We start from the raw sequence: 144179 nt of genomic DNA on the forward strand, positions 1-144179 counted from the left end.
GGGGAGCTTTCTACCTTCTGGTGACCAAGGAGCTATTGCCTGTGGGAAAACTCCCTAACTGGAAACACCCTTTCCAGCCCAGTCACTGTGCTGGATCCCTTCTGAAGGACTCACCATTTCCAAATATCCGAGTGATGAGGGGCATGGGGAAACATTGTCAAGGCCTACACGGTATGACTTCGGGATTGCCTGAAGTCTACCCAGGAGCGAAATTCTCTATCCCCTGCCTGGTCCTGGAGCCTGAAATTCTGAACATTTTGGGTTAGTTGTGGATATTTCTGTGACTGGAGACTGATGGTTTTGGATGTTTCATTCCGATAGATGAGAAAACTCCTACTTCATGTTTGTTCCTGTGTCTTGTAAAAATAAATCAAGAACTCGAGACATAGATGCTAGCACTTAAATTGTGCTGAAAATGTGCCCACAGTGTTGTAAGTTCTTAACGTGTATTAATTCATTTAACTCAACATCCGTGAGCCGAGAACTATCATTATGCTGACCGTACAGACAGGAAAGCAGAGGTCAGGAGAGATGAGGCAAAGTGCCGCTGCCTGATAGGTGGCTGAGAAGGATTCAAGGTTGGTGGCGGGGCCTCAGCATCTATAGGCTCGCCCTGGCACAATACTGTCTGGCTCATCCTTGGTTTCAGAAGTAAACACCACATCTCCTCATTTTCTCTTTCTGGACAAAATATTCTGGGACCAGAGCTAGGGGTAGGAGGGGTAGATGTGGAAGCGTTGTTCCGGCGTGTTGACCCTGTAGGTAGAAGGCTGCTATGCATAGTCCTCTTTTGGGCTGGCACTGCACTTTACAGTGTACATTGCCCATCCTCTCACGTCCGTGACTTTATTTTATTCCAGCTCAACTGTACCTAGCAAGGATCTCCAAGAAATACACTACCTGTCTCTCTTAGTTTCTCTTTATTATCAAACTGTGTATGTCAGGAAACTTCTGCAGGCCTTTTTTTTTTCTTCTTTTTCTTTTTTTCTTTTTTCTTTTTATTTTTTTTTGAGACAGAGTTTCTTGTCACCCAGGCTGTAGTGCAATGGCATGATCTCAGCTCACTGCAACCTTCGCCTCCTGGGTTCAAGAGATTCTCCTGTCTCAGCCTCCCGAGTAGCTGGGATTACAGGCACAAGCCACCATTCCCTGGCTAATTTTCATATTTTTGGTAGAGATGAGGTTTCACCATGTTGGCCAGGCTTGTCTTGAACTCCTGACCTCAGGCAATTCGCCTGCCTCAGCCTCCTAAAGTGCGGGGATTACAGGCGTGAGCTGCCGCACCCAGCTCGCCATAAGCTTTTTAAAGAGGAACCAGGCTTTATGGTTCAAAACCAGGACAACCAATAGGCACTTCCAGGCCACTTATTAGGGGTGGGACCTTGGGCTGATCCTGTAACTTGTCTGGACCTCGATTTGTTCTGTGACATGGGAATGAGAAGTCTCCTTTGCTGACTGGAAGAACTCACATGCCCAACTCATCTCCTCATCTTACAGGACTCAGCCTGAAGGTGCCCCAGGCTGGTTTGGGACCCCCCATGGGCTCCTATAGCCCCCTTTGTTTCCCCCAGAGAATCTAGATGTCTCTCATGTTGTCTGCGCTGTCGTTGTCGGATGCCTTCCCCACTGGACTGCCTGTTCCTGGAAGGTGTGGCTCACTTTTGAACTTGAACAAAGTTTTATTCATCTTTGGAGAAACAACTACGAGCTGATGGTCATCTTTCCTTTGAGATTTAATTACAATTGATTGAATTATTCGTTCTCTCATTGGTGAGAAAGCTAGCATAACCCTCAATATCTTGAAGGATTCTTATGTCTCATCTACTCGTCTCTTATATCCAAATTCTTGCTTTCCACTCTCTGTTTTGCACCTCACTCACTAGCTGAAGGTTAGCCAAGATTTAGCAAAAATAAATACAGGAAAAACAGTTAAATTTGAATTTCAGATAAACAATGGATTTTTTAAGTATAAGTATGTCCCATGCAATATTGGGGACCTTCTTATGTTAAACAATTATTGACTGTTTATCTGAGATTTATATTTACCTGAAAACCCTATATGTTACCTGGCATCCCTCTGCTGGCCTATCTCCACATGACATCACCTCTCTAGGAATTGTTCTGATATTCTCATTCCTTAAAGGACCATCAGCTCAAGACTGCCCATCTAACGTGTGGTACTGAGGTTGGGAGAAGTGGAGGGTGGGTGAGATGACAAGGAGCAGAGCAAGCAACCTCCTGTCGGAAGCTGTGCATCCCTGTTCTTAACTGTTCTTGGTTATTCCAAAGACTGGTAAGCCTTTCCTTGGCGGTGTTTTCTAAAGGGCTCCAGCCTCTAATCGTGCTGTAGGGACGCCATCTCTGTGCTTCACGTTCTGTGTTCAATGTCTGAAAACCAAAATATCTGTTGTCCTGTGATGCGGTGGCCCACTCTGCAGCCCATGCCCCAGGTAAACTCCAGGGCCAGCTTGGCACCAGTGAAACCTCACCAACCAAAGTGCTTTGTGGGACAAAGGGGTATTAATGCTGAGACTTCAGTCCATACAGTAGCCACAGAAAAAGAGATTTTAATGAGAGGAGTCTGGGGTCCGTGTTATGGGGGGTCCTGCCCTGCCTCACAGAGGGATGGCTTCTTTCCAGAATAATGATGCAAAGGAAAGCAAGTGACATGTAAATGCTTCTCTTCTTTAGGAAAAAAGAAGTAATGCTTATCAAGCATCTTCTATATACCAAGCATGACATTGCAAAGAGACAACCAATAGACTGTATCCAGGTAGCACATGCCTTCTTCTTAGACCTGTTCAGTGCTTAAGAGTATTTGAGCCAATATTTAAATTTTATGAATTTCATGTAAAAGTCTGAATTTCCAGCCTTCTTGAAAAAAATCAAAGCTGTGGCCACAATGGGAGCACCATTGGTTGGATCTGAGTAGAGCTGGTCTTTAGGCTTTATGCTGTGTAGGCCACGTACTCTCCACTTCACCCCACTCCCCACCAGTCCCTATTATCCTGATGCTTCTGCCCTAAACATGTTCTGGGTGCTTTACATATTGATCCAGTTAAATCCCCATCATCAATTATTAGACGGTGCCATGAACTGAATTGAGTCTCTCCAAAATTCATGTGTGACTGTATTTGGAGATAAAGCTCCCAAGGAAGTAATTAAGGTTAAATGAGTTTATTAGGTTGGGACCCTGCTCTGACAGGTATTTAAAAGAGAGAGATAGTGCACACAAAGAGATCATGTGAGCACCCAATGAGATAGCAGTTCTACCTAAGAGAAGAGGCCTCAGAATGAAACCTGCTGGCACCTTGAACTTGGAGCCTTCAGAACCATTATGAGAGAACACATTTCTGTTCGAGTCACTCAGCTTATAGTATTTTGTTATGGCAGCCTGAGCCAACCAATACAGATGGGTATATTATAGTTCTCTTACAGATGCAAAATTAGAAGTCAAGAAGTTGAATAAGTTGTATATGTAGAAAGTAGCAGAACCAGGTTAAAATCCAGGTTTTTCTGACCAAAGTAAGATATAGTCTGAAGGCTAGAGCTTATAAGCCACAGGACCTCTCCTACAGTGGATCACTGGTCTGTCCCCTGACCCTTTACATTCCCCGTCTAGCCTCATAGACTTATTATCCTAAAAGGTCCTGCCAACTCCAGTATCTATTGGCTTCTGGGAAACTGCTTCCCTTGCGCAGCCATTGACCTTGTAACCGTCACCGAATGCATGGCTTAGCGCCCCTCCTCCATGAGATCTGCCTTGACCCCTTTGTATGAATGCTCATTCCACAGCCTGCTCAGCACTTTGCAGCACTTTGTCTGTGCTCCTGCCCTGCCCTGATGGCACTTCCCATGGGTTGCCTGATAGTAGAGATGCGTGTCAAGCATCGGTCCCCTTGAAGGCAGGGCCAGCTCTCAGTCACCCTAGTATATAGCTGAGGTCAGATGGTAGAATGCCTCCCAATGCTGGGCAGGGCCCCTCAGTGGGAGAAACTGGTCGAGTCCAGAGATGAGAGTGTCGGGGGGACTGTGGTTGGTGGGAGCGTTCAAGCCCTGTCTATAGGGAGCTTCTGCTACTCGGTTCCCAACGTCTGTTGCCATGAGGGCGTGTGCCTGGGGTGGACAAGTCTGGCTTTTTGTAACAGCAGTCAGAAATCCAGATGAACCTGTTTCTAATGCTTAAAGGTTGGCCATGATTTCTTATTTTTCTGAACTCTGCACAGATCAAACACAGTACATCTAGGATCATGTTACAGATCGTCATGGATTCGGACCCAGACTGTGGCTCCTGCAGTGATGCCTGGGCTGGTTCTCAACAGTAGGTCTGCGGGTGGGAGAAGGTGACAGAAAGTTGCACCAGACAGTCAATGTCCAGCACCCGGCTGCTCTGGGAAAGCCCGCCCGGCCTTGCCCTACATACCCGGCCAAGCCTAGAAAAAGAACAGAGTTACGGACTGCGCTTCCTACCCCAGCTGGATTTGTGACCCAGTAATTGACTTTTTCTCTGGATCCTCCAGTGCAGCTCCTGTTGCTTCTCCTCCGAGCCAGTGAGGCAGGAAGCCAAGGCATCTCTGGAAGGCCCTGAGATCCCAGTGGAGGTTGCCTGGGTGAGGCTTCCGGGGGAGCACTTCCAGCCTGAAAAGCCAGGGCTCTTTCTCTGTTGAGTCACTGCTCTGAGCCTCCCATGGTCTCCCCCCTCGGAGCTCCAGGCACTGGACATGGTAGATTTAGGCTCCTATGGACAATTTGGGTTTGCAAGGATTTGGTGGCCAGATCTACACAGTGAGCCTTTCTACAGAACATCGCAAATCTGATGCAGTAAAGAAAGGCATATAGTATATATAGTATATATATACTATATAGTATATAATATAGTTATGTAGGGCAACCTGTTTGCCCTGTACCCCTAGGCCACCCAAAGCAGGGAGTCCTCAGGCCACAGGGCTTCCTTGGCCCTGGCCTATCCAACTTCAGAAGGGGTGGGGCTTAGCTTGGAAAGCTGCCAGGGAATGCCAGGAGGTTCCCCATGCATGAAAATCTTTTCCTCAGGGCACTGCAAAGGCCCTCCTGGTTCTAACTCTCTAAGAAGCTGTTTTTCCCTGATGTCCCTTGAGCTGTAAGATTCCGAAGTACCCTGGAATGGAGAAGCATGGAGAGAGTTCCTGCTTCCCCACTCCAGCTGTATCTGAGCCAGCATGGCCTCTGCCCACAACTAGGTGGGGCATGTGAAGAGCACTGTGCCCAGGTATTGGTGCAGAGGGCAGGTGCCAGGGAGAGCGGGCTGGACCAGGTCACTACAGCAAAGCCACAGGGCAGCAAGCAGTTGAAAGGAGAGGCTTTGGAGTCAGGCGGATCTGAATTTCAACCTCCAGTTGTTCCATTGTGAGACTTTGAGACCTAGGGTAAGTCATCAAACTGCTCTCACTTCAGTTTTCAGTTCTGTAAATCAGAGATAATGAACTACCTACCTCGCAGGGGAGGCTCAGTCCACAAAAAGTGCTTAGCACAGTGCCAGGCACACGGTAAGCACTTAATACATGGTGGCTGCTACAATTAAAACCCATTCAGGCCAGGCACGGTGGCTCAGACCTGTTATCCTAGCACTTTAGGAGGCCGAGGCAGGCAGATCCCTTGAGGCCAGGAGTTCGAGAACAGCCTGGCCAACATGGTGAAACCCCATCTGTACTAAAAGTACAAAAATTAGCTGGGCGTGGTGGCGCACACCTGCGATCCCAGCTACTCAGGAGGCTGAGGCAGGAGAGTCCCTTGAACCCAGGAGGTGGAGGTTGAAGTGAGCTGAGATTGCACCACTGAGTGAGGCTTGGTCAACAAATAAACAAACCCACTCAGTGAGGCAGTTTTGAAAGACTGATTTGGTTGTATTTGCAAAATTACCAACATCATACCTTTCGACTCAGCCTATCAGTTTAACTGGAGCCGAGAATTAGTCCTAAGGAAATAACACAGGTTGAGTATCCCTTACCTGAAATGCTTGGGACCAAAAATGATTTGGATTCCAGGTTTTTTTGTTTGTTTGTTTGATTGATTGATTTTCAAATACTGGCATTACACTTACCAGTTGAGGATCTCAAATTTGTAACCTGAAGGGCTCCACTGAGCATTTCCTTTGAGCATCATGTTGGCACTCTAAATGTTTCAAAGTTTGGAGCATTTCGGATTTTGAATTTTCATATTAGAGGTACTCAACCTGGGCAGGGCGCAGTGGCTCACACCTGTAATCCCAGCACTTTGGGAGGCCAAGGTGGGCAGCTCACCTGAGGTCAGGAGTTCAAGGCCAGTCTGGACAACATGGCAAAACTCCGTCTCTACTAAAAATACAAAAATTAGCCAGGAGTGGTGGTGGGCACCTGTAATCCCAGCTACTCGGGAGGCTGAGGCGGGAGAACTTCTTGAACCCAGGAGGCAGAAGTTGCAGTAAGCTGAGATCACACCACTGCACTCTAACTCAGGCAACAGAGAACAAGACTCTGTCAAAAAAAAAAAAAAAAAAAAAGAAGAGGTACTCAATCTGTACTAAACATGAAAATTGTTTTATCTACAAAGATGTTCATCAGAGCATTCTTTGTGGTACTGAAAAGGTGAAATAACTGAAATGTTCAACACTAAGGGGATGGTTATCACTAAAGTGATAATACATCTCCCATTTATTGAGTGCCTTCCATGCAGCAGACACTAAACTTACATTGTTTCATTTATTCCTCATGATAGTGATGCTTTCCCCATCTAAGAGATAAGAAATGGGACATAGGAGGACATCCTTAGCTGGAGGTCACAGGCTGAGGTTTATCATGACCCAATCACAATGCATAGATGAGTGGCTGCTGGTGGTTGTCGAGGGTGGAGGAAGCTGAGAAATAGAAGCGCATTCTCCCCAAGAGAGAAGGGTTGTTAAGACTAAGATGGAAAGAAGTGGGTGGGATGTGATCAACACCTCTGTTGTCAGAGCTGAGTCTTGGGAGGAGGAAGTCAAATGTTGGCATCTGTTTCCAGGGCTTGCCTGTCCACCAACCAATGATGCAAATGAGCTGACATCGACCAAGAGAGTAGCAGAGGTGTCTGCAGGGTGAAATGAGTCAGCAAGGGATGTGCTGGACTGCTCACCATACCCAGAGCTTTGCCGTGTTGTCACCCCTAGGGCTGAAGGGGAGAAGAGAAAGTAGTGCTTCCCTGTGAGAACTAGAATTGCAGGAAGGGCCACCTGGTGGGAGGTGTCACCATGCAAGGATTCAGCTCCTAGCAGAGACACAACAATAAAGCAAGGAGGGACCCAGGGAGAAATTATCCACCTTATCTCTCTGCTCACCTGCTCATCTCCTGCTTTATCAGCCAAGCCTGACCAGAAGCCAGAGGGTAAGGAGGCTGGATATGTGGTCCCCAACAATTAACCTCAAGGCCGAGAACAGAGCAGAGAACAAGTCCAGGAGGAGGGCTAACAGAATAACCAGTGTTGCATGACACCAGGGTGCCTTTCTGGGGAATACATGAGATAACTGGATAACTTTGAAAAGTTAAAAACCGCAAAGGTGAGGTATTTGTGTTGAGTTGGTAGGACACAATTGTATCATCTTTTAGTTTTCATTACTCAGCTAACACCGAGACTGTGCTGACCTGAATCTATTCACTGGGGACAGATGCTTGACATGGTCCTTGCTGTCAGATGTTTATAATCTAGTTGGGGAGAGAGAGAAAAAAAAAAAGATAAAATAAGGAAATTGCAATGCAAGTAATGAGATGAATACTAACATCGGAGTGTGCACGCCAGCATTGAGGACTGGGAAGGGGGAAGAGGGGCAGGCCAGTTGCCTGGTGGTGGGTTGCCAGGGGCAGGGTCCAGGAGAACTGGATTCTAGCCCTGTGGGCCTTTGGGCAAGTTACTCCTTCCCTCTGACCTGCAGTTTCCTCATCTATAACATGAAGAGAAGTGTTCCCACCACATTGCTCTCCAGGATGAGGTGAGAATAAGTGATGAGGTGAGTGTCCTGCCACTTTAGAAAGATAAAACTCAGCTTATGATGACCATGGAGGCCTAAGCTCCCTGTGATGCCATTATCTTCATTCAGTTCTGAGACGGTTTCAGGGCTCTCTGTAGAATTTGTTCTCTAGATGGAGGATGAGAGGGGATCATTAACTGGAAGATCTTGGCTTATTTTCCCTTATGGTCCCAGATGTGTGAGCATGACAATGATTTCTCTTAATTTTTTATTTAAAAACTTGGCCTAGGGAATATGAGGGAGTGAGTTACATGGCTTCAAATTTCTTCTAACTCGGAAACTCCAAGTTACTCCACTGTGGGATCCCTGGCTTTCTATAAACAACATCAAAAACAATCATCTACCCTTCTATGCAATCTTTAAAAACACTATCTATCCATTCATCCATCCATCCACTCATCCACCTATTTCTCATTCATTCATCTATTCATCTGCTCATTATCCATCCATCACCCATCCATCTATCATCCATCTATCCATCCGTCCATCCATCATCCACCCATTCCTCATCCATCTCTCCATTTATACACACATACATGTGTCCTTCATATGTACATACACATGCCAAGTCCAGTGCCAGGCCCCATGAGTGAAACAAGGCAAGAGTTCTGCCCTCAAAAAGCTTCTCATCTGGCAGAGGAGCTATGAAAAATTCAACAAGAGGCAAAATCCACTAGAAAGCAGGGTGAATATAACTGAGTAGTTAGTGACATAGACAGGAAAAGTTCAGAAAAGAGTGAGACCACTGGAAACTTCCAGAGAAGAAGTGGCCTTCCCAGACCACTGGTGTCTGGACACAGCCCTAAAGAAGAAGGGTTTCAACTTGATCCTGGGCTCCTGAGGCCAGGGACTTCTCATGCCCCATGGCACCCCATCCTAGGCTGGGCCAAAGGACAGTGAGAAATCTTGTCTTCGAAGGGCATGTTCCTAAGCTGGACCCAGCTTCCTTTCCAGCCAGCAACTCTGATCGTATCTTTTCTTGGGCTGGACTTTAAGCCTCTATTCTGCTGACCAGCCCCAGCACTGCAAACATCTTTTAAATTCTCTTTGGAAACAAGGGGATGCAGATGGGAGTTGGAAGTTGCAGGACAAGAATCCAGCCCACAGTACTTCGACCTGGAGGTGCATTCACAGAGTAGCTCCACACACTGAGGGCTGACCCCCATTCTGCCTGGCAAATGCACTTTTTGCTTTCCTGGCTTGGCCATAAATAACCCGGCCACCTCTAATTTGGCCTCCAATACCCTGACCAGCCGTGATTTATTCACAGACCAAAACAGGCATCTCTAATTTGCTAACCAATCGCTGCAATTCTGGCCTCTCCAACCAATAATTCTGCCATCTCTAATTTGCCAATAAATAATTCTGCAGCCTCAAATTTACTAACCAATAATGTGACCAATTTGCTGACCAATGGTTGTGTCAAGGCATAATGGTGCCCCTAGCAGATGGTAATTTGCTAAGCAATATTCGGACCTTTTCCCCTTTAGCAATAAAGAATCTTCGTGATCTTTGAATTCCGAATCCATTGCTTTGCTCAGAAGGATGCTCCAGGCTGCTGAGCTGCAGAAGGCTCCTCCCCAAAGCTTGTGCTTACCTATACATTTTCTTTCTCCTTTTCTCTCTCTCTCTCTCTCTCCCCTGCAATCACAGTTAGTGTCTTGGAATATGAGAGATGTCTTGGCATGTTCATTTTACATATGGAGCTGTTGAGACCCAGAAAGAGATAGTGACTTGCCCAAGATCACACAGCAAGGTCATAGTAGAGCTAGGATTAAAACGCAGGTCCCTTGGCTGCCAACCAAATATCCCAGCTACACTATCCCCAGAAGCAGACTTCCTTCCTCAGGGAATCTGCACCAAGGAGCAGGTTGACGCTGGCTGGGCCAGCTGCCATCGGACTTCGGTTTGTCCTCGGCCAAGTTCCCCTAGTGCCAAGAGAGGGAGGAAGTTGACCCTGCTGACCCCACCACCTAGGGGGTCTGAGAACTGGACAGGAAGGAGATTAGCTGTGCCACACAGAGGTCTTGGCCCGATTTCAGTCCCAGGAAATGCTGGCTCTCAGCAGAAACCAAGAGCCAAATCCCACATCCCTTAAGAGAGTTGGCACCCACATTTCCCAGAATGAGTAAGAACAAGAGTTCAGAAAAGTAAAGCAGATATCCCTCCCCCAGTAGGTCCTGGGGACAAGGCACGGTGGCCCCATGAAAACACAGGAGATGCCTTAGCACAGAAAATCCTAACCATGTCTGGGGCCAAGGGGAGCCATTTAGAGGAACATCCGCTTGGTCCCTTCCCCACTTCCCAGGTCAGAGGTGAGCCTAAGCTGGCCCTTCCCAAATATTTGTGCAGTTCAGAAAGACAACACCTCATTTGACTGTTTCTGCCCTTTCATCTGAAAAGGTCTATGTGGCTCATTTTTATGCTCATGGCTCTTTTCAGAAGTTAAAGCAGAGTAAAACCAACAACAGTGCTTTGAGAATTGGAGGGAGGATTCCTAGGGATGTCAGAACATGCCTGGACCCCCTCTGAGTGCCACTGAACCTAAGGGACTGCATTTTGAGAGCAGGGAGGTAGTGATGAGGGCAGGTAGGCCTGTGATCTATTTTGGGACACTGAGGGTTTTCCCCGTAAGGGACACATCCCCTGCAGTCCTGATTCCCTCGGGACCAAGTCCTCTTCCAGTGCTGTGCCAAGTCTGGGCCAGCAAGGAGAATGGAACCAGGTGGAAACAACAGTGGAAGAAATGGTGGCAGAGAGAGGAGAAAAAGAGTAGCTCAGTGTCAGCACTGAACCTCTTGGCTGTGAGGGGCTGTCTGGGGATTGCATTTTATTCTTTTAGGTCTGGGAACGTGCTGCTCTCCATCTCCAAGGCCTGAGCAGGAGAAAATGGACAAATTGGAGCAAGCAGGCTCTGGTTAGACTCTCGGGAGAGCTTTCTTGAAGGCAGATCAGCAGATGCTAGTATATTCTAGAAGGGATGACACAGTAAGTTATATTCATTGCATGTATCCGATTTCTGCCCTCCTAGGGTGGACTTTGAAAACTGAAGAGCTGATTTGGATTTTGTCCTGGTCTAGTGACAGATCTCAGCTCAGGTGTCACCTCTTCTGGGCAGAGTGGATTGGGTACCCACTCTGTTTCTTCTGATTCTGGCATTTCTTAGCCTTCAAAGTGTCTGTTGGATCATGAATCCTTTCCTCGCTGCACTGTGAGCTCCTCGAGGCCAAGGCCAGGATCTGTAACCCATTCATTCCCTTGTCTGTTGTTGCATCTCTGAGACTCAGCATGTGCTGGTCCTGGTGTCAGAGCCAGCAAGCATTTACTGAATTATTGGATGGTTCTTTCACCAACTTGGAATCTCAGGTGTCTTTGGAGGTTCTCTAAGCAGGTGAAGTTTCCCCAAAGCAGAGCCTGAGACAATGGCTTCTGATCAAGAAGTTTATTAAGGAAGTGACACCAGAGAGGAAGTGTGCAAGACAAGTGGCAACAAACAGAGAAGGCAGGAAGGCCCATGCAGAGCTGCTTTATGCTGTTGGTCACCAATATGGATGACTGAACTTGATCCCCTGGCGTTCTGGCAAACCTTAGGACATGCATATCAGAACTGCCGACCAGAGGAGGGAAGGGGGAAGCAAGGACCCCTCGATGTTAATGCTCTTTGGTCAAGGACATGAACATCCAGGTTGTGCATGTGTGAGTGCTGCATATCCCATGAGATGGTGGGAAAGAAACTTCAGCAGGAAGTGAGACCAATGGGGCATGGTGCCAGGTGCGTGCTGCCAGATGGCACCTGTGCCAAGTGATTGCAGCCTGCATACAACTGGGTGCTGCAGTAGTGTCTAGAGAGGGAGGTGAGACCGAGGCGTCTTGAAGTGTCACACAAGCAGCATCTGATACATAGATCTTCCCCTCTTTAGCAAAGGAGTAGATAGGGTGCACTCTGAGAGACAGAAAGGAAGGTGGGAGTGGCCCATCACCAGCTTCCTGTGGGGTGCTGCTGCTGGGCACTCCACCATCTGCAGGTTGGTGCTTGACTGCTGGCCCCATCTTATAGATATGAGGATCACATCTGGGGCCAGCACCCCTGCCAGGTGCTCCTCACCTTCACTTCTCAGGAACACATTCAGCCCCGTGGAGACTCTCCCAGGCCCCTTCCCCACTTTAGCTCTCCTGCACCTGTTATTCACCACTGGGTCCCTAGCATCAGTTTCCTTTCCCTCTTAGAGAGAGAGAAAGAAAAAAAAGCAGCAAAGGTGTGGTCAGCTCAGCTAGGAAACCACTTTGAATCTTCACCCAGGCCTGAGCACTGATAATAGTGTAACGTTGGGGTCACCTTCACAGAGCACTTCCATAGGCATAATTTAATTTTTTTAAATAGGGAAACAAGATTTCAAGGCTAAAATTGGGCTGGACAGCAGAGGAAGGGAGTGGCTGGGTGCCTCACACTTGCAAAGGGAAGAGGTCTGGTTTCAGCTCCGCTGCTAGACGTGTCTGTTCTCACTAAGTGATGCAGCGCCTCGAGCATTGTGGTAACAGAGCCACAAAATGGCAGGAAAAGAGGCAGTAGACGCAAAAGGAGGAAAGGCTGTCATGCAAAGGGTGTGACCAGAAGCAGGGGAGCCACAAGGAGAGCAACTTGGGCAAGGACAGGGAAATTCAGAAACCAGCTCTAAGGACACAAGCAGAGGCCACAGGGCAGGTGCCCATAATGACCACATGGGCACCGCAGGGCAGGCTGGGCTTGGTGCACCAGGGACAGTAGAGAGCGGTGGGGACAGTGGCCAACTGCAGAACCCAAGCCTCCTCTGAAGGGGCAGACGCTGACCCACTCCAGTCAATTGCTGCCATGAGCAAATGTGGATGATGCCGAATCTTCCCATTTCTAAAGAGAAGGTGGAAATCAGATTTTTAAGCAAAATCTCTTGCTTTAAAAATGTTATCCATGAATTTTCAGAAAATATTATGCAGGACAGACGAAACACCCCCCAAGGGCTGATTTCAGCTCTCAGGCAGCCAGTTCTTAACCACTGTGGGAAAGAACAGGCCCACGACATGCCCAGTGTCTTTCCCATCCTTCACCCCTCTGACAAACCCAGTCTGCAAATGGGCCAACTCTGGGACTGGGGGGCTGGGCGTCAAGCTTGCTAACAAACTGTGTAATTATTACTCACAGGTTTGGGGCTATCAATTTTGTCTTTCCTGGACCCTCTCACCTTTGATAACTATGAACTTCACAGGACAGTTTTCTTCTCTTTTGTTTACTGATGGATCCCGCACACCTAGTAAAGGGCCCAACATGTAGTAGATGCTAGGTGCACAGTACGTGTCTGTTTCATGAGTGAATGACAGAAGGAGGCAGATGAGCGTCATTTCTTTTCTTTTCTTTTTTTTTTTTTTTTTTTTGAGACGGAGTCTTGCTCTGTCACCAGGCTGGAGTGCAGTGGCGCAATCTCAGCTCACTGCAACCTCCGCCTCCTGGGTTCAAGCGATTCTCCTGCCTCAGCCTCCTGAGTAGCTGGGACTACAGGCGTGCACCACCATGCCCAGCTAATTTTTGTACTTTTAGTAGAGACGGGGTTTCACCATGTTGTCCAGGATGGTCTCTATCTCCTGACCTCGTGATCTGCCCACCTCAGGCTCCCAAAGTGCTGGGATTACAGGCGTGAGCCACTGCGCCCGGCCTGGTGAGAGTCTTTTCTAACAAGCCTGCCAGGCAAGTTCTCCTCCCGCAGATAATTCTACTCTCCCCGGTGCAGGGAACGGTACAAACTCAGGATAAACGGACCATGAAAGTTCAGGCTTCCCTTTTTCCTCTTCAGCCGGGTGCTATGGCTGGCGGGAGGTGGGACAGGACTTCAAGTCCCCAAACCTTAGGCTGGGATTGCACAAAGCCTATCTGCCAGAGTCTAAGGAGAGAGGCAGACAGAGGAGTGGAGGAGAGAAAAGAGAAAGAAAAATTGTCCCATGCCTGCAACGGTCAAAATGCGTTATTAGGGTGTCCAGGAAATTATAGCTTATGTCTATTAGTTCTTTCAGGGTTAATATTGATGCAGATATTATTTCTATCCACGGCCCCATTTATTTGAAATATTATGACTGGGAGTAGCTGCTGCCGTGAATCAAATCAATTGATGGAATAGTTAGCTGTGCCACCAGGGCAGCCTGCCCGCCCCCTCCCCCTGCCGCGAGCATGAAATATTATGGAGATGGTTCCTTAAAGTGAGCACTTTATCATCATTTGTCTGCAGGCCCCCGCTAGGACAGCCTTGCCCGGCTTCCCGTTGGGCGCTAGGAGCTGTCATAACTCAATCAGGCGGCTAATGTCGCTCCCAGAGCCTCCAGCCCACAGCCTCCAGCAGAGCAGCCTGCTGACAGCCGGGGGTCCCGGCCCGGGGCCTTGCTGCTGGTCACACGCAGGGCAGGGGTATTTTTGGAGGTGGAAATGGCAGTCCTGTTTCCATGTGCCACTTATGGTTCTCCAAACCCAATCTGTCATTTCCCGCCACTGCACTTTTTCTCATGCTGTTTTCTCGCCCGGCCTGGAGTCCCCTCTCCCATGACTCTATCTGTCAAGATTCTATACATTCTAAGACCTGGGTCCATGGCTCACACCTGTAATCCCAGCGCTTTGGGAGACCGAGGCAGGCGGATCACTTGAGGCCAGGAGTTCGAGACCAGCCTGACCAACATGGCGAAACCCCGTCTCTACTGAAAATACAAGAATTAGCCAGTTGTGGTGGCCCAGGTCTATAGTCCCAGCTACTCAAGAGGCTGAGGCATGAGAATTGCTTGGACTGGGAGGCAGAGGTTGCAGTGAGCTGCGATCACGCCACACTGCACTCCAACAGAGTGGCAGAGCAAGACTCCGTCTCAAAAACTAAAAATAAGATAAGATGCTATACATTCTAAGAACAGGATTTGGGACATGGAACCCTGGCTAGGTGCAGGGAAAGGGGCCACATCTGATTCCCCATTCCCTGATACCTCCAGTGACAGCATCATTTAACTGTCATCTAAAAATAATAACAGTAAAAATGATTTTATTAAGCTCACTAGGGTTCAGATCATCTATGCAGTGCTTTGTGCTAGTGGTTGGTAAACTTTTTTACAAAGGGTCGGATGGTAAATATTTTAGGCTTTGTGGGATGTAGTGTCTCTGTTGCAGCCACTCAATGTGTCCTTTGAGAAGGCAGCCATCAGCGATGGAAAAAATGGTCATGGCAGGATTCAGCCATCGTTGGCTTGACCCTGGCTTGATGCTGTCAACTCTTCGAAGGTCTTTGTTCTAATGTCACTTTCTCAATGAGGTCTTCCCTGACTATTGAAAAGTGAACTGGGCCAGGCGCGGTGGCTCAAGCCTGTATCCCCAGCACTTTGGGAGGCCGAGATGGGTGGATCACGAGGTCAAGAGATCGAGACCATCCTGGCTAACACGGTGAAACCCCATCTCTACTAAAAAATACAAAAACCTAGCCAGGCGAGGTGGCGGGTGCCTGTAGTCCCAGCTACTCGGGAGGCTGAGGCAGGAGAACGGCATAAACCTGGGAGGCAGAGCTTGCAGTGAGCTGAGATCCAGCCACTGCACTCCAGCCTGGGTGACAGAGCGAGACTCCATCTCAAAAAAAAAAAAAAAAAAAGAAAAGTGAGCTAACCTTTGGGCATCCCTCAGCTCACAGTCTTGGTTTATTTTTCTCCATACCTCTTATTGCGTATTTTAAAATATGTTTTGGGCTGTGTGTGGTGGCTCACGTCTATAATCCTGGTGCTTTAAGAGGCTCAGGTGGGTGGATGGCTTGAGTCCAGGCATTTGAGGCCAGCCTGGGCAACATCACGAGATCCAGTTGCTACAAAAAAAAATTTAGAAATTAGCCAAGCACAGTGGGCATTCCTGTAGCCTCAGCTACTTGGGAGGCTGAGGTGGGAGGATCGTTTGAACCCAAGGAGAAGCAGTGAGCCTGATCACGCCACTGCACTCTGGCCTGGACAAAGCGAGACCCTGTCTCTAAAATAAATAGATAGATAGATAGATAGATAGATAGATAGATAGATAGATAGATAGATAGATAAATTAAAATATGTCTTTGCTTTGTTGTGTTGTTAATAATACCACCACCAGCAGCACACACTTGCCAGTAGAATGTCAGGTCCATGAGGACAGAGAACTTGCCTGTTACGTGAATCACATTTGCCTTTCTAGTATCAAGCCAGTGCTCGGCCCCATAACTGGCACTTCCTTAGCCTTTGATCAACAGGCAACCCTGAAGTCTGCACTGTTAGGATCCCCATTTTTCAGACTGAGGCCCAGAAAGCTGCAGGAATTGTCCCAGGTCACCGAGCCAGTAGATGTTCTTGATCTCACACTTGAGTTTTCGCTGCAGTTTTCTTTATTTCGATGTATGAATTTATCAAATCCTTCTCCTAGTCCTGTAAGATAGGCTGGATCTGTTATTTTTCCCCTGGTGCAGGTAGGGAAACTGAGGCAGATGTGGGGTGGCTAGCAAGCAGTGAGGTCAGGACTGGAATCCTGTCATCAAAGTCCGTTTTCTTACCACTCTGGCATTTTTTTCACAAGCACCAAGAGCCTGGGGCCTGGGATGTCCTGGCTGGGAGGTGGGAAGCCCTAAGCATGCTCCCCACCAGCCTCTGACTTACCTGTGACCAGGAGGAAATCACCATCCTCATGATCACATCTTATGGGACCCCCAGGGCTCCAGGGTGGCCATAAAGATGCAACTAAAGAGCCTGGCATGGTGCTTCCAGGACCAGCTCTCCTGTTTGCCCCACCCTGGCAGTTTCTCCCCACACAGCTTCTGCCTGCACCAGTCTCTCCACCTAGACTGCCTTTTCCCCACCTCTTCTCATTCAGATTCTTTGTATCCTTGAACAAAGGCTGGAAAAAAAATTTCAGCCTTTTAAACAGGTGTTTTTCAGGGGCTGCCCTTTGGCAGTGAGAAGCAAAGCTTGAAATCCTCCTCTGGGTCTGTGCCACTATAAGAGGAAGGAAGAGTTGAAGACTCCTTAGGTCAAGATCCCTCGCACCTCATGGGAAGCCCTGGGGTACCCAAGGATGTATAAGACAACAGAGCTTGAAGTTTCTTTGCAGATAATCCAGAATTTGACCCACAGAACCCTAAGCACATTAGAAACCATAATGATTAACTTTATGTGTCAACTTGGCCAGGCCATGATATCCAGTCTGGGGTCAAAACTTTTGTCTAGATATTGCTTTGAGGGTATCTTTCAGATGTGATTCACATTTAAATCAGTAGACTTTGAGTTAAGCAGGTACACCTTTGTAATATGGGTGGGCCTCATCCAATCAGTTGAAGGCCTCAAGAGAAGATATTGAGGTTCTTTACGGAGGAAGGAATCCTGCCTCAGACTGTCTTCAGACACCAGTACAACATCAGCTGTTCCCTGGGTCTCCAGTCTACCAGCCTGCCCTGCAGATTTCAGACTTGCCAGCCCCCACAACTTCATGAGCCAATTCCTTAACATAAACCTTTCTTTCTCCACACACACGTTGTATTGGTTTGTTTCACTGGAGACCTCTGAAATATCCAGAGAACCTCGAGTCTGACTCTTCATTTAACAGAAAGGATAACCAATGCACAGAGAGGGTAAGTAACTTCCCCAGTGTCACACAGCAGATTAATAACAGTTTGAATCCATCCCAAAAAATGCCTAGGCTAAATCTCTTGCTCTGTAGCAAGGGGCTGGGGCCCTCTCTTTGCACTTCCAAGCCTCCCAGTCAGGTGGAAGGCAGAAATCACATGTGTTCCGGAGAGTATTAGCTCCTCACCAAAGGCGGGTGGGTGGGGAATTAGAAATCAAAAATTCAGTGTGAAAATACAGAAATCTAGCTGCAGAGCCAATTTTCTATCACACTTAGCAACTCCATTTGATGTGATAGTTTGCTAATAAAACATGAGCATTATGGTAACATAATATTTTAAGTATCCATTAACTAATACGTAAATATAATGGAACCTTATGGAAATATACTTAAGCTGTCACCAACACCCCTAATGTAATATGCATGATTTCCAGGGCTATTTATAGCTCCTTGTGCTTACTCTCTCACCAGTGACTTCATTGGCTCAGTCAAAGGGGGATCTTGTTTTCTTTCCCCTGCCTCTGTCTTGATAACTCAACCCTTGGGCCCCTGTCTCTGTGGTTCTGTGGTTCTGTGGTTCTGTGGTTCTGTGGGGCGGGGGGGAGGGGCACCAACACCCATTTGCCCCATAGTGCCCAGTGGATTCTGCTGTAGGCTAGGGCTGGTGCTGGACCCTGGGATGGCATAGAGAAAAGGCACAGTCTGCAGGCATGGAGCCAGTGACCTAGCAGACACACAACACATGGGTGACACGAGTTGTCAAGGGGGAACTGCAAGAATTTGTAAGTGAGCAAAGCAGGGAGGCCTCCTGGAGGAAGTGACACTCCAGCTAAGAAATGGAGGATGAGTAGGAGTTGGCTGGGCAAAGCAGGCAAGAGGAGGGAATGGAGGAGCATGGTGAGGGGTCAACACATGCAAAGACACAAGTGTTAAGAGCAGGCAACAGTCTTGGGAACTGAATACTGTTCAGATACTGATGCAGAGATGATGAGGGGTGGAGAGTGGCAAGACAAGAGGTGGGACCATCACACCTGTAATTCCAGCACTTTGGGAGGCTGAGGCAGACAGATCACTTGAGGTCAGGAGTTTGAAACCAGCCTAGCCAACATGGTGAAACCCTGTCTCTACTAAAAACACAAAAATTAGCTGAGTGTGGTGGCAGACACCTGTAATCCCAGCTACTTGGGAGACTGAGGCAGGAGAATCGCTTGGACCTGGGAGGCTGAGGTTGCAGTGAGCCGAGATTGTGCCACTGCACTCCAGCCTGGGTGACAGAGTGAGACTCCGTCTCAAAAAAAAAAAAAAAAAAAAAACAAGAAGAAAAAGAAAAGATGTGAGACCAGCAAGCAGAGGTTGGGCTCTGGAAGACCCGAAGGCAGGAGGAGATGCTCCTATAAAAGGGCTAGAGCAGGCACCAATGCTGGCCAGGGACTTCCTTTCCAAGGCCAACAGCATCCTAAACCTGGAGGAGAGGAAAACGGCTTCAAGAGAGGTCTCAACCAATTCCATCTGTGGGTTTGTGCCCTGAGATGGGTTTAAAAGAATCCCAGTCTTCAGTCTCCATCTTCAGTCTATGCAACCTTGAACAGCCTCTCTCTGGGCCTTGATGTCTTGATCCTTGACACTGAAGTAGGGGCATGCTGTAAAGGTGATCCAGGCCAGGCCTTCAGGAGAGCTTCAGTGAGCACCATCCCTGCTCCTGCAGACACCGTCCCCAGCAACCCCTGAAGCTGTTTGTAGCAGACTTGGACTTTGGAGCTAATATCTAGCAAATCATCACTTGCAAAGCAATAGTAGGAATCGATGCTGGGCATCACACTCCACCTGAAGTCGAGTAATGCCTCTTCCATCTATTCTATGAATTGAGGTCTTATAGCCCTCTTAGTTTGGGTTTCTCCAAAAGCAAAGCCCAAGACAAGGAATTGAGAGCAAGTGGTTAATTTAGGAAGTGCAGGAACAAGGCTGCGAGTCAGGTACAGTAACATATGCAGCGTGCATTATTTACCTCCTGCGTTATACAGGAGCTTAGTGCCCTGAGAACTCCAGAAAACAAGGCAGAGCATCGTCTTAGAGTTATCTCACCAAGACTCCAGGGAGCTGGGGAAATGTATACCACATCCCGTCAGTCATTGACAGAGGATGACTGCCACTGGGTAGCAAGGCCCTGGACCCTCCAGGCTGCCATGCACACAGCCAGAGCAGCCTTCCCAATGTTCGGAAAAGCTTTCAAGTGGAATGATCTAGGTACTCACAGTTGGGAGTTGATCAAGGCAAGAAGAAAGGGGAAGGCCCACAGGGTATGGTCGGAACACCAACGCAATCACCTGCAGCAGCTAAAAAATCAATCTTTTCAAGTGTCTACGCACTCTCATTGGATTCTTGAAGGGCAGTTGAAAGGAAGCAAGGGAGAAATAATTGCTAACATCCATTAGACAGGTGAGACAATTATGGGTTCAAGAAGAACCTGACGAAGAGCCTGGAGTGTCTTTGTTTTTTCCTTTTGGCTTAGGTTCTACTTCTTAGGTTCACAGATCACCTCCTCCACATGACCTTTTCCTTTGTGAACAGGAAATATACCTTAGGCTGATAGAATCCTGCATTATTATCAGCTGCCAAGATTTGTGGGGATGCTTGTTACTGCAGCATAATCAGGCATATCCTGACTGATGCAGATATATGAAAAGTAGGCTGATTTAGAAATAAAAACAAGTAAACAATAGCAGAGGACATACAGATATAGCAAAGATTAGGACAATGGTCTGCAAATCACTGACATTCGAAGATTAGATAGTGTCTTTGTGCTAATAGGTTGGTACATGTATAAGGAAGGAGTTATTCAGAACATGAAGGGTCAACTTGGCTGCCTGATTACTATCCACAGGTGAGACACAGAGGAGAAGACTGAGGAAATCTTTTCAGCCCCTGGGACATACAATCTGGGCTTGTGGGGCCCTGCTGAAGCTGATTAGAGTGAATGTGATCCATCAGGACTTCTGACTCCCCTGTAGCCAGGCTGGGGCCCAGAGCATGAACCACCCAATCACTGTTGGGGTGAAAGATGCACAGCTCTCCCACTGTGACTCTGGAACCAGCATCATTCAACTCCTGGTATGCAGAATGGTTCCCAGTCTGGACTCTGAGGTCAAATAGAATAGTCCTCCCTCATAATAGCTGTGTGACCTTAGGCAAGTCATTGAACCTCTCTGAGCCTCAGTTTTAACCTCTGTAAAAGGGGATAATAGTAACGCCCATATCTCAGGGTATGGAGAGGCTTAAATGAGATAAGCACGTTTAGTGTTGAACATGTGTCGTTTGACATCTAATCTAAGACTATTAATTGCAGGCCACACCATTGTTTTATGTACCACTAAGAAAGAAAAATATCTGTTAAGCTCTGGTGCAATATCTTAACAATAATGTGAGACAGCAAAGGGTCAGACCAGTCTCTTTTTGCTTTGAAATGTGTTTAATGTATTTCTATGTATTTGGCAATTTCTCCTGCCTTCAGTTTATTCTTGGTGAGTGATAGACAATCCTTTACAGTGTATCTCAGTAACATAAAAAACTTAAGTTGGCTGGGTGTGGTGGCTCACGCCTGTAATCCAGCACTTTGGGAGGCCAAGGCAGGCGGATCACGAGGTCAGGAGATCGAGACCATCCTGGCTAACATGGTGAAACCCCGTCTCTACTGAAAATACAAAAAATTAGCTGGGTGTGGTGGCAGGCACCTGTAGTCCGAGCTACTCGGGAGGCTGAGGCAGGAGAACGGTGAGAACCTGGGAGGCAGAGCTTGCAGTGAGCCGAGATCACGCCACGGCACTCCAGCCTGGGCGACTGAGCGAGACTCAGTCTCAAACAACAACAACAACAACAACAACAACAAACACAAAAAAGCAAAACAAAACAAAACAACCCCACAACTTTATTTCCTTGGGATATCTTCCTGTCTTATGTGCCATAATGCACTTTGTTGTAGCTTTGCAAAATAATAATAATAATAATAATAACACACTGTGGTCATTTCTTCAACAATGAATGTCTGCCTCCTGAATTCTGCCCACATGGCTTGGTGTCCTTAACTGTGCCTTTCTGTGTGCACAGTCACTTGTCATTTCATCGCTGATCATAGACTGATGGTTATGAAGACACATAAAATGGGAATTACATTTAGTGTGGGGACGACAACACCGCAGGGAAAGCCAGTGAGGTGACAACAGTGGGAACAGCAATAACCAAGCTAGTCCAAGCAGTGACAGCTGCATCGTGACAGCCACTTGGCTGATAGTTGAAGACATCATCATTTGTAAGGAGGACCCAATTTCAGAATGTTAAAATGGAAACAAAAAAAAAGTCATCTGAGAATGGATAAAATATAGTAGTAAATGCTCACATCACAGCAGCTACTCATCTTATTTTGGGGATTAAAATTAATACTGTTTTTACTGCACTTACGTGAGTGCCTATTGCATAATCACTGACTTCACTAACGTGGTCACTAACTTCACCACCTGGGGGCTAGGAAACAGGACCTGCATAAAGGTGGGTGGAAGTAGGACTTGGGGTCATTGGGGAGAAGTTGTTTCCAGCCAGGGAAGAGGCCACCAGCCTCCTTTTTCATTCGCTCCCACAGCCAGAGAAGCAGCAGACTGAACTCCTTTCTAAGCAGTGTGGATGGAGCACCTACTGTATATAAGGCACCATGTATGGGAAGGCGGGCAGGGAGGCCATGGGACTGCACATGATGTGGATCCTTTCCTCCAGGGGCTCTCGGGCAAAAGGGGGAGGCACGCACATGAACAACAGTATCCCCTGCACCGGAGACAGTGGTTAGAGCTAACATAACCAGCAACTCAGGCAATTGTCTGGGGAGCCCTGGGGGCCCAGGCTGGGGCCCAGAGCATGGACCACCCACTCGCCGTTGGCTCTACCACTGTGATTCTGGGACCAACATCATTCAGCTCCTGCTGTCTGCATGCAGAGTGGTTCCTAGCCTGGGCGTTGGGGTCAGATAGACTGGGCCTCCCACTGACTAGCCGTGTGGACTTAGGCAAGTTACTTAGCCTATCTGAGCCTCATTTTTAACATCTGTAAAAGAGCATAATGGTAATGCCCACATCCCTGGGATGTAGTTCCACTTGGGAAAGCTTCTTGGAGAAGGGTAAAGGTGTCAAGGGACAGGGAGAGCTGAAGTGGACAATGAGGAAGGAAAGGTGTGGCTGAACAGTGGCAGCAGGTGGAGTTGGGTGGCAGCAAGTGGAGCTGGGTGGCAGCAGGTAGAGCTGGTTGGCGGCAGGTATAGAGTGGAGACCACTAGCAACCTTCATTAACTTCACCACCTGGGGAAATGCCAACATAATAGTCTAGACCCAGGCTGTGACCTAGCCTGAGCTCTGGCTCCTTTCCCAGATGCATATACATACAGGGGCACAACGTGTGTGCTCACAGGCTCCTGCACCTGCTCAATCAGGCGGTCACATATGCACACCATGCACACATCCATGACATGCAGGAATGCGTGTCCATGTACACAGAGGGGCACTCATGTGCTCACAAACATACTTCTGCTGTGCTCTCTTGAGCAATCATGCATGCACGCCATGTGCACATTTAAACACATGAATGCACATCCAGATACATCCACATAGACACACGTGCATGTACACACAGAGGCACACCGAGGTGTGCTTACACACTGTTTCCAACAGCTGCTCTTTGGGGCAACCACACACATACTCATATCCACACACACGCATGCACGTACAGATACATAAACAGGTATGCGTGTCCATAGAGGGGTACATATGGGTACACCCCTACAAGTGCACACACACAGGTACTCTTGGTAAATCTTTTGCAAAAATGGGAACAGTACATCCTCTTCCTGCACCCATGCCCTTGGTAATTTCCCCCAGCCCTGCTGACTCTGGGCTTACCTATGTGACTTGATTTGGACAGTGGGACAATAGCAAATGTAATGCAAGCAGAGATTGAAGTGTTTATACATGAAGACTCGCTCTGGCTGTGCTTAGAACCTTAAAACTGCCATATAAATAAGCCCTGGCTAGCTTGCTGGAGGGTGAGACCATGTGGCCAAGTCAATTTCTGATGTTGCATCAACTGCCACCACCAGATAGATGAATGATGTCACAGTAGACCTCTTACCGTCTCCAGCTGAGCCACCAGCTGCCACAGACACATGAACAGTTTACCTAAGCTGGTCTCGACTAGAAGAACCTCCCAGCCAACCTACAGAATTATGAGAAACTATAAATGTTTGTTGCTAAGCTTCAGGATGACTCGTTACACAGCAGAAGCTAACTGATACAGTCACTCACAGGAACATACAGCTGCACACCATGCACACACCCATGCATTGCACTTATTTGTATACACAAGCACAGAAAGACAGAAAGGTAAACTCACACACACTTCAGTGATCACACACATGGGCACACACACGTATGTGTAAACAGCACACACACACATGTACATCCACAATACATCCCAGAGACATGCTTAGATGCAACACATGCATGTGTATAGCTAAACACTCATATTTGCTCACTTAGACTAATACTGTCCCCGGACTCTGACCACTCTCTATGGACAAGTAAGCAGCCATTAACCAAACCTTCTACCCACTTCCTGGAATCCATTTGGCAGAGGGAAGTCAGTGGTTCTGAAAACAGGTGCCATCCAGCCCAGCCAGGACCCACAGACACACTGAGTCCCACTGTTGAGCAAGGACTCAGAGCATTCTTGGGTCTTCAGGTGGCAAGGCCTCCTGACAGATTGACTGCAAACCTTAGAATCCTTCTTAGTGTCCATCTGAGCCCTCTGATTTGTTTTCCTCTCATTTCTGGATGCTAAGCCTTGGGCATGCGGCGCATGGTAGTACCAGAAGTACTAGAAGTATTAGAAGGTCATTTCCTCCACTCCACACTGCTCCCTCCTGCAACTAGAGTCCCGGCATCCTGGAGTCCAGAGGGCCAGGCAGGCTCTGCTCCCTTGAGGAATGGGTGTTGGCCAAGTCCCCATCATGGTAGCAGGAGCACCAGGGGCCTGGGTGGGTAGGAGGTGACCCAGGCCTCTTGCTTCTCCTAGTGACCTTGCTTCTGTGTGTCTCCTGATCAACACTCACCTGGTTAGAAACAGGGCTCAAAAGGAAGCTGGTGCTCACAGCTAAAGACAGAACCTCTCCTCCTTGGGAATGCCCGTGTGCCCTGCTCCTTTGAATTTGCTATTATACTTCCTTGCACTGTTTGTAATTCAACTTTCCATGTGTTTTCTGTCTCTTCTACCTGTCTGGGGCCATCCATTTGTCCCTCTCTTGCCTTCTGCCATCCTCCTAGTCTGGACTATGCCAAATGCTTGCCTGGGTGACCACAATTACCTTCTAATTGTGGACTTGCACCAGTCATGGCCCCTCAGATCCATTCTCTGTGCTGTTGATGGGCTGTTTCTAAAATGCAGAACTGACCCACGGTGAAAGGCCCATGAGTGGTTCAAAGATGAAGTCAAGCTGGTGAACGACCCACGAGGCCCCAGGTGATTTGAGCCCCAAGCATCTCCCCATCCTGCTCTCTTGCCACTTGCCTCTCACACCCTCTCTTAATCATCGTTGCTTGATGACATGAGTCCCATCAATGTACTGAGTCCTCATTCACCTCCAGGCCTCTGTGCCTTCTGTCCTTGTGGCCTGGAATGCCTCCAGTTCCCCACACAGCACTCCAATCATCCTTCTGCATGGCTAGCTGTTCATGACTCAGCTTAGTAGCCACCGTCTCTGCAAACCTTCCCTGAATTCCAAGGTGCATCCACAGTCTCTACGTAGGGCCAATTACCTGTTCAATTATTTGTACCCCACCCATGTACACACCCATGCATGCCTTATAACAGGAGCTCCTTCAGGGAAGGGCCTGTACCTTGATCACCATTTTGTTCCAATCACATCTCTGGCACATAGTGGGCCAGAAGCAAATGTTTGCAGAATGAATAATTACATCAATGAAGCAAGCTCAGTGGGGAGAAGTGGGGACTGTATCTGTGCTTAACCCAGCATGGTGTTGATGTTTGCAGATAACACTGCAGTCTTGTCCCTCTAATAGAGGGATAGTACAAGTGAGGAGGAAGCCTCGGGGGTCCAGGGTCCTCATCCTCCGAGCTGCATCTCCTTGGCCAAGATCTTTTCATGCTGTGGGCAAATCTACTCACTTTGCTGAGATGAGAGTTTTCCTGGGGCCTGCCTGGTTCATCCTCCAAACTTACCCTTGGGTCAGTCACACTTCAGGGAACACTTGCGTCTCTCTCATTATTCACATTCTGCTTGTTCGAGGCAGCAGGTGCTGAGTGACTGGCTGGTGTTGATCATGGGCGCGTTGTGGCTTCCTGTTAGATAATCCATGGAGTGCGGGTGGAGGGTCCCAGCAAGACCCAGATACAGGCTGCACGGGTGTTGAGAGGCCCCAGGCTGAAGCAGCTAAGACTCTAGCATATGGATTTCAGGACAGAAATGAGTAGGATCTTCTGAAAGGATATGCTCTATTATCTATTTATCCTGGTCAGCTAATATGTGTTGCACTTGGTTATGTTTGAATAAGGAAGTGTCCAGTGTCCAAGGGGATGTAGGATGACTAAGATGACCCACAGCCCCTATCCATAGCATTTCCCTGGCTAGCTAGTAAGGTATATTTACGTCTTACACCATATGCAAATATCCACAAGATAAAAAAAGGGTATGAAAAGTGTCAGGCAGACGGTATCAAGTTCTGAGTTGAGATTATTCTCTTGTAGCCAGAAAGACAGGAAGGAAATCCCTGAAAGGGAAGGGTTTGAGCAATGTGGAATTTGGCTAAATGGAGACTGAGGTTAGGAGCACCTCAGAGGCAATAGTTAGAGGAGATGATACTGCAAACTATCACTCATCAAGAACAGCAATGTGAGAGCTGCTGTGCCAGCACCATCTCTGGCATCTGTGAGCCCCACAGCAAGCCTGCTGGGTGAGTATGTCTCCTTCCATTTTACAGATGAGGAGACTCTGATGGTTCAGAAAGTAAGGGACCTGGCTGGGGCAACTTGTCTTGGAGCTAGGCTGCAAAGCCAGGGCTTTCGGGCTTCAAAGTTTGATGTTCTAGTAACTTTCTTCTGTGTGATGAACCACCTTAAAATTAGCGGCTTGAACAATAATTATTTATTATTATCTCATGGTCTCAGGCCTTTCTCTCTCTCTCTCCATCTGGTCTTTGTGGCACGGTGGTTTTGGTGTCACTGGACCTCTCTTATGGCAGCTCTGGGTTTCAAAGGTGTATGTCCCAAGAGAGAATGTCAGGCGAAAGTGGTATTGCCTTTTATGGCCTAGCTTTGAAAGTGATCTAATGGGGTCAGTCACAAAAGTAATCCCCTCTCCACAGGCTCAAAGGGAGGATCCTTAAGCCTTCATATCTTAAGTGGGAGTGGCAAGGTTCTAGAAGAGTATACAAGACAGGAAATACTGTTGTTACTATTTTTCATTTGCCACATCTGGGTTCCATTGTATTCAGAGGCCAAGACCTAGAAGCAGAGAAATAAAATTGGTATCTGATCTCGGAAATGAAGCCAAAGTACAGCTTAGCAGAAGCAGTAAGTTTTCCCCTAAGGAAGTGAAGGAAAGTTCCATGGTGGCTACTTCAAGGATCCAGGCAATGGCCACAAGGTCTTGAACTAGAGAGAAGAGAAAAGAACGAAGCAATACAGCAAGGAGATACTGAGTTAGTGCCAGGCAGGAGTGTGGGGAAGACTCAAGGCACAGCGAAGCTCAAGTCTAAGATTTGAGCCTGGGTAATTCTGGGTCATAGTGGTGCCAAGAACCAGGATGGAGACATCAGAGGAAGGGCTGATTTGGGAGCATGGTGACGGTTACTCTGGTGCCTTGTTGAATGAGAAGTACAGGAAGTCACATTGGGAAGCTGCCTGGATGTGAGTAGAACTGCAGGTCTAGATCTTGGACAGTGACAGTGGACTGGGCTGAAAATGCTGACCTCAGGGATTGGAAGCCTTTAGAGGTATTGAGGCCACCAAGACGGAGACAGCAAAGCACCAAGGAAAACACCAGAACCCTGGCAGTACCGGCATTTGGAGGGTTATCTTGAGAGAGTGGAACAAGGGAAACCAATTCAAAGGAAAGACCGTAGAAGACCTCTCTGACTCTAGGACTCAAGGAAAACCCTAAGTGGGAGGATGGGGATAAAGAGTCACTCAGCCCAAGACTCATCTCCTCCAAGTCTATGAAGGGCCCTGAAGACCTTTCCTCGTTAGTTCCAGTTGACGGTCACTTCTGCTGGTGCAAATTCTATCCCTGGTTGCATTGGAAACCCCCATGGAGACAGGGACCTGTGACATCAGTGGTGGTCTTGACGTGTATAGCTCAGAGTATGCAAAGAATGTTGGTTGAATGAATGTATAAAATAGGTGAAAACATATAAACATGTCTGAAAGCAGGTGGAAAATGGAGCTGCCCTGAGAGCTGAGGGCCTGGAACCTCTGGTTGGCTGCCTTTCTCTTGTCCTTTCCATCAAACTCCGAAAAGAAAGTTCCAAAGCCACTCATCTTCCCCAACATTTTCATGATATAGCAGAGGCCTAGAGAGGGAAGTGGCTTTCCAAGGGTGATGCAAAGGGTCAATGTCAGAAATGGGTCTGGACCTGGGAGTGAGTGCCCAGGAGTTCTGCTCCATGCACACCAGTGCCCAGAGTTCTCACTAAGAAACAGGAGAAGAAGGAAGGAGCAACAAGGGCCTAGAGGGCCTTCTTCATGTAGACTCACTTGCCCCTGGAAAGTGACTCTGGCCATGGCGGCTGGACGCCTGGGGAGGACATGCTACGGAAGGCCGGCACAAGCCTGGAGGCCCGCCGAGCGCCAGGCTGGCCGAGGCTCCTCCCTTGGCAGCGGCGGCGCCTCTGGGACCTTGCGGTGGGCTGAGCTCCTTGCAGACCCGGGGTCCAAGGGAGGAGGGGAAGGCAAGGAGACATTGCTGTGGTTTTGCGGCCAAGGAGGAAACGTACTTAGGATATTTAGGGGATGGACAGGGAACCAGCTCCACTTCCTTGCAGCCTCTGCCTGCCAGCGCTCACCCACTGGAACATGCCATTTGAGAAATGTCTTCATTTTCTCTCAGTCATTGGCCAGGTTCCCGCCACACTCGTTGGGAGCGGGAAGAGGGGGGCAGGAGAGGGAAGGTAGGGGTCATAGACCGGAGCAAAGGATTGGAAAACTGGCTCCCAAGAGCTCTCTGCACAAAGAAAACACCATGGGTCCTGCCAAATCCGCCCGCTGCACGGTCTGACACCCACACGTGGCCCCCGAGCTCCCTCCCGCCATCCCACAGGAAGTCCCATTTCTCCCTGGCCCATGGCCCGATGGGGGCACACCTCGAACCGAGGCCCAACCTGCAGAGCGGGCTCCATCCACCCAGCCATTTTAGGGAGGGTGGCAACATTCTGCACAAGAGCCGAGTTCAGCTGGGCACCTCCCCTGCCAACAGTAAGCCTCTCAAGTCGCTCTTTACTTTTATAGACCACGGCTTAAAGGCCCCAGCCACTGTGAGTCCTGGTTTCCCTGCTTATTTGTAATTTTTAAACAGTTTGATTTATTGCTTGGAAGCCTCTGAATGTATTCATAGACACAGAATTACAGAAATATCAGAGCTGGGGAAGAAAATGCCACAGCTGCCTTTGTTCAACTGCTTAATTTTACAGATGGAGAAACTGAGGCTCAAGGGGGCATTCATTGGGATATTTAGACATCTAGAAATAAAATGCAGATTAATATAAAAAACTTTTGCTATTGGTGGGAGATGGTTGGCTGTGGGCGACAGAAATAGGCTTTAGAAACAAGTGGACTTTTGTTCAATTCCTGGCTGTGTCACTTCAGCTGCATTTTCTTGGAAAAGCTGTTTAATCTCTCTGCACCTCAGCCTTCTCATCTGTAAAATGGAAAACAGTATGTCCATCCCTGTATGAGGATAATGGATACAAAATGCCACCCACGGCACCTGGTGAGCAGCCACTCAGCCAATATACCTCTTGTCTTTAGATCTCAGATAGAGATCTATACATATTCCCCTGTTATTGATTTTTAATAACTTAAAGAACTGGACATTTCAAAAGAGAAAGGCCAACTCCATGTATATTTGTCATCAGGAATATGACTCAGCTTTATGGAAACTGTTGGGGCCAGGCCTGGGTGGGGACAGTACCTTCCTCCAGAGAGAGCCACAGACCAGCAGCAAGGAAGGTTTATGTCAGCATGCCCGCCTTGCTGCCATACCCGAGACGTCACCCGATCAGGGCGGATTCAGTGCTGGACCGCTCTGCCCAGGCATCGGAAAGTAGAGACCTGGCTCTGAGTGTGGAACAGGAGATTTACCTTAAAGATACCCCAGTTTGGGCCCGATAGAGATCAGCTGGCATTTCGTGGGGCTGAAAGAGTGGCAACTGAATACTCTGCCCCGCCTGACCCGGCCCCTGTACCAACGCCATAGATCGATTTCTATTTTTTCCTTTCTTCTGTAAACAGTGGCGCAGGGCAGGTCTGCCCGGATGGCTGGCCCACAGGCCCGCCCCAGAATCCCTGATTGTCTATGGCAGATAGTGTGGGCTTGAATTCGCACCCATCCCAATGTTCATTCACATCGAGCTTTTTTGGCACTTCAGTAATGAAGAAAGGGAGAGGAGAAAGGAGAAGGGGTGGAGGAGGCGGGGGGAAGAGCCATCGATATGACACATCCCGGCTCGGATTCTGGGCAAACAGCTGCTTTGTGTTTAGAATTTGGGGCTTGACTGGGTTTCAAGGCAAACCACAGCACTGAAGCCAGTCTTTCTTCTTTCTGCCAACAGGCGCCCACAAACGCCTAAATTTAGAAGCTGGCAATTGCACTCATTTAGGATTTTAGGAGAAACTCAGGTAATACAAACTATCTCAGATCAGAAAGGTTTGTGCACTCACTTTGCTGATGGCATTTACTCATTTCATTGGGGGTGATGGGAGGGGTCTTTTTGCTCCATCTTTTTCTCAGAAACACAAATGCAATTTCCATCCCGGAAGTGAAGTTGATAGACTCTGTTCTGAGACATCCCTTCTCTGGGGATTACCTGGGCATGCCCATAGGTGACCCCACAGAATGGCCAGTAGACCTGCTTGTCCCACAGAGAGGGCTTTATGGGCCCAATCCCACAGAGATGATTAACATCAGATTTTACAGGAAGTAGTGAGGTTGAAAAGAGAGAGATGAAGAAAGAACTGCAGAGAAGAGAGAAGAAAAAAAGAAAAGGACCCTCCCAGGTCAAGTGAGCCCATGGCTGTGGTTAGCAGTCTGCTGTGAGGCTGCAGGCATGTCCCTCCCCTGGACATCAGCGCCCTCACGTCTCCCCTCGGGGGACTAAGCTTCTTGACAGACAGACACGTGCAGTGGGACAGAAGGAAGGAGCTCATTGTCTATGCCCTCTCCACATTCTTCTCTTCCACAGACACTCAGAAAAGGGAAATTGTCAGGTAGGGGGAAAAGGATGGCTAATTGCTGTGTGAACTTGGGCAAGTTTCTTAACTTTTCTGGTCTCCATTTCTTTATACATAAAATATGGACAAGGCCAGCAGCAGTATCTCATGCCTGTGATCCCAGCACTTTGAGAGGCCAAGACAGAAAGATTGCTTGAGCTCAGGAGTTCGAGACCAGCTTGGGCAACAGAGTGAGATCTCGTCTCTTAAAAACAAACAAACAAACAAACAAAAAGAAACAAAAGAAAAAAATCATGTAAAGTTTGTATAATAATACCCTTCTATACTCCAGAATGAAAACCAAATAAAATAATGCATAAAAAGCACCCTAGGAGGGACTTGTTGGCTGAGTGGTTATATTATTCATGCTGTTGGTCCTTACCCATGGGCTTGATTTGTTTTTGTCCTCACTGATACCTGACAGTACAGCAGAGGGCGTGTTGAGTTGGAGGCAAGTACCGGTCACCTGACAGGAAACATTCAATCTTCACTTGAAGACAGGTCCTGGAGTTCTGTCAGAGGCAGGAGCTGGGGACACAAATTTGGAAGTAGGCCACACGGAGGTGATAGTGGACATGGCTAGAACAGATGATCTGGCATGGTGGGAGAGTGTGAGGGCAGACGAATAGAGGACCGATGCTGAGCTTGAGCAAACACTCATGGTTAAATATCAAATATCAAAAAGAACCCCAGCAGGACAACTAGAGATGAATGGTCCAAGGGGGAGGAAGAGAAGGCATCCTGTTATGTCAAACAAACAAGTCACAAAAGCAATTCAAGAAGAGGGTGGTTAGCGGATCTGAGGCTGCAGAAGGCTCGAGGAACGAAGCCTGGAACTGCTTCTTAGTCTTGGGCTTATGGCCCTTTCTGACCCTTGGTAACCCCAGGAGCTCTGACTTTAGAAAGCCCTGCTTCCATCCTATCAAACAAATTAAAATGCACCCACAGTCCACATTAAACATAATTTTTATATAAGTAGACCCAAATTGACTTGGCTTGCAGTTGAGTAGTTGACGTCATGTTATGGTTTGTAGACATTTAAACATATATTAATTTTTAATTTAGTGGTTTTCTTTTCATATTTTAGAGTCAAAATATTTTTTTTTCAGTTCTCAGATATTTTCACAGGCCCTTGAGAAGCATGTTATAAAGCTTAGATATTATGCCTGTAATGCCAAATGTTTTAAGGAGTTGAGCCTGGGATGGAGGTGGCAGGGATGGGGGAAGGGTGGCGTGGGTCAGGGTTCTGACAAGCACCATCCTAGCATCTGGGCACATCTTCTACCATCAGGTGTCCCCATCTTGTTGGCTTACACAAGACTCACAGCCATAAACCTGGCCATGGGCAGTTGTGAAAATAACTTCACAGCATGGAATAACCATCGCCATGTGGGCATCAGCTAGTTGGAATGGACACCCATGAGCTGGAGCAGGATCCTGAAGGATCCCTTCAGCACCAGGGGTCGATTCCTCAGTTTCTGGATGTGGAGTCATCTTGGGAGTCCCAGAGAAGGGATCAGGACTGGCAGAAAGGCATGGGGCACTCACCAGGGCAGGCAGCAGTTGTGACCCAACCAGTGCATAAATAATTCAATGTTTTAATGACCTGTGAAAACCCAGCTCCTGGGGACCCTGGGTTCGTGCTCAGGATCTTGGCTCCCCTGTCCTGGTGGGAATGCTGCTTCTGCTGAAAGTGCAAATGTTCAGAACGGTTAACTCCACTGCGTGGGTACCAAGAACCCTCCGGGGCTATGAGGGGTCCATTCACTGAGGACAAACCACTCTGTTCAGGAGGAGAAGAGGCTTACAAGGTGCAAAGAGAAACCAGTGCTCAGGTGGGCTGCAGGCTGACTAATGAGATGCAGCAGAGCCAAGAAGGGCGTGGGCTCATGGCCAACCCACCAGCCCACCCCTGGGATCTTCCCCGCAGTTGATTCCTTCCTCTGCCCATCCCAAGGGTCTTCCACCCCTCCCCCAGGCCCACCCTCCCCCAGCCCCATTGGAGCAGGCCAAGTCGCAAAGTCTAAGTACTTTTTAAGCACTGCAATTTAGTGCAATTATTTGAAAGTAAACAATCTGCTCTGTCAGTTAAACATTATTTAGCTTGCATTTCTTCTGATGCATCACACAATCAGCTCTGCAACTCACTGAGCAGGGCCTGGGGACTGGCTGCTGGCTTTTTAAACAGTCAGTTACAGGCAGTTCTGCAGCTAGAGCTTTGAGAGGCTTTCCTGTGAGTGCCCTCCATTCTAAGGTGATAGGGAGTTAAGGAGCAGGAAGGAGTTAGCAGCCACATCCCAGGACAGTCTGTCGGGCACTGCCCTTTCTCTCTCTTGGCTTCATTTCTTCTTCACCCTCTACCTTATCAGACCTGGAGGGTGCTGTCAGGTCCTGGAGGAAGAGAATCCTTCTGGGATATGTCCTCTGCCTCCGAGGTTAGCACTTTTTTTTATTTTATTATGTTCTCGGTAGAATGAGTCCCAGCACGCAGTGCCTGAAAGCCTTTCTTTCATTTTTACATCCATATGTATTTCATGGAAATTTAATCCATGTGTTTCCCATTCATTTACACTTAACTCTTCGAAATATTATTTCTAAGAGCTGTTTGATGTCCAGAGAGCCGTGTCAGCCATTTATGAGAGGGCCCTCTGCTCCAGCGTTAGACCCATCATTCCCTCAAACAGAAACATGCCTGGGCCCCCGTGAGGAAGCCAACATCTGCAGGGCACGGTTTCTAGTCTAGAACATGGAGCTGTAGGAGGCAGAAGGGCTCAGACCTGGGCATTCTGAGGACACGGCAGTGCCCCAAGGAAGAGGCTGGCAAGCAGGAGACTGAGCTTCCATCTGCTCAGGACCAGTGCTTCACACCCAGCCCTGCTCCATAGCCAGCCGCAGCGAAACTCCTGTGGTTTCAACATTGCCTGGAAATTTTCCTTGCCTCAGACTCAGCTGTCTAGATGTTACCTGGTTTTGAAGACCCAGTCTTGCTCCAAATCATTGTTTGGCCAATTGACACGGCTTCACAAAGCAGCCTATTTTGCTGACAGATGCTCTAAGGATAATCAATAGCCATTTGCATGTGTAAAGGGTATCACAGTTCATAAAGTGATTTTACATCCATCTTTATGGCCTTTCTTTCAATGACTCTCCAAAATGGGAAGAACAGAGACCAGCCCTCCCCCACTTTGCAGTTGGGGAAACTGAGGCCCAAAGGAATGGAACCCAGAATTGAATTCAAGTGTTCTGTTACAAGTTAGGCAATCTCCCACTGCAACAAATCTATCTTTCTATGGGGTAGGATCATAATCTTGAAAGACACAATCCCAAACGCCATAATACCAGTGGTGAAATCCCAAAAGATCAAAATCTCTAAAGTCTAAAATCCCGAAAATCACAATCTTGAAAGTTGAAATCCTGAATGTCAAATTCTGGGGAAGGGATGGGCACTTTTTTGTTGTACGCAGGATAGCTGCATCATGTCAGTTGCATTACGTTAGGTGGAACTATCACCTAGTTATTGTCTTTATTTGGAAATTAAGGACAGTTCAAGAAGATGTAAATGGAGGCCAAGTTGACAAGAGGTGAGCTTGTGGACTTAATTTTACGTATCCACTCGACTAGATTAAGGAATATCTGGTAAAAGTATTATTTTGGATGTATCTGTGAGAGTGTTTCCGGAGATTACTGTGTGAATCTGAGCAGACGAGGTGGGAAGATCTGCCCTCAGTGTCTCAGTGTTTCAAAGATAGAATAAGTAAAACCACAGGTGAAAAATGCATGAAATCTCGCTTGCCAAATTGTTCAATCATGTACAACTTCTGCCTCTTCACACACATCTCCATATTTGCTTTCAAAAAGCACCCTTCATCAGAGAATAAAAACAATTTGATAATAGGTACACCCACTAGGTACACATGAAAAAATTTTTAAAAAACAAAGAACAACAACAACAAAAAATTCAATAAGCTCAACAACCTCCTGAACCAAAAACACTTGCTGACACAGAGGTTCTTCCAGTGTTTTAAAGGATGAAGTACTCTTGGTTAGGAATTTGACTGTCGAAGAAGATAGACTTCTTACATTTACCATTAAAGCCAACATAAAGAAACTAGTGCACGCTTCACTTTGGCTAATGGATTACACTTTCCCAACTATTTTTTAAAATCAACATTATCCAATTTATGCCCCTGTTGGATCAGGAAATTCTAAAATTAAAAATTCTAATAAAGTTGCTCATTTATGTATTAATGACTTGCAAAAGTGGAGCACTTTATAAATGCTTATTTGAAGATTTGGTAGACTTTGCAGAAGCAAATGGATTTCAGTTAAATCCCCAAACGATGACAGATTTGGAATTAGGTGCGAGCAAGGCTCCTAAAAGCGAATTTCAAGGTATCACCAATAGTTTGTTTTTCCCATTCAGTCCAATGCATTTGGCAGAAAATTCAGATGGCCACTCGATAGGGCAACCAGGAAAACTTCAGTTTAAAAATGCGTCATTTGTCTGCGTTGGCATTCCTTCCAGCTGATGAAATTCCAGGAGATTTTAAGGAATTAAAGTCACATTTGCCTGAAGGAGGCAGCACAGTTACTCATGGCTTCAAAAATAATTATGTGCATGGTAGGATAAGAAGAAACTTACAAAACTGTGCTGCTGTTAGATCACCAGTATTGTTTCCACCAAATCTGTGGTCTGTGTATGAGTGCATGTTGAATAAGTCTCCACATACCCCAAACAACATAGAAGCATGGCTGAAGATGGGAAAATTTAATAGGGAGTGCACATGTTGGTGTATATTAAATCATATAAGAATTTCAAAAAGAGCAGTGCCATGTATAAAATGAATTTAAACATATTCCCTGAGAGAAGCCATGTCCTAAAAGAATGTAAACAGCTATGCATCATGACACAAGCCTTCAAAATATAGTTCGTGATCATGAGGCTCGCCAACTTTTGTGGACTACCTCCATGCAATTGCCCGTAATCTATCCCTGTAATTCACTTTTTCATATGTCAAGTTTTCTTTTTAGCTTTTGATAGTGTTTTTTTCTCACTATTTTAAATTGTCAGCTTTATTTGTTACAATTTACTATGCTATGTACTTCATCTGCTCATCATTCCCAATACTGAAGGTATAAATTATGTAACGACTTTTAGAGGTTCTCATTTTGTTTTATGCTTTTTTTTTTTGGCAAATCTGAATTCATGAAAGTGCATTATCACAACGTTGACTTTGTGTGTAAGCATTGGGGGTGTAGGCAGAAACACTGAAAGTTCCTCAATAAATAAAGAAATGTCTGATTTGTACATGTGCATTTGTGGAGAGATACATTTCTTGAGATCTCAATTTTTAGGCAACTGCTTATGTGCCCATTGCAAATTTTGACTAATCTTATTAAAAGATTTAGGTTGTGCTTCATAGTATTTCAGATGACCACAGTTCAAAGGCAGGTGCACACAATTACCAACCATAGAAATATGCCTTTATACATTTTGGGTTTTGACCTATTTCTTTGTGAATATGGTTTGTCTCTTCATAGCTCTTAACCCAAGTGACTGTCATTAGTATACCTGACTGTTTATGCTTGCAAAAATATTTTATTGCCTATTTTATTGCATAAAGTGGCCCATGAACTGTTCTGTCGTGTTTTTGTATGTTTTGAAATAAATTTCTTTTCGAAAAGGTAAATTAATGTCTTTAAATAATTTAAAAAAATTTTTTTTCAGAATTATATTTTTAGGATTTGAATTTCGAGATTTCAACATTTTGGATCATGGGATCTAGGATTTTGGATCATTGGGATTGTGGCCCAAGCCTGCTGAGTTAACACATTCCCAATTCTTACCTTCTTCATTCACTCTTTACTTTCAATACCTGGCCCCACAATAGCCCTGTGAAATAAATGTTAAGAGAAGTAGTGAGGCCGGGCGTGGTGGCTCACACCTGTAATCCCAGCACTTTGGGAGGCCGAGGCGGGCAGATCACGAGGTCAAGAGATGGAGACCATCCTGGCTAACATGGTGAAACCCCATCTCTACTAAAAATACAAAAAATTAGCCGGGCGTGGTGGCGGGTGCCTGTAGTCCCAGCTACTTGGGAGGCTGAGGCAAGAGAATGGCGTGAACCTGGGAGGCAGAGCTTGCAGTGAGCCAAGATCATGCCACTGCACTCCAGCCTGGGCGACAGAGTGAGACTCAGTCTCAAAAAAAAAAAAAAAAAAAAAAAGAGAAGTAGTAATATTCCCATTTAACAGATGGAAACAGCAAGGCTTAAGAGGCTGTATTCTTGCTTAAGCATGCACAGCTTGAATCTTAAGCTCTTGCTCTTATAAAACATTGCAAAAGTTGGAGATAAATAAAGAGAGTAAGAGTCCAAAGGTCTTAAGATCCTCTGGAGGAATAATTTATTATTTGCACAAACATTTGTTGAATACCTAATTTAAGCCGGGTACCATGATAGATGCCAGGAATAAAATAGGGACCACAAGAGATATGGGGCCTTCTTTAGCAGGAGGACAGACGTGGCCAAAGAAAACGACATCCCTGAGGACTGAGAAACAGTCATCATCATGATTCAGGGAGAGTAGACAGGGACAGGAGATGAGAGAAGAAATGCATAGTCACTCATCTCCATGCATGATATGGTTTGGCTGTGTCCCCATGCAAATCTCATCTTAAATTGTAGTTTCCATAATACCCATGTGTTACGGGAGGGGCCCAGTAGGAGGTAATTGAATCATGGGAGCAGTTACCTCCATGCTGTTCTTGTGATGGTGAGTGACTTCTCACAAGAGCTGATGGTTTTATAAGGGGCTTTCCCCAACTTTGTTCATTCTTCTCCGTGTTGCCACCCTGTGAAGAAGGACGTATTTGCTTCCCCTTCTGTCAGGACTGCAAGTTTCCTGAGGCCTCCCCAGCCTTGCAGAATCAATTAAACCTCTTTCTTTATAAATTACCCAGTCTCCTTATGTCTTTATTAGCAGTGTGATAACGGACTAATGCAATGCACAATCAAAATAAGAAGTATTTCCTTTTTCATATTGAAACCATTTCTGCAATTTTGCCCATATTAAGATGTTTTCTTTTCTTCTTAGTGCAGTTCCCGAGGATAATTCTGGACATGCTTTTCTGTAAGCCAGGACGCTCTACCTGTCTCAGTTCAGTACTTATGGAATAACTACTCCAGGCCAAGCATTGTTCTGGATCAATATAATTTGAACCATAAACGTAATTTAAAATTTTCTAATAGCCACATAAGACATACTAAAAAGAAACAGCTGAAATTAAAGTGAATAGTATATTTTACTTACTCCAGTATATCCAAATTGTTATTACTTTGACAATATTATCATTATAATATGAATACAACAATTATTAATGAAATATTTTATATTCTTTTTTCGTATGGAGTTTTTGAAATCCTCTGTGTATCATGTACTTACAGCACACCTCAGTTTAGACTGGACACGTTTTGAGTGCTTAATGGCCACATGTGGCCAGTGGCTACCATATTGGACAGTTAGCTGTGCATTTTATAGCATTGTTTTGGTCAATGACAAATGTTGTTTTGGTTATATGACAGTGGTCCCATAAGATTATACTACCATTTTTTTTCACTACACCTTTTCTGTTTGAATATATTTAGATATACAAATACTTACCACTGGGTTATAATTGCCTACAGTATTCAGTACAGTTACAGGCTGTACAGGTTTTTAGCCTAGGAATAATGGACTATACCACACAGCCTAGACGTGTAGTGGGCTGTTACATCTAGGTTTACATAAGTGCACTCTTTGGTATTTCAACAACAGCAAAATTTCACCTAATGACACATTTTTTAGAATGTATCCACATTATTAAGCAACGCAGGTCTGTATGTCACTTTCACTAGCAACTCTTTGGCTAGCACTGGTCCCACTCACTCACACAGGGGCCAGGAAGTGCTAAGGATCTTACTTGGAGCCCAGGAAGAGAGAAAACCAGAAATATTTGGTGAGTGGCCCAAATGGACTAACTATACAAAGCTCCCAAAAGACCCTCTCAGGGAGGCTGTGCACAGTGGTTCACGCTTGCAATCCTGGCACTTTGGGAGGCCAAGGTGAGAAGATTGCTTGAGGCCAGGAGCTCAAGACCAGCCTGAGCAACATAGTGAAACTCCATCTCTACAAAAAATAAAATAGCCAGGTGTGGCAGTGTGTGCCTATAGTCTCAGCTCCTTGGGAGGTTGGATCTCTTGAGCCCAGGAGTTAGAGTCCACAGTGAGCTATGATCATGCCACTGCACTCCAGCCTGGGTGACAGTGAGACCTGTCTCCAGAAAAAAAAAAAAGACCTTCTCAAGGAGTCCCTTCTCCCTCCCCCATTTCAGAGGCCTGACCCAGGCTTCTCAGGCTATCTGAGGCTTTCTATCACTGAGAACTTCCTGTTCAGCCTGGCTTCCTCCTTATTCCAGAGTCCACACGTGCAGCAAAAGAGGAGATGTGACCAACCTTGATGGTGTTGTGTTTCCAGGAAGTTCTATGTGGGTTTCCGTGTGTGTGGTGGGGGGCCTGCTGGGCTTTATTTTTCCCAGGGTTTCCTCTCCCTTGAATGCTGGATTAGCCTTTGCCTATCAGAAACTGATAAGGCCATGGAAAATGTGAGGCTATGGCTGGAGACCGGAAGAGAGGCCTGGAGGGAGCTGGGAATTTTCCCATCGTCCCAGGAAAAATCTGTCTTGTATCTCCGAGCCCCGCCTTTACCCCCAGATTTCAGGGACTCATGCAAGTTTTCCACAAACTGATTTTGTTGCAAAGAAATTGATGAATGAGCTCAGACAGAAAAAGTTGTCATGGAAAACAGTCACTGAGATACTGGTCACCAACCAATCCCTGGCTCCGGGTCAGAGCAGACAGTGGGGGCCCTGAATGGCGGAGAGAGAGGCTTTCCTTTCTCTCTGTATAAACTTCATCAGTGTTCACTTCCTGTCCAGGCTATGGCTCAGCCCTAGGAGGACCTAGCTTTGGCCTGGACCCCTCAGGGCAGGACCTGGATCGCAACAATAGAAACCCATTAGTGAATAGTTATCATTAATTTTTGGAGGAATCCTAAGAAATGGAAAAAGCAAGAACAATTTAAAAATAGAGTTTGTGGTGAATTTGAAACACATCTGAAGATGTCTTTATGAAAGGGACCTTAAAGATGGGATAAAGAAGTGGCCCCGGGCTAGTTCTTCCAATAGAAGAGTTAGGAGGCTTTTGCCACCCTGCTCTGGTTTGAGGATGGAAGGCTGCCATGTGTCCCTAAGTCAGTCACCTGACCATAAATTGTCCCTACCTTGGAGCCACACCATCCAGGCTCAGAAAATATTTGCTTTGGCCCCCTCCAGAGCCCAGCTACTTCTGGAGAGTAGAAACACGCCAGGGGCATGTTTATAAAGCTATCTGATGCGAGCCACTGCTGGCTCACAGGAGATAGGGTATGAGCTCAAAAAAGGCATCTGCTCTGGGTGGACTTAGAGCCTCAATATCAGCTTGGAGCAGGTTCCTTTTTTGTTGTTTATTTGAGACAGAGACACCCAGGCTGGAGTGCAGTGGTGCAATCATTACTCCCTGCAGCCTTGAACTTCTGGGCTTAAGCAATCCTCCAACCTCAGCCTCCCGAGTAGCTGGCATGTGCAGCATGCCCGGTTAATTTTTAAAATTTTTATTATGAAGAGTGGGTCTTGCTATGTTGCCCAGGTTGGTCTTGAATGTCTGGCCTCAAGCGATCCTCCCACTTTGGCCTCCCAAAGTTGTGGGATAACAGGTGTGAGCCACTGTGTCCAGCCTGAAGCAGCTTCTTCGGCAGGGTTTCAGCCACACTCCCTGCCTTGACTGGGCATATTTAGGCAAGTGATCTCCTTTTTAAGTCTGAGCTTAAGCTTTATCCCTTTCTTCAAAATAGACACCTCGTTCTGACTGGGCATATTTAGGCAAGTGATCTCCTTCTTAAGTCTGAGCTTAAGCTTTATCCCTTTCTTCAAAATAGACACCTCGTTCCTCCCACCTGCACTGCCATCGTGAGGCTGCTGCTCTCTGTGCCCCTCCCCCAGGCCCCTTTGCCTGGCCCACTCTTGCTCTCCCTTCACTTCCAGAGGGTGTCTCTTGAGGAGCCTCAGCCCAGGTGCTCTTTGCTCTGCCTGCTTCTGGACTGTCCCCAGCTCCATGCTTGCCCCTTTGTATTGTTATTATCTTTCCCATGAGACAGTAAGTTCTATGCAGGTGGGAATCCTATCTGCCTAATAGGATCCCTGCTGAAACCCTGGCCCCTAAAACAGTGCCTGGCACATAGTAGAAACTCAATCAAATGGCTGAATTAATGAATGATCAAACTAAAGAATGAAGTCTAAACCCATTTGTATTTTTTTCTTAAGAAGCTCGCTGTTCCATAATTATTAATACAAATGTAAGGATGGCTGGATGAGGAGGCTCACTCCTGCAAACCCCACACTTTGGGAGGCCGAGGCAGGAGGATTGTTTGAGTCCAGGAGTTTGAGACCGGCTTGTGAGCAACATAGTGAGTTTTATGTTCTCTACAAAAATTTAAAAATACAAAAATTAGCTGGGCATGGTGGTGCATACCTGCTGTCCCAGCTACTTGGGAGGCTGATGCTGGAAGATCACTTGAGCCCAGGAGTTTGAGGCTGCAGTGAGCTATGTTTGCACCCATGTACTCCAGCCTGGAAGACAGAGCAAGATCTCATCTCTAAAAAAACAAAAACCAAAAGCAAATCAAATGGAGGAATGGTTTCTCTTCCCCAGCTGAAATCTCCCAAAGGGCTGGAGAACACAGGGCAGGCCTCCTCTGTCAGACACCCCAAGGTGAGCATTTCTTCTTCTCCCTCTTCTTTGCAGATAGCTATGTATGGAGGCCTTCCCACTGTGCACACTGACTAAATATGACCTGCCATTAGCCAGGATTTGAGCACTTGCCCCTGCACTCCCTGCTCATAGGACAGCCCAGAGCTGGCTCTGGAAGTGAGTGTCCTGGATTCCAATCTTGACTGTGCTATGCCCTTGCTGTATCCTCTTCGGCTGGTTGTTTAACATCACTGGGTCTTGCTTTGCTCATATGTAAAATGGGGATAATAATAGTAGCAATTAATGAGGGTTTTGGAGGATTAAATGAGATCATGGATGTGAAATGATTAGACTGTGTCTGGCACATAATAAGCAATCAATAAATGGCAGCTCTGGACATGATAATGCTATTATTCCTCATGGTTCCACAACTCCCTCCGGCTGGGGTCTGCTTCTGGTCCTGACCTCAGAGGAGATTTAATGTGGTCATTCATTCAAGTCGTTCAGTCATTCATCATTCAAACAAACCTCTATTGGACTCGTGCCCTATGCCTGACTCTTTCTTGGTCTTAAGGATGCAGAGGGACTAGGAAGCGACGGAGCCTCTAGTCTGAGGTTGGTGTGCTGAGTTCACCACCAAGGCAGCTGAGGGCCTGTGTCTGTCCTCATGTGACTGACCCTTCTCAGCATCTTGGAGATGCCCGTCTAAGAATCCTTCATGGAAGCAGTGACTTCAATATTGATCTATACAATTCATATATTTATTAAATACCAACTGCATACAAGTACTGGCGAAGCAGAGTGAGTGAGACAGAGCTCCTGTCCTTGGGACGTTCATATCAATCTGTTGGGAAACAGATTACAAAATTAGAATACCTGGTGTTAGGTAGGAAAAATAATCATAGGTAAAGAGAGTAAAGCAACTTTGGACAGGATGGACAGGAAAGGTCTCCTGGAGAAGGCCACATCTGAGCAGAGACCCGAATGAACCATGCGATGCTTTAGGGAAAGGCTGTTCCTGGCAGAGGAAAGGCACACACAAAGCCCTGAGGGACAGGATGCTTGACACATGCTTCAGAGGTCTCTGACCAGGCCTGTGGTTCATAACAACTTGAGGAACCCTGGCTCAGTCATCCACATTCCAGGGGAAAGAGGATATTTTTGTTCTTGTTCATCTAAAATGTCACATTACTGTGTTGCAGAATACAGATTTCTTAGTTCCTTTGAGATTCACAGGTTTTGGTCCCCAGGGGTCCATTCTGTTTTAAAGGTGACAAACTCCTCACTCGCCAACCCTGGCCCACCATCCTTGGGCTTCATATACTGAACATTAAGTTTGGGGCCGCTCTTATGACCCAAACAGAAAATAGGGTTTACACTGTGTAAAACAGCAAAACTGGGTCCACACTGGAACTTTCATTTCTACTGATTGGGTGAAACTGATCACTCAATGATTGCTATTGATTGGAAAGCCCCTTTGTCTCCTTGGATCTCAGTCTTTGCATCTGCAAAATGGAGCAAATCCTATCTACTGTATGCCCCAGCCTACCTCATGGAAGACACAGGGTCCTCCTATCCCTCTCCATCATTTTTGCCCCCATCCAAACCATCAACCACAGGAGACTGAGATCTTCCTAAGGTGTAAAGCTGATCTTCTCATTTGCTTTCAAGAGACCTTGGGATAAAATCCTAGAAATCAAAGCTCCTGGACATGATTTTTGAATATAGTGACCCTATACACTGGTTTGTCTGAGACAGTCCTGATTGGAGTCTATTATCCTAGACTCTGAGACCTAGAGTCATTATTCATGGAGTCCACAACTGCTGTCAGCATTGGAACATTACATCAGGAAGTGATGAAACTCTTCATGACTTGGTCCTGCTCACCTCTTTGACCTTTTCTTTACCTCTTTGCAGTCAAACTGTTCTTCCAGCCCACTGTTTTCCCTCTTCCCTCCAAGACATCTCATGTGCTGCTGCTTCCAGTAGACATTCCTCTTCCCCACCACCCCACCCATTTTCTACCTCTTCTCATGGAGCACAGCTTTTTATCCTTCAGAGCAACCACACAAACAAGTCTGCATAATAATCAGCTAACAACATAATGACAGGATTGAATCCACAGATATCAATATTAACCTTTAATGTAAATGGGCTAAATGCCCCAATTAAAAGGCACAGAGTGGCAAGTTGGATTAAGAAGCAAGATCCAACAGTATGCTGTCTTCAAGAGACCCATCCCACATGCAGTGGCACAGCCTTCAGAGTTACAACCCAACCCCCATCTTTTTCTTCACCTAAATCACAGCTTTTCATCCTTTAGAATGACCATCAGGTCAGCCCCTCTGATCCCCAAATCCACCACCTCCTCTGTGCCCTACACCTTCATGGATGTCCCCTAACTCACTGCTCATCACAATGCTATCTTAAATATTATGACTCCTCACTATACTGAAAGTTCCACTGAGACAAAACTACCTGATAATGCTATTCCTCCATACTCTACCCTCAAAGTCAAACCCAGTGCCTGACACATGTTGGAATGTATATGTTGAATAAAATAAATGGACCTGCTCATTGAATAAATCTCATGAGGTGAGAGTGCTTGGGGGAAATTCTCAGGAACTCTGAAAATGGAAAAGGACTAGAGCATTACAAAGGTGATACAGCAGCCACCGTGTGACAGAGGCTTTTATTCTCTTAAGGAACACAAACACTCCTAAGAATAGCATGTGTTCTGCTAGTCTTGGGAAATTTCAGGGGAGTTACCAAGCTGATTTCAGATAGAGCTCTGGCAAGGGCAAACAGTAGTAACCTTCCATCCATGCTGCCTCTGGGGCAGGTCCAGGGTCCCACCACCAGTGTCCTGTTCCAGGGAAGGAAGCCACCATTGTCCCCTGGACCAGGTCAATAGAGTCTGGCACTTCTGCAGGCAGCACCTGCCAAAGTCACTGAATGGGCTTCACCCCTCCCAGTAAGCACAAACATAATTTTGCACATCCCCAGACATCTCTCTAGAGGCAACCAGCCAATTAAATGAACATTGTTAATGTTTCCCAAAGCTCTAGTCCCTCAGTGTCCACACCAGGGGGACACTGCGTGGGGCAGGGGGAGGAGAAAGACTATTGCAGCATTTATTCCCAATGAAGGAATTGATCTGTGAGGGTGATCTGCACTAATTACAATAAAAAGGTGTAAGATAACAATAGTCAACACTGTCATAAATTCCCAGGGCATCACAGTTGGAAGCAAATAAATGTGCCAAACACATGAACACACCAACACTAAGCTTATGGCTGGGGAAAGAAAAGGAAGCTGCTTCCCAGCCTTCCTCTTTCTAGACAAAGGCTTTCTCAGTCTGATTTTCTCTGCCTGGAGGTCCCTGGATACTTGTACCCTCAGTAACACTTCACAGAGGCTTTATTCCTAACAAATAATTAGCTAAAATTGAACCAGGGATTTCTTACATGTATGTCATAGGTCTGATATGAATAATGAGGCAGAAGGTTAACGGTGGGTCAGAGACAGTTCCCCATCTTCCAGCTTATTTATTCAGCGAAATGAGAAATTGATCACATTATTGCGTATAGGGGGAGCCTGATTCATTGCAATCAGCTTGGAATTGGCAGTTTTGACTGTAGGCAATTTGGGGACATTACTTATGCCTGAATAGGCCAGGGAAGGTCATTTATAGCTTGTTAACACCTTTCCAACCTCCAGCATGGCCAGATCCTACTCCCCTACCCTATTTGCCTTGGACCCAGACCAAAAAAAAAAAAAAAAAAATAGAGAAAAAAATCAGAGAGAGATGAGAATAACACTATAAAATTAAAGGCACTAAGAGAGATACTCCAGAGGAGGCTTAAAATGTATGCACACCAAAATATACTTTATTTGTACATCCATCCATCTGTCTATCTATCCAGCTACCCACCCATCCCTTGTTTATTCATATGTAATTTACTTATAAACCCATTTCCTAAACACTGTTCACTAATGCAGGATCAACCATTGCATCAGGCACTGTGGTTGCAGAGATTAAAGGATGACCAGACAAGGCCTGTGACAGCCTCTTCAGAGGGAGGCCAGTGGGTTTCATGCCAGACTTTGGAGACACTCCTAGAATCCAGCACAGTTCCTGGAAACCAGGCAATACTTAGTAAAGGTGGGATGAAGGGAGAGTCCAGAGGACTTGCTGGTGTAATTCGTGCCAGCTAACATTGCTGAGCACTTCCCATGAGCAGGACCTTGTGCTGACAGCAGTGTCACAGGGTTTTAGGCCTGGCTGCAACAGTTGGACTGTAGAGTTAGCCAGGACTGTGGACTCAGACTCTGAGCTTCAGTTTTCTTAACTGTAAAGTGGAGACAATAGTCGAATGTGACTCAGGTGATATATAAAATCAAACACTTGGAAATAGTGTCTGGTGTATTCTAGGTGCTAAATAAATGACAGCTATCATTATTATTATCATCACTATAATCAGAATGACTGGAAGACACTTTTGTCTACCCTCTGAGAACTGCTTTTTTTCCCAAATCCTCCAAGTAAAAGAAGGGAGTGAACTGTGGTGTTTTGACTACTTATTGTTACATAATCAATCAACCTAGACCTTAGTGATTTAAAACAACATCAACTATTTATTATCTCTCCCATTACTATGGGTTGACTGTGCTCAGCTGGGTGGCTCTTCTGCGGGTCTCACTTGGGGTCTCTCATTCAATTGCTGCCAGACAGACACTAGTCTGGGGCTAGAATCTAACTGCAGGCTTAACTTGGATACGGGGACAGGTGGATACCTCTTCACCATCCCACATAGTCTCAAGACCTTACCTCTGTAATCAGGAGAACATGGGGACTAGCATGCCAATGAGATATAGTAGGCTAGGAGCAACATGCTACAAGAAGTTCCATATCTCTGCTCCAGCAAGTAATGAAGGTTGCTTAAATACATAGGAATGGCTTTATTACATGGTCTTATCCTTAAAAATCATTAAACACTGCCCTCATCCCAGGAATATACTGAATGGAAAGATGTAGCCTGACCTGTTTGCACCATCAATATCCTTTTTAAAAGTTTTGTGCCTGGTTCATGTTTGTTCAATAGATTCCATGTTTTAAATCCTTAGTGTGTTCACTCTCAAGGGATCCCTTGAGCTTCTTTTTTTTCCCTCTAGAGGATCACCTTTATTTGCTAAATTCCAGTTGTCTTGAAGCCAGACCCAGCTCTACCATAAGTAACAGACTCACAAACAAATGTTCGGCCTCAGTCAGGCAGCTGGTACAAGAAGTGAGGTGGAAGGGGCAGTGAGGGCCAGGGCTGAGACTGTTGGTGGTCTCTACCTTTTTCCCACCTCTTCTCCTGCCATACACACTCACGTGCACACATGCACAGATGCACACACACACAGAGTAATCCTTACTCTCTTCCCCACACTTTTTTTCTGCCCTTAGAATAAACAAAACTCTTTCATTCTAGGGCTTGAAAGATTCCATAATGAATTGAGCCTCTTAACAGTCTATTTTAATAAAACTCAGCTCCCTGGTTGTATGGAGACCATAAAACATGCAGGTTCCAGCAATAATATGTTTAGTAGCCCTGCTTGATAAAGTGGAAATGTTTGCATGTTTCAAATTATGAGCAATTTAAAGTAGGAAGCTAGCAAGCCAGTTCTTGGGTTATGAAGCTTGACATTGTTAAGCCTTAAGAGAACACATACTTCAAAGTCTCCTGGTCTGAAATATGTCCTGTGCACTGCTCAGTGAGAACCAGCTGGATAAGCCTACAGCTGGCTGGGAAGGGGAAGCCACAGCCTGATGTTATTTGGCCGATGGTGTGTCAACCCTTCAGCAAATATGCAGAAATTTTGTTTGGGAAGATGTTACTTCAAGGAAAGCCCTGCCTGCCATTAGCCCTGCTCCCTTGAGACTTATGCACTCCTGAGCTGCCCATAAACTTTGATTTTGGAGGTAATGGTTTGGCATCACCAAAGAGTTCAAACAAATGCTGAATATTACAGGGGAGATCTTAGTTTCTGGCAGAGGTGAATCTTATCAGTGGTTTTAACCAGACTTTATCTGAATCCCTCTGCTCTGATTTATTTTATATTAGATTTTGTGTTATTCTCACTTGAACAAAAGGTTTTTGCAAAGCTCCCCCTGCTCCAGCCATGCTGGGCTTCTTTCTGCCCCTCAAACCTGCTAAGCTTGTGACCACTTGAGAGAATCCTCTTAACTAACACTTGTTGTTCTCTCTGCCTGGAATGCTCTTCTCCCATTTTTTGTTCATTTGTTTGTTTTGTTTTGTTTTCATTTTTAGTTTGTATGGTTGGCTTATTCTTGTCCTTTAGCTTTCAGCTTAAATGTTGCCTCTCTGGAGAGGCCTTCCTCATCACACTAGGCCTCTCCACTAATTTTCTCATGTCTCGTTGGTTTTCTCTCTTTGGGTATCTACCATGATCTGGTAATTGTTTTGCTTATTTGTTTGGTTACTTATTTACTGTCCATTTTCCCCAGTAGCATGTCAGCTCCATGACAGCAGCATCATTGTTTCTCTTGTTCACCACTGGGTGGCAAATAGTATGTTCTCAACAAATGGTTGTTGCATGGATGGATGGGTGGATGGATGGATGGACGGATGGATGGATGGATGGATGGATAGATGGATAGATGGATGGTTAGATGGATGAATGGGTGGGTGCATGGATTGATGGGTAGATGGGTGGTTGTATGGATGAGTGGATGTATAGATAGGTGGACAGATGGATGGGTAGATGGGTGGGTAAAAGGGGGGGTGGATGGATGGGTGAATGAGTGGGTGGGTAGATGCATGGATGGATGGATGGATGAATAGATGGATGGATTGATGGCTGGATGAATGGATGACCTATAAGAATTCTTTAAACTTCAAGACTTTGGGATTATGAGTCCTTAGGGGATATGACTTCAGGAGAAGGTGAACCAGATTTGAAAGTTAAGTGCACTGTTTTGACCCCAGTGGTGGCTCTTGCAACAATAGGAAGGCAGGTGAACTCATGGTTCACTTTTGGGAAGAGGAATTTCCAGCAATGAAAATGACCCCACTTTCTCCTCTTTCAACATCATACTCCTTCAGTTTATTTTCCCATGGTCCAAGATGGGAGATACAATTTCTATACCTTAAAAAAAATCTCATAATTGCACCCACCCTAGATTCTCCATCCCTGAGTAGCACCCCCAGTCACACAGGAACAAAGACCAGCCTGTTCTTGGCTAGACAGCCGAGCCAAGCCCAGTCACTGTGTGGTATGCGACCCTGACCGGCTGGCTGAATTCTTCAGCTGATAAGAAGGCTGCATCTCATTGCTGGAAGGGAGCATGCAGATTAGGTGAGTAGACCTCCCTGTGGCTCACTCTGTCACTGCCCTCACAGGGAACGGACCCCCAAGTTCCACAGGGTTTCCCCTTACTCTCCCCAAATGCCAGTTGTATTCTAATCATCCCTTAGTATCCAGGCTGCCTCTCTTTCTCTGGGTATCATTTGACAGCTGGACTTGACCAGTAAAACTAATGATGCCTCCATCAAAGGGCCTTGGGGAGGGAGGCAGGCAGCTCAGAATTTAAAAAGCACAACGTAGAACAGCGTTCTGAATATAGGTGCTCTCTCCCTGGCCCCTGCTCCAGTTGCCTTTAGTAAATAACTTCACTAGTTTCCCTGCATTTTGCCCAGCCACATCCCCAGATTCAGAATGGAGTTTTCCAGGGCCACTGTGTAGCATGCACAAGTTGTACTCCACTCACTTCCAGGGATGTTGGGCACAGGAGCACAGTGTGAATGGCATCTTCCTGAAGTTGTGCATTATGGCAGCCCCAGGAAGCCCTGCACAGACATCAGTTTCAGAGACTGGAGGCTTGGAGGCCTGAACAATGACACTTGTACCTGCGTGTACCCCCATCATGAAAGATCAGGGTCCTCGTGCGTTGGGCTACATTTCGGTTGTTGGCTGTGGAATATTTCTACTGTCAGTTCAACAAAAAGTGTGATGATCACAGTGAAGCTTAACAAAGAAAATGCTATCTGGCAATTAGTAAACCCAAGTCAGCAGGACTGATGTGAAATTTATCATGTTGGGAACAGCACGTTCATTTGCGTGTGACAAATGTTGGCATGTGAATGCCGTGCCCGGGGAAGCTAAGGATGATAGCTGCTTTTGTTTTTTCTGCCCCTACAGTTTTAGTTCAGATCCTCTTCTCTGCTCTGGGATACCAGAAGCAAGGGGTGCAGGAAATATACAGTTGCATTTTGTGCGGAATAAGTAAGGAAGAGGTCGATGTGGTGAGCTGGGACGTGGGACATGGCTCTTAGACACGAAAAAGTCAGGGTGAACAGAGGAGCAGTTTTGTTTAGTACCCAGGGGAGGACCATTATGGAGCTGCTTTGAAACCTGTCCCCAGAAGACCACAGCCTGGGCTCTGCCTGTATGACCTGGAATGTTGGGGGTGGGAGAGGCCCCTGCTCAGCCAGGTGCTACTTATTATGAATAAAAACTCACCTCCACAGCCCCAGAGTTATAGGCCAGCCGAGGCAACATTTACAGCAGAGGGATCACTGAAGCCTCCCCAGGCCCCTCAGCTTAGAGGCCAGCTATCATCTGGGTGGGTGGCTCAATCTGACTGGGGGGTCAGGCCCCAGATGCCTGTGGGAAAGTATAAGGGATTGGGGCATTATTAGATCCACAACTTCCCCTCTGATTTCTCTTTTATGAACCTGCCTTTATAAACTCACATGTGTTTGCTTTGGAAGAACATTTTCAGGGGGAGCCCAAAGATGTGACCTTCTCAGCGTGCCCTCTTCTCCACTGTAGGCAGGGTCTTTGAGCCGCACCAAGACGTAATGTGTTCTTGGATGTGAATAAAGCATTTATTGGGGTTTAAGACTTTACCATAGCTCAGGAAACCATTGGGACACAAGTGCCTGACTTTGAGTGAATGATACCAGAATTCTTGGCCCAGCAAAATGGTCCCCTACCTGCACCGTGTTCTTAGCGTCTCTCAGTTCCCTTCCCCCTGGGCTCTCAGGCCTTCCTTACTAACTTCTCCTTGGCTTCCGCTCTTCCAATTGTCAATCTTTAGCCTGGGATTCTGGGAGTAGGAGAGTAGGAAATAGTGGGGAGATTTCATTTATTAAGCACCAACTGGATCCCAGGAACCATGTGAAGCTCTGAGAATGCAATGGAGAATTAAGCATGATCCCACCCTCTGTGAAACCTTTTGTCTAATGGAGATGAGCAAGAAGTGAGCAGCCTGTGACAACTTGAAGGAGAAATGCAATGACTGGAAGGGCAGAGCCAGGTAAGGGAGGGTTAAATCATGATGCATTGAGAACACTGAGATAGGGGAGTGCTTCCTGGAGGAAGTGGCTCCTAAATTGAGATAGGAAGGGCAAGTGAGAGTTATTTAGGTGTAGAGGATGAAGATCTGAGGAGGCAGAGGTGTGGGCAGGGTTGAAACTGCTTTAGGAAGCTCAATGAAAGGGCAACGAGGGAGCGTGATAATACCTTCCTTCAGGCCTTATGAACAGACTGCAGTGGTCACACACTGAGATGCCCACTGAAAGTTAAGACCTGGGTAACCTCACAAACAGAATAATGGGAGTGACTTGTCTGCGAGGAAGATGCTGGCTGCAGCTGACCAGCTCCAGGGCAAGGTCAGACACGGGTCTAGGAGTTTGATTATGGTGGCTTAAAGATGACCACTAATTCTTTGTCATCCAAAGGCAGTCCATTTCCTCTCTCCTTGAATTTGGGCACAAAAATTGTCTTGGGACTTCCAAGTGCAGACTTTAAGAAAGACAGTTAAACTTTCTTCCCTTGGAACCCAGTGGTTACACTGTGAGATGTCCAAGTCAAAGGAGAGGCCACATGGGGGTAAATCAAGGTGCTCTGCTCAACTGCCCTGAATGGACTCCAATCCCACAGCCAGTATCAACTGCAACCATGTCAAACAGCCCTCTTGGTTTCTCCAGCAGAGTTGAGTCCCCAGATGATTCCAGCTCTAATCAGCAACACCTGGAACAGAAGAACCACCCCACAGTGTTCAATCAACTCACAGAAACTTGGAGAGATGATAAATGATTGTTGTTTTAAGGCACTAAGTTTGGGATGGTGGATCACTGAAATATTAGACAAAGGCGCAGTCCCCTGAAGCTGAAGCAAAAATCAGTCACTAGTGCCAACCAAGCTCCCCACATTAGCTCATTCTGCCAACAGTTTTAGGAGCTCAAGATTCCACTTTCCTATGTGACATATATATAAGATATATATGTAGGATATATATATAGGATATATATACACACACATATATATATATATGAATACTATTCAGTATTCCTGAATTGTGTGTGTGTGTGTGTGTGTGTGTGTGTGTGTGTGTGTGTGTGTGTGTAGGAATACTATTCAGCCATAAAAAGGAATGAAATAATGTCTTTTGCAACAGCATAGATGGAACTGGAGACCATTAGCTGAAGTGCAATAACTCAGAAACAGAAAGTCAAATGCCACATGTTCTCACTTATAAGTGGGAGCTAAGCAATGGGTACACACAGACACACAGACACACAGAGTGGAATAACAGATGCTGGAGACTCCAAAAGGTGGGACACTGTGTGAAGGGGGTGAAAGTTGAAAAATTACCCATTGGGGACAACGTTCACTATTCAGGTGATGGGCACACTAAAAGCCCAGACTTCACCACTATACAATATATGCGTGTAAGAAAACTGCACTTTTACCCCCTAAATTTATAAAAATTAAAAATTAAAAGAAAATTTAACTTTCCGGATAGTCCCCTTTCCCCAATTCCACCTTCAACTAACTAGTAAGCATCAGTGGAATATGTTGTCCAAGGCACTTGAGGGGACAGGGGGTGTATGGAAGACACAAGAAAATACTCCCTGCTCTCAAGAGGTTCACTTAAATATTTGATAAGGTGAATATACCATCCCTACTCAGAATTTGTTCAAGCCAGAAGTTTAGATGTCATCCTCCATCCTTTGATGGCGCTCTCCATTTAACATTAACAACGAACACGTGCTCAGTACCTTTAATATGCCAGGTATCGCGAGTTAACTCATTTAGTTCTCAAAACCCTGTTAAAATAGTATTTCTCCTTCCCATTTCACAGGTGAGGAAATTGAGGCACACAGTTATGTCACTTGCACAAGTCACAAAGCTAGTTTGTGACAGAGCTAGAATTGGAATCTTGGCTAGGTAATTCCAGATCTTTCACTCTTAACCATTCTATAGAATCAGCACCCATCTTTGAGTCAGAGTTTGAGATGCAAATTCTTTACTGTATAGCCTTGATCAAATGACTTCATCTCATTGAATTAATATTCTTCTGCATAAAATGAGGTCACCATCTGCTTATCTAAATTGTTATAAATGGGACAGTATATGCACCATTCCAGATACCTAATCACAGCTCAATCGATGCTGGAGTCTCTTTCCTTTTTCTTTCTGCAGAAAACATGCTTTACATAGGATCTCTGAACTTAAAGAATGGGTAAACCATGGCAATTGCTTGCCTCAAATTGAATTTCTGGTATATTAGGCAGTGGCTTCTACTGAAGAAGTTTTGCGTTGTAGCCAGGCTCTATAATCATTGTAAATATGTTGCTCTAAGGCAAGAATTGACAAACTTTTTCTGAAAAAGGCCACATAGTAAGTATTTTAGGCTCTGTGGTCTGTACAGTCTCTGCTACAGTACTCAACTCTGCCCTTGTAGTGGGAAAGCAGCTTAGACGGTATGTAAAGGAATGTGTATGGATGTGTTCCAATAAAACTTTATTTACAAAGCAGGCAGCGGGCCAGATTTAGTCTATGGACTGTTTAGCCCCTGCTCTCAGGTAAGTTGTAGACGTTCTGCTGAAAGAATCTCTTCCAGTCCTGGCAAAAATCTTGTAAGTTAGGAAATCGCCTAGAGGGTAAAATGAAGGAGCTTGGTGAGAGTTTTTATAAGCAGTGAAAATTCTGCCAAAGATTCCCATGACTTTTGATATCCAGCATGGTATAACCCTGGCTCTATATCAAGTTTTCAATTCTGATGTTGCAATTTTGAAAGTAGTTTGTAGAAACATAAGAATTCATTAAAAAACTCATTCAATGATCCACTTTGTAGCCTTGTGACTAATCCAGAAAGTAGAGTCTGTGTCTCTTTAGGAACATAACCCTCCCTAGCAAGGTTCCTGCAGAAAACTCACCCTTGGAAATAACACTAGGGGAAAAAAGTGTTCCATGGTAAAGTTTGTTTGGAAAAGTTTACATATTTTATTCTCCCTCTCGGAGATTTCTAATGGATATAAACATATTAAAAAGCTGAGAATTTCTATAGTAACAAAATCCATTAATCTTGGTTAACTCTGACTTTTACAAACTCACTTGACCACAAAAACTTAGGTTAAAATATGGGATCTGGATTCAATAAAATGAGCATAAAAATACTCATCTCCTGGGGCTGGTGTGAAGAGTGCATCTGATGAAGCGTGTGCTTAGCACAGGGCCTGTGAGAGAACACACAGGAACTACATGTTGGCTGTTACTTTAGCAGCACACTTGGGAAATGCTGGCCAAGACCGTAATATACAAAGATATTCGTAAACTCAATTCTGATTATAAATTTCAAAAGAGTTAGTAAATGGTATTCTATATCATATGATATAATAAGTGCCATAATCAATCTTTCAGAAATATTTTGTCCTTGAAAGTGGAACCCCCTGAGAATGGCCTGTATTAAAACAAGAGGTGCATGGTGACCACCTCTTTATGAGACACCAGGATCGTCGGGGAGTTCTCACTGCAGCGTGGGCAGGTGGTGGTCTGGAGGCTGAAGGCTGGCTGAATGGAAACAGTCAGCCTGGAAAGGGGGATGTGGATGCTGGTGGTCTCACTCTCCTCCACAGCAGGACCCTCTCAAACCCCCTCCTACAAAGGCCAGAGGCCCCAGATATTGACACATGCCTTTAAGCCCTTGGATACTTCAAAGAAAGAAGATTAAGAGCCAGTCTCAGAACCTGTTCCCCAGAGAGATGCGTTTGTCCAAAAGTTGATATTATCGATGTGAGTGGAAGCTGAGAAGAGCGTATAATTTCTTTAATAAAAGCTGGACTGTGTTTGCTGGGGCTCCTGAGTTTTTCTGCTTCCTCCAGAGCATTCTCAGGGGCTGGGACGGCCTCCTATGATCGGCACGAATGTTTGATCAGCTATGCGTCTTCTCCAGGGCAGCTCAGATGATCCGAAAGGCTTCGGATCTCTGGTCGTCTCCAGAGTTTTCCTTCTTAAATTCTTTGTTTCCTTCAGAATTCATTATAAATGACATAATTACATCTCTTTTTCTTCTCTGATTGAGAATATTTCTCACACATGGTGATTTGCCACTTGGATGCAGGAAGAGACTGAGCGATGTCACATGCACCCAAAACACTGCATCTCCCTTCCAGAGCTGCACTGCCTCTCACCCAAGGACTCAACTCCCTTCCAGAACTGCACTGCCTCTCACCCAAGCACTGCGTCTCCCTTCCAGAACTGCACTGCCTCTCACCCAAGCACTCCTCTCCGTTCCAGAGCTGCACTGCCTCTCACCCAAGCACTCCTCTCCCTTCTAGAACTGCACTGCCTCTCACCCAAGCACTCCTCTCCGTTCCAGAGCTGCACTGCCTCTCACCCAAGCACTCCACTCCCTTCCAGAGCTGCACTGCCTCTCACCCAAGCGCTCCACTCCCTTCCAGAACTGCACTGCCTCTCACCCAAGCACTCCACTCCCTTCCAGAACTGCACTGCCTCTCACCCAAGCACTCCACTCCCTTCCAGAACTGCACTGCCTCTCACCCAAGCACTCCTCTCCGTTCCAGAGCTGCACTGCCTCTCACCCAAGCACTCCTCTCCATTCCAGAGCTGCACTGCCTCTCACCCATGCACTCCTCTCCGTTCCAGAGCTGCACTGCCTCTCACCCAAGGACTCCTCTCCCTTCCAGAACTGCACTGCCTCTCACCCAAGCACTCCACTCCCTTCTAGAACTGCACTGCCTCTCACCCAAGCACTCCTCTCCCTTCCAGAACTGCACTGCCTCTCACCCGAGCACTCCTCTCCCTTCCAGAGCTGCACTGCCTCTCACCCAAGGACTCCACTCCCTTCCAGAACTGCACTGCCTCTCACCCAAGCACTCCACTTGCCATTGTCCCTCGCCAACTTTCCCCTAGTTTGGGATATTGATAGATTCCCCACAAACCCATGAGAAAAAGAAGACTGTCTGGCTCAGCATGAAATTGAATTTCAGAAAATAATGAAGTCCTTTGCAGAGAATGATATTTCCTAAGAGAAGACATACCACCAATTGGATGTTATCAAGAAAAAAAATGGGGTATATATTGTTCCCTGTATATTTTATTTATATATGATTGCTATAATTACTTGCTTAGAAACAAACATTCTATTAGACCATGGCATTCCAGCTCCAGTGAAAATAGAAAAGGGGATTTGATAGCAAATCATCATCTGTGACAAGAGAAATTTAAAATTAGAGGCAGGGCGTGGTGGCTCACACCTGTAATCCTAGAACTTTAGGAGGCTAAGGCAGGTGGATCACCCGAGTTCAGGAGTTTGAGACCAGCCTGGCCAACATGGTGAAACCCTGTCTCTACTAACAAACAAACAAAACAAAGAAACAAACAAAAAGCTGGGCGTGGTGGTGGGTGCCTGTAATCCCACCTACTGGGGAGGCTGAGGCAGCAGAATTGCTTGAACCTGGGAGGCGGAGGTTGCATTGAGCCAAGATTCGGCCACTGCACTCCAGTCTGGGTGACAAGAGCGAGACTCTGTCTTAAAAAAATAAAATAAAACTAGAGACAGACACAAGAGAATTTGTTCATTCATTCATTCATTCATTCGTTTACTTCACTAATATTGACTGTGTTTCTTTCCGTGCCAGGCACCACTGTGTTAGCTATAATCATGGTGGCTGAGCAGTAAGAGCTTATACTTGTGGAGCACCTATTATGTGTTAAGTATGATCTCATTTAATTCCATCACATAGGAACCAATCTTGTTATTAATATTATTATTTTACAGAGAAGGAAAATATAGCTTAGTGAAGCTAAATGGCTGCCCAAAGCCAGGGTAGCTAATAAGCAGCAGATGTTGGGTCTGATACCAAAGCCTCCAAGTTTGGATAAAGTGGCTACATTGCCACTTGAAGCAAGCAAAGTCCTTATTCTCATGGAGTTTGCATTCTAGTGGGGGAGACAGTCAATTGAAAATAGAGGCAAATGTATACACATAAATAAGCAAGATCATTTCAAATAGCAGTAAGAGCTCTGGGAAATATAAAATGGAGTGATATGCAAGGCAGAGACAAGGTGGAGGTGCTGGGAAGATCCCCCACCCCAGTTGGACACTTGTGATGGCTGAACCAACTCTCTTTGAGCCTAGTTGTTTCATTTGAAGGCAGGAACCTGGGCAAGAGGATCCTTCTGTAGCTCATTTCATTCCACAGCTGCATGGGCAGCATGGGCCGCCATTTACAACCCGTGTTCTTCCTCTGTGTTCTAACATGTGGAGTTTTTCCAACCCAGACACAGCTAGACCACTAGATATGAGCAGACTCAGATGCTACCTAAATAAAAAGTCACGCTTGTCCTTAAGCAAATAGTCCTACAGAGGACACCCAGATATGGCAGTAAACAAATGTCCAAGTGTTTCATGAAAAATACTAAAACACTCAACTGGTGGGCAGTGTTACCCTCCAAGCGACATTTGGCAATAACTGGAGACTTTTGGGGTTGTCACGAACTGGGGGAAGGATGCTACTGGCATCTAGTGGGTAGAGGCCAGGGAAACTGCTGAACATCATACCATTCACAAGGCAGCCCCCTACAACAAAGAATTATCCAGCCAAAATGTCACTACTGGGAAATCTCATGCTACAGTGAGATAGAGAGATAATAGATAGATAGATAGATAGATAGATAGATAGATAGATAGATAGATAGATAGATAATAGATAGATAGACCGCCTCCTCGTTTTCTGGTAACTTTCTCTACCTCTGAAATCTGCCCCAAATTGATGGAGACAAGAGGTTTCAACAATTTTTTACTAAAACTTTCCATCAAAAGTCCAACCCAAAAAGTAGGGTCAGGAAAGCTCCCACATTTAAAATGATCTCACACAGCCATCAGAGAAAGAGAGGGACTCCCTTAAAGATGTGGAGAGAGAATGTCTAAATGTCTACTTGCATAAAATTGATAATACAAAACATATCTCCATTAGGTTCTTTCTTAATTGAAACGATGCTTTCTTTCATCCCTGCCAGGAAGAAGAAAAATCGGGTTTCCAGCTTGGGCTGCTGTTTCATCTGCTGGACTTGCTTGTGAGCTAAGCCAAGTTTCATTAAAAATTATTGGTCTCATAACTTTTTTTGTTTTTTGCTTTAAAGAGTCCCATATGGAACCAATATCATGATAGGATTGTAGCTGCACAAAGCCATTGGGCATTTTGACCCACTCTCTGCTTCTTGGTAGATTCTAAGTACAGATCTAATTGTTTTTTCCTTCAAGTATTAAGTGAATGTCTCTGCAAACAAAACCAAATTTAGAAAGTTAGATTGAAGAAATAGAGAAGCAAATCTAGTCAGCTCACAGAAATCTTTCTTCTCCTCTCTTGCTCTGTCTCCAAGGGAACCTCTACACCTTCTTTTAAGGTGCCAGCCATATTGAGCTCTTGTCTGATTAAGAAATTCTCTGGTAGAACCAGAGCATCTGCAAAAGCGTTAAATATCACAACCATTGTACAAGTATTTTAACAACCAAACCTTATGATAGGTTATAGTTCATTGACTTGGAAGAAACATTGCATTATCTGGGAAAACAGCACAGATGTTGCCTAATAAACGTTTTGGTTTATGCATTGTATTAACCTCATGAAACATTTATGCGAATCTCACATTAACAAAAGGTAAAAGAACCATTCTGTGTTATGAAGCATACAACAGGATGATCTTTGTCGTGTTTTTGTTGTTGTTGTTGCTGTTGTTTTTACCTCGGTATTTTATGGGTGTGTTTGTAACTCTTGGGGTTTCTATTTAGGAGGACACAAGGGCATTGCAGATTTTCATCTCTTCTGTTTTCAGTTCTGTTATCATCCCTTCCAGCTGACTTCACATTTTATGATGCTAATGGGGGGTGTGTGGTTTTGAGTTTCTCTCCTGTCAGCTGGTCAGTGGGTCTGAGGGATATATTTAATAGAATCTGACAGCTGATGGAGCTGGCCTCATTGAAAGAGGATTTGATATGTGGAGTGAATGTGGCGACCCTGAATTCGCCATAATAACGGCCATTATTATTCTGCCTCTCGCAGCCAATATAACTCTCCCTGTTGTACACACCAGTACATGTGTATAAAAGACATGACTTATGGATGGTTTCTTCCGTATACTGATCTGAGGGCCATTTAGATAGCATGTCAAAACAGATTAACTGTCTTATCCTGCCACAAAATTAAGGGGGGAAAAAAAAACTTTATACATCTCTGCCCAACAAATGCACTCTGTGCCCCTAAACAAAGCCAGCACAGAAGGGGCACAGATCATCTCTGGGTGGGGGTTAGGCACCCAGAAAAGCTGCAGGCTCACCCAGTTAAGGTGCCCCCTCCAGTGAGGACCCGAGGGCACTGCCTGAAATATTGTGAGGGCAGCTGGAGCCACAGGTAGGAACCTACCTCCTGAAAGGCTGGTGCCATGCTTTAGCTGTGTGCATGTGCCTGGGATGTTGGGGTGGGTGTTGACTCACCTCGGCCCCTGCTGAACTGGACTCACTGTTGAAATCAACATCTCAACCTGCATCCTGGCAACCTGAAACAGCCACATTCTCTGCCAAACCTGCCTGCCTACTGGTTACTAAAGTTCGCTAACATTTATCTTGTGCTTGTTCCGTGCTGAACTTTACCTGCAGTGACCCTTTTAATCTTCCCAAGAACTCTAATCTGTAGATATTATTATGATTAATTATGATTATCACTCCCATTTTACATATGAAGAGACTGAGAGAAAGGCAAGCTAAGTAACTGGTCTCAAGTCACAGCTGATGATCAATGGAGCCAGGATGGAATCTCAGGCCATCAGAGCCCATTGCCACAACAGCGACAGTCCTCTTCTGCTTCTGTTTGTCCCCCAGCCAACAAGAAGTATGTGTGACTGTGTGTCTGCATACACATGCATATGCACGTATAAAAATTCTTAGACCCAAATGTCCCCCTTGAAATCATCTTCACCCCCCCTCCCCCATTAGCTGCAGCCAAATCCCCACTCAATCAAGAAAGTTACTGTGATTTTTTCCTCTGTAAACAGGGCAACTCCCATCCCATGGGCTGGCACAAAGACAAGGGGAGAACCTGTGTGCACCTAGCACAGCACCAGGCCTGGGAGGTTGGTCAGGAAGCACTCATCTCTCCTGTCCTTCATTTCCAACCTCAGAAACCCACCCCTGTTCCCTGCCTCCTGTCTACAAGCTGACCTCCCTGTCTTCAGCCATGCAACACTGCTGTCTGAGGTTACCATTTCAGGCAATGATATCAGAAGCAGTTGATCCCACATTTCTGAAAAGAATCCTTTTACTTATCTACTGTCATCTTCCAGTAAAAAAAAAAGAAAGAAAAGTAAAAAGGCTGCAGAGAAGCCAGCAGATGTGTCCAGGGTACCTGAGGAAAGCAGGCCAGATGCTAGGAGATATCCTCATGGCTGTCAGTGTTTAAATTACATAGAGCTGGTACTTTTTAGGTCAGAAGCATAAAACCTACTATTGATCTTGAGCAATGCGTCCAATTTTGAATGTCTGTTAAAGCCCCAGGCACTTCAATGCCACATAATCAATATTTCTTTTCGTTCCTTCTTTCTTTTTTTGTTGTAGAAAATGTATGGGTTTGTTTACCCTTCCTGCAGGCATCCAACCTGGCCTTTTATTCCTGCTCAAGTAGGACACGCAGCCTGCTGGGGACCCGCAGCTCAAATCCTCAGTCTGCAGGACTGCCATCCCTGGGACTCAGGAATAATGGAAGTGCAGTACCCACTCCTTACAGCCCAGACGACTTTCCAAGAGCAGGCTGTACCCCTAAAGTAACCAAGGAACAAGGGGCAAGGAGACAGAGAGAGACGGGGAAATGTGAGACCATGTTTAGCTGAGTGTAGACCCTAAGATAAGAGAGTACTTGCAATCTTGAAATTTAGAGTAGAAAAGGGCCTTGGAGATTATCTGGGGGAAACATTCCCTTTCAATCTGCAGATGGAAAAACTGGCCAAGTCTCCTTATGCCTGAGTTGTTGAAATGGTCCAGGGAACATGAGCTGGGCCATATGGAATATGGATTAAGCTTTGAACTCTGTTAAGAAAAGGGTTTCAGGTCGACCAGATGACCACAGCAGTCTTCCTGTTCTGACACTGAGGACAACCTAGTAAGCAGGCCAACCAGGTAGACTGGTGTGATTCGAAGCTACGCGGCCTTTGCGTCCCTGCCCAAAGGCCTGGTGGCTATGTCTGTGGTGGTGGTCTTGAAGAAGTGTCTTCTTCTACAGGCTGTTACATAGATTTGGCCTTGAAGGATGAAAAGCACAGAGAAGAGAAACTGGTGAGGGGTAAGGGGTGGGGACAGAGGTAAGAAGACAAAATGACAAGTGTTGCAAAGACAGAAGTGAGAAGGAGCATGGTGCGTTGATGGACGTGCAAATGGTTCACATGAGCAGCAGAGCACAGGGTGTGGAGGCAGCAAGAGAGACGGTATCACAGGAGCCTGGCCATGCCCTGCACTGAGGAGTTTCCAACTCTTGGCTTTGAAGCCTTTTGAATCAGGCAGTGATACAATCAGTGCTGCACTGGAGAAAGTTCATGTTGGCTGGACGGCAAAGAATGGATCGGAGGAAGCGAGACTGGGGTCAGGGAGCCAGAGAGCAGATTACTCCAGAGGCCAGGCAGACCCTGATGATGGCCAAATCAGGAACGGGGGATGGGTTTCTCATATTCACAAGGAGGCTCTGCAGGATCGGAGGAGGGTCTGGATAGATAAAGTGATGGGAAGATCACAGTTGTAGGCAGGGTCACTTAAAAATTCTAGCACTACATGTGAATTGTCAGGGTTTACTGTGTGACTTTTGACAAGTCACTTAACCTCTCTGAGCTTCAGTTTCCTTACCCATAATGTGAGAATAACATGGGGATTTCATGATTAAATGAGGTAATACATGAAAATGTTTTCCGCAGTGCCCACCATGTAGTAAACCTTCAGTAGGTGACAGCTGACTTCTATTATATTATTGACCATGTGGAGAGTGTCCAATGAGACATGATGTGTTTTGAAGTAGCATCATCTTTTTTTTTTTTTTTTTTGACAGAGACTCCCTCTGTCACCCAGGTGATTTTTCTGCCTCAGCCTCCCGAGTAGCTGGGACTACAAGAGCACACCACCATGCCTGGCTAATTTTTGTATTTTTAGTAGAAGTAGGATCATTTTTGACCCAGTCTTGAAATAGATAGCTTGAGTCATAAGCTGTTTCCAGGAAGCACGCTGGAGTTACTTATCTAGTGCAGGAAGACAACAACATAAACCCATACCTATCTATCTCCCAGATTCCCCAGAAAATGACCAACTGTATATAAAAATAAAAATAAAAATAAAAATAAGAAAAAACTTATCCATACTGGGTATTAGCGAAGGGTGGTATTTATAGGCCGGGAGGTCTGACGAACATCTGTTAGATACACGGCAGATGGGCCAGATTGAAGAATTCATGATTTCTAGAATGGGAAGGAGTGGTCTGTTTGATAGAAATTTCAAAACTGTCTTTGCAGATCCTCGCCAACAGCCCTGCTGCAGTGAGAACTGGAGGAGAGAGTAGGCTAAAGCCTCTAGAACTGGTCAGTGCCACAGATAAGTGGCCATGGTGTCAGGGGCACAGTGAAGGGGGGATATCCAGACCAGCAATTCCTTGGAACTAAATCCTGAAGCCAACTTACAGCCAGGCCTGGGTCAGGGCACAGCCCTAGCAGACTACTGGCAGCTGAGCTTTAGTAGACACGAATTCTCATCTTACCAGCATTCCAGCTCCTCTTACTCTAGTAATGACTCTGATTTTGAACTTAGAGTCAACCCTTCTCTTCATTCTGAGTCCACATGGTCTGGAAGGATCTCCAGGATGAGGTTCTTGACCCAGGTCTGGTCAATCCAGCACAAAATAGACCTTGACACAGTGATTGATTCAGGAATGGTCTCAGCACTCAGGGTGGTCTAATCTCAAAAGTTTAGTGGGAGTCCACAATAAGATATGACTTCACAACATAAGCATGGCTGTCACCAGATAGAGAGATCTGAACAAGACTGGCAAGGAAGTGGAGAAATTGAACACTTAGACACTGCTGGTGTGAGTGTAAAATAGTGTAGCTGCTTTGGAAAACAGCCAGTTCCTCAAAAGGTGAACTATATCACCCAGTAATTCCACTCCTCAGTACATATCCTAGAGAAATGAAACCAAACGTTCACATAATGCACACAAATGTTTCCAGCAGCACTGTAATAGACAAAAGGTGGAAACGAACCAAGTACCTTTCAACCAATGAATGCATAAACAAAATGTGATGCATCCATACAATGGAGTATTATTTAGCCATGAAAAGAAATAAGATTCAGGCACATGCTGCAACACAGGTGAACCTCTCAAACATCACGCAAAGTAAAAGAAGCCCAATGCAAGACTATACTTTCAGGGATCATTTCTATAGTTTGTGACTAGAGAGGTTTCTCTGAACGTGTAGAGCATTTTTTGGCCGGGCGCGGTGGCTCAAGCCTGTAATCCCAGCACTTTGGGAGGCTGAGACGGGCGGATCACGAGGTCAGGAGATCGAGACCATCCTGGCTAACACAGTGAAACCCCGTCTCTACTAAAAAATACAAAAAACTAGCCGGGCGAGGTGGCGGGCGCCTGTAGTCCCAGCTACTCGGGAGGCTGAGGCAGGAGAATGGTCTAAACCCGGGAGGCGGAGCTTGCAGTGAGCTGAGATCCGGCCACTGCACCCCAGCCTGGGCGACAGAGCAAGACTCTGTCTCAAAAAAAAAAAAAAAAAAAAAAAAAGAAGCCCAATGCAAAAGACCACCTATTGTATGAAATGTCTGGAACAGGCAAATCCATAGAGACAGAGAGTGGATTCGTGGTTACCTAGGGCTGGGGGAAAGAGGGATGGGGAGTGACTACTAATGGGAATGGGGTTTCTTTTTGAGGTGATGAAAATTTTTTAAAAGTGATTGTGTTGATGGTTGTATAATTCTGTGAATATACTAAAACCACTGAATTTTACTTTAAGTGGGTGAATTGTATGGTATGTAAATTACATCTCGATAAAGCTGTTATTAATTTTAAAAAATATTTAGTGGAAACCAACGGAAAGATCCAAGCTCCACGCTGTTGGAACTGAGCTGGTGGGGAGGAGGAGGGGTAAGGCTGGGGCTGTTGTATCCGCTTTATCACCCAGAAGTTTTAGGGGCCACTACAGTGAACCCCAGAATCAATCTAACACAGCAGGAAGCACAAGGAGGTGACAGAAACTGGATTCTCAAGGATGTTGTTTTTACTTTAAATTAAGCTCTACTTGAAACCAGAACTACGGCTCGGTTTCCCTTCCTCAGTTAACTCCCTCTAAGTTGGACTTTGCGCTCACGATAGAAAGACTCCCAATGCAAATACCAAACACAGACAAGGAACCTTGAGCAGGGAGTCCAAACTTCCCGCCACCACTCCCTTCCAGGCCGACCTCCTTACCCTGGCCTCTTCTAGCTCCCTCTTCTTCCTTCAGCTTCTAGATCTTCGAATCAGCCAAACTCAACTCCATCCAGTTTAATCCATTCCATTCTCCCATCATCCTGGCCTGAATTGTTCACACAGGGACCCACACCATCTCTGACAGAACTCCTAGCAATGGGTTAACGAATAGAAGCAAACAAAGAAAAATTACAGGCGTATGAGAAGAGAGAACTGTTCCGAACAAGGAGGACCACAAGTGCCTCCTGACTGAAATGAGTTACTGCAAGACACAAGAGAAAAGTTTCCAAGTCTGTTAATTCAAGTTGTCAGAAGGAATCAAGAGGAAACTGTGGCTTCCATTTTCAGAGAGTGATTCGAGTTTATCTGTTTACTTCCCTTGCCTCTCCAAACCTTATGATGGCCAAATTAAAAAACAAAGAAATGAAAAGAAAGAAAGAAAATCTTTATCAGCACAAGAAACTAAGCCATGGATAACCTAGAAACTGGAGTACTTTTCTTTAAAGGATGTGATGGAGAAGGAAAGCGGTTGAAGGAAGGCTACTGTCTAATGCCGGCACGGGAAGGGCCCCTGCAAAAGTGGAGGGGATTCCCTAGGAGTTGCAAAAGCCCCTCAATCTTGGGTTCATGTTATTTACTATGGTGGACCACAGGGTCATTGGTATGGAGCAGATTAAAGGACTTGAGGAATTGTTCCACTGTCCCTTATAGGAAACAGCCAAGAGCACCGCTCACACCAGACTTTACGTGGTGTAAATTGTGTGGGAAGGAAAAAACAGCTATTGCTAAGGAGACTCATTGAAAGCAAGGATTTGCTGCCCCGATTTAGGGCTGGTAGTACAGTCATGGCAGAGAAGTACATGCTCGGGACAGTAATAAACCTTCCTGCCATATTGATGCAGGACAGGCAAGCCCCCGGTTTGAGGCTTAGCCCAGGAGGTTCTTGGCCTCCCCGAGGAAAGAATTCAAGGGCAAGACAGTGGTGTTAAACAGCCACTTCTATTGAAGCAGCAATGTACAGCAGAAGACAGACCAGGCCTGCCCTATAAGCTGTGTGCCCGGAGTAGCAGCCTAGAAGTGCCACTGTACTCGTAGTTATACCCAATTTTAATTACATGCAAAATAAGGGGTGGTCCATGCAGATATGTCTAGAATGAGGGAGGTAACTTCTGGGTTGTCGAGTGTTGCCATGGAAAGGGCAGGGGGTAACTTCTGGGCGTTGCCATGGCACTGGTAAACTGACATGGCACACTGATGGGTGCACCTTATGGGGAAGGGCTTCTACCCCTGACCTGTTTTAGCTGGTCCTCAATTAGGTCTGGTGTCCAAGCCCCACCTCCAGAGTCGAGTTCTGCCTCCTGCCTCAATAGGAGAGTAAATGGAGCCCTCACTGGGAAGGCTAGGTGAGGACGAGCAGGAGAGGGTCCCTAGCAGTGGAGTGAGCAAATCTCAGCCCTGCAGATGACTGCGGATGCTGCTGCCCTAGTGCCTGCACAGGGTGAAAAGAAACCACCAGGAAATGGTGCATTTTCCTGCTGCACCTTCCCACTCACCCACCTTCTGTTCATCATAGTCAACTGAACCTCCAAACTAGAAAAATACCTACAGAATAGACCAACAAATCCTTTTCCCCTCTGTGAGTAACATACTTAAATAAGTTTCTAACAGAATCATTCTCAAGTTGTAACAGTGGATCGATGGTTTTCCCTCTGCAAATATGTACAATAAAAGAAAATGTAACAGAGGTAGGAAAAGTGTCTGTGATTTAAAAAACAGAGCTTATTTTGAGAAATCAAAACAAATCCTCTCTCATGATGTAAAACTATACCAAATAAACAAGGGTGAAAGTGATCTCTCATTTTGGTATTTCCCATAAGATTAGAGATATTGTTTCTTTTAATGGAAATCCCTGAAATCCAGAAAGACAGTTTCCCAGTGAAAAGCATAATCATGGAAATTTTCTAGTGTCATTAGGGCAATACAGAGCAGATTGAATAGAACAGAAAACAGAATCTGTGAATTTGGAAGTGAGCTCAAAGAATCCTCCCAGAATCAGTGAAAAGAAGACAAGAAATGGAGAAAATAAGAAAAGAGAGAAAGAAAAAGGAGAGAGGAAACTACAAAGGAAGCTACAGATCAACTCTCTATGTAAGATTTTTAAATGGTGGCAACAGAGCAAATGAAAGATAAAAAATAACTCAAGATATGACAGAAAATTCCCCTGAGTTGAAGCAAGACTTGTGTCTGTAGAATCTAGAGGCAAACTGCCCCGGCAGGCTGTTCACCTGCTTTTGCAAATAAAGTTTTATTGGAACATAGCCATGCCTGCTCATTTATTCATTGTTTCTGGCGGCTTTCCTGCTACAACAGCAGAATTGCATGCTCGCCTCTACAGACCCTATGACCTACTTAGAAAGCTGTATGGCCTTCTAAGAAAAGATCTGCTATCCCCTCTAAGAGTTCTTTGATGCATACATGGCTAAAATGTTTGCATTTCAAGGATAACAAAATTTAAAATCCTATAATCATTTAGTCCTCTGGGGTGGGGGTAGAAGTACCCAAATTACCTCCAAAAGAAGAAAGAAAGAAATTGCACTAGGTCACACTTCTTAGCAAATTCTAAGATAAAATGTTATCAAAATCCACAAACTTTCAGAGGATTGAGATTGAGAACTAAGACTATATGCAGCCAAGGTGCTATTCTTGTATATTTGTAATCTTTTTGGTGCTTCCACTCCTGGCGTGGTGTCTGCAATCCCAGTCACAGCCCTCTGAAAGTGTGCAGATAATCTTATGCGGACAGATTCATAAACAACATAAGTTGTGACTATTACTTCTTGAAAGCAAAAATCATCAAAGAAACGCTCCAGGTGGCTGAAAAATGAAGCAAAATAAATAATTCAGATACGAGGAAAAGCAATATAAAAGAAACATTGCTTAACAGAGAACCAAAAATTTCAAGTTAATTTCTTAATAATTGCAGTTAACGTGATTATAAAACAATGCAAGTGTCAAAAAATAATTCTGGAAAGAGATGAAACCCAATGTAAAAATGTATTAATTATAATATTCTTATTCTAAAAGCCAGATGGGGCTGGAAAAGGAATTGGTGATGCTAGTACTGGTAATTATAGCTTCCATTTTTAGAAGTTACTATGTATTAAGCACAAAAATAATGCTGATTTAAATATTGTTTTTCATAAATCTTTGTACACATCTATAACATTAATTCCTTAACATAAATTCTTAGAAGGTGAATGCTGGGTCTGAGCATTTAAAAATCTTTCAACACAGTGAAATTTGAACTCTCAATAGAAATGTATAAGTGTTCATTTGTCTGTACTCTTGCCAATGACAATTATTACCATTTTGCTAGTTATAATAGTGAAAATAATGTATGAAAAAGTATGGAAGTTTAAAAATTTTTGTACAAACAAGAGCAAATTAAGGTTATTTGATATAGTACTATAACTTTCACTCACTTGTGTTCTGATACACTTCTCAAATAGAAGACACCACCACTCTATTTTCATTTTTCATGAAGGTACTAGGTGGCATGTTTTTGTGGCATATAAATGTCAATTTTTTTTTTTTTTTTTTTTAAGATGGAGTCTTACTCTGTCGCCCAGGCTGGAGTGCAGTGGTATGATCTCGGCTCACTGCAACCTCCACCTCCCAGGGTTCAAGCTATTTTCCTGCCTCAGCCTCCTGAGTAGATGGGATTACAAGCATGTGCCACCACGCCCGGCTTTTGTATTTTTAGTAGAGACGATTTTGCCATGTTGGCCAGGCTGGTCTCAGACTCCTGACCTCAGGTGATCTGCCCACCTCAGTCTCCCAAAGTGCTAGGATCACAGGCATGAGCCACCATGGCTGGCCATAAATGACAATTTTAGGGGAAATATAATATTTTTCATTTGGAGGCAACATTGATGAGAATTGAGGGCCATTATATAATTTATAGCAAGTCCCCAAAATGAGATTCTCTGCAGCCACTAAAAGTCATATTCACAAAAACTATTAGAGGTGTAAGAAGCTTCTGGAAATATAATACTGAGTGAAAAATAGTTTATATGATACAATTCCAATTCTGAGGTTAAAAAGCATATACCATGTACAAATAAGGAGATGAACCAGACCTTAACAAGGATGGTCTTCAAGAGATGACAATCCAGAAGATGGGGTTTCTTCTTTATTCTTTTCTGTATTTTCTAAGTTTTCTATTTAAACATTTTAATACATAGAGAAAAACAGATATCTTGTAAGTAAGCTAGAAGTTTTTATCTGTTTCCCTGGCAACTAGGGCAGTTTCTGGCTCCCAGTAGACACGTCCGTCAATATCCACTGAATGAGTAAGTGAATGAGTAAAAGACTGTGTGTTTCCCCTAGGCAGAATCCCCTTTCCTGGGGCATCTTATGATCTCCTGGTTTCTGCAGGCCTGGGGTCCTGCCCTTATCTGCTTGCTTCCCACTGTCAGCTGCTCAGCTGCTTTGACCCTCACCCATCTCCCTGTCTGGATCTCTGCAGCATGTCCACAGTGGGGACCTCCCCAGGTTACCTGCTTCATCTGCTAGGCCTGGGCCCCAGATTTCCATCACTGAGGCCCACCAAGTTGGTCTTGACTTTGCCAGTTCTTCTTCCTTCCAAGCTAGAAAACTGCATTGGAAAAACTTCTTGGCCAAGGACATGACACCTTGGGAAACTGATCCAGGCAGTCAGCAAGGCTGATGTCATCCGGATTACACCAGGATCACACTGAGCTCCCCTTCCCAGTTGATTGGTTTCCTTGCAGGGAATGTTAATTTGTAAAAATCATGAATAGATTTGTAGTCTGAATTGGCCCTTAAAAACAGAGCTATAAACACCGATGTGATGTAATGGTTGGTTCTATTCTGATTTGTCAGTGACAATGTTTCACCAGTACTCAAAATGTCTCAAATATCACCCCTGCTTACATGGGAGTTTGAGTGAGGAAGAGACTGTTGGACTGTTTGCTCTGGTTGAATGAGACTTAGCAGGTTGGTATAACACATTTTGTCCTATCAAAAATAGCTGAGATTACATAAGCACTACCTCTCCCCAGAGCAAATATGCATTTGAGAGGCAGTGAAACATACATAATTACAGATGTAAAACACTAAAAATAGGCTCTGTGCCACACACAGGCAGCTGAGAGCGTGGGACTCGAGTGCAATGCTGCCACGTATGGCAATATTAATAGGAGTTGTGGCACCATCCCAGGTGGCCCAGTGAGGCGATGCAGAGCTATTACAGACAGGAAGAGACGGAGAGATTTAAAATGTTTGTGTGCAAAGAAGTTTGCTGCTTATTTGAGCCTGTCAAAACCTGTTCCAGCGGACTGTGGTCTTCTCCCAGGGGACAGGAAATAAGAAGTCATCAGACACCCATGATTGTTACATTGTTACCTCTTATTGTATTCTTATTATAACTAGTCTGTATGAATAATAATAGCAGCTTGTGCTTAAAAGCATGTGCTGTGTTTTTCGAGGGATTTTTCACCTCTACGGTTATTCAATTCAACCAGTCTATACTGAGGGCTGTTTCAAGTAGCCTTTGCTGTATAACACAACCTCCCCACAAAACTGGACGACTTCAATCAACCAGAATTGCTTTACAATTTTGTAAACTGGCTGTGTGATTTTCTGCTTGTCTCAGCCGGAAGGTCCCAAGATGACCTCAGGCACATGTCTAGCAGCTGTGCTGGGACACTTGACTGGATACCCTGATGCTCCTCCCTGGGGCCTCTTGTCTTCCAGAAGGCTAGACCAGTTTCCTGATCTGAGGTCTCTGGGCAGTGCTTCAGGACGGCCCCGGTGAAAGCTGCATTGTCCCTTAAGGTCACCTCCACTGCATTCTTCTGATCAATGCCACTCACAAGGTCAACCCAAATTCAGCAACGGGAAAATAAACTCCACCTCTTGATAGGAAGAGCTGCAAAATTTTGTAGGTGTGTTTAAGACAGCAGGGCTGAGCTAGATATTGACTTACGTCATCTCTTTTAATTCTCACAGGAGCCCTGAATGGAAAGGATTACTATGCACACTTTTTGGATACAGAAACTGAGATTCAGAGAGGTTAAACAACTTTCCTAAAGCCACACAGCGAGAGTCCATCTGAACTGAAGATTGTTTGACATCAAAGCTCATTTCTTTCCCTAAATGTCAGCATTCTCTCCTGACTTATTCATTTGATTTCTGTCTTTCCCTCATGGAAGTTAATTAAAGGAATGCGAGAACCTTTTAGAAAATCTCCAGGGCAGTTTCTGTGTTGATCATTGTTTCACAATCTCTTTTCCACCCAATCCTCACCAGCCCTTTAGATCTGTTTCTATTAGGCCACATCCCAGAGCCACACAGATCAGGGGAGAGAGAGCTCGCTACTAAGGCAAGTCCTCTGTCAAATGCAACAGGGACAAGGAGACCAAGCGCTTGCCTGTGGTTTACTATGTGCCAGGAACTGTGCTGATTGCTTAACAATAATCAACCTAGCTAATCCTCATGGTAATGACACAAGGTAGGCATGGTTGTTTTTTGTTTTGTTTTGTTTTGTTTTTTAATCTCTTTTGCAGATGGGGAAACTGAAACAGGTCAGTAAGTTGTAGAACTGGGATCTGAAACCTGGGCCGTCGGACTCCAGAGCTGATGGTCTTGCCTCCCTCACTTGCCAGCCTCTCCAATCATAAAGGAGCTTCAAGCAGAGAACGGGAGAAGTTGTAGCCAGTGTGACCCCGACTCTCATTCCAAGGCCCTCTTCATCACCAGCACCTTCTCCTTTCCTCAACCCACCTCGCATCTGAACAGTGAGTCCCAGTTTTCCAGCACCAGAGATTGAGGTGCAGGGAAGTTAGATGTGTCTCTGCAAGTTTCCTGGGATGCTGATGGCAGGTGGCAGGGCAAGACCCAGGTCTCCTGCCTCCTGGACCTGGGCTGTGCCTAAGAGGAAAAGAAGAAAGTTATTGAACCCCGGGGACACTCCCTGAGCCTGAGTAGCCCTGTGCCAGTGTGGATGTGGCAGCATTCTTTTGAGGCAAGTAGGGGTAGAATCTTCTAAAAATAAGAGAGCTTCTGATCTCCCTTAAGTTGGCCAGAGAGCCCAGACCACTTTTCCTCCTGAGTGGACACGGGACATTTGAAATGCAAACCTGCCTTCAGCACTGGGATCAGCAGTAACACTGGCGAGTCTTCCGAGGGCTGGGTGGTGGGCTGCGTTCCCCACGTTCCCCACACTCAGACAAGCCCTCTCTCCCACACTACCAAAACCACACACTGCTGAGCTTTGCTTTGAAACACAACATCCAACAAGTCATGAATCATGAAGATCTGGACTCATCGGCCAACAAATTAGAGAGTGATTTGCTTCTGGTTTCCCATCAACGGTGAGATGCCCAAACACCTGTCTGCATCGGTTTCTAGGGGCATCCACTGCCCATCAGCAGAGAGGCCAAGAAGCTGATGTGCAGGGAAATGGTGGGAAAGGAAGTCTTTCCAGAAGCGACTGGCTGTCGCATTGGGTGCAGTCCACTGCCACTAGAATTCACCTTGCAGGTAAAGCATGGTGGGAACATGATGTATTTTGATGGCACGTTACAGGTTATAAAACTCTTTGACATCACTCATTCTTGCAAAGGGTATCTTATTTCATTTATTTAGTTTTAAATCTAGCATTTATTATGCCAGGCACCACAGTAAGTGAGTATGTTATATAGGTTTTATATTTTATTTGTATGTTTTTATGTGCATATATATACATAGCATAAAAGTTACCATTTTAACTCTTTTAAGTGTACAGTTAGGTGGCATTAAGTGCATTAGTACTGTTGTGCAACCATCACCATCATCCATCCGAAGAACTTTTTTCACCTTGAAAACTGAAACTCCTTACCTTTTAAACAACAGCTTCCCATTCCCCTTCCTCCTAGCCCCTGGCTACTCCCATCCTCCTTTCTGTCTCTATGAATTTGACTTCTCTAGAGACCTCATATAAGTGGAATACTACAATCCCTGTCCTTTCATGACTGGTGTATTTAATTTAGTGTAATGTCTTCAAAATTTATCCATGTTATAATACGCGTCAGAATTTCCTTCTTTTTGAATGCTGAAGAATATTCTGTTGTGCGTATATTCCACATTTTGTTCATTAATGGACATTAGGGCTGTGTCCGCCTTTTGGATTTTACAAATAATGCTGATATGAAGCCCAATTCACAACTTCATGTGGTTTTTGTCAGTTACTCTTCAAAACAAATCTACAAGGTAGGTCCTCATACCTTCTCGTTTTCAGATGATGAAACCTGACGTAGACAGAAGGTAACACAACTGTCAAAGGTCACCTCTAGTAAACAGTAGAGCCACTTCATTCATTCATTTTCATTCATTTGTTCATTTATTCATTCACATTCAGCAATATTTTGGGGTTCTTTGGGGTAACTGCCATGTTCTGGCACTCTTGTTGATGCCAGAAGTCTAGAAGTGATCTGAGCTTACACCTTCTAATTCCATAGTCCCCTCTCTTCACCCTCACACCCTGCTGCCCCTCTATATGTAAATATCTGACATTCCAGAAGTAGATATAATGATTTATAAAATATATATAGACATATACGTGAAATATTTACAAAAAGTGAATTTATATTTTGTGGAAATAAATATAAAATTAAGATCCAGTGAAAGCAGCAGAATTTTAAGTATAAAGGGCTAATATGCAATTCAATGTGGTGTGTGTAGGGGATGGTGCACCGTTGTTCATCTCAGTGCAATGAGGAAGGCAAGACTTGGAGAGGCAAAATGATGGGTCCAGGGCCACGCAGCAGAGTTGAGTCCCTGCCCAGGTGTTCTGAGGCAGGTCTTGTGCTTTCCCCCGAAACAAACAAACTCTTGTAAAATATGAAAGGAAAGAAAAACATATTCTGATGAGCAAATGCCATCCCCTCAGGTAGAGATGAGACTTTCAGTTTCAGATCCTGGTTCCCAGAGGACCAAGGCAGTGACTACGAGCCTGGCCTCTGTGACAGGCACATCCACCGAGTCTAAGAGTTTGACATGCACCTGCTGTATGATCCTCACAAAAACTGCCTTGTGTTCCACACCATCTTACAGAAGGAGAAACTGAGACTGGGAGTAGTTAATTCATTGTCTCACTGGCACAAAGCTAGCAAGTTGCAGAACTGGGATGTGACTCCCAATTCCTTACTTAACTCCTACGAGTCTTCCACAGCCAAGGAATGACTCCGGCATCAGAAATAGATGAGGTCTCCGGTGGTCTTCCAGCTCTGTGGGGGTCCTCAGATAGGGCTGCTGAGCCGCCCCCACCACCAATTCCTTACCTGCTCCAGCCTCTCCCACTGTGTGACTTCCTGGAGAGCCCTCTCCTCCCGTTGACTGCGGTGGTCCTTGACTCCTTTATGCAGCCCCAGTCAGTTTCTAGAGGGAGATTTTCATTCTTTTATTCACTTATATATTCAGCAATATTTGGGGGGATCCTACCATGTTCTGGCGGTGTTGTTGATGCTGCACATACAGAAGTGAACAAAATAGACACTATCCCTGCCCCGAGAGTTCCAGTCGGAGGAGAAAGACATAAACATAATAAAAATACACTTTTAGATGGGAATAAAAATAAGAGCCATGAAGGAAAGGAAAGCAAGGTAAAGAGATTGAAGCAGCTGGCATAAAGGTGGCTACTTTAGGCAGGGTGATCAGGGAGGGCTGCATGGAGGAGGTGATATAAAAGCAGAGAGAGCCACATGAAGGATGGCTGGGAGGTGTGGGGGGGGAGCAGAAAGAAGTTTAAGTATAAAATCCCTGAGAGGAGAAGAACTTGAAAGCTTTGAAGATTGGCAAAGAGGAAGGTCAGTGTGTCAGGAGTAGGCCAAGGGGTGAAGAAGAGGGGAGCCAGGTTAGAAGGACTGGCAGAAGACACTGACCTGAGAGCTGACCAAGGCGAGGACTTTGGGGGGTCAGGGGCTTGGCAAATATGATTGTCTCAGTATGGCCATTCATACTGGTGCCCTTTCCAGGCCATTTCTCCCCCTGGGGGCAGTGAGGAGCCTGCCAGCCCTGATGCTTTGGAAAGCCCAGAGGACCAAGGAACTGAGGCTGCAGGGGAAAGGTGGGGAGGGGAGAGGCAAGCAGCAGGAACACCAGGAAATGGGCTGCTCTGAAGGCTCTGGGGCCTTGGTTCTGCTCCGCACAGAGCTGGGCTGTCCTGGCTGATATTTGTTGTGACCTCTTCTGGTGTGACTTCCCTCCATCTCTCTCAGAATGAGCCTGGACAGTGGGTGTGAATAAGCCTAGTAGTCCTCAATGAGGAAGCCCTGTATCCACGTGGGTAGGTCAGTGGGGAGGGGGAAGAATGCAGCTCAAACTTCAGGTAAGATGGGCCTGGCTCTGCCCCTTAGCTGTGTTACCTGAGATAAGTGTTTCACCCTCTCTGAGCCTTTGTTTCTTAATCTACAAAAAGGGTACCATGATATCCACCTACTGGGTTGTCATAAGGTTTAAGCAGGAAAATACACATGAAGAGCTTTCACTGGGACCCAGGCCTGACAAATACTCAGTATTAGAGTTGCTCTTGTCCCGAAGGCACAGAGTTAGGATGGGAAGAGCTGGGATTCACACCCAGGTTGCCAGACTCTAAATATTTTGCCATTTCTGGCCCCTACACTCATGACAACAATCGCAACAGGAAGGCAAGGCCTGTGCTCTTCCTCTTACTCTGATTTGACAGCTGAGGAGACAAGGTCTCCATGTTTCCTGCCTTGAGAGCTGACCTGGCAGCCACATGGACCTGGCAGCTATCTCAAGAAACTGGGTGAACAAGAGCCCTTCCCCACCCAGCCTGGCCTTAGCATGGGCAGGGACAGGCGGTGAGGAGGGAGGCAGGAAGGAGAGAAGGAAGGAAAGAAGAAAGGAAGGAAGGAGTAAGGAAGGAAGAAAGGAGGGAGAAAGGGAAGGAAAAAAAGAAGAAAGAAGGGAAGGAGGGAGGAAGGGAAAAAGGAGGAAAGGCAGAAAAGAAAGAAGGAGGGAAGGAAGGAGAGAGGGAGGGGAGGAAGGAGCGAAGGAGGGAGCGATGGGGGAGAAAGGAGGGAATAAGAAGGGTGGGAGGGAGAGGAGGGAAACAGAGAAGGAAGGAGGGAGGGAAGAAGGGGAGGAGGGAGGGAGGAAGGAGGGAAGGAGGGGAGAGAGGAGGGAAGAAGCAAAGGAAAGAGAGAAGAAATGAAGATAAGAAGGAAGGAAAGGAAGGAAGAAAGAAAGAAAGAAAATAAAGGAATAAAGTTTCCTCCTCCACCCCAGGGTCTCTGGGAATGGCAGATTGGATTGGCCTAAGTGGCCACACACTTTGTTCCATCCTGCAGATTCTTCTTAACAGTGAGGCCTTGCCACTCCTCCATCAAGCGAAATCTCTGTGCCTCCCCTTTGTGCCTGAGTGGGTCTTTGTGATTGCCTCAACCAACAGAGCAGGGCAGTGGTGACTGTAAGTGACTTCCTAAGTCTCATGAGGTGATACAGCTCCCACCTGGCTCTCTTGAAATACTTATTCTTGAAACCCACTGACCGTGCTGTGAGGAGGCCCAGGACACAAGGAGAGCCTCATGGGTTCTAGCCAACAGCCAACTTAAACCATCAGATGTGAGAGTTAAGAGGCCTTCAAGGTGACTCCAGCCACTGCCTGTCTATAATTAAATGAGGGTCCCAGACAAGAACCACCTAATTGCACCAGTCAACCTCAGAGCCATGAAAGATAATAATAATAAATGGTCATTTTTGTTTTACTCCAATAAACTGAAGGTACAGTGTTATGCAACACAGACAACTGGAGCCCTGGGGAAAGGGACTAGGCTGCCAGTGGCCATGGCTGTCTCCCTCTGTGCCCTCAGAGCTCCTGCACAAAGGGGCCTGGCACACAGGGCCCAGCCTGTCCCCGGCAGCTCCTGCAGAGCCTAGTGCAGGGCCTGCCACAGAGGTACTGCTCCAATAATGTTTGCAGAATAATTGCATTGATTGATTTGATTCCAAAAAATAGACAAACTAATATTGTGCTGATTTGTTTCAAGTGTTGAATAATAGAATATCTGGGAAGTATGAGATGGGATGGGGCCGCAGCAGAGGGTTCCCCTTCTAGGACAGGCTATGCTGACAGGTGCCGACTCTGCTCTCTAAGCAGGGATCCTTGGTCCCTGTGCATAGAACCTCTCAGACAGAAAAGAGCTAGAAGGGTCTTGAGGATCCAGAGAAGGACCATTAGATGGTTTCTGGATGTGGGGGAGCCTCAGTCCTGAGATAGGTTGCTTCATTCATTTGTTCGTCCACTAATTCATTTATCAAATATTTATTGAGCACATACTATATGTGCCAGGCACTCTTTCAGGCACTGGGGAAACACAGTAAACAAAACAGACCAATGTCCCTTCTCTCACTCACCTTCTCACTTTCTAGTGGTAGAGACAGGCAAGAAACCAGATGAGCCATACCCACTTCTTGCAGACCATCAGGACCAGAACTTTCTGTTTCACAAGCCCATTGTAAAGAGAGACAGGTCCATTTTCCTTTCCCCAGGGACTGAGGCTGGAGTCCCTGGATGGGTCCAGCCTGGTGCACTGTGGGCTGGGAAGGTGCACCAGACCGCAGGTGAAGAGACCTGGCTTGGAGTCCTCAATCTGGTGAGGGCCGAGTCACTTTGCTACCCTGTTCCTCGATTTACTCACCTATCTCAAAGGAGCTGAGAAACCAGTCCTACTTACCTCCCAAGAACGCTGTGAGGTTACCTGGGACACAGCTGTAAAAATGTTTCACAGATTCTAAAGAGCTCTACAGATGTAAGAAACTAGAATTCCCAGCCAGGTGCGGTGGCTTATGCCTGTAATTCCAGCACTTTGGGAGGCTGAAGCAGGCGGATTATCTGAGGTCAGAAATTTGAGACCAGCCTAGCCAACATGGCAACATCCCGTCTCTACTAAAAATACAAAAATTAGCTGGGTGTGGTGGTGGGCGCCTGTAATCCCAGCTACTCAGGAGGCTGAAGTAGAATCACTTGAACCCGGGAGGCGGAGGTTGCTATGAGCCGAAATTGCCCCACTGCACTCCAGCCTGGGAGACAGAGCAAGACTCCATCTCAAAAAAAGAAAAAAAAAAAAAAAGAAAAGAAAAGAAACTAGAATTCTCTTGATGACCTCTGTCCAGGAAGACTGAACCCTTTTCAGCCCAGCTTTCTAGGCCTGACAGCAAACCATGGCAGTAAATGGGGCGAGGCCCACCTTCTAAGGAAGACACTGCTAGCATGGATGCGGAGACACCAGAGGTCTCACCTGGAGCCATAAGGCCTTGTCCACGCCTGTGCATGAGTCAAAGATGACACTTCACCCCTGAGCTCCGCCCACCTTCCCTGTCTCAACAGCCTCAGCTCCTCCAAACCCTCTCTGGGGAGGAAGTTCAAGAATCTGCCAGTTGGCATCCACTGGGGAGAACAATGGGGCCAGACTGACATTTCATTTCATCAAGGTCTCATTTTCTATTTCAGTCATTAAGTGGAATTTTGCTTTAAAATGATTAATAAGTTTGAATCCATATAGCAAGTTCTAGATTAACAATTGTGGACCCCATAGGCAAGAACAAAAGAAACTCGATTATTGCATTTCATTCATCAAACCTCCAATAAGGATGTCATTACTTATATGCCTTAGCCTCCCAACCCTGAACAATAGGCCACTTCCTAGGACTTTGTGTGACCTAACAACAACCCAAAAAATGAATATGTTCACCTGCAAGGAAAAATATTACCCTGGATTTACAATGGCCCTGTAAGCCATGAAGAAGGAATCTCAGAAAGGTACCTCTGGGCTTGCAGCGACCCGGCCGGCCAATCCTTTTTTCACCAGGCCTCAAGAAAAATATCCAAATGATGTTCCTGTGAGTTCTATGCCCGAAATTATTCCAAAAACAACACCCCTGAAATAGATGAACCAGTGGGTCAGGAAGGAATTTTCCTTGGAGGCTAATGTCTTCTGCGACATGCCATGCACGTGAGTGATTTACATGCCGGCCTTGCAGGTATTACGGGCGGCCCTCACCGAGGCATTGGCCCCGGTCGTCCGGGCCCTGCACATTTCCCACCCATCTGAGGCCAGGGCTGCCTTTGGTGGCATTTTCCCACAGACTGTGGGCTCTTTCACATGGCTGTTGTGTTTTCTTTCCCTCTCCTCCCATAAGTGCACCTTATACGTCTCCAAGGCTCACTCAGCTCCTTCCTCTCTGCTTGAGACATTTTTCCATCTCACTCAGCATTTTCACCCGCTGGGGTTCAGGCAGCCAGCAGCCGCCTGACCTCTGGTGAACTCTTCCCATTGCCCATTCCTTGGACAGCCCCTCGGTTCTCCCACTCACTACTCTTTCCTCCTGGGGTGAGCTCATCAGAGCTGGGAACAAATGTGGGCAGAGGGGAGTCTGGCATCTGCCAGAAAGGGCTCCGAAGGGTGAGCAGGGCATTTTCCTTCCTCCGGTGAATTGACATAGATGCCAGGCTTGGTACTAAGAGGAGGATGTGACACTGAATAGGGCCAGGTTCTTTCTAGAGGTTGAGATGGTCAAATACAGAGCAGAACCCTCAACCACCAGGACGAGCTATTGGCATGCATCACAGAAAACATACAGGGTGATGGGGGAGCGCAGGTGGCAGGATGGGAAGAAGGGAAATCTGTGTTTTCAAGTGCTCATGGGGGTCCTGTACTAGAGTTAGAGATGGAGTTCTCCCAGGGCAGACAGAACCCATGCATGGCTTCATGAGCAGATGGCGCCTTTGGCAAAGAAAAAGGCTCTCCTTTCCCTGGATGGGTGGAGCTCCACGCAGTGCGAGGGTCTTGGCCAGCAGAAGAGGGCTCAGCCATGCAGCACTCGCAGCGAGCTGCCCAGGCAGCCCTATGCAGAGGCCTCTGGTAACACTCCTGGAAAAATGCCACTGGAGGAGAGACTTGAAGGGTGGTGGCACAGGCTGAATTCTGTCCCTCCCTCACCCCATATTCATATGTTGAAGCCCTAATCCCAGAACCTCAGAATGTCACTGTGTTTGGAGATAGGGTCTTTAAAGAGGTGATGAAGTTGAAATGATGCTGTTAGGGTGAGCCCTAATCTAATGCGTCTGGTGTTTTTAAGTAGAGAACATTTGGACACACAGGGAGATACTGGGGGCCACGCACGCACAGAAGGAAGACCACGTGAGGACACAGCAAGAAGGTGTCCATCCGCAAGCCAAGGGCAGAGACCTCACCAGAAACCAAGCCTGCTGACACTCTGCTCCTGCACTTCCAGCCTCCAGCACTGGGAGAAGATACATTTCTATCAATCAAGCCACCCGGTCTGTGGTATTTTGGAAGGGGACATCTAAGTTCCAGGCAAAAAGAACTAAGTAGGAAGGCCCTGAAGAAAGGGAGTACTCGGTATGTTGAAAGACCAGAAATATGGCTGGGGCTGGATACTAGTCAGCCAGGCAGAGGTGGGGCCTGAGGTAGGAGAAGGCAGCAGCCTCATGAAAGGCGTGGCGGACCCAGCACCAGGTGCAACTCAGGAGGCAGAAGCTCACAGCCTGAAGAATCCGAGGCCGTCTTCCTGTGTGGGTCTGGGGCAGGAGATCTGGGGACCTGGGTGGGGAGGCTGGTGTGGGGCCCAGCAATGCTGCTTCCCCAGGGAGTGATGTGATGGGTGCCCTTACCTCACAGACCTCATTTTATAGAGGGCCCTGATTGAAATCAGGGCCTGATTGAAAACAGCACACACCCTGGACATCTTTCTGCATGCGGAATTTTTTATTCTTTCTCTGGATTTATTCCTTAAAATAAGTCCCAAGAGGAAGATTCCAAGGGTTGGAGCCTTTCGTTTCTGTGCGTCTTTCAGAATCAGTGTGACCACATTGCACTCTCTTACTTAAACGTCACTCTTTCTCAATAGCCCCTCAGCAGATGTGAGGGCCCACTTTGCTCCCATCTGTTGAAAGTGAGGGGCAGCATCCTGGAGCTAGAACCAAAGGCTCCTCACGTCAGTTCAGAATTGTCACCTTGTTCCAGAGCCTCCGGCAGGGCTCACACATGTGGCTGCTGAATGTGAACTCCCCCCACCACACCCCAGAAGCAGCTGGGAGGGTGTGCAGCTTCCTGCATCTTCCATGAGCCCTCGGGCCTCTGCTCTCTTCGACCCTCTTCAGCCCTAAGAGGGAAAGCACGGACACTGCCTGCCCAGCGTCTTTCAACTGTCCAGACCCTAGAGGGCGAGATAATGAAGAAGAACAGCAAAGACTGTTGCCTGGAGGCCTGGGTCTGAGTCCCGGCTCCCCCTACGCCCTGTCTGGCCTTGGCCCTAGTACCCAGGTTTTCCAGAGAAGGATCCCGATGGCCTCTTTCTCCTAGGTTCGTTGTGAGGATGGGGTGAGGTAGAAGTGTAGCCTTGATCCATCAAGGAGCTCTTGCTGCAGTAACAGAAATTCTCCTCATGGAGCTAAAGAAAGGGGAATGAGGTGGGTGGGAATTATTATAAGGCTACAGGGCTCTGGAGGCATCTATAAATAAGAACTAGTTTATAGGGGCTAGGAAAGCCTTGAGGGCCGGGGGCAGTTGCTCACGCCTGTAATCCCAGCACTTTGGAAGGCCAAGGCTGGAGGATCCCTTGAGCCCGGGAGTTTGAGACCAGCCTGGGCAACATAATGAGACCCCATCTCTAAAAATAAAATACAAAAAAATCAGCCAGGCGTAGTGGTGCATACCTGTAGTTTCAGCTACTCAGGAGGCTGAGGTGGGATGATCACTTGAGCCAAGGAGTCAGAGGCTGCAGCGAGCTATGATCGTGCCACTGCACTCTAGCCTGGGCAACTGAGTGACACTGTCTCAAAAAAAAAAGAGGCCAGGCGCTATGACTTACACCTGTAATCTCAACACTTTGGGAGGCCGAGGCGGGCGGCTCACCTGAGGTCAGGTGTTCAAGACCAGCCTTGCCAACATGGTGAAACCCTGTCTCTACTAAAATTACAAAAACAATTAGCCAGGTGTAGTGGCAGGAGCCTGTAATCCTAGCTGTTCAGGAGGCTGAGGCAGGAGAATCGCTTGAACCTGGGAGGTGGAGGTGGCCATAAGCCAAGATCACACAACTGCACTCCAGCCTGGGTGACAAGATCGAGACTCCGTCTCAAAAAAAAAAAAAAAAGAAGAAGAAGAAGCCGGGCACAGTGGCTCACGCCTGTAATCCCAGCATTTTGGGAGGCTGAAGTGGGCACATCACAAGGTCAGGAGTTTGAGACCAGCCTGGCCAATATGGTGAAACCCGGTCTCTACGAAAAATAAAAGAATTAGCCAGATATGGTGGCATACGCCTGTAGTCCCAGCTATTTGGGAGGCTGAGGCAGGGGAATCGCTTGAACCTGGGAGGTGGAGGTTGCAGTAAGCCGAGATCGCGCCACTGCACTGCAGCCTGGGTGACAGAGTGAGACGCCATCTCAAAAACAAAAAGAAAATGAAAAGAAAAGAAAAGAAAAGAAAAAAAAGAAAAGAAAAGAAAAGAAATAGAAAAGTCCTAAAATGGGTATATCTTTCGGGGTGCAGAGGCTTGGGGAGAGAGCCTCCTTTTAGACAATCTCTGCCCCTCTCACCTCCCTCTGGCTCTCTTTTGAGTGGCTCCTCCCATCACACCCCAGCCTAGGCAGGGCCCAAGATGGCCACTTTCTCTAACAACTAGCTGGCCCTTTCTATTTGCCAGCCTTTCTGCTTCAAGCCCCATGGTCCTCTGCTTAATTCCCTCCTGATTCTCAGTGTCTCCTAATTCAAGTTCCTAGGAGAGAGGTGACTCTGCCCAGCTCAGCACATCAGTGATAGCCACCCTGCAGCCAGGTGCCCAACCTGAGGCTGTCACTGGTCACTGATGGGGCTGAGGAGGCTGGAGACTGGGTGAGGTGGTCTATGTTGGCTTCTGAGAAGGAGGGGATTACTATAAAATGCTATATGCAGGCTATTTTGTTTTGTTTGTTGTATTTTTCTAACCCTGTGATCCTTTTCTCTGAAATAGGCTATCATCTACTGACCATGAGTTGGTCTTTGTCTCTCATGCCACAAAATTCTTGAGGTGGTGACCAAGCTTTAGACATCATCACCACTCGCCCCAAGGACCCTCCTGTTCACCCTCTGAAGAGCTCTACCTCCCTGACATCCCCCTTTTTGTTGCTCAAAAATGGTGAATCGCTTTGCATTTCCACCTCTGGCCTCTGAGGAGTAAGACACCCCAGTTCCCACCATTGTCCTGCTCAACAAGGCTCTTTTTCCTGCATGGCCCTGCCTGGAGCTAGAACCAAGGTTACTAGAGAAGCCTTCGGCCCATCTCCCCTCTGCTCTGATCCTCACCTCTCTCTGTCTAGAGACCTGTTGTATGTGATCAGTTGGCCCAAACCCAACCCTCTGGACATAAGAACAACCAGACATCCAGTGTCCAGCTGTCGACTTTCCAGCCTCATCACTGGGAGAAAACTTGTTCTTGTTTGACGTCATTGAATTCCAATTTATCTGCTGTGATGGCTTTGTAAGGGGTCAGTTTCTCCAGGTTGAACTACATTTCCCAGAATACCCTTCCCTATAGATTTCAGGTGAGGGTAGGCCAGAAAGGAGCATCTCGTGGGAGACGTGGAGGTCAGAGGGGAGGTAGCAGCCCCTTTTGTGGCTCTCACATGCCTTCATGGATCTGCTGACTCACCTCGTATCTGCTGATTCACCTCGTTGGTGTGAGGCTACAACTAAGCCTGCAAGGCCCCACTTCCCCCTGGTTCCTCCTCCAGCCTCTTGGACTTTGATGAAGGGTCCTCTCTCCTGTAGGACACCCACAACACTGAGATCAGAGGCAACAGGAGTTGACAGGGGTTTCAGTCTGTCCTCCTGGGCTCCAGCTCACACCGTGCATCTGACTTCCTCCTGCTCTTCCCACTTTACTTCCATCTTCCCTTCCCAACTACTGCCTTGTGGACTTCAAGTCCCAGCATCAGGCATGAGGAGCAGGGCCTGACAGAGCCCACCTGACCAGCTCTCTTGTGTGTAAGGTCACACTGATGTAGCAGACACATATGTCCTGGTGGGTTCTGCTTCCCTGATTAAACTTGACTAATATATCTGCCAGTGTCACTGTTCACAATTGCAAAGACTTGGAACCAACCCAAATGTCCATCAATGATAGACTAGATTAAGAAAATCTGGCACATAGACACCATGGAATACTATGCATCCATAAAAAAGGATGAGTTCATGTCGTTTGTAGGGACATGGATGAAGCTGGAAACCATCATTCTCAGCAAACTATCGCAAGGACAAAAAACCAAACACCGCACGTTCTCACTCATAGGTGGGAATTGAACAATGAGAACACTTGGACACAGGAAGGGGAACATCACACACTGGGGTCTGTTGTGGGGTGGGTGGGCGGAGGGTGAAAGGGATAGCATTAGGAGATATACCTAATGTAAATGACGAGTTAATGGGTGAAGCACACCAACATGGCACATGTATACATATGTAACAAACGTGCACGTTGTGCACATGTACCCTAGAACTTAAAGTATAATAAAACAATTATATATATATATATATATATATATATATATATATATATATCTGCCAGCGTCTGTCTCCTCCTGCACCTGACCCAGGGGCTGGACTCTACCGAAATTATCCGGTTTCCCTTCATTCCATCAACTGGGTAGGTTTGCTTTAAATTTAGAGGAATTTTAACTTCAGCAAAATGGCTCCTTTCAAAGCCATTGATAAATTTACTACCTAAAATTATCAGCTCAACATGTCTGTGGAAATGCAGAAAAGGAGCGAAAAAAAAATCTGCTATAAGCTGACAGTGTGGGAGAAGCATTACAAATTTGCAATGTATTTAGAAAATGTGCATGCACCAATAAGTGTATCCGTTCTGAGAGAATGCTAAAAGTAATTGGCTACCCCAGGTGGCAATGAGTGATAATACCTTATGTGTGCTTTCATGCAAAGGCCTCGCTGCCTGGCAGAGAGTAAAGCAGGGCAAGGAATCGCCTCCTCATTTTATAGCCGAGGAAACTGAGGCTTGGAGAGACATGGTGATGTGCCCAAGCTTCCCTAGCTTGTAAGTCAGAGGTTGCAAGCTCAGGGGCTTGAGAAGTCAACAGAGGCCTCAGTTCTGTCTGATTTGGCACATGCTATTTTTTACTTGTTTTTGCTTTTTATTTGTTTCCAACATTTAAAAATCAGCAAAACTGACCCCCATTCCCCCAACTCCCCCACAAAAAAAAAAATCACATTTGTTATTTGGCAGCAAATATTGGAAGTGAGTAGAGGCTGCCCCCTTTAGATAGAATAAGGGATCCCCAGTCTCTATGGTCTAACCCCCTTTCGTGGATTATAAAAATATTCCTACTGGCTCCTGTTTCCATCTGTGTCTGAGCTCCTTTAAAATCCGTAGACTTGAGACTCAACGCCAGATTCCTCTGCTTCCATCCTGTGGCTCTTCCAGTGGGTCATGACATAGTCTTGCAGACATCAAACATAAATGTTTTCAGTCATTTGACAAATATTTACTGAGTACCCTTTGTGTATAGCTTGAAGGGAGAAGTAAAGAATAAACCAGATGTGTGTATAGATTAACAAAATAGGTATTTGAGTGCGTGTGCATGCCTGTGTACATGTGTGCATGAACACATAGGAACAGTCTCATCGGGTGGAGTGAGCAGCCACTGAGATACATGCATGAACTAGCGATAAGCTGCAGAATGCCATGTGGGACAGGCACGTGTCCATCTACATATTTCTGAAAGTTTATTGCATTTTCTGTTCACTCCTCTTTGAAAGGGTAGCTCATGTCCGTTACTGGGAAAATAACTGCTTCGATTCCAGACTTGGCTGCCTGCTTTCTTGCTCTCCAGCAGCAACGAGGCATCGAAGCAAACCACTCAGGCTCCAGGAATGATTAACTCTGAGGACAACAGCCAGGCAGCAGGCTGGCTAGGAGGTGGGACCAACTGTCCCGGTTTTCCCAGGACTGAAGTGGGACTTTCAATATTAAAACTTAGAATGTCCAAGGGAAACTAGAACGAGTTGGTCACCCTACCTGGAAAGCGTCTCTTGACAAAGGAGAAACCGAGATCAGAGGCTGGAGGGTGAAATGGGAGCCGAAAAGTTCTGCTGTTGGTTTCGAGGTTTTTTAATGGGGCAAAAGGAAGAAATCTGACGACCTCCCTCATCCACAGCACCACTGTCATGAAAGAGCCCCGTCAGCCATCCGAGTCCCCACCCTACCATTAACTGGCTGGGTGGCCTGGAGTAAGACTTCTCCTAACCTTGCCTCCCTTTGCCTCAGCGTTCCCCTCTGTAAAGGGGGGACTTTGGATTTGGAGATCACAGAGCTCCCCTCCAACTGTAACGATCTGGTGCAAACCACACAATGTTAAACCTACTTTTAGGGCAATTTTGCTTTGTTCATAACCACATGTTACTTACCTCACAGTGTCCTAACAGCTAATATTTACTATGTATTTCACCCATGCTGGGCATGCTATTTTAGGTATTTTAAATGCATTGACTCATTTAATCCTCGCAACAATCCCGTTTTACAGACGAGGAAACTGAGGCACGGGAAGGTAAAATAGCTTGTCCAGAGTCACAGAGCTGGTAAGTCGTGAAGCTGGGATTTAGACCCAAGCAGTCCAGCTGTCTGTCTGTGCTCTTAGCCACCTCTCTTAAAGTCAGTCTCCTTTGTCTGTTTGGGACTTTGTACGCTGATAGTTGAAGAACTGACACACAGCATGTTGTAGCACAATGTTGTGATGAAGGGTTCAGGCTCTGGAGTCAAAGACCTGGAATTATATGGGGTCTGCTACTTGCTATCTGGGAATATCACTAAACTTAACCCTCTCATCTGTAAAATTAGGCTAATAATTGTCCCAGCTCATGGGGTCAGTGGGAGATTACTTGCAAGACTCTTAGCACATCCCTCCTCATTGTACACCCAACAAGAATGTATCCATGTGCCTAACTGAAGAACATGTGCTGGAATGTTCGTGCTCATAGGAGCACCGTTTGTAACAGCACAAAACTGGAATTTGCCTACGTGCCCGTCAACAGCTAACAGATAAATAGCCTGTGGTCCATTCACACAATGGGATCCTATCCAGTCATGAGGGTGAAAGAAATGCAACCATACACAGCCACCTGGATGAAGCTCGCCAGCTTTATGCTGAGTGAAAGAAGCCAAGTGTGGAGGAGAACAGCCTGTGTGATTCCACTGACACCAAGCTCAAAACTAATCTGAGCTGTTAGAAGTCAGGAGAGCGGTTCCTCTGAAGGGTTGAAGTAGTAACTGGAAAGAGGAAAGTGTGGCTTGGTGGGTGCTTTGATGATCTGTTTCTGTTTCATTACAAGAAGCAGTTACAAAGGTTGCATAGATGTGCTCATCTTGTGAAAATTCATTGAGCTGCACCCTAATGATGTGTGTTGTTTTGTTTTATTTTGTTTTTTCGAGATAGTCTGACCCTGTCACCCAGGCTGGAGTACAGTAGCATGATCACAGCTCACTGCAGCCTTAAACTCCTGGGCTCAAATGATTCTCCACATCATCCTCATGAGTAGTTGAGACTACAGGCATGCTCCACTATTCCCGGCTAACTTTTGTATTTTTTGTAGAGGCGGGGTTTTGCCACGTTGCCCAGGCTGGTCTTGAACCCTTGACTTCAAGCAGTCCACCCATCTTGGCCTCCCACAGTGCTGGGATTACAGGCATGAGCCACTGCTCCTGGCTTGATAAGTGATGTTGATATGATACGTGGAGTATGTTATACTCCAATAAAAACTGTTTAAGCAGATGCCCAATAATTATTGTTGCTATTAACAAATGACCAAGAATTCTGAAGGAGTAGAAACTTGCTGTGAAAAGAGGATGGTCTTTGGGACCAGCTAGTCCAGGACCCTTCCCCGTTCTATTTCTTCCTGGCTGTGTGTCCTTGAATATGTTGCTTAACCTCTCTGAGCTTCCACCTTATCATCTGTAAGAATACTATGCACTTCCTGAGGGTGCTCTGAGGACAAAATAATAAAATACATACAAATGCAGCATAATATCTGGAACCTGATGTACCTCCAATAAGAGCCCATTCCCTTCTCCTTTCCTTGCCTTTCAGAGTACCTGACACAGTGCAGGGTATAGAGTAGGTACATAATATTTGCTTGATGAATGGCTGAGTAAACCTTAAAAGCCACTTGGCTGCTCTCTGAGCAGCTGAGCCTCGTAAATCAATACATAAACAAATGAGTAAATAAGTAAAATTCCCCTTTTCACTCAGATGTGGATGATGCTGACCACTCAGAGGTCAGGATGTGGCTCTCATGGGTCCTGGGGCTCACTCTCATTGAAAGCCTGGGGTTCTCTCTAAGAATGTATTTCCTGATGGACACAGTAGCTCACGCCTATAATCCCAGCACTTTGGGAAGCCAAGGTAGGCGGATCACTTGAGGTCAGAAGTTTGAGACCAGCCTGGCCAACATGGCAAAACCCTATCTCTGCTAAAAATACAAAAATTAGCTGGGTGTGGTGGCTCATTCCTGTAATTCCAGCTACTCAGGAGGCTGAGGCAGGAGAATCGCTTTAACCCAGGAGGTGGAGGTTGCAGTGAGCCGAGATCACGCTACTGCACTCCAGCCTGGGTGACAGAGCGAGACTCCATCTCTCCCATCCCCCCCAAAAATGTATTATATGTATTTCCTCTATCAGTTTACAGGCTTGATTGTTTCTGGCAATCAGACCTGGAGAGATTGTCTGTGACTGTACAAAAGTGAATGCATTCCGCCCAATCCCCTTCCTCTCCTGGTCAGATAAGCCTGGCTTTTCCCCTGCAGTCTGGACAACCATCCACCATTACTCTGTGGGTAGAGGCCCAGCCTGTGGGATGGGTGGCAGCTGGAAGGAAGCTTCCTCCAGAAAGTACATTGGTCCTTCTCAAGTAACCCCACCCATTAGCATCTTTGCCTCTTCCTGATGGAATTAAGTAGCTACCATACTTCCATTTCACAGCGGGAGAAACCGAGACTAAGTGTCTATGACACCCGGTCACTGGTCTGAGTGCTGATGATACAGACCTTGCCCCTGTCCTCTTGGAGCTGGTAGTTCATGGGTGTATTTTAGTTCCTACATTAGCTCAGGTGCATTCACAGAAAATAAGTAATGATGCTTTAGCAAGACAGGTTTATTTCTTTCTCACTGAGAGCCTACGTTGGTTGGCTATCTGAGGGGCAGGTGACTTTGTTCCACAAGTCATCCAGGGGCTCAGGTTTATTATACCCTCCTCTGCCAGCTCCTAGCATCCTGTAAACCACATGACCAAAGCTGAAAATAGGACAGTGTAGGGCAGGCAGTATCCTTCAAGAACTTGACCTGAGGGCTTCACACAAGTCAATTTTGCTCACATCCCATTGGTCTGATCTTAGTCACACGGTCACATTTAGCTGCAAGGGAACCTGGGAAATGTAGTCTTTAGCTGGGTGGGTATCTGCACAGATAAAACTTGGGGGTTTTATTACTAACAGGGAGAAGGGAAGGATGGATCTAGAGGGGCACTTTTTCTCACATGGGGAGAGACAATAATAAATACATATTTTTTTTTTTTTGAGACAGAATTTCATTCTTGTTGCCCAGGATAGAGTACAATGGCACCATCTCAGCTCATTGCAACCTCCGCTACCTGGGTTCAAGTGATTCTCCTGCCTCAGCCTCCCAAGTAGTTGGGATTACAGGCAGGCACCACCACGCCCTGCTAATTTTGTATTTTTAGTAGACAGGAGGTTTCTCCATGTTGGTCAGGTTGGTCTTGAACTCCCAACCTCAGGTGATCTGCCCGCCTTGGCCTTCCAAAGTGCTGGGATTACAGACATGAGCCACTGTGCCCTGCCCATACTTTTACACCATAAGTCAGGTGGGCAGGGAGGCCTCTTGAGATGACATTTGAGCAGAGAGCAAATGCATTAAGGTAGATCTTCCCATGCTGCCTAAGGAAAGAGAGTTCCGGGCAGAGGGAGCAGCAAATGAGAGGCCCTGGATGGGTGGGAGGAATGAGCTTGGTGCGTTTGAGCAAAGCAACTTAGAGAACAGTTATGAAGAGCCTGGCAAATCACAGGAAGGAGGTTGTATTAGACCATTTTCACGCTGCTGATAGACATACTTGAGACTGGGTCATTTATAAGGAAAAAGAGGTTTAATAGACTCACAGTTCCACGTGACTGGGGAGGCCTCACAATCATGGCAGAAGGCAAAAGATGTGTTTTACAGGGCAGCAGACAAGAGAGAACTGGTGTAGGGAAACTCCCCCTTATAAAACCAGTAGATCTCATGAGACTTATTTACTATCATGAGAACAACACAGGAAAGACCCGCCCCCATGATTCAATTACCTCTCTCCTGGTCCCTCCCATGACACGTGGGAATTGTGGGAACTGCAATTCAAGATGAGATTTGGGCAGGGACAGAGCCAAACCATATCGGGGGTTCTACAAAGCTGTTCACGCTTTCCTCTTGGGCATTCCAGGGTCCTTACCATGGACTCTCCTTTGCAAGGTGAATTGTGTGTGGGTTGGGGGTGGGGCAGATATTAGGTGCAGAAGCCAGGTAGGAGGCTGCACACTTGTCCAGGTGAGAGATGAGGCCTTTGTCTAGGATGAAAACAGAAAGGGGTGCAAGCAATGAGATGTATCTTATCCATGAAGAGAAGGAATGGTATACATCGTTAGGAAAATAGACTGGGGTCAAAATTTGTGGTAACCTTACATGGCTTGCTAAAAACCAAACCAAACCTCCAGGATTTTACTTTGTAGGCAGCAGGGCGCCTTGGAAAGGTTTGGTGCAGAGGCATGGGCTACCCTTTAGAAGAGCTCATAAAGTCATGGGGGGGAGTGATTTTATTAAAGACGAACAAGAAAAGGTTGAGGGGGTATCCTGTCAAGTTGGAAAAGAAGAAGTGCCAAGATCCTGCTTTTAGGGCTGATGGAAAGTCTAGATCTGCTCACAGTCAGGCACCGAGAGTGCAGAGCCTCTGGCCAAGAGGGATAAAGTGGAAAGAGTTCTTAAAGACGTGAGTCCACACACACATTGCTCCCAAAGAGCCCCATATTGCCAGATGCAGCAGCAGGAAGCCATTAGGAGAGCTTGCACAATCTACTCTAGCTGAGAATGTTTCCCAATATAATTTACAAAATTTCAGTGGGAAATGCATTAGCAGTTGAGCAGTGAGGAACTTCAACGGGGTAAATAGGAAAACTAAATTAAAACCCCAGCTTCGAACACGATCGAACGGTATGTGCAGCTCCTGCAGTCTTCTCTAACCTTTTCAAGTCCAAAGAGCCCTTTTGTTTCCCCCAGTTTATGGGTTGGCTTTCATTTGATTTAGTTTCAGAAAGTTTTTACAGAATCCACTCAAGTGACTGCTGATGAGCTTGCATGCAAAACCATCCGTTCACACATTCATCAGAAAAGGATCTCAGAAGGGAAGAGAGGCAGACATCAGAAAACACACAGAGAACATAAAGTAGAGAGCTCCAGGACAAGAGTAAGACAGACAAGGATGGAGACAGAAAGACATACAGAGAGAGAGAGAGAGAGAGAGAGAGAGAGAGAGAGAGAAATGCAGAGGGAAAGACATTGAGGGAGAGAATAAGAATAACACAATGCAATTTCTTTCTCTAGGCTGCTTTGAAAAGTAATAGCTTATACCCAAGAGACTGTTCCCTTTAAGTTGCACATGTTCTTTCCTGGTCATATGTCAACTGGCCCATGCGTTGGAAAGTTTTACAGGTGTCTGAAAGGCTGATCACCCCTTCTTCTTGGGCATTTGCGGGGCCCTTACCATGGAATCTCCTCTTTCAAACAGTGCCTTCTTAGGCTCCTATTCCTTCTCCGAATGACTTTCCTCCTTCCTTTCTAGCAACTCCGTGTTTTTCTTTTAGCTCCACCTCCTAGAGCAGCCTTCAAGTTCTGTTTGACATCACAGGGTTAATCATTTCCCTTTAGGAATTGTAAACATAAGTGACACTCTGGACGAAGTCTAGACTGGGTCCTCAGTCCTCTTGGGAGAATGAGATGTGTCTGTTCCGTGGGCACCATGATCATGAAGCCTGTGAGAGGGTGCCAGCTCATCCCCAGCTGAAGAGTCTGCACTGATTTCCCCTATCCATCCTAGGTCCCTCCATTTCAGAGGAAGAATCCTGTTGAGAATCATTCGGAGCACCTGTTGTGTATCTGTCAGGTGCTAGCGTCTGGGACAAAGTCTGTACCTTCACCAAGAGGACATTCCAGGATGCAGGTTACAATAAACAAGCATATCAATACATACCACAGTTCCCAGTAGAGATCAATGCTTTGCAAAAAGTAGTAATAATAAAATAGTAAAATGACAGTGCATGGTTGGCGGGAGAGGTGGTTTCTCTAGATGGGGTGGGCAGGGATTGTCACTCCGAGAAGGAACATTTGAGTAAAGACTAAAATAATGTGAGTGGGGGAGGGCAAGTAGATACGCCGAGATGAGAATAAGCTAGACATTGTCAAGGAAGAGAAAGAAATGCCTTTCTATTCCTTAGTTGATTTGGAGACCTAGAGAAGTAGTGGGAAATAGCTAGTTTGGTGTCCTCACTTGCAGCATATGCTGCTACGGTGGACAAGAAATGGTTAAAGAGCAACCTCCCTCTACCCCACACCCATGCAAATGTCAGCAGCCAAGGGGGACACTTGATAATGGAGCAGAGAGTCCAAGAATCCATGCCCTGAACCACCATCGAGCTTTCCAGCCTAAGCTGCTAGTTCCATCCACAGCCTGAGTGCAGTGAAGCCCTCTTGCCACCCACCCCTGTAGCTTAGACTAACTCCCAGACACAACTGAGCCAGGAAAAGGCAGGTCTAGATGTACAGCACCAACCAAACAGCCCAAACTAGGGCTGTAGGCATTCTGTAGGATGCAACGAAGGGAGAGAGAAAACAAACCCTAACTCTTAAGATCTAAAGAAGAGAGATGGATAGAACTTTAAATATGCAGTTGGTTATTCTCAATACTTAACTCTGAGCAGTTGCACACAGGAGAACTGAGAATTCTGTGCAACCGGTGTTAAATGCAGGTGGACTTCTTCCCCCAGACCGGGCTGTAACATAAAAGCATATTGATGCTGCAAACCTCGGTTTATGAAACAAGAAAGAAATGCACACAGAACAGAGAATTTCTGTAGTCACACGTGGATAATTTCCAGGAAAGAGCGATTAGCAGTGAACGTCACTGTGTGTGTTTGTGTGTGATTTTATATATAATTTATAGCTATACATATAAAGTTGTCTGTATACAGAAGAGCGCTCTGACAGGGCTCCTTCTCATCTTAGAGTTCCATCCATCATTTATGGGAAGAGGTAAAGCCAAGCAGAAAATAAATGGAAAGAAACAGTGATTTAAAACCTGATCTTCTCTTTGATTACATTAAAATTTTAAACTTCTGTATGGCCAAAAATAAAGAGAGAGAGAGAGAGAGAATGTCCTAAACAAAGTCAGAGGCCAAGCAGCAATGTGGGAAACAGCATCACATAATAGACAAAGGGCTAATTTTTATTATTTACAAAGAGCTCTTACAAATCAATAAGGAAAAGACAAACAGCCCAATAGATAAATGAGCAAAGTACAGGAACAGGCAGATAGCAGAGAAAAGCAACACATTTGGCCAGTGACACAGGAAAAGAAGTCCAATCTTATCCACAATGAAAATAATGAAAATTAAAACATTATCTTTTTAAAGCAGACGGGCAGTTTTAAAATTTGGTCTAATTTGGAACCCCCAGAAGCAGACCCTGAGATGTTTTAGTAGAAGTGGTTGGTTTAGGAGGAATCCCAGGAAATCCAGGAGCAGGTGAGAAGGGGAGAGGGAAGAGGAAGAAATGAATCGAGTTACTTTTGTCACTAGAGCTTAATTCCACAGAGGAACTGGGGAGGGAAGGGGAACTCTCAGAGTTATGGGATCTGAGGGAGAGACAGCTGAGTTACTTACACACCAGCTCCCATCACACACTCGTCAAAGGCTGCTGTGGGAGGGCTGCTCATTAACTCCCGAGCCCTTTTGGCCTGCAGTGAGCCCTGGGCAGCCAGCAAAACTCAAGACAAAGACCTGCAGGTGCTTAAAAGGAAAGTGAGCATTTATTACGTGTATGTGCTTGTGTAAGACTCAAAGAGAACACTGGTCAGGACTGGGAGTCTGAGAGGCAAGTGGGGGAGCTTTTGTTTCTCACTCTATACCCTTCTGAATTATTCGAATTTTCTCCCATGTGTTATTTTTATAGTTTAAAAATTCTAGCAAAAATAATAAACCAACCAACAAACAAACCAATTCATTACTATCCTTGGGATATTATTAATAACATCTGGTTTCTTTGGTCCACCCTGACCTGACTCTCTTCTCCCCACAAGTGTGCCCTTCTCTTAAACGCAGTCAATCTTCTCCTCCCCTTTTTGCCAGGCTTCTCCTTTACCTGGGATGCCTCTTCTTTGCTCTGTTACCTTTTCAAACTCTACATATCCTGCAAGCCCTACCTCAACTACCACCTCCTCCTAGAAGCCTTCCTGGGCTACTCTGGCTCCCAAGCAGCTCCTTCCTCTCCAAACACTTATATTAACTGTGGTTGTACCAAACACGTGGTCTAGAATCTCAGTTTTCTTTATTTTCCTTCCTGTCTTCCAGGTTTGTGACTTGTTTTTCCAAGTAGGCAGAAAATACCTTCAGACAGGGGCTGTGACTTACAGGAGAGGTCATGAAACAGACACACAAGTCACAGGGAGGAAGCAACCTTAATTCCTGTTAAAGACCTAGCCATGAGCTTTTGGATACTGTGCCCTGGGAGAGTGAGGAAAAAGCGGGAAGGAAGGGAGAGAGGGAGGGAAAAGGAGGGAGGGAGGGAGAAAGAAAGGTACACACACACACATACACACGTTGGAAATATTTACCTATATCATTAAAGAAATGATTCTAGCCTTTGCAGATATCAAACTGAAGTGAACTAACACCTTATGACGAGGACTTGGAAGTACATGTATGTAGCAGACGGCATCCAGGGGCTGAGGGCAGATATCTTAGAACACTGTCTATTTGGGTGAGGGGCAAAGAGCTCATAATCGCACTTGCCACTTGCCATCCTGAGATCAGCTGGAGTAGGTACCATTTGGAATGCTTTCCCAACCTTGAAACAATTGTACACCTCCTCTGTGCGTACGCCCTTCTCTGGTTTTACAACTGGTCCCACAAGCCACAGGTGAGTTCATGGCAGACTCAGCACTAGAACCAGGTCCCTGGCCTGGCGCACATGCCTTCATTCATCCTTCACCTGAAACCCTCAGTAATGCATGACACAGCAATGCAAAAGGAATTTTTCCAGCTCTACCTAGTGGGGTTGAGGCGGTGGTACCAAGCTGTACTTCCATGTGGGAATTCCCTTCCAACATTTTTCGGGAAATTTATGTTTTTCCAACTCCTGAGGATAATTAGTCAAGGAAGTGAGAAAGTGAGAAAAAGTATTCTAATTTTCCCGCGAGCATGACAGCTTAGCAATCAATATGCGGGCATTACTTGTTGGAAGCAATCTAGTGATGTCAAGCAGAAAGCCAGAAACGGAGACACTGGCACATGAAGCCTAAGCTGATGACATTTCCAGGAACCAGAAGCAGAGTACACAGGAGCGAATCAGTCATCGCCTACTCAGGCTTGTTTGCAGTTGTGTGTTTGTGGTCCTGTAGGCTGCTAATGTGAGCCATTCTTGCAAAGAAAATAAAATATTAATGTATTTATATGTATAGTATACTTTATTCAAGTCCTGTGGGTGGAGTTCCAAGAAATTACAAGGTTGGAAGCAAAGTAAGTTCTGTGGCAACTTCTTGAATCTGTGTAGTGTTTTCAACCTTGCTAGGAGAACTGAATGTCACATTATTCAAATATTACCCAGTAATGTTCACTGGCACTTTCCAGGATTTAAATATTTGCTAGAGGCAAATATTTTTTAATAAATTCTTTGTAAAGCTCTCAGTAGATTCTATTCAACTTACTATTTCTCATCTATCCATCAACGTTTTTAGGTATTCGTGATAATTACTAAAGAAAAGAGTATGAAGAATGTTCAAAGTATTTTAAGCATAACTTATGATTTGAGGAATTCCAAGTTCTTGTCCCCAGATCTCAAAGGTTAATATCTGTTGGGCATTTGGAAACATGAGTGCTGTCAGAGAGGATATTGGTTTCTCAATTACAAGAGCTTTGCTGTTCAATACGTAGATGGTGAGGTCTTCTGAGGCCGCTCATAAGCCCCAGAAATAGCACGTAAACCAGTCATCACACGTGTCCTGTTATTTACCAGCAGGTGAGTGAGTAGTCACCAGGGGCTGGTGACGGGTGCTGCAGCTTATAGAGGATTGCAATGATGACAATGCCAAGGAGGAGGAGGAGGACGTCTGTGTGCATGCGTGCATGCGTGTGTACGCTTTTGCTAGATCCTCAGTGTGCATTTGAACACTGGCTTCTCTGGCTTGTAAATTTTCCATCTGTAAAATTAAAAAGTTAGAGAAGCCAATGATTTTTTTTTTCAAACATTACTTTCAGTGAAACCTGGCCCTAGGAAAAAAACCCCAAAGTGGGCCATAAAATAACAGCAATATTAGCTATGTGCCTACACGGTCCCGACCACTGTATACTTATTAACTTCACTAAGCTTCACAACAGCCCCGTGTCCATATTACAGATGGGAAAGCTGATGAGACTGCAGAGGGGTTTAAGGAATTTGCCCAGAGCTACACATGAACAGCCTGGTTCTGGAGCCAGGTTCGGGCGGGCAGCAGAGAGTCACTCTCTGCCTGTTCAACCTCCATCCCCTTGGTCCCCACAGCACCCATGTGCTCTCCAGAACACGGCTAGAAAAGTCACTGCCCTAAATGATCTCCGAGGTCTTTTTCAGGTTAGGTCTAACTGAAAAATATTTTAAATACCACTGTCCATTTTGAAGTTTCTGGAAATCTGTAAATTTGTGCATTTATAGCATCTCACATGAGCGTCACTTAACCCCTGTACAACAGAAAAGGCATGGATTCTCTTAGCCTGATTTACAACAAGAAGCAGAGAGATCAGCCTGGGGTCATATGTTGGTTAAATGGTAGGGACAGTTCTAGAAATCAGGTCTCCTGAGTCCTGGCTCTGGGGCTGTTTTTTTTTTTTTTTTTTCCCCCCAAGTCATATGAAAGCATTTTGTCAAGTGTGAACACTGTACAAACATTCAGTATTACTTTTTCGCACCTCTCTCCCCAGACTTAGACAAAGTAGGTGTTCAAGAAGAATCTGTTGAATTGAATAGCCGATTATGCCTGCTTTATGATTATAGAATGCAAGTTAGAAAAGAACAATGGGGAATCTCATGAAATATGATTCTGTTTACCTTTCCATTGTCGATCCTAATCATTTATTTCTTTCAAGTATGCCCTCTGCTATCCTTAGACTAACACACACACAAAAGGGAGCAGGCATTTTCTGATTACCCTTCAGCTGACCATGAGGGTTAGTGGCCCAGAAGCACAAAGCATAATACAGTAACCAGGCTGGGATTCCAAATATGCCGCAGAGCAGCAGAGGAAGCCCTGCATTCACACACCAATATCATCACCTTATGGTGCCATGCCGTATCTCCCGAGAGCACGTGGTGCTTCTTCTTCGTTGAGAGCCTTAAAGATCTGCAAATGCTTTGACGCAGAAAGTCCAATTCAAGGAATTTATTCTAACAAGATTTGCAACCCAAAGATTTGGTTACAGAGCTGTTCACTGCAACATTGTTTACAAAAGCAAAAGATTGGGAGCAGCCTAAACATCTGCAACAGGGAGTTGGCTCAGTGTTTTATGTTAATTCTAGTCCATGGACTACTATTTAGCCATCGGAATTTTTCCTGTGTAGAAAATCCTAAAATTACATAAGATAACATTCACAATATACTTTTAAGACAAAAAAAGCAGGTAATATAATAACAAGTGCTACATGGGCTCGGATGTATTATGTATACATTTGTATCTATTTTATGTATAAAACTTTATCTATTGTGATACACACACACACACACATATATATATATATTTCCAACCTCATTATATGTCTGTGTTATATGTAAACATGCAATGAGGTTGGAAATATATATATTAAAATTTAATAGTCGTGGCAGGGCATGGTGGCTCATGCCTGTAATTGCTGTACTTTGGAAGGCCAAGGTGGGATGATCGCTTGAGCCCAGGAGTTCGAGACCAACCTGGGCAACATAGTGAGACCCCGTCTCTATATAAAAATTTGAAAATTAGCCTGGACTAATGACATGCACTTGTAGTCTCAGCTGCTCAGCAGGCTGAGGTGGGAGGATGGCTTGAGCCCAGGAAGTCAAGACTGCAGTGAGCCATGATGGCATCACTGTTCCTCTAGCCTGGTTGACAGAGTGAGACTCTCTCTCAAAGAAAAAATAATTAACAGTAGTTATTTCTCCATCAGTGAGATTATGGATGGTTTATTGTTTATCATTTTGTTTATCCCTAGTTTTATAAATAAGTATATTTGCTTGCATAATGAAAAACAATAAAATTGTGCTAAAGTGATGCTATGCAAGGATACTTAATACCACTAAGGAATGTTTATGTTATGGTGTTAATAATAATACTAAAAAGTATAAATAATATTTATTGAGTGCTATTACATGCAGCCACTCTGCTAAGTCCTTTACCAACTTGCTTCCTTCATCAATCACAAAAATCATGTAAGAAAGGCATTATTACTTGCCCTATTTTATAGGTAGGAAATCTGAGGTTAAGAAGGGGTGAAATTGAAATCACTTCATGTCATATTTTCTCTTGTTAAATGCGGTAGCAGGTAACACACACACACACACACACACACACATCTGTGCTCGTGCACACATAGCCAGTTGTTTTCTTCCGTGTGTGGTGAGATAATGAGTTTTTATTTCTTCATTTTTAACTGTCTCTATTTCTTTTTTTATTTTGCTTTAAGTTCTGGGATACATGTGCAGAGCGTGCAGGTTTGTTACATAGGTATACATGTGCCATGGTGGTTTGCTGCACCTGTCAACCCGTCATCTAGTTTTTAAGCCCTGCATGCATTAGGTATTTGTCCTAATGCTCTCCCTCCCCTCATGCCACTCACTGATAGGCCCCAGTGTGTGATGTTCCCCTCCCTGTGTCCATGTGTTCTCATTATTCAACTCCCACTTATGAGTGAGAATATTCAGTGTTTGGTTTTCTGTTCCTGTGTTAGTTTGCTCAGAATGATGGCTTCCAGCTTCATCCATGTCCCTGCAAAGGACATGAACTCATTCTTTTTTATGACTGTCTTCTTTTTTCTTCTTTTTTGAGGCAGGGTCTCACACTGTCACCGAGGCTGGAGTGCAGTAGTACAATCTTGGGTCACTGCTGCCTTGACCTCCCAGGCTCAAGTGACCCTCCCACCTCAACCCACCGAGTAGACTATAGGTGTGTGCCTCCATGCTTGGCCTACTTATCTGTATTTCTTATTTTTTTTTTTCCTTCAGAGACAGGGTTTCATTCTGTCACCCAGGCTGAACTGCAGTGGTGCAATAATAGTTCACTGCAGTCTCAAACTCCCAAGCTCGAGCGATCCTCCCACCTCAGCCTCCTGAGTAGCTAGGACTACAGGTGAGCAACAGCATGCCCAGCTAATTAAACAAAAAAATTTTTTAGAAATGGGGTCTCACTATGTTGCCCAGGCTAATCACAAACTCCTGGCCACAAGCGATCCTCCCCTCCTAAAGCGTTGGTATTACAGGAGTGAGCTACTGCAACCAGCCTGTATTTCTTATTTTTCTAAAATTAGGTGATACATTTACTTTTTATGAGAAAAAGGCAAAGATATTTTTCAGCCTGGAAAAGAAAGCTTACCACAGGGAATCTATACCCTATGTATACCTACTGAAAAAAAAGGGTGAGTGTATTCCAGACAGAGAAAATCAAAAGGAGCTAGAGTGCTGTGTCCTAAAAGAGATTCTTTCTCATTCCCCTCGGACTCCCTCTCCCAGAGCAGTGCTCTGCTTCCAGGAGGACGTGTTTCATCAGGGTGGAATTAAGCTGGGGGAGCCCTGGCTGCCCTCTGGAAGTGACTGGCCTGAGCGAGAAACCTCACCCAGGGTACCTCTTATTGTTTCTTATCACTGCTTGAAGATTCTCTTTAGCCCAGTGGGCCTTCAAAGCCTTCAAAGTAGACAGACTTGTGTGCAAATCCCAATTCTGCCAATGGTGAAATCATGTGGCAGAAAGACAAAGGTAAAGACTTTGGTATTGGGAAAAAGACCAGGGCTTGGGAAGGTCCTGCTAGAGGCTGAACAAGAAGAGGTGTGAAAAATAATAATAATAGCAACAACAATAATAATATCATCTAAGACTGTTTTTGAACCTTAGATTATGGAAGTGCCAAATGTGGTGAGGTTATGGGTATCATCAGAAGCTAGATTATGGGGGCAACTTCAAGGGTTTTTATAATATTACTTGTGAGACCACAGCCAAGTCACTTCACATCTCCAAGTCCCCTTTTGCCTGTCTGTAAAATGTACCCTATATTCTTATCCTATGTCATAGGATCTGGGGCTAGTATAACTAAGTAATGCATGTAAGGAGCCCAGCATGGTGCCTGGCACATAGTAGGTGCTCAATAAAACGTAGGCATTTATACTATTATGACTGTGATTCATTATCACTATCATTATGACATTATGATATATTCATGATAATATTATTATTGTTATTATTTTCTGCACCTCCCCTCTTCCAGTCCCGACTCTAGCTTGACCTTCCCAAGCCCTGGTCTTTTTCCTATCCTAATACCAAAGTCTTCTCTTTTTCCTTTTTCCCCCAGGAAAACCTTCCAGACAATAATCAGATTCTCATAGCCAAATTCAACCAATGACATTAACTACTATGGATATATTGACTCAATAGTGGTTCCACACTCACTTTGAACAGAAATCTTCAACACCTTAACCTAAAAGCACAAGTTTAGGCTTCATAATTTGCTGATTTTACAGACTGATGGGAACCCAGTTTCCGAGAGAGGGAGGGTCCCGGAAGGGAGTGGAAACCGCCAGTCTCACTCACATTTCCTGGCCTTTAGCCCCTCCCAACCCTTCCCTTTAAGGCTCTAGATTTGTAAAGCTCATTATCATGTTTTATGAACTTTTACTGGCAGTGCGTTATGACAGGTGCATATGGAAATCCTTGAAGTTGCCCCAATAACCCAGCCTCTAATGATGCCCCTAACCCCACCATGGATGGCATTTCCATAGTCTAAGGATCAAAAAGAGCTGTTTGTTTTTGCTGAACAAACACCCGCCCAGCTGTACAACTGAGCCAAGGCATCAATAAGGCCAAGAATGTATTTAAGGAAGATGTGGTAATACCATATACATAGAAGATTATGGATTAAATGGTTGAAAAAGCAGAGCAGAAAATAGGCTATTCGTAGTCATGACTGCAAATGTGGAGCCATATGCCATAAATACATTGTTAGCCCATCAAAGTGACTAACTGGGATATGAAAACCAGGAGGTATTCAGTTTTCAACTCACTGGTCTCACTGCTGGAACACAATCCTCTGACGTCTATATTTACAACTTCATCTCTTCAGATTTGCCTTTATTCCAAATAAATCATCACCAATCTCACTGACCCAGATCCCATTTCTTCCTAAATATCTTCATTCTCTCTCTCTTGAGCCTAAATGCAAGTGCAGTAAAAAATATTATGAATGCTTTAGGGTACTTTTCACCAATTAAAAGTGGCATATTAAATTTCTGAAAACCTTTGTAATCTGCAGTATAAAATCCCATTTTATGGTAGCAGATAATTTAGAACCCATAAGCTAATTAAATGAAGTGAATGACAACTGTATTCTCTAGATAAATGATATATCAGTCACAGATAATGTACAAATTTAAGAGACTGGAACCTTTGGAAAGAGAGGGGAAAAAATGAAAAAATTTGAGTCACAAATGTTGGGTTTTATACATAAATCTGACTAATTGTATTAACTGCATAATGGAATTAATTGACGGAGTCTTTTTGCTTCCAAATCTCCATGGAGCTATGGAAATATCTTTCTGCTGTTAAGTGAGCCACCATCTCACAATACTGAGCTATGCTGTTGACATCCCTGAATCTGGAGATACGATACAAGGCCCCTATCCCTGCCCCATGTCTCTGGATAAAGGGATCACAAATACTAATGAAAAGGGAGAACATTGCCAAATCAATATTTAAAATCTACATCCAATGAAAATGTCTATTTCTTGGCCCAGAAGTCTTAGCATCATGTAATGTTAAGGCTTAGGAGAAACTTCAAGATCATCTAGCTTGGTGTGGAGAAGGATTCTGAGGCTGTGTTTAGGCTCAGCAACAAAAAGCATAGAGATCAACTAGAAATGTGTGGGATGAGTGAAACATAATGTCAAACCTGATTAAGCTCAAATCACTCCTTTAAGAAATGAGGTGTCAAACCAAAGAAGGCTATTGCCCAAAATCAGAAGGTGGCAAGTGGTCAGAACTGGGAAGAGAATAGAAGAGCCTGAGATTTTCCCACCATCCCATCCCTCAGAGTTCCAGCAGCTCCTAAGGCAATTCTGACCATCCTAAAAGAAAAGAGAGCGGCATAGTTTATGTCTGCATGACACTAGCAGAGAAAGAGTGTATTCTCCCCATACTCAGACAGTTCCATAAAGAAGCAGATCTCAAGCTCCTCCAGGCTGAAACCAGCCCTCTTGGGTCATAACTGAAGATCCACTGACCTCAGTTAATCAGAGTGATTTTTTAACAATATCGATTGAGCACCCAGACCTACAGAAAAAAAAATCCAACTGTATTAGGAGAGGTAAGGCAGAACTGGCTAACGCTTATACAGTAGAAAAAGATTTGAAGGTCAGAGTAAAGAAGCCGACAGAGCTCTAAAAATAAAAGAGAGAGAAAAAACAAAGACAAAAAACAAAACAAAAAAACAAAAACAAACAAAAAACATCATAAATGAGATTCTCAGGAAGCATGGTTTCCCTTGTTTCCTGAGTCCTTGGCTCCATAGCTCGAAGGGAGAATTTTGAGAGGAGGGATGGAGGCTTACTCTCTGTGTGTCAGGTCCAAACATAGTACTGAGCACAGGGCAGGTGGGTTTTGGACACTGTATCGTGTTGTGTGGTCTCCTGCTTAGACTCAAGCCGTCAACTCCTGGCATGACAAACGTGACAGTAGAAAGAATTCTAACTGGACAGAAGCCCACTGCAGACTCACTTAAACAAAAAAGGTTGATGTATGGAACTAACATGCCAAAGTTAGATATAAACTCAGGCATGATTAGCTCGGAAAGTTGGTTATTGGATCTTGGACTTCCCCTCTGTGTTTTGGTTCTTTGCTCCTCTTGTTGGCTCTACTTTCTGGCAGACCCCCCATATGGTAGTGCCTGGCAGCTGTGGGCTTATATCCTCCCAACAGCAAGTCTATCAAAGAACAGGAGAGATCCCTTTTGCAATAATTGTTGCAGATATCCAGGTCTGAGTGTTTGGTGGTTTTTTGTTGTTGTTTCTTTTGAGACAAGGTCTCACTCTGTTGCTCAGGCTGGAGTGCAGTGGCGTGATCACAGCTCACTGCAGCCTTAATCTGGGCTGTTGATCCTCCTGCCTCCACCTCCTGAGTAGTGCACCACAGGTGTGCACCACGATACCTGGCTATTTTTTTTTTAATTTTTTTGTAAATATGAGATCTTACTATGTTGACCAAGCTAGATTCAAACTCCTGAGCTCAAGCAATCCTCCCACCTCGGCCTCCCAAAGTGCTGGGATTACAGGTATGAGCCACTGCTCCCCACCCAGGTCTGAGTCATATTGGGACTTGGGTGACACACCCTCATTCCAGAAGCACTTAGTCTGGCCCCAGGCAATGGAACCCTCTGATTGGCCCAGCTGGGTTCCACACGAGCCACCATATACTCCTACTAAGATTTATTAAGCCACCAGTAAGTTTTAAGAAAGGTATATCATTCAAGGTATAGCTTTGGAAAGACAGGAAAGATCAGTCCCTTCATACTACATGAGCACAGTGGGAGGAGATGGTTCCCCAAAAGGAAACCACCACTCTGCTACCAACACCATAGGATTACCAGCGGAAGTCAGAGAGAACTTGGGGCTTTTTCTGGATAGTACCTTAGAGGTGGTTAAAAGCTTGGCAACTGAACCTGGGAGGAAGGGGTGGATAGAACAGGCTCCTGCGAAGCTCATGCCAGGTCAGTGGTCAATGAATGTTTCCACATACAGCGAAGAAAAAGCTGGTGCTGATGAGGTTAAAGTTTCTTGATCCATGGAGGAGACAGAGGCAGATGCAAAATCCTGAGCCCATGGAGGGGGCTGAATGGTGGCTCCTGGAGACATCCAGTCCTAATTCATGGCGCCTGTGCCTGTTCTTTTCTATTGTTTCTTTGAGACAGCATTTTATTCTGTTGTCCAGGCTGGAGTGCAGTGGGGCAGTCTCAGCTCACTGCAGCCTCAAACTGCTGGGCTTAAGCAATCCTCTCACTTCAGCCTCCTGAGTAGCTGGGACTACAGGTGCACAGCACCATGCCTGGATAATTTATTATAGAGATGGGGTCTAGATATGTTGCCCAGGCTAATCTCAAACTCTTGGCCTCAAGCAGTCCTCCCACTTTGGCCACCCAAAGTGCTGGGATTGCAGTTGTAAACCACCACACCTGTCCACATGTTATCTTCTATGGTAGCCATGTGGCAAATGTGATTAAGTTAAAGATCTGGAGAGGGGGAGATAATTTTGGGTTATCCAGGTGTACCCTAAATGCCATCACAAGGGTCTTTGTAAGAGAGAGGCAGAGAGAAATTGGACACAGAGAAAGAGGAGAAGGCAGTGTGACAGTGGAAGCAGAGATCGTAGTGATGCAGCTAAAAGCCAAGAAATTCCTGCAGCCACCAGTAACCAGAAGAGGCGAGGAGCAGATTCTCCCTCAGACCCCTGCAGGGAGCGTGGCCCTGCTCACATCTTGACCTGGGCCAGTGGCACTGATTTCAGACTCCTGGCCTCCAAAACTGTGAAAGAACCAGCTTCATTTGTTTTAAGCCACCACGTTTGTGGCGATTTGTTATACAGGCCACAAGAAACGAATGCAGACAGTATGAGGGAAGTGTGTACAACAGCAGAAAGGGTGAGGTCAGGAGTGAAGGGAGAACAAGAACAGTGCTGGGATGGAGGTAGTGTAGCCACGGCAAGGCTGATGAGTAGGACACGTGGTCACACCGTCAGCAAAAGTTTCACCAACACCCAAAGATTCCCATGGAGGGATGAAGTCATCTCTTGACCTGCAGTGGTGGTCAGGGCCCAGGACTTCCTTCAAGACGGATGCTACATGTGTCATGTTGCCGGTTCACACACTTGGAATAATGGAGCCTGTTACTCACTGAGAAAAGCTGCTCGGGACAAGGAGACAAAACAATGTCCTCTGCTTTCCCGAGGGCCACTGGAGTGCGGAGTGTCCTATAGCGGGGAGCATGGCTTGCCCTCTGGCTAGCATGCCTGGCTGGCCCTGGGCTGGGCAGGAAACAAGGCTCGGTTATCTCACCCTGTCCTGTGGCTGCCCTCGAAGGATGTTTCTTTGGCATGCAGTGTCCAGCAGGTCCCACTCTCTACAGTGTTCTCCTGGCCCCAAAGGGAGAAATATTTTGAGTCATCCTGATATGTTTAATCCTCTTAATGGGTTACCTTTCTTTCATCATCCTGGGGCGGGGAGAGATTTCACTACCAAGAATCACAGTATTAATAACAGCAGCTGGTGGTTACTGGGCACACACCACACAAGGTGCTTCACAGCAACCTTATGCGGTTTACACCATGGGCAGATGAGGAAACTGAGGCACAGAGCAGGTAAGCACCTGGCCTAACTCCACATGGCTGGTAAATGGTAGAGCCATGCTCCAAACCCAGGCTCTCTGGCCTCTAAGCCCATGCTCTCAGCACCACGCCACGGCTCAAGGTCAGATAGCCTGGCAGTCAGGACCCTGCTGGCCTCTCTGTGCCCGTCGCTTCTTCTCCCTCCTAGGGGCCTCACACCCAGGGAGCCTCCAGAGACTGCTTTCTGTCGGCTTCTCATTCTTCAGGCTGCTACTTTTTAGCCGTGTTACTGATGAGAAAACAGCTTAGTAAAATCAATGGTTTTAAATTACACCTTTATGTACCAAGGATACAAAACAAGCTACAAAACAGAAATACTTTCCCGTGACAAAAAATCAATCTTGCTGATGCTACTGTTCCTGGAGCTTGCTTCCCCCCACCCCGCCCCCACTTCCCCCTCTTACTTAAGACGCTCTCTGCTCTTGCATCTGCCGGCTTTGTGTAGACTTTCTTCAGGTTTCTTGCTTGGGAGACTCGTTTTATCTAAAAGGTCAATTCTTTCAGCGGGGCACCAAGCAGAATTGAATATAATTATCCCAATCTCTACCGTGTAGAATTCATGCTTGAATTCATTCAAAAAATAGCATGCAGTATAATTAACTCAGAGCCCAACCAAATCTATTGAGAAAGCCTCAGGTATCATACAGTTCCACTTACAATAGAACATTTTCATTTAAGGACATTGTACGTATTAACCCAAGTCAGCATCCAATTACTCTGAATAAGTGAATTCTCTGTTCCAGGAATGTAATTTGAAAATGTTGTCATGCAATCTGAGGCAAAAGGTCCTTTTTCATTAATCTAACTCTCATTAAAGTGGAAGCCTGCAGGTTATTTCAAATCCATTAGTTTTAAATACAGGTGATTACAATTCTATTGCACATAAGACAACAGAAGTGTCTATCAAGAAATATTGGGACGTTTCAAGGGATGAGACCAGTTGGTGGTTTTGCTGTCACAACGAGGATGAGATTTACCAGCTGATGGAATGGGAGACTCTTTTCTGAATCCCCTAGGGCATACACAGTCAACTGGATAAACTCACAGGGGGATCTGTGTGCTGGAGGGAGCTCACACTTGCTCAGTTCTTCAGAATTATCTGTTGTGTGTATTTTCAATCCACTTAGCTTTGGAAGCTTGGTGAAATTAAGACTTATCAGTTTTAATTCTGTGAGAGGCTGACAGTCCTTGAACACATGGTTTCATCTGCCTAGGTTCCCCTCCCCCACCCCTGTCTCCATCCTCTCATGCTTCTGGTCTCTGACGCAAGGCCCCCTCTCCCAGGTGGCCTCCCCTGACCATCCCAGCTGGAAGTGACAAGGTTCTGCTTCAAACACCTTTAGTCCTGAGCATCTGATCACTTTGGTATTGGAATCTGCTCCCTCATCGCTTTCATTTGCTTTTCATATTTTATTTAATTCAGTAAGTATTTCTTTTCTTTTCTTTTTTTTTTTTGTTTTGTTTTGTTTTTTGAGAAGAAGTCTCACTCTGTTGCCCAGGCTGGAGTGCAGTGGTATAATCTTAGTCACTGCAGCAGCCTCTGCCTCCTGGGTTCAAGTAATTCTGCTGCCTCAGCCACCGGAGTAGCTGGGACTACAGGCATGCGCCACCACTCTTGGCTAATTTTTGTATTTTTAGTAGATAACAGGGTTTCACCATGTTGGCTAGGCTGGTCTTGAACTCCTAACCTCAAGTGATCTGTCCACCTCGGCCTCCCAAAGTGCTGGGATTACAGGCGTGAGTCACCGCTCCTGGCCAACAGGATTTCTTGAGTGCCTAGCAAAGTCAGGCACTGGACTGGATGCCTACATGAGATTCTATGATGAAAGAGTCACTGCCCTCTTCCTGCCCTCAGGAAGCTCACATTCTAGTCCAGTGGGCATGAGACGGGCAGGCAAGTAACCAGGCAGTGACACTAAGTGTCCCGTGAGTGCTATGACAGGGCATGGTAGATGTCCAAGGGAGAAATTTCCAACCGGAACTTCAAATCACTTCTTTACCTAAACCCTCTCATCAGATACAGACCAGAATCCAAACCCCTAACAAGGCCTCCAAAGTTGTGGATCTGGCCCTCCCTTCTCCCCTCTCACCTTCATAGCTTCACATTCATCTCTGCCTTTGGCCACAATGGCCTCTCTGAGTTTCCTAAACATCCTAAACCCTGTTGCCTCTGTGCCTTTGCACTTGCTGTTCTCTATGCTTCTCTTTCCCAAGGTCTTCCACTAACATTTTCCTCCTTATCCTTTAGCTCTCAGCTCAAATGACACCGTCTCATGGAAGTCTCCTTAACTACCTTCTAAGGTAGCCTCCAAATCTGAGTTACTCCCAGTGTATTTTTTCCAAAACCCTCAGCCATCTGAAACATAGAGTATTTGTTCAGTTTGGTTTTCTCTCTCTCTCTTTGGAGTATCAATTCCAGGAAGGCAAGGACTTGGTCGATTATACCTATCACAAAACCTATTGCACCTAGTCCAGAACCTGACATATAGGAGGCACTCAATAAATATTTGTTGAGTATAAGAAAAAAAGGTAAGAGTGAATGACTTGGGGGTTCTTGAAATTGAGACTTATTTAGCAATTACCAGGCAAAAAAATGTGGAAGAGAAAGAACGTTGTCTTATTTTCTTTTTTTTTTTTTTTTTTTTTTTTTTTTTTGAGACGGAGTCTTGCTCTGCCACCCAGGCTGGAGTGCAGTGGCCGGATCTCAGCTCACTGCAAGCTCCGCCTCCCGGGTTCACGCCATTCTCCTGCCTCAGCCTCCCGAGTAGCTGGGATTACAGGCGCCCGCCACCTCGCCCGGCTAGTTTTTTGTATTTTTTAGTAGAGACGGGGTTTCACCGTGTCAGCCAGGATGGTCTCGATCTCCTGACCTTGTGATCCGCCCGTCTCGGCCTCCCAAAGTGCTGGGATTACAGGCTTGAGCCACCGCGCCCGGCCCGTTGTCTTATTTTCAAATTGGATCACAGTTTTGGATAAGTTTCTTCATTTTTGACTTCCCAGAATCACTCTTTCTGTATAAATGATAATTAATATATTTCTGTTGTCATGATTTACCCCATTTGTCAGTCACCAGGTAAATCCAAGAGATGAGCAGAAATGTTGGTATTTGGTTTAGACTAAATTTAACAGAAGGAGCCCTAGGGTCTGGCCTCTCTGCTGGCTGAACACAACATCACAACTGAACACAAGATGGAACACCCACTCCCAAACCCTCTTAGCTTCATTCACTATCTCAAGCATCCCCATCTGCAGGCCAACTGGTAAGACATTTAAAAAAAAAAAAATGACCAGGCGCCGTGGCTTATACCTGCAATCCCAACACTACGGGAGGCCAAGGCGGCAGATCACTTGATCCCAGACCAACCTGGGCAACATGGAGAAAGCCTGTCTCTATAAAAAAGTACAAAAGAAAATTAGTCAAATTTTGTAGTGTATGCCTGTAGTCCCAGCTACTTGGGAGGCTGAGGTGGGAGGATCATTTGAGCCCAGGAAGTGGAGGCTGCGGTGAGCCAAGATCACACCACTGCCCTTCAGCCTGGGCAACAGAGTGAGACCTTGGCTCAAATAAATAAATAAAATTAAAAATTAAAAAATTGAAAATAAGTTACATTCACTAAATATCCATCTATAAGATATTTGTGTGGCTGCTGGGTGCAAAGCCCAAAGCTGGGTGTCTGAGGAACAGTAAAACTTCAATCACTATCTCAACTCTGGAGAAAATTACATTCACTTTGAAGAAATAAATTTTTCACAGAGCAATGAATGCTTTTCGGATTTTAAAGTTCATTTTCACTCATTAGCACTTTTCATACCTCAGAGAAACTTTCCAAAGTTGAAACACATTTATAGGGGGACTGAATGGACTTCAGACAATGGAGGGACTTGGTGAAAGTCCTGTATCTTAGAAGAAGCAAAACTCAAACCTGAATCCACATCTTTGATGCCACAAGATAATGTCACTAGACTTGACCGCCCTTCATGAAACCATGGTATAGATCAGAGGAAATCGGTCCTCTTGGGAATTGTTCCAGAATCCCCTGGAACAATCAAGGTCAGGTGGGCATGGCTATGCTTGTCCGCAGACCATCATGGAAGTGGCCCAAGGCTCTCCTTGACCATTGCCCTTGGAGAAAGTCAATCAACAACAGTTTTCCGTTATTTCACACTTCCCATTCCAACCAGTTCCCACTTTTGAGACAACCTCAAGGACCACACTTTCTTAAAGCTTTCTTTGAATATTCTAGTTCTTATTCCCTGTACAGTGGCACCAAACAATCCTGCAATTAATCAGATACCATCTTGTGTGTTCTCTAATTATTTCACAGATTGTCTTATCATCCCGGCCACAATGAAAACAATGTGGGCAGGAACAATGTCTAATAATACTAACTGTATGACGATAATGGCTTTTATGTTTCTATACTTTCAAGTTTACAAAGCACATTAAAATCCTCACCAAATCCTCACCATAGCCCAGCAAGGATGGCAGGACCAGGACTATGATAATCCATTTGTGACAGATGAGGAAACTGAGGTAGGAGAATTTTAAATGATTTGAGTGGGATGCTATGAACCAAACTGTGACATAAAGCCTCTTCCTCTAATTGCAAGATTCTGTCACCACACCACCTGAGATCATCTTTCCATCCAGCATGAACCCAAATTTGACTTTGTTCCTTCTTTCTTTGGCCAAAATCTTTGAGACTTTCAACTTCCCATTATTCCTTCCAACTAGTCCTGACACCTGGCTACCCTGAGCACTGAGCCCCTTGGGCTTTCAAGTCAAGTAGGATGGCATGCACCAAAGAGTAATATTCTAATAGATTTTGCTGCTTGAAAAAGCAGTACAGAAATAAATGAAAAATGAAAGCCCCGTTTCTATGATAGCTGCTTGTTCTGGGTTCCCACAGTTGGGCTTGTCAAAAATTGATGGGCATTGTATTAGTCCATTTTCTCATTGCTGTATAGAACTACTGAGACTGCGTAATTTATGGAGGGAAGGTTTGATTGACTCACAGTTCTGCAGGCTTAAAAGGAAGCATGACTGGGAGGCCTCAGGAAACTTACAATCATGATGAAAGGCGAAGGCTAAGCAAGCATGTCGTACCATGCCAGAGCACGAGAGAGAGGGAGAGAAAAGAGGGGGAAGTGCCACATACTTTCAAGCAACCAGATTTCATGAGAACTCACTCACTATCATGAGAACAGCAAGGGAGAAGTCCATCCCCATGATTCAATCACCTCCTACCACTCCTCTTCCCTGACATGCAGGGATTACAATTCGAGATGAGATTTGGGTGGGGATACAGAGCCAAACCACGTCATTATGCCCCTAGTCCCTCCCAAATCTCATGTCCTTCTCAAATTTTAAAACGCAGTCATGCCTTCCCAACAGTCCTCCAAAGTCTTCACTTATTTCAGCATTAACTCAAAAGTCCAAGTCCAAAGGCTCATCTGAGACAAAGCAAGTCCTTTCCACCTATGAGCCTCTAAAATCAAGATACAATGGAGGTGCAAGCATTGGGTAAATGCTCCTATTCCAAAAAAGAGAAATTGGCTAAAACCAAGGGGCTACAGGCTGCATGCAAGTCCAAAACCCAGCAGGACTGTCATTAAATCTTTTTTGTTTGTTTGTTTGTTTTTGAGACAGAGTCTCACTCTGTCGCCAGGCTGGAGTGCAATGGCGCAATCTCAGCTCACTGCAACCTCTGCCTCCTGGGTTCAAGTGATTCTCCTGCCTCAGCTTCCTGAGTAGCTGGGATTATAGGCACATGCCACCATGCCCAGCTTATTTTTGTACTTTTAGTAGAGATGGGGTTTCACCATGTAAGCCAGGATGGTCTTGATCTCTTGACCTCATGATCTGCTCACCTCAGACTCCCAAAGGGCTGGGATTACAGATGTGAGCCACTGTACCTCGCCCATTAAATCATAAAGCTTCAAAATAATCTCCTTTGACTTCATGTCTCACATCCGGGGCACACTGATGCAAGGGGTGGGCTCCTAAGGCCTTGGACAGCCCCATCCCTGTGGCTCTGTAGGGTACAACCCCCGTGGCTGCTTTTATGGTCTGGTGTTGAGTGCCTGCAGCTTTTCCAGGCATGCGGTGCAAGCTGTGAGTAGAGCTACCATTCTGGGTTCTGGAGGACAGTGGCCCTCTTCTCACAGCTCCACTTGGCAGTGCTCCAGTAAGGACTCTGTGTGGGGCTCCAACCCCACATTTCCCCTCAGCACTGTCCTAGTAGAGGTTCTTCATGATGTTTCCATTCCTACAGTGGGCTTCTGTCTGGACATCCAGGCATTTCTGCACATCCTCTGAAATCTAGGCAGAGATTCTTAAGTTGCAACTCTTGTCGCCTATTCATCTGCAGGCCCAACGCCACATGGAAGTCACCAAGGCTTAGGGTTTGCACCCTCTAAAGCAATGGCCTGAGCTGTACCTTGGCCCCTTTTAGGCATGGCTAGAAGTGGAATGGCTGAGATGCAGGGCACCATGTCCTGAGGCTGCATAGAGCAGTGGGGTCCTGGGCCTGGCCCAGGAAACCATTTGTCCTTCTAGACCTCTGGGATTCTGATGGGAGGGTCTGCCACAAAGGTCTCTGACATGCCTGGAGACATTTTCCCTGTTGTCTTGGCTGTTAACATTTGGCTCCTCTTTACTTATGCAAACTTCTGCAGTCAGCTTGAATTTATCCCCAGAAAATGGGTTTTTCTTTTCTACCACTTTGTCAGGCTGCAAACTTTTATGCTCTGCTTCCCTTTTAAACATAAGTTGCAATTTCAGACCATTTCCCTGTGAATGTATATTACCATATGCTATTAGGAGCAGCCAGGCTACATCTTGAATGCTTTGCTACTTAGAAATTTATTCCACCAGACATCATAAATCATCTCTCTCAAGTTCAAAATTCCACAGATCTCTAGAGCAGGGGTACAATGTCACTAGTCTCTTTGCTAAAGCATAGTAAAAGTAACCTTTACTCCAGTTCCCAATAAGTTCCTTCCAGTTCCCAGTAAGTTTCTCTTCTCCTTCTGAGACCTCATCAGCCTGGCTATCTTTGTCCATGTCACTATCAGCATTTTAGTCTAAATCATTCAACAAGTCTCTTGGAAGTTCCAAACCTTCCCTCATCTTCCTGTCTTCTTCTGAGCTCTCCAAAGTGTTCCAACCTCTGCCCATTTCTCAGTTCCCAATCACTTTCACATTTTCAGATATCTTTATAGCAATGCCCCCACTCTCCTGGTACCAATTTTCTGTGTTAGTCCATTTTCACACTGCTATAAAGAACTACTTCAGACTGGGTAATTTATGAAGGAAAGCGGTTTAATTGACTTAAAATTACACAGGCTTAACAGGAAGCATGACTAGGGACCCTCAGGAAACTTACACTCATGGCAGAAGATATAAGGGAATCAAGCATCTCTTACCATGGCACAGCAGGAGAGAGAGAGAGGGAGAGAAGAAGGGGAAGTGCCATACACTTTCAAACAACCAGATCTTGTGAGAACTCATTCACTATCACAAGAACAGCAAGGGGGAAGTCTGCCCCCATGATTCAATCATCTCCCACCAGACTCCTTCCCTGACACATGAAGATTACAATTTGAGGTGAATTTGGGGTGAGAACACAGAGCCAAATCCTATCAGGCATCAAAGACTTCTACGAGCTCCGAGTCTGGATGTTCCTGTCCTTATATGTAACCAAGAACTAAATCTTGCACTGACTTGAGCATTCAGACATCGGCTGGCCTGATAGGAGTTTGGGATGGGCTTGGGTTGCTGAGCTACCCAAAGGGGAGAAGACACCAAAGAAGGGACTTGCCTACTAGACTCCAGACAGTTTAAGTGTCTCTAGTCCTTTCCCACCTCATCCTTCTTCAGAAAGGAGGGGAAGCTTGTTTCCCAGAATGTCTTGCTAGATTTTTGCCAAGGAAAACTAGTGTAGACTGCTCTGAGCTGAGTGTCCTCTTGGAAAGGGAATGTAATGAGAAAAAGGCACCAGAGACATGGTACAAAGCTCCTTTTTGTGATATGGATATCCAGGAGACACTTAGGGTTCCCAGTCGGTTGCTTGAAACATATATGGCAGACAGCATCCATGAACTTGTGAGTGATTTTTCATGAGTAACATATGACCTTAGATGACCTTGACTTTCCCTATGAGGCATGGCCACCTCACCACTCCAGGGAGTGCCTAGCATGTAAATGAGTGGCATTTAAATATGCATAGATTGGAATAGTTCTAAAGTGTAAGAATTATTAGCAGATGATAACATTTTAATTATTAAGTTTTTTTAAATCCCTAATTTAATTGTCTTACACTTCCAACTGATTACCACATAAAGCACGTCATGACCCAGGCATGATTATTGTCACATAAAATATGACATGCTTGTCATATTTTGCACTTTGGGAAGCTCAGACAAGAGGATCACTTGAGGCCAGGAGTTCAAGATCAGTCTGGGCAACATGATGAGACTCCATCTCTACAAAAGACCTTCAAAAATTGCCCAGCGTGGCAGTGTGCACCTGTACTTCCAGCTACTCAAGAGACTCAGGTGGGAAGATAAGTGGAGCCCAGAAGTTAAAGGCTGCAGCCAAGATTGCACCACTGGACTCCAGCCTGGGTGACAGAGCAAGACCCTGTCTTAAAAAATAATAATAAAAATAATATGTCATGATACTGGGCTGCTAAGATTGTTATCCACCATTTCCTTCCTCGTTTCCCCACTGTCCTAATGATGATGATGATGTTTAGCATTTTAAAGCATTTTTTTTTCCATTCCAGACCCTATACTAAGGGTGTTGTACCTGATTTAATCTTCTGATATGAAAATTAGCCTTTCTACAATCAACAGAGCTTCATGTCACACATTAGAAAAATGGAAACACTTAACCAACATATAATATCTTTACAATTTCACCTCTTTGAACAACCCTCAGGACCCTGTAGGGTCTTCTTCCCCTTTGTTCTTCTGAACTAAGCAAAGGACTCTTCTTTTTTTTTAAAGGGACATTTGAATTTCTTTTCAAATGTATATTTGATCTCATTTACTGTGACTCCCTTTATTTTCAAAATATATGTTTGAATGTCTTTTCAAATCCTTTTGAAGTTTGTTTACTTGTGAATACAAGATTCTTTTTTTCCTAGGGATTCTAAAGCATTTTCTGGAAGGCGTGTGAGGGGTGGGGGTGGAGGATATTATATTTACGGATTGTATTTTTCTGAAAGGGGTATGTGGGGCGGAGGTGGAGGATATCATATTTATGAATTGTATTTATGTCTAAAATTATTTGTGTTTGTGTATAAATACATGTATAATGGATTATTATATACTTAATCCATTGTATTAAGGTATTATCTATAAATGCAAAGCTTGCATTTATACATAAAAGAAATATACATAAAAGTATTTATACATATATAAATACATGTATAATGGATTATTATATACTTAATCCATTGTATTAAGGTATTATCTATAAATGCAAAGCTTGCATTTATACATAAAAGAAAACTGGTAAGATGTATATGTGAAGAACTAAGGTGGGAAAGCCCCCAGCTCAACCTGGGAGCCCTTATTTCTTTCTGCATGTAGACTTCAAGTAAAATGTTAAAAACCATACTTAAAGCCTGGTCTTTTCCTCACAATATCTCCTAACTTTTTTTGAGAAATGTACTATAATTATTCTTATTTACAACTGAGATTCAGAGAGATTAAAAAATTCACCCAATGTCATACAGCTAGCAAATGAAGAAACCAAGGTTTACACCAAAGTCTGACTCTTTCAAATTGTCTACGAAATATTGATTTTAAAAAGGTTTTGTTGTTGTTGTTTTGGTTTTCACGTGTGAATCGCATACCTGTTTGGGGCTCAGTCTTAGCTTAGGAAACTGTTTGCCAGTTTCACCCATCCTCTGCTGTGGATGCTAGGAGAACTGATTTCTGCAGGCTGCATCCCAGGTTTCCGTGTCACTTGGTCTCCAGTTGGGTTCAGCCAATGGGAGATCCTGGTGGAAGTGGGAAAGCAGTAGGAATCAAAGGAGCCAGTGCACTTCTTCCCTTCTGCCTTAGGAGAGGTCCCAGGCAGGGATTCACTGCCCTCCCTAATTCCAGATTCTGGAATTAGAATCTGACAGCCCACTGTGATTCCAGCTTCCATCTTGGACTCTAGTGATCCACCTCCTCCCTTTGACCTAGAGGCAGAAGTGGCTTCCTGCAATTTCTAATCTGATTTTCACACTGTCCCCTGCTTAGCTTCTCCCTCTTCTATCACCTATGTAAACAACCCCTACATTAAATTCGTTTCGTTATTGTATTTAGGCTGGATTCTGCTTTCCTGGCCTGAGCCTCACTAATCCAGAGATGAACACACATGAACCATTTGTGAAAAACACAAGAGAGTTCAATTACAATGGTGTGGAGCAGATCACATTTGTTGATCCCTTTTCCTGTATTTCAAAGCAAAACTTTACCAAGTATGAATGCAGACAGGGAGAAAATACTACCTGTGTAGGCAGATATGAAGATAAAAATAGTTCAGTGTAGTTTAGCAAGCAGCATTTTCCAGTTCCTTGAAGGGTAAGATGGTGATAGAGCTCCCTTGGGCTTCACTGGCTAACTTACCAATTCTTTGCTTGCCTACAAAGGGGAGTAAGACTTGGAAGGAAGCTGTTAATGACTATTAGATAAATGTAGTGTCTCTAAATCTGAACACACAAGTCCATCTTTGACTGTTAGCCTTCCACTTTTGCTTTACTTTATCTTCTCCATGTGTCTGGTTCTGGTTAGTCTGGTAGGTGGCCTAAACATGGAGAATTTGAGTCATTACTGGGAAGCAGATGTTTCAGCTGAAACTATTGCAAAGACATACTACACTACCCATTGATTTCTCCTAGTCACCTTCAAGAAAACAGCTTCTTCCTTTCTTACCAAGGAAGCCCCTGCAGACATCTGTGTCTGAATATGGCATAAATGAGTAATAGCAACAAATATTAGGTGGAAACATTAGATCTAACTTGGTTTCCAAATTGCCATATTGCAGTGAAAAATCTCAATACAGGCCATAGGGGGTATATCAGAGTTCTTTAGAGAAACAGAACCCATAGGTAATACATGAATGTAGATATAAATGTAAAAATAGTTTATTTGTTATAAGGAATTAGTTCACATGATTATGGAAGCTGGCAAGTCCAAAATCTGCAGAGCTGATGTTCCAGTCCAAGGACTGGAAGCTTCTATAGAACCAGGAAGGTCTGGTGCTCTACTTTGAAGGCTGTCAGACCAGAGAATTTTCTCTTACTCAGCAGAGGGTCAGACTTTTGTTCTATTCAGGCCTTCAACTGATCGGATGAGGCCCACCCATATTACAGAGGGGCAATCTGTTTGATTCAGTCTACAGGTTTAAATGTTAATCTCATCCAAAAACAGCCTCTCAGAAACACCCAGAATAATGTTTGATCAGATATCTGGGCATCACATGACTCAGTACATAAAATTATCACTGTGGATAAGGTGTTTTACAAAACAGAGGTTAAAACCACAAGGATTATCCCCCCAGAGTAGTCAAATTCATAGAGACAGAAAGTAGAATGCTGGATGCTAGGGACTGGGGAAGGAAGAATGGGCAGTTTGTATTAATCGGTACAGAGTTTCGATTTGGGATGCTAAGAAAGTTCTGAGACAGAGAATGGTGATGATTCCACAACAATGTGATTGTACTTCATGCCACTGAATTATACACATAAGAATTGTTAAAATTGTAAATTTTATGCTATGTGAGTTTTACCAAAATAAAATATTTTTAAGCAATTGAAAAACATTAATAAAAATTCTACTTATGTAAGGGAGTTATCGATTGTTTTTATATGAATTAATGTATTTTTTGATAGCTTCTCAGTTGAAAACAAAACCAAGTATTGTTTCATCAATAGTAACTTAGAGTGTAATTGGATTGTTTGTCACTCAAAGAAGAAATGCTTCAGGGGATGAATACCCCATTCTCCATGATGTGCTTATTTCACATTGCAGGCCTTTATCAAAACATCTTGTGTACCCCAGAAGTACATACATCTACTATGCATCCACAAAAAATTAGTGGGAAAAAAATAGTATTGTTTCAGTTCCTATTGTTTGCCTAACAAATCACGAAATCTAGTAGCTTAAAGCACCAGTCAGTTATTATGGTTACCATTCTACTCTTCTTGTTTGGGATCTCTCAGACAGATGCAGCCATCGTCTAAGATGACTTTTCTCCTATGCCCGGCACATGGGCAGAGATGGCTGGCAGGCTGGGCCTTCCCTCTCTCCATGTAGTCTCTCCATGAGGCCAGCTCTGACTTCCTGGCAGGTGGTTGGGCCCACCACCATGAGTGTGGTGTTACAGACTGTGTGTTACAATACAGTCAAGGTGGAAATCGCCAGCCCTCTTAAATCTAGGCCTGGCATTCTGTCACTTCCATCACAGTCTAGGGTTACAGCAGTCAGAGGCAGCCCACTTTCAAAGGGGCAGAAAAATAAACTCCATCTCTCAGGGGGGAAAGTGACAAGAATCTGTGGCCACCTCGAATCCACCACAAGGTGACTGAGCCATAACAGAAAACACACAAAGCGAGCGTACTCTTCCTTCACTTTCATTTCTAACCATCAGTGATTAGTGGAGATGAGTATTTTGGCCAGTCAAATCCTTGCTTGAATAGTTTCCAAGTGTACCATCACACACAAATAGCCAGTTCTCCGAGGCTCAGTTTATATAACATTTATTCAAAGCTAAAACTCTGCAGAAATTCATTTCAACTTTCTAAGATGACTCAGAAGCCTGCCACATCCTGGGAAAGCCTGGGGTCACCACCAATAGCATCCATTATCATTTCCATGGTCCTGCACCCCAGGGCTGGTTGACAGAATGCCAAAGAGATAAACCACTTTTACTGTAATTCACACTCTGAAAAAAAGAGATTTACTAAGCAAATTAAGAGGGTGAAGAAACTTGCAGGGGGTGACATTTAGCCTACTCAAGACTCCAAACTTTTCAAGCACTTTAGAAGCCCAATTTACATACAATTACAGGAAGGCTTCATTTTTCCACCCCTGTCAGAGGAGGAGCAGTTTCATGTAAGTGAATTTTTTCAGATAATACTTGCTTCCCCCTAGAGGCACCAAGTCATTTTAACCAGACTGGATGGAAATCTTTGCCAAACATGTTGTAAGCCTTGAGCCTTCAAATGAGCACACAGCAAATGGTTCCACCTTTCTCTGATGAGCCCAAGTTCTCATCTTGCAGGGCCCTAAAATGACAAAAGCCCGGAAATGACCTGAACACCACGTGGCTGTCTTTACTCATTCAAAACACTCTTATTGGCCAGGTACAGTGGCTCATGCTTATAATCCCAGCACTTTGGGAACCCGAGGCAGGCAGATAACCTGAGGTTGGGAGTTCAAGAACAGCCTGGCTCATGGCAAAACACTCTACTAAAAACACAAAAATTAACCTGATGTGGTGGCACACACCTGTAATCCCAGCTACTGGGGAGGCTGAGGCAGGAGAATTGCTTGAACCTGGGAGGTAGAGGTTGCAGAGAACCAAGCCAGCGCACTACAGCTGGGCAACAGAGCGAGACCTCCTTTAAAAAACAAAACAGAACAAAACAAAACAAAAACCACACTTACTGACCTCCCACCTTTCTGCCTGGTGCTGTGTGTGTGTTTAATCATTTTCTTACCATTTTATGTTTTTCTAACTTCAGGTGCCAAGATTTGAGACAGCCCACTCCTAGGTAAGTGGTCCACCCATTTTTTTTTTCTTTTTTTGTGACGGGGTTTCACTCTGTTGCCCAAGCTGGAGTGCAGTGGTGCAATCTCTGTTCTCTGCAGCCTCAACCTCCTGGGCTCAAGCAATCCTCCCATCTCAGTCTCCCAAGTAGCTGGAACCACAGGCATGAGCCACCATGCCTGATTAGTTTTTGTATTTTTTGTAGAGAAGGGGTTTTGCCACGTTGCCCAGGCTGGTCTCAAACTCCTGAGCTCAAGCAATCCACCTGCCTTGGCCTCCCATAGTGCTGGCATTACAGATGTGAGCCAATGTGCCCAGTGCACTATTTTCATCATTCTATTTTATTTTATTTTATTTTAAATCTCTGATCCCCTGGATCCTCCCTCACCTCTTCTTAGGCACCCTAGTCATATGTTTGATATATATTCTCTCGAATATGTTTCCTAGTAAAATGCAGAGTGTTTTCTGTGTCTCTGTCCTACATTAATATAAATTATAGAGCTGTAGAACTCTTTGTTTCTGACTTTCCACTAAACTCCGTGTCTTTAAGATGGATCTATTCTACTTCTAAATGCACATCTCCACAGAATTTTCATCTTTGAGTTGCTCTAGGGATGGATAACCAGATCACCCCCAGCTCCCTGCCTCAGAAACTGCTGCAGTGAGTATCCTGGTATATATATGTGTGTGTGTGTGTATATATATATGTGTGTGTGTATATGTGTGTGTGTGTGTGTGTGTGTATATATATATATATATATATAGAGAGAGAGAGAGAGAGAGAGAGAGAGAGAGAGAGACAGAGAGAGACAGAGAGAGTCTCACTCCGTCACCCAGGCTGGAGTGCAGTGGTGCTATCTTAGCTCACTGCAACCTCCATCTCCTGGATTCAAGCGATTCTCCTGCCTCAGTCTCCCGAGTAGCTGGGATTACAGGCGTGTGCCACCACGCCTGGCTAATTTTTGTATTTTTAGTAGAGTCGGGGTTTCACTATGTTGGCCAGGCTTGTCTCAAACTCCTGACCTCAGTTGATCCACCTGCCTCAGACTCCCAAAGTGCTGGATTATAGGCATGAGCCACAGCAACTGGCCCCTGGTATATCTAGAACAGTTTGCCCGGGGGTGAGGTCAGAGCCGAGATGAAAAGATTTCAAGGTCTACATATATTCAGTTTCATACTTGAAACCAGATTACTGTCCAGGGTGGCCATGTCGATTCATAGGCCACCAGCAGTCCATGACTGGTCGTATAATGTGCCCACATCATTATCAACATTTGGTATTATTCAACTTTTCTAGGTTTTTTTTTTTTTTTTTTTTTTAACAATCCTATGGGAATCAAATGAAACCCACCTGTTTTTCTTTCTATTTTGCTGATTATCAGGAGTTTGAGCATCTCCCCTGGGCACGTCGGCCCCCGTGCATTGCCTAGGCCTTTGCTCTCCCAGGCTGTCAACCTCAGCTGATTGTCCATAATGTCTTTGAACAAATCAAATGCTTAGTTTTGATGTAGTAACTGCATTTCTTCCTGGGTTTTATAGTCCTTTTCTCTCCCCAGCTAATCTCATCTGCCACTTTTAATCCCTTACCATACTTTTTCTTCCCAATCCCCCAAACACAGTTCCATACCTAAGCTTCATTCAGGCTTTCTCTGTCTGCCTGCCCTTTTCCCAAGCAAATTCCTATCAAGCCCTAAAGCCAGATTCAAGTCTTCCCAAAAGCCCCAAGTAAAACTTATCTTTTACTCCAAGTTTGCACATCACCAGGCTTGTCTTTCTATTTATTTCATTCCATTACATCTCTTTTCAAGTTAGTCCTTGTGATCTTCATCTCCTCTGTAAGATGAAAAGCCCCTTGAAGGTAGATTTTGGGCTCCACCTACTTTTTCTTTCCTGGGATGAGCAGCACAGTGGCAGGAAGGTAACAAGTAATCAATAGACCCCTATCAAGCAAAAAAGTTTACAGGCTGAAGGTGAGCCAGCCTTCATACAACCCAACGAAATACACTGACACTGATGATAACTTTAATATCCAGCCCAGCCAGACTCTTTCCCTTTGAAACAAGCAAAGACATAGAAGAAATGTATTCATCAAGTCCAACGCTCTAGACTGAACTGATCCCTATGGGACAGATCTTTCAGATGTGAGAGGAGAAAATGAAGAAGAGGGAAAATCTTAGATCTTCCTCCGGAAGGTGAAGATGTTGGATCATCCCATCTCACCATGGTGTACTTGCTAATGTTCTGGCTGTCTCTTTCTGCTTAACAAACCACCACAAAATGCTCCTTAAAGCAATGACAATGACTTATTATTCTCTCTCAATGCACCTAGGGGTTGACTGGGCTCAACTGGGTAGTTCTTGCATGGGAGGTGGGTGGGTGGGCAAGGGTTGCAATCAGACTGGCTGGAGCTGGAATTATCCTGCTGCCTTCCACACTCACTTGCGTGGTGCATGGGCTCAGCTAGTTGGAGCTGGGAAAGCCGGGGCTGCTGGAGCCTCTCGATCCCTAGCTGGTCTCTGTAGCATGGTGGCTTAACAGTAACCAGACTTTGTACACGTCAGCTCAGGGCTTTAAAGGCACAATATCCAAAGAGACAGAGAAAAAGAGCAAGTGAGCCAGGAAGAAGTCATAGCCCTTTTTCTGACTTAGCCACAGAAGTCATGCGTCACTCACACCACCTTCTATTCACTGAGGCAGTCAAAAGGCCTGCCCAGATTCAAGGGGAGAGAAATAGCCTCCATATTTTGACAGTGAGTGACAAAATGTGGAAAGAGCATATTAGACCTGAACTGTTACTATTGCCATTTTTGTAAAATACAACTGGACACACTTTGTATGTTCATATAAGACAAAAACCAGGCTCAAGGTATGACAACACTGATCTCTCAAAGCATCAGATATCTGCTCTGTACAGGGAGCAGGTTGGGTCAGGGCAATGGTTTTCAAATTAATGTATAGCAACTATATCTATCAAAATCCTTTTCAGAAACTTAAAATGTAAAGCAGGTGGCTGGGCACAGTGGCTCACGTCTATAATCCCAGCACTTTGGGAGGCTGAGGTAGGTGGATCACGAGGTCAAGAGATAGAGGCAGACCATCCTGGCCAACATGGTGAAACCCCATCTCTACTAAAAATACAAAAATTAGCTGGGTGTGGCAGCACATGCCTGCTCGGGAGGCTGAGGCAGGAGAATCGCTTGAACCTGGGAGGCAGAGGTTGCAATGATCTGAGCTCATGACACTGCACTCCAGCCTGCGTGACAGAGTGAGACTCTGTCTCAAAAAAACAATAAATAAATAAATGAAAAAGTAAAACAGATAACAATGAAGCTGCTATCTTGAAATAAAAACAACCCAAAGTCACATCCACTCAGCCTCTCCTTTCCACCCTAGCCTCTAAGCTCCTTTCCCACTGGAACCTTCTCTGCTTTGACAACTGCATACCCTCAAAGGAGAACCAGAGTCCCAGGACTGGGCTTCCTTCTTGGCTCCCCAGCTTGTGCCTAAAGACCAAGGAAACCTCCTTCTCTCTCCATTCCCATTACCCAGCCTGGGAGCAGATTGATTTAACCTAAGAGAGATAGATTGGCGAAATCGCCCTTGCAGTGGGTGCTGAAGAGTAATGGTACCCAGGAGGGCCAGGTAAGCAAAAAGAGAACAAACCTGGCAATTTTCAGACATCTGCACTGTCCGTTACTTCATTCACTTAAATGAACAAATAACCCCCAGGCAATCTGCAGCCAGAACCTCTGGAGCTGCAGGAATGATTTCTTTTCATTAGACACAAAGACTCATCAATGCCCTTTATTCACACCACCACATGCCCAAACAGCACAAGCAGATCCCCAGCCAGGCCCTACTTCTGGATATCTACTCGACACAGGATGGAAATCCCGCCTTTCCACCCTGCTGAAGTATGGAAGTGCAATAACTGAGCGAGGACATCGGCCCACTTCACTTAGCTTGGGTTCTCTGCCGGTAGAGGTAGCAGATACAGCCCAGTGTGCCTGAGACGTTGGTAAAAATGAAGTGGCTCCTGGGAGGTGGACACCGTGAGAATGCTCCATCTCCACTGCTCAGCTGCCTGGGTCATCAGCATGGTTGACGAAGAAGTACCAGGTCCACTCAGAAACAGCCCCTGCATCAACCTCTGTAGTCCACTCTGATGCTTGAATGTGTCCAGGAGTATTGTTAGCAGGGCCCTGGGCACATCTCATTTCCCCAGTCAGAGGATCACATTGAGTCACACTGCTACAGGAACCACACTGACCTCAGGCCAGATGACCAGGCAGTGACCTATCACAAGTGGCCAGAAACCACATATTGGCTGTGCTCCCAACTTCAACTCCCTTCCCCATGGGCCCATCCTGAAGTTAGTCTTGAAGTTAGTCAGTCTTTAGGGGTCACACATTCCCAGGCCTACTCTGACCTTGACTTACGGGACATTGTTGCCATCTCTGATTATGAATTCAGTGAGCACCTCAGCATCAGAGTCAGTGGCCATTCCAGGGAAGAAAGCCCCACAGAGGGTTCCCTTATCTGCCGCAGCAAGAGAATACTAGGTTCTAATTCCGTAAATCTCAAATTCCTGTCATTTTCTTCATACCATCGTGATTTTGGCCATATTCCACGATATATTTAATATTTTAAATGAATTGACTCACTTTTGTAGAAAAAGAAAGTATTTATTTTAAAGAAAACTTTTTATTGTTGCCCAAACTGGAAGATGAATATTGTACCTCATCAGTAGACAATAACCATAAAAATAAGCCCAAGGGAAGTTCACTATGGATTAGCCACAAATGCTTTACTCTATGCATTCCCAAAACCTCATAAAATGACAGTTAAGAAATAAAAAACAAAAAGACATAAATCCACAGTGCCAAAAAGAACAGAATAGGAGCAGAGAGCAAATGGTAGATATCAACAAAATTTTGGAGGCTAGTGAGAAAATGGATTAAGATTAACTGACATGTAGGCCTGGGAAAAAAGAAGCAAAGAATTGAGCAGTTCTGATCCATGATACCCTGGAAAGGCTTCTGGAGAGATGAGAGTTAAGGTAGGGCTAAAGTCAGGTGGATTGACAGAAAGTCTGAATTAGAATCGGAGTCCCTCTCCCACCATCTCCAGCCAGGGACCACTCCTCTTGCTTCCCAGAAGATGGAATATTTATTATTTGGGGAGGTTGATAATGAAATCAGTCCTTCCACTATCAAAATAATTTTATAACACTGTAAAAGTTGAAAATGCAACTAACAACAGTGACCAATTCTTGGTGTTTTATTATGCGGGTGTCACACTCTCCTTAGGTGATGAGAAGTTGGCCTGTGTGCACTAAAATAGTAAGACCCCCAAAAGGACATTGTGTGGGCAGCTTCTGTTATAATTCAGATAAGAAAAGATATTCCATCCATGAAATAGAAACACAAAACTATAAAAAGGAACCCCCAGAAATTAAGAAAAAAAGGCCAAAAATGATGGAGGAGAGCAGAGAAAGGATAAGAAAATTAGTGGATTCATTTAGGTTTGCCATCTGAAAAATAGATATTCCAGTCCAGAGACCAAAAAGGAAAAAGAAAAGAAAAGAAAAGAAAGAAAGCTACAGAGGAGAGAAAATTATTAAAGAAATAATGCAAGAAAACTTCCCAGAAAGTACAGACTTTGGTGTTCTGATTGAAAGAGTTCACTGAGCACCTAACAGAATAAATGAACAACCATACACCAAGGAGTATCCCAATGAAATTTCAGAGCACCAGGAATAGAGCAAAAAGCCCAAAATCTTCCAAAGAGAAAACAAAGATCAAAATTAAACAGTAACAACAACAACAGCAAAAACCCAGGTCACATACATAAGAAACTGAGAATCAGTGAGGCAATAGAGTTTTCCTCAGCAACACTGGAAGCCACTAGAATAGTGGCTATAAAATTTGGAGAGAAAATTACCTTGACTCTTGAATTTTATACACAGCCAAACTATCAATCCAATATAATCTATTAATAATTCTTATTTTTAGGTATGTAACATATTGAAAATTTCCCTCCAAAATACCCTTTATGGGGAATATATCAGAGGATATACTCCACCAAAACAAAGGAGTAAATCAAGAAAACTGAAGACATGGGTCCCGATTGTAGGGCTCCTGCACAGAACAACAGCAGAGGGAAGTCCCTGATGACAGCTGTGTTGTAGGCCTGGGGAGCGTTGAGATCGGATGGGGTCATAGGATGAACAACTCCAGGAGGGATGTCTCCAGGAAAAAATGGAGCTGACAGCTTAACTGACAGGGGTGGCCGGGTGTAAAATTGGATTGAAGGCCTTTGTACAGAGCTCCTGGAGGGTGTGGGAAGAGTCACCCAGACAGTCAAAGAAAGCCCAGCAAAAGGAGGCAGAGACCAGGAAAGAATGACATCCTAAAACACTACTCAACTAAGCTGGGAATGGTCTCTGCCCATTCATCATAATAAAACACTAAATCTGGATTTAATACTAAAATAAAATGCAATAAACTTTTGGTGGGGAGTTGGAAAGAGGGGAGATACATGTGAGAAAGACACAACCACTCATTCATAGTGGGAAATTAATAATATCTACCTGTGATGTCCGGAAAATCAGGAGAGAGTAGTATCAGCATATCATTTAAAAGTACAGAGGGAAAAAATACAGAAGGAACAGTTATAAAAATTGACAGTGGTTGTTTCAGGGAACTAACATTCTGGGGTTGAGTGGGTCAACCCCAGGGGCCTGCTGTTTATGATAAGCCTCGTTCACTATGAGCCTTGCACTATTAAGCTATATATGAAACAACAATGGTGTACATTTTGACATCATACTTGCAATGAATTAAAAATAATTCAATTAGCACAAAACAATTTGTTTTAATTCTCACTGGATATTGTTGCCTGTTCAAAGCTCTGAGCCTGGGACCTGATATTTATTTAAAAACGAGATTGGAAAACACAAGAGAGGCATCAAAGACAAGCTAGCATTCATCCAGGCAGGTGATCAGAAAGACAGAAAGAGTCAAAATCTGGCTCCTCAAATATTATCAGATGGTGAGGTGTGGCTGGGTTCTCAGGGCCAGGCTCAGTGTGGGGGCTTGGATTCTTAAGGATGATGAAAGAGAAATAATCGACCAACGTTAGTTAATGCCACCTCCCTGTATCATCTCTACTCAGGGTACCTCGGCCTACCTTTTGGGGTAAAATGAGAAGTATAGCAAACTGAGTGTTACTATCTGAGAGTGCTAATTACACTCTGATAATGATGAGACCTCAGACTTGAGGACCTGAACCTCGGTGACCTTTGTCTTCCTTCAGTGATTCAGAAACTGAGAGAGAGAGGCCCAGGCTCAGGATAGGGGAGCTCTGCAGTTCTCTTACAGAGGTGAAGAGGAGCCTGCAGTCAAGGCCAGTTCCTGGCCCATCCCATGTCAGTTGGGCTGCAGAAGACCTGCAAGGCACTCACTGTTAGTTTTTTTGTTTGTTTGCTTGTTTGTTTGTTTGAGATGGAGTCTTGCTCTGTCGCCCAGACTGGAGTGTAGTGGCACGATCTCAACTCACTGGAACCTCTGCCTCCCAGGTTCAAGCAATTCTCCTGCCTCAGCCTCCCTAGTAGCTGGGATTACAGGTGCGGGCCACCATGCCCAGCTAATTTTTGTATTTTTAGTAGATAAGGGGTTTCACCATGTTGGCCAGGCTAGTGTCGAACTCCTGACTTCAAACGATCCACCGACCTCAGCCTCCCAAGGTGCTGGAATCACTGGTGTGAGCCACCATGCCTGGCCTGTTTTTTGGAGGAAAGTGCATTTCTAGTTTCCAATATCTTAGGAATTTGAGGCATTTCATCTTCATTCTTTATATAGACACATTTTTTAATTTACTAAGAGATTTTTAATAATGCACAATGGAAGGCACCAGCTGCATTTGCTGCCTGCATTTAACGTATCCTAGAATGTTCCCCTTACTTTACTTGGCCTAGCCCATGGGAAAAATAGGGACGCCAGGCCTGCCAGGGCTCTGTTGCATCACCTGATTTGATTTGGGGTCTGTATCCCGACATCCATGGTTCCCGGAAGGCGGCCAGCCCACTGCATGTACACACGCTGTTGAAGTCCTCCCTCCCCTGGAGAGAGAGTGCTGAGTGATAGTCTTTCTTCCACACATAAAGTTTGGTTTTTGGCCAGGCACGATGGCTCATGCCTGTAATCCCAGCCCTTTGGGAGGTTGAGGAGGGAGCATTGCTTGAGCCCGGGAGATTGAGACCAGCCCAGGCAACATAGCGAGACCCCATAGTGAAAAAGTAAAAAATGGAAAATAAGTTTATTTTTTAATGAGAACAGAACTAAACTGGATTATTTATTTTCAGAAACAATCTGTGAGCAAAAATCTTCCACCTGTTTCTGTTGAGGCAAACCCCCTTCCTGCTTGGGGGCGGCAGCCTCTGAGGGGCCCTCCTGCTGGGGCCATCTTTGCTTTTACTTTCCCAGATCATCTACATCCGGATAAGGATACAAGCCTGGGGGATTCGTAGACCAACTCTAAAAACCAGTGTGGCAGGGGCCTTCTCAAAAAAACCCACGGCCTTAGCTTCACCACGACGATCCTGGGCAGACAAGTGGCTTTTTCTCAAAGAAGCAGCAAGACCAGGCACTCAGGTTGCCTGCAGCCCTGGGCTGAAGTTTCTATCGGATTCCAGACTCAGAGGCTAACGGGAGATGTTTTTAAAGTTAAATCCACTCACAAAGGCCTGGGGGAGGGGTCCATGGCAGCTCTCCGATGCCATCAGCAATAGCTGATATAAAAACAACAAAAACAAACCCAAAATGCAAACCCAAAAAATCTCAATTGATTTAATTTTTTAAAGCTTTGATTTCAAAGCATAGTCAGGTTTAGTTTTGAAAGCTGGACTTGGGGGTAGAACCAAAGGCCAGCTTTGGGCAGCCTGTTTCGCCTGCCTCTCCTGGAAGCCCCGGCAGGGCGGTGGTGACTCGCTTACCTCCCCCAGCCCCACCCCTCCCTGCCCATTCCACCCGGCCCGAGACCCAGAACTAGACAGGGGATTTGTTACCGCTGATGTGTGGCCCGTCCGAATGAAGGGGGCTTTTCATTAACAAAGTAGCGGGCGGTGTCATCTTCCCCTGAGTCGGAATCATTCACTATTAGCACAATGTGTTATTATTGTATTTTTAATTGAAATGTAAATTCTGGGAACACTCTGACCCAATTTACTCCCAGGGAAAAAAGGGCAAATTTCTCATTTTCAAGGCTCTAGAAATGCAAGTTAGTGTTATTAATGATTAAGCTCTTTTTCCTTCCCCCCTGCTGCGGGGTGGGGGCCGGGATGGGGATCTTCTTATCCAAGCACAATAGTCTTGTTACCCCATCCTCAGAGCGCATTTGATCGCGAGGTAGATGACTGAGTGGGAAGCTCGAATATTTCCCGCAGCCGTTCCTGGGGTTCACACCTGGGCCGGGAAATGGCCAGAGTGTATAGATGCGGTTTCAGGTTTTAAATAACTACGATGATTGACGTATGATTAAACGATTGATTTGGAGAGGCGATTACTGTCCCGTCTATTTCAAAGAAACTCTCTTTTCTAAAAACAGAACCTAATGGAGACAGGAGGATTCAGGGGTTGATTCAGACTTTGCCCACAGACATTGTACACTCACACCCTTTTGGCTGATGTTTCTAGAACTTACACTAGAATTCAAAGGGCAATGGGTATCGGCAGCACTCACTTCCTTGCAAAGAAAAGAGACAGCATTCACCCCACCTACAAACATTTACTGAACACCTACTAAGTGCCAGGTACTAGGAAATGGATGAATAGCAAAGGTGAATATTTTACAAGCACCTCTGCCGTCCTGAGTTTTAGCAACAGCCCACATGACACCTTCCAAGAGAGTTGACCCGTATAACCACCTAGTCTGAGACAGCTGCAGCCTAATCACTCTCTATCTTTGGCCCTTTAAACATTTTCTTCATGGGGCTAATTATTGCTAGAAATTATCTTGCTTATTTATTCATTGCATATCTCCTGCCACCACCCTATCCCTACTGGACTTTAAGGAAGTTCCACAAGGTCCTTGTCCTTGACTGCCACATTCTGTAGTGTGCCCTCAGAACAGAGGTACCAGGCACCTACCAGTGATTAACAAATATTTATTAATAAAAGGATGAATATGGTGCAAGAAGTACAAAAAGTTCATCTGATCCAGACATCTACTGTCTCTCACCAGTGTCATTAATTCCAGGGGCTTACTCTGTGCCACAGAAATGAATAATCACAGTCTGGACCCAGAGTTGCTGCAAGAGACAAATAATAAGTACAGCCTGATTCAATAATGTTATAGACCATGATTCTCAACCAGGGGTGATTTTGCAGTCCCCCTGCCCAGGGGACATTCAGCAATGTCTGGAGATGCCACAACTAGGGAGAGCTGCTACTGGCATCTGGTGGGTAGAGGCCAGGGATGCTACTAAACATCTTGCAATGCATAGGACAGCCTCCACAACAAGGAATTAAGAACTATCTGGTTCAAAATATAGTGTCGAGGTTGAGAAACTCTCTTACAGACGGATAATTGTATAGGCACAGTTAGGGGTGAGGGAGTGGCCTGCAGCTAATGGTCTGGTTAGACTTTGCAGGAGAGGTGGGCTGGGAGCAGAGCAAGATCACGACTTCCATGGAACCTCAGAGCATTGCTCCTGGAGCCACCTCTAAATTAAGCCAGAAGAAAGAGGGCTGTAGAATTTGCCAACCTTCTCTTGCTTGTCAGTTTCGATATGTAAACTCTTCCAATAGGAACCCCTGATCTAATCCATTATTTTACAGAAGGGAAGGTGGAAGCCCTGATAAGGGAACTATGAGATGACCTTGTAACCCTTTGATTAATTTGATTAATGAAGGAGGTTAAAGTCCTGGGTTAGGAAGGAGCAGACACTCTAGGCTCATGGGACCCTGGAGCTCACCTTCCCCACAAGTAAAGGAACAGAGCTCTTCCATGCGACCTGTTGGGGTCACACTTGCAAGCCAGAAAGGACCAAGACCAACGTCCTTCTTACTCCAGGTTTGTCTCTTTGCTGAAGCAGGAGCTAGGGAAGGGAAGGGAGCCTCTTTGCTCAGTTTTTCATGTTACCTTTAAACAAGTTATTTGTGGCTTCCTGTGAGCAAAATGAAAATAAATACAGGTTAAGAGAAATGGTTAGCGAAACCACGTAGCAAACAGGGACTCCAGGTCTTCAAGACTTTAGGCAGGCAACATGCCCCAGCCCAACACAAGCGAGCAGAGTATTATTGTCTGTTATTGGACGATCCCCAGGTCAACTCTTTGGTGTTGGCAGTGAGCAGGGGAGGGAGGATTCTTTTTAAAGAAACTTGGCATTTCATTATATCTACTTATAGTCCATAGATCAAATACAGAAGGCAGAAATGTGGGGTGGGAGGAGTCAAGAATGATGTATGGAAGGTCAGGGTAAGAAAGGGTGGGATAAAGCCATAAAATGAAGCAGCTCTTACATGGTCTTCACCTTCTCAGAAACTGGGACTCTACAACTGTGTGTTTACAAACCAGGAGTCAAGGCTGAGCTACAAATGCATCTGCCTCTGAGAGCTCCCTGGGGAGGGCTTGGGGACCTCCATGCCATCAGCTACCATGTTAACAATGCTGGTCCTGTGAGCTCAGGGCAGATGTCTCAAGATCTTTTCCATGGCTCTCATTCCTGGTCGGATGTTCCCTTCCACATGGATTAAGGGCAAATTCTCTATTTTTGTAGATGTAGAAAACAAAGCAGAAAGCCTCAGAGTTTTCTCTCGGGGACAGAATTCACCCATCAGTAAGTCAGTTGGCAGCTGACAGATCCCAGCTTTGCGCTAGGGTTGGAGGAATGTGAGAGAAAAGGAGTCGTTCCCCCACCCAGGAGTTTATAATCTAGTGGAGGCAAGGCACAGGAGTATCAAACATGCCCGTGGGTAACACCTGCAAAATGGCCCCTAAAGAAGAAGCCACGTGGTAAGAGCCCAAGGGAGACAGAGAGAGCTCTGAGCTGGTAAATGATCAGAGAAGCTTCTGCAACGGTTCTTGCTGAACCCATCGGTTCCTTAAAGGGTCACCTTACAGGATAGACCAGCCCTGAGGGACATTCTCTGGAAGGTACAAAAGAAGAACAAATTGTGCCCCAGGCCAGGAGGAGTTTTCAACCCTTTAGGGAGGAGGAGGTTCTCAGGAGTCCAGATCTGTCTTCAGGCAGCATCCCAGAGGAGCCGTTAGGTGCCTCAAACCCAACACCTCCCAGTCGGACCTCTTCATGTTGCTCCCTAGACTGTGCCTTTTTCCATAATAACTGTCTCAGGGAGTGACCAGAAATGAGGAAGTCACCCTAGATGTCTCCATCTCCCTCATCCATTTCTCACCACTGACGGCCACTTTGACCCCTTAACATCTCCATTGCTTCGTGTCTCCTCCTTAGTAACTGATATGGTTTAGCTGTGTCCCCACCCAAATCCCATCTTGAATTGTAGTTTCCATAATCTCCACATGTCCTGGGAGAGACCTGGTGGGAGGTAATTGAATCACAGGAGCAGTTACCCCCATGCTATTCTTATGATAGTGAGTGAGTTCTCACAAGATCTGATGGTTTTATAAGGGGCTTCCCCGCTTTGCTCCACACTTCTTTTTCCTGCCACCCTGTGAAGAAGGTGCCTTTCTTCTCCTCTGCCTTGTGCCATGACTGTAAGTTTCCTGAGGCCTCTCCAGCTATGCAGAACTGGGAGTGAATTAAACCTCTTTTCATCATAAATTACCAAGTCTCAGACAGTTCTGCCTAGCAGTGTGAGAACAGACTATTACAGAATCTCCATTCGCTGCCGATGCCTTCACTCGGGCTCCTGCCATTTCATGCCTGTTTGTCCTATTGGGATCCTAATTTATCTCCCCACTTCCAGCCTGGATTTCTTCTAATATATCCCTTCCAGTACAAAATTTCTAAAATGCAAATCTGCTCATGGAAGCAGCTGCTGTTTATTTAGCACTAACTATGTTTCCAACGCTGGTACTAAGTTGCCTTCTCTATCTCCTTTAGTGTTTGCAGCTACCCTCTGAGATGCCTTTGTTACCTGACAAATAAGGACTTGGAGGCTTAGTGAGGTGTGACACACACTAACTCAAGGTGACACAGCTCTTGAGTGAGAGTCCAGCCTTGAACCTCCATGGCTGAAGCCACATGCTCAGCTATGAGCTGTATGCTTTCTCTCACTCACTGCCATGCCCACAATTCTTCCATGGATCTCTGGATTGGATGGAAGTCCAATGCGCTTAACCTGCTAGTCTTGTTTCCTAGATCTCCCCACTCCCTCCTTCTTTACCCAGCCTCCCACCATGTCTTGCCACTGTGCACCAGCTAATATTTTTTTTAGAAACAGAGCTCTGTCACCCAGGCTGGAGTGCAGTGGCACAATCATAGCTCACTATGGCCTCAAACTCCTGGGCTCAAGCAATTCTCCCACCTCAGCCTTCTGAGTTTCTAGGATTACAAGGGCATGTCAGTATGCTCAGCTAGTTTTTTAATCTTTTGTAAGGATGGGATATTGCTGTGTTGCACAGGCTGGTCTTGAACTCCTGGGGTCAAGAAATCATCTGGCCGGCCGGGTGCGGTGGCTCACGCCTGTAATCCCAGCACTTTGGGAGGCCGAGGAGGGCAGATCATGAGATCAGGAGATCAAGACCATCCTGGCTAACTCGGTGAAACCCTGTTTCTACTAAAAATTCAAAAAATTAGCTGGGTGTGGTGGCGGGTGCCTGTAGTCCCAGCTACTCGGGAGGCTGAGGCAGGAGAATGGCATGAATCCGGGAGGTGGAGCTTGCAGTGAGCCAAGATCGCACCACTGCCCTCCAGCCTGGGCGACACAGCGAGACTCCATCTAAACAAACAAACAGAAAAAAGAAATCCTCTGGCCTTGGCATCCCAAAGCATTGGGATTACAGGTGTGAGCCAGTCACTGTACCCGGCCCCCATTCTAAACTTCTTAAAGGAACGAACCATGCTTCCAAATAAACCAATTGTCCTTGAAAGCAAACTTTTCTCCATCTGCCTATTGCCACCCCCTCTTCAAGACTTAGTGCGAACACTACTTCCCCCAGGAGGCCTTCTCCATGTGGTCCAGATGAAGCGTGCTGCCTCAGTGCCACCACAGCATCCCAGGTCTCTGCCACAGGACCTACATTCTACCGCAACTGTTTTTATACATTCGCCTAAACTAGACTGTGATTTCCTGGGAGCAGGAACCATGTCTTTCTTTTTCCTAGCACAGTGTCAGCATGGGGTGGGTGCTTGGTAAATTGTTGTTCAGTGAATATATGAGACAGGTCTTTAAAACATTGAGAGTAAGAAGGTGTGCTACCAGACTCAGTTGCAGAGAGAGAGAAGGAGACAGAAAGTGGGTGGATTGGATGGGGAGAGAAGGTAGAAATATACATGGTGCAATTAAGTGTTGGCAATGAACTCAATGTTCGTGTATCCCAAAAATTCCTGTGTTGTAATCTTACACCCCAAGGTGATGGTGTTCGGAGGTGGGGCCTTTGGGAGGTGTTAAGTCATGAGAATGGGGTCCTTATGAATGGGATTAGTGCCCTTATAAATGAGACCCCAGAGAGTCCCCTGACTCCTTCTACCGTGTGAGAACACAGGAGAAGGCACCATCTGTGCACCAGGAATTGGGCTGTCACCAGACGCTGAACCTTCTAGTCCCTTGAACTTGGATTTTCCAACCTCCAGAACTGTAAGAAATAAATTTCTGTTGTTAAGCCACCCAGGCTATGGTACCTTATGGCAGCCTGAACAGACTAAAACAAGTGTTCCTACAATATTATTAATTAAGGCATTCACCAGGAATCAGGCCTTCTTGGGAATTCTGTATTACAAAGGCTGCAAACAGACAGAGAGGCTGCATGTAGTGGCTTACTCCTCTAATTCCAGTGCTTTGGGAGGCCGAGGCAGGGGATCACTTAAGCCCAGGAGTTTGAGACGAGCCTAAACAACATGGTGAAACCCTATCCCTACAAAACAAAACAAAAAAATAACAAAAGTTAACTGTGCTTAGTGGCTTGTCCCTGTAGTCCCAGTTACTTGGGAGGCTAACGTGAGAGGATCACCTGAGCCCGGGGAGGTGGAGGCTTCAGTGACCTGTGATTGTACCAATGCACCACTCCAGTCTGGGCATAGAGTGAGACCCTGTTTGAAAAAAAAGAGAGAGAGAGAGAGAGAGAAACCTCAGGAATAAAGGAGACTGTAACTGCCATATTATGAAACCTGGCATCTTGATGAGATCTCATCACAGGGCTTGTAGCCATCACACATAGCAGTCAGCAGTGTAGCTGAGTTTTATTATCTTCGTGCAGTGGTGAATCCCTCAGTATGCGCAGCCGTTTAGCACGGTCGCTATTCTAGTTCCACCACGAGCTAGCTGTGTGACCTCAGGAATGTTCCTCGACCTCTTTACCTCAGTATCCTCATCTCCAAATAGAGATAATAAAAATATCAACCTTTTTGGTTTTCTGTGACTATAAAATCAAATAAAACATGTAAAACAAGGACTTCAAAAATACTAGCTAATGTTATCATAACACACATAATAGCATTGCAAATAGTGACAAATTTAGAGAATTTTTATTTTTAATCTAAGAATCTCATAGCATCCTTTCTGATTAGCAGACACCTTCTTAGAAATTTCAGAGGTAAAGTGGGAAGTCGTGGAATTATATGTGCAAGAAGCTGTGTCTGCTGACAAATCCATATCCCAGGAAGTAAACCTAGTCATCCAATATCAAGAAGAGCCATTTGGCATCTTGCTTTTTGCTGTGTAAGCTGAGGAATCACCCGAGACTGGCCATCTTGGGGAGAAAGTAAGCCCAACACTAAGTAACTCGGGATTAAAAGACCATCGATAGCTTGTGACAGGCACTTCCTGAGAAACGCATCCTGGTCAAATAGCAGCAATCATTAAATATATGAGGATCAGTCAATTTAATCTGTGCTTTTCATATGGATTGATTGGGTTAGCAAAGTAACAGAGCCAGGAGACAATTGACATTTCCACATCCTTTTCAGACATGCTGGGAGGGAAGAGAAGCAGGCAGGGAGACTTGCAAAGGGAACCTGCTCCCACCCCTCACCTCATGCGGTTTCCACCTGTGCCTTGCTTTAAACATTCAGAAGCTCAGAGGGCCACGATCAGGGGGAGGTTCAAAGGCACAGACAATGAAGCTGGTGCACAAGTAGCTCCTCCTTGAGTCCTGACCGTGGCCTTTTATCAATTTCCTCTCCTTTCCTTCCACTCCCCACCAAGACCAACTTACTCAAATCCCAAATTACAAGTGGAAAGAGGCCACTGAGCCCTAAAGTCAGTAGCCCTAAAGAGCCCTCTCCACCTGGGTATATAGCAAAGGAAATAAGAAATCAATGTTAGCTTGAAATAGACAGTGGAGTCCTGGCAGGTCAAAGAAAGGTTTCTCCAACTGGAGCATGTCCCCAGAAGATGAAGGGTGAGACAGCTTCCTTGAGAAAGGCCTGGTGGGGTGTGGAGAGAGGTCAGAGTACTCTAAGGCAAGACTCCATCCATTCCATCAACCACCTTCCTTCACCACCATTAAGAATAAGATACAAAACTTTGCTGCCAGGCGCAGTGGTGCACGCCTATAAGCCCAGCACTTTGGGAGGCCAAGGTGGGTGGATCACCTGAGGTCAGAAGTTTGAGACCAGCCTGGCCAACATGGTGAAACCCTATTTCTACTAAAAATACAAATACTATCCTGGTGTGGTGGTGGGTGCCTGCAATCCCGGTTACTTGGGAGGCTGAGGCAGGAGAATCGCTTGAACCTGGGAGGCGGAGGTTGTGGTGAGCAGAGATCTCGCCATTACACTCCAGACTGGGTGACAGAGCGAGACTCTGTCTTCAAAAAAAAAAGAAAGAAAGAAAGAAAAATAAGTTTGCTTCTTGGGTTGCAACTTACCTTTGACTTCCATAGCCCCCAAATTTGTCACAGTTGGAGAGGGAGGCAATGATTTTTGTGCTCTGAGCCATGTCTCCTTGGCCCACCTGATTTCAGCACTGGGGTGGTAGACAGTTCCACATCCAATGCCAGTGTGCCTGTAGCATCTCTCCACACCCAAGGCCACCCTCCACCAATGGGCATGGGAGTGTGCATATAATCTTAGTTTCATTCTGTGGGTAGGATAGTACTAAGGTGAATTCTGTGTTAATCTTCAAACTCATGCAGTCACCAAATCACTATTTCTTTCCCCTCCTTTCCTTTTCTCTTCTCCCTTCTCCTTCATTCCTGCTTCCTGGGATCATTGCTCAACAAAATACCTGCACCTCAGCCCCTGTCTTAGGTTCTGCTTTTGGAGAACCCAAACTAGGACCTATGGAAGGTAAAAGACCAGGAGTCCCTCCAAGGGCATGCACTTCAGAGTTGACAGATACCTGGTTGGCCCTAAATCAAGCTTGGATTGTGCTGTGCCCTCAAGATGCCCCACACATCACAAGAAGACTTCACTTCCCAGAAGGTGTTGCTCTGGGACTATGCCCTGTTTCCTTCCTGTGGTGGGAGAAATGATCCAGAAATTTCTGGAGACAGCTCATTGGTACAAGCACAGCCCTTGGACATATGACATTCTCATTTAAGCCTCATGACCATCCCAGGGTGCAGGGCAGGGGACTACCCTAATTCCCAGAGGAGCAAAACTGAAAGTGTTCTTGTAAAGAGTTTCTTAAAATAGGTTTGACTGATTATTTAATAAAGTTTTCAACAAATATATGCCAGTTTGGCATTTTCTCATTCTTTTACATCAGTAAATCCTTGCAATATCCTATTTTGGGGGCATGTGGTAATAACACATTTTATTTCATCTCTTCTAGTGCAGTATTTTTTAAAGCATGACATATTTTAGATGATACTGGGGGATGTTACTTAATAACCTTGATCACACAGTAAAAAAAAAAAAATTATTCTCTTTTCTGTTTTCTTCCAATCGTATAAAAACAAGCAAAAAGCCTCAATTTGGTGCTAATATATCTTTAGCACCTCTCCAAAATTTGATGATCTTTCTGTTTAAAAAGGAGAGAGTAGGCCTCAGGTGAGCAACCATATCTGGCTAGAATTTTAGGATGACGTTCATGGAGTTAATTTTCAGGTTTGCATCTTTATATAGCAACAGAAGGTCAACTTCCGTTTATGGAAGTGATATAAGCGTTTTCTTTTGAATAATACATTAAAGCAAAAAAAAAATGGAGTCAGTAAAAATATCAAGTCATTGATCATGGTAAAATTTATATATGCCGATTGAGAATGCCTGAAGTCTAGAAAACATTGTTGTAAGCCATTCATTCCTCCAGTTAGGCTAACCCTCCTCTGCTTACGTAGTTAGTTCCCTTATTTGATCATTCACATAGAAAACCTTCTACTAAAAGGACGAAATTATCTGGAAAAGGATCCCAGAGACCTGTTGTAATCTTGACAAGGTCTTTCCCCTTCCTGGAACTCAGCTTCTCCATTTTTAAAATGGAGAAGGGTATTTTAAGGATGGGTAAGACAATTTCTAATAACCCTTGAAACTCTGATGTTCTAGGTTTCAAATGCGGATAACTCTGAAGTTCTGACTTTTAGCCCTGACTTCTCCTGCAATGGAGATGTTGGTATCAAAATTCCAGGAGCTGGATCTGAAGGAAAAAATTAATCACATTGGGACAACATGCAAGCCCTTTACCGTGGTCTGCGAGATCTGCCACTATCTGGCTTCTGTTTGCCATTTCTCTATTGATATCTGTCACCTGGGTCATTTCTCCTCATCCTTTAAGATTCATCTCAGGTATCACCTCTTCCAGGAAGCTCTCTATGATCAACTTACCCATCACCAGTCTGAGATAGGCATAGCTTTCTTCTGAGCTCTGGCATCACCTGGCTTTGGCTTGCATCCTGTGGCATCACAGGTAAGTGTCCATGTCCCTCACCGGACTGCCAGCTTTTTTGTGTGCTAAGGGTCCAACACAGAGACTGGCATAGAGTAGGTGTTCAATAATATAGGATCCAACCTGGGCAACATAGGGAGACCCCATCTATACAGAAACTAAAATAAATTAGCCAGGTGTGGTAGTGATGCCTGTGGCCCCCAGCTATAGAGAAGGATGGCTTGAGCCTGGGAGATCAAGGGTGCAGTGAGCCATGACTGCACCACTGCACTCCAACCTAGGTGACAGAGCAAGACCCCATCTCTAAAAAAATCAAATAAAAATATGATCAATGCATGAATGATTCCTTTTCCAATTTAGCTCATAACTCTGTAAGTCTACTACTTTGTCTACAGAATTCTTTCAGTTCACTCTTCCTCTTCATGGTATTCCTCTTCATGTCTTGACATTTTTTCACCTGCTACCTGATAAGGACAAGGTTACTGTGTCATTTACATCAATCCAGTTCCTTCCAGGAGGCTCGAAGCTTCTGCAGGATAGGGATTGCCTCCCACTTCCCCACTCCCCACTTGCTAGGAAAACCGGAGGCACTCATGAGTAACTATAATTATCCAGAGAGACACAAACTCTTCATTAACACAAATGGAATGTTCTCCAGGCCCCTGCCACTCCCCCATTTCTATTTTGTACCTTTCTAAGTCGGGCCCATTCTGCTGCTCCTAAGTCATAGCTTCTGTGAGCGATAGTATGCCAGAGTACCAGATACAATTATATATGGGGGAAAGAAATTTCTATTTTGGTCTCAAGAAAATTATGTGATTTTGCTTAAGTTCAATTTTAAAACATGGAATATGACTGAACTTAATGTTAGTACTTAAGAAAAATGTTCACGATAATTACAGATGAAGATACATATCTACAATTTATTTCAAATTTAGTAATAGAAAAAAATTCTGGATCCTAACATAACTATTTATAACTTGGCCAGGATAACTCTAAGGATCCCAGTTATTTCACCAGAATAGGTTATTTTTCATGTATCTTATTTAAGCAATAATGCATGACAGAGCATGAATTATGGCATATTAATTCTCACCTAGTGTGCTATTAGGCTAACGTTGATGGCCGAGAGCTGTCAGTGCAACTAGGCATGAATTAATATCTAACAATTCCCCTGCTGAAATGTCTTATTGAGATTACAGCATTTTATTAGTAAAGGTTATTCCTTTAAAAATGTTTTTGTACGCTAATTGGGAAAAGGGTGCTCAGGACGGGAAAAGCTTCTCGGCTTTCTCCAGCAGCTATTTCTGAAACTTCTCTTTGAGGTCCCCAACACTTCACCCTTGTTGACACACAAATATCATCTTTTGGAAGTTTTCTTAGACACTTGGCACAAAGGAGCCCCTCAGCAGTTGAGAATCTGGATGTAATAACTTGCTTTGGCCAGAGATTTCATTCGATGAAATTCAAGTGGGCCTTGCAAATGTGAGTCCGGCCCTGGGAGGTGCTAAGGGAGAAGGCAGGATGCTGAAGATTCTTCCAGCATCAGCAGGGAGGCCACTGGTGAATACAGCGAGGACCATGCAAGGTTGGAGTTTGAGACAGAGGGTTCGAATCCTGGCTGTAGTACTTGCTAGCTGCAACCCTTGGGCAAAGTCCTTTAACCTTCTCTGGCTCACAGTTTCCTTCTAATATAGTGGGCATTCTCCCCACCTCCTGAGTCTGATGGAATACACAAGTGTCCACTGCTGCAGCCCCTCTCTTTACCTACCTGTTCCTATATTGAAGCCAAAGTGATCTGTGTTACGGGCTCATCATTTGAAACTCAGCATGTGCTGCCATCTCCTGCAGTGTCTCCTGTCTCCCTCGCACCTCTCAGAGCCCAGACCAGAGTGTGGCCCCTGGAGTCCTAATGATAAAGGTCATGTGCACGTTGAAGGGCCAGAGCCCAGTACAGGGCACCATCCACTTTGGGCAGAAGGAAAATGGACCATTTTTGGTGTCAGAATGCATTACAGGATTGACTGAATGCCAGCACAGACTTCGTGTTCATCAGTTTGGAGATAATACACCAGGCTGTACCAGGGCAGGTCCTTACTTTAATCCTTTAAACAAAAACCACAGTGGGCCAAGGATCAAGAGAGGCAGGTTGGAGACTTGGGTAATGTGACCGCTGGCAAAGATGGGGTCGCCAATGTATTTGTTGAAGATTCTCTGGTCTCATTCTCAGGACACTATTCCATCACTGCCCACACAATGGTGTCCATGACAAACCAGATGACTTGGGCAAAGGTGAAAATGAAGAAAGTACAAACATGGGAAATGCTAGAAGTTGTTTGGCTTGTGGTTTAATTGGGATTGCCCAATACACATGCTCTTAAATGTGGTCTGAGTTCCATTAATTCATCTATTATCCTGCTTAGCTCTAGAGATTAAATTTGATAAACATTAAACACTGAAACCTTTAAAATGAAATAAAAAACTCATCATGGCTTCTCTCCTGCCCCAGGCATATAGACTAACAGTCTTCTGCTGGCTTCTATTTTTAAATTTTTAAAAAATAATTCCAATTAATTAATTAATTCACAGACAGGGTCTCACTCTGTTGCCCAGGCCAAAGTACAGTGGCACAATCATGGCTCACTGCAGCTTCAACTTCGTGGACTCAAGAGATCCTCTCTCCTCAGCCTCTTGAGTAGCTGGGACCACAGGTGCACACCACCATGCCCAGCTAATTTTTGTATTTTTTGTAGAAATGGGGTTTTGCCATGTTTCCCAGGCTGGTCTTGAACTCCTGAGCTCAAGCGATCTTTTCACCTTGGCCTCCCCAAATCCTGAGATTATAGGCATGAGCCACCACGCCTGGCTGTTATGCTGACTGTGCCTTATTGGGATGGGGGCCATTGCAGTCTGGGTTCTGGTTCCTTGGGCTCCCTTCTGCTCTTCCATTAGGCTAGGATTCCCCTGTCTATGGGCTGTCACCACTTCCTAACCCCTCCTCCACTCTTTCTTCATGTTAGCCTGTCGCTAGTTAACTCTTTCACACAATTCAGATCTCAGCTAAACCAGAGAAGCCTTCTCTAAATCTATGCAATAGGCATTCTGCATCTCCTCCTTCTAGGCGCATGGGGGATTGCCCATTCCCATTCTCCTTCGAGTTGGGTGTGGCCATGTGACTTCAACTGGGGATGAAATGTGGACAGAAGTGATGTGTGTTGCCTATAGGAAGAAACATGCTTTTATTTCCCCTGTAACTGTGGAAGCAGGGTTGAGATGAAGCCCCTCTCAGGCTGTTTCTGAGTGAATGTAAGAAGCAGAATGTCCCTTCTGACCCACCTGAGAGAGAAATAAATAGCTCCTGTTAACCCCATGAGGATTGAGGGCTATTTGTTACACAGCAAAACCTAACCTAACCTGCCTGATACACCCACCCTGACCTAATGGGTCCATCCTCTCCTTGTGCTTGGGCAAGTCCTTATGTAACACCTTGGAGTCTGTCTCTACATTATTTATCATGACTATAAATAGTTTTGTGTAATTATTTTCTTAGTATCTATTAACTCCACTAGTGTTTCGTAGTTCAACAGATTCAGATTTCTGATGCATAGGTCAAAGATGACTCCTACCCACTGAGCAATACACTCTGTCTCAAATTTGCTGTGTGATCTCGAGCAAGAGTCTTCTCCTCTCTGGGCCTCAGCTTCATCATTTGTTAAGTGAAGGTAATCTTTTCTGGTACCTTCCATGCCTGGGGTTGGGATATAATAATAAAGCATGTATTTCTGTATTAATAAGTTGCACAAATACATCCTGTTGAGCAGGAAATTAGAAAATAATACCACCCCAGGTCACACTGGGGTGAAGATTCAGTACCCAAGTCCTGAAAGCCGCATGGCAGTTGGCATGGTAATTCCCACTTAGAAACCTCTTTGCGGTGCCCTTAGGCAATGTCGACCCTAGGACAACCCCCACTGAGGACAAGAATAAAGACACGTTTTCTTAGAGAAGCTGGTGAGCATCCTTTCCGATTTGAAATATATGGGGGTTGCTTTGTACTACACAAAAATGAGACTGGGAAACAAAATAATTTTGTATCCCTAGGCTACTGGCAAGAGAGAGGCTTATCCAGTCTTTGGAGCTCAAGAAATCTTCTCACTCCCTCCCTCCAAAACAAAAATGAGAACGGAACCAATGTAGTTACTCACATATTACAAAATCAATGTCCATCAGTGCCGAGCTGCTTGGCTGGCCCACCTGTGAACAAATGTGCCAGAGCAGACACCGCCCAACATCCACATATGCACTGCTTCGCTCTCTGCACAGTTTTTACAGCCATAATTAGGTTTTGAAGGGATCTAGGAGAGCCCTTCATAAGGGAACAACCAAGCTAAAAGGCCAAGGAGAAATCATATCCTGAGCCCTGTTAGTCGGACACCCTGTCTCTCAAATGACAATTTTTCCATGGAGGCATGGCCTCAAGGGAGGGGTGGCCGACAAGACAATGAGGTCTCCAATAAATCCTTGAGAGCTTAGCATTTCAAGACTCTCCACTATAGTTTGGGATTCTCATGTGACTTCCGATTTGACTCTGAAGCTGCTTGTGTCTATGTGTACTCCTAAATACAGAAAGAATCCAAATTTTCTTTCTACAAGTCTAGGGCCAGACAGGAATCTGAGCTTCACTCTCTTTCCTTTCTGACCCCTTGTGGAAAGCTGGCTTCTAGTCTAAGACAAGGCTGAAGGCTACAAGTGATGCTTCCAAATGTTCTTTTAACCCTCAGTGGGCCCCAGGTCTCCACATGTCAGGTAGGATTTGCTTCAGTTTCAATCTTTGTCCAAAGTCCCTATTTCTCTCTCTGCCAGGAGATAGCCTCAGAGATCAGCCCAGAGTTCATAAACAAGCTGCAGGCATCATTTGCAAAAGAAACCAGAGGCCAAGAATCACTGCATGGCAAAGGTGGTCACTTCTTGATGATCTCGTCTACCCTCTGTACAAGATATGTATGTTATCTCCTTAGGAAGAAAGCCACCTGTTACCTAGAACTGTGCCCTGCCCATGTGTACCTACCTGCTCAGAGGCTGAATTCTGAGAACCACGTGATTGAGAAGAGACTGAAGAGCAAGAACCCATTGCAGAGACAGGATTACTGAGTCAAGTGGAGCAACTAACTGTGATCAAAGGGAATCAAGGCCTCTCACTTTTCTCTGTGGGTTACCCACTAAACCAAAACACATGCATCAGAACCTCATGGTGCTTGTTAAAATGCATATTCCTAGGCCCTGTGCCAAGATCCACCACAACAGAAGCTCTGGAGCTGGGGCTCTGGAATCTGCAGTTGTAGCAATTTGGAAATCAGGAGCCTAGATTCATGCTTTCTCACACGCCCTCAGCCAACATGATACTGATGAGCCATGAAATCCAAGAATCTATACAGTAAAACTTAATTCCTCCCATCTCTCTTTAAAGTTACCTTAAAAGGAGGCAGATTTGAAAGTCGATAAAGACAGCACATTAGCAAGAGCTAGTTAAACTGGCCCAATGGACAAATACAAGTTTCTAAAAGTCCCTTTCTTCTGCATAGTATTTT

The 144179-nt window shown here is 45.3% G+C and overlaps 2 long non-coding RNA genes and 1 pseudogene across 2 annotated transcripts; 2 read left to right on the top strand and 1 right to left on the bottom strand.

The window, feature by feature from the left end:
- The first annotated feature begins 5155 nt into the window (after nucleotides 1-5155).
- Nucleotides 5156-71103, top strand: LOC105492260 (uncharacterized). Its single transcript, XR_011616148.1, has 3 exons — nucleotides 5156-5405; nucleotides 58329-58385; nucleotides 70844-71103. It is a non-coding gene; the product is annotated as an uncharacterized lncRNA (long non-coding RNA).
- Nucleotides 63746-63832, top strand: LOC139359956 (small nucleolar RNA U3; annotated as a pseudogene).
- A 9510-nt stretch (nucleotides 71104-80613) lies between the features above and the next one.
- On the bottom strand, nucleotides 80614-115983 carry LOC139359770 (uncharacterized). Its single transcript, XR_011616149.1, has 3 exons — nucleotides 115716-115983; nucleotides 81180-81310; nucleotides 80614-81076 (listed from the first exon to the last, which is right to left on the bottom strand). It is a non-coding gene; the product is annotated as an uncharacterized lncRNA (long non-coding RNA).
- Nucleotides 115984-144179: the final 28196 nt, after the last annotated feature.

This window comes from Macaca nemestrina, chromosome 18 (assembly GCF_043159975.1).
Source record: "Macaca nemestrina isolate mMacNem1 chromosome 18, mMacNem.hap1, whole genome shotgun sequence".
Lineage (NCBI taxonomy): Eukaryota > Metazoa > Chordata > Mammalia > Primates > Cercopithecidae > Macaca > Macaca nemestrina.